General features: G+C 56.7%; 2 protein-coding genes across 4 annotated transcripts; both read right to left on the bottom strand.

Annotated features, from left to right (window-relative positions):
• Positions 1-615: 615 nt before the first annotated feature.
• On the bottom strand, positions 616-64,285 carry USP10 (ubiquitin specific peptidase 10). 3 transcript variants are annotated; one of them, XM_062177629.1, is made up of 15 exons: positions 64,171-64,285; positions 38,646-38,714; positions 30,658-30,718; positions 28,974-29,042; positions 26,174-27,217; positions 16,664-16,755; positions 16,080-16,189; positions 15,624-15,679; positions 15,349-15,452; positions 12,070-12,169; positions 11,441-11,615; positions 9,763-9,928; positions 7,617-7,761; positions 5,410-5,475; positions 616-1,626 (listed from the first exon to the last, which is right to left on the bottom strand). In XM_062177629.1, exons 1-15 carry the CDS (start codon positions 64,189-64,191, stop codon positions 1,439-1,441), a joined length of 2,466 nt encoding a protein of 821 aa, XP_062033613.1. In that variant the 5' UTR covers positions 64,192-64,285; the 3' UTR covers positions 616-1,438. The 3 variants fall into 3 exon arrangements, with proteins under 3 accessions (XP_062033613.1, XP_062033614.1, XP_062033615.1); XM_062177630.1 differs by lacking the exon at positions 28,974-29,042; XM_062177631.1 differs by lacking the exon at positions 64,171-64,285 and having other exon boundaries at positions 28,974-29,109; positions 38,646-38,663.
• Positions 64,286-81,723: 17,438 nt separating this feature from the next.
• Positions 81,724-94,088, bottom strand: KLHL36 (kelch like family member 36). Its single transcript, XM_062177002.1, has 5 exons — positions 94,013-94,088; positions 91,514-91,592; positions 86,484-87,557; positions 84,310-84,467; positions 81,724-82,403 (listed from the first exon to the last, which is right to left on the bottom strand). The coding sequence occupies exons 2-5, from the start codon at positions 91,571-91,573 to the stop codon at positions 81,848-81,850; spliced, it is 1,848 nt and encodes a 615-aa protein (XP_062032986.1). The 5' UTR covers positions 91,574-91,592; positions 94,013-94,088; the 3' UTR covers positions 81,724-81,847.
• Positions 94,089-113,867: the final 19,779 nt, after the last annotated feature.

Raw genomic sequence — 113,867 nt, 5'->3', positions numbered from 1 at the left:
TGGCTGCAGGGTCACGGTAGGTTCGTTTCACCTCGGGCTGGGTGGCTTCCCCCAGAGCCAGTATGCTGTCCTGACTCCGCATGCTCCACAGCACTGTACACGATGTTTGTGAGCCAAGCAGAACAGGGCCACAGCAGGCCAAGGAGGCTGAGGGGTTACCTCAGCACCCAGACTGTAAAGCAGTCACCTTGGAGCCTCAGAGTGGCAACACCAGATGCTAAGGGGAGGAGCGTGGGAAGGTGGCCCAACCACACTCAGACCAGTTCTTCGTCAATTCCAGCACACGACTGGGAAGGCCACCTCACTGCCACTTGAGGGGACTACACCGCCCTAGTGGCAGTGATTGAAAGGATGCCCAGTCCTCATCTGAACTGACCAACTTGGTGAAAAACGCTGGGAGACGTGAGGTGGGAAGACAAGAAATGGGAGAGACTGCCCCTAGCTGATAACTGAAGACTCGGCGCCTCAGCTGGCCCCACTCAGCACAGCTAACAACTCTGGACACACTGCACAGCACAAACACACCAAGGCCATCGGTACTCTCCCTCTGCAGGCCAAGTCCAGCCCCTTGGGCCCCACCACAGGGAAAGACACCTGCAGTCACAGAAACACAGCGACTTTAAACCACCGTTGTGATTTTTTATTGATGGGCGACAACTTCATACTGGCAGATATCACTGAACTGTGTACAGGTAGGGACGCGGCATTATGGAGACAGCAGAACGAACAGAGCAGACCCAAGGAGATATCCACCTTCGTTACTTTGCCCACTGTTCATCATGTGTACACAGAAGAATGCAATTGGAAATCTGTTAATGGCAATAAAGTTACAGTCACCCATCTACGAAGACCAACACCGGACCCCACACGTGCGGGCTGCAGTGTTACGGGAGCAGGTTCTTGTCGCCCAGCTGTTAAATGTACTTTTCCCGTCAGGAACCAGCAACTGCTTTTTTCTGTTTATTCATCTTTTGAAATAAGAACTATTTCTTCTCTGATAGCTGGCTCATTTTTATCATTTATCAAAAACTAAAGGGTGAGGAAGGAAAGTGATGGATTAAAAAATTTATTTTTTTAAGGAAAGATAAAATTCATTTGCACAAATTTACAAGTGTTGCTGCTGGTGCACGGACTGGAGAGCACAGCAAGTTCCCCTTTCTCATCGCAGGAACCAGCACTACTTCCAAGTACAGATCTTTGTGTGTGTTGTCTTAAACCAAGCAACAGTCTGTTTCGACCAAATGATTTTGATTTGGAAGTTAGAAGTCGACATAAACTATGTTGCGCAAAACCCCGAGGCGTCTCCTCTTTTTCCCAGCCCATTTCTGCAAAAGGGAGCGAGGTTTTTTCTTTTAAAGAGCCACTAAAGAGAGGCAGGCAGTTGGTGAGAACTGGTGTTCTACAAAGCGGGCGTTGGGCACACACAGCAAACGCAGGGTTACAGCAGGTCCACGCGGCGGTAGTATAGGAGGTAGGCCGTGCGCTCGGCAGCTGGCTTCACCACCTGGTACTGGTTAATCACCCTGACCGACTGGTCATCGATGCGCAGCCAGCCATTCAGCCCAATCTGGAAGACATCGGTGGTGTAATGACCGCCCGTCGCGCTGTTGCCATGATGGTAGACCACTGGAAGAGAGCACACAGACTGCTCAACGGCACCTATGGGACCCCTAGATCCACTTGCCGTCGCAGCTTCCCACATGTGACTGTTTACACTGTAACCAAGTCAACAGCTCCCAGTCAAGAGGGGTGTGGAGCTCTCAGGTAAGGGTAAGAGATCTCCGTTCAGAACACACTCCAAACGTCCACGCAAGCTCTGGGGACCACACAGCTGAGCACCTGGTGCCAGCCCCACTTCCAGGCTGTCCCCTTGGAGACTGTGGGAGTCTGGAATGAAGACTCGGAGCTGATATAAACAGCATTTGTATCAGAAAAAAAGATGGGAAGACTTAAAGATCCACTAGAAGAAGGAAGACGGAAAAGTCAATTTTGTTATGTCATGACTTTCTCACAGCAGAGGAAGACTGGTGCTGGGGTCTAGTGCATATCGTGGCCCCACATCCACAGCAGGGGACATCCCCTCCACACACACACACACACACACACACACGTGCCCACACACCAGCAGGGGCCCTGCAGAAATGCTGTTAGGAATTACTTTTTCCTTTTAAAAAATTACCCATTTTTCTATAACAATGTTTTAATGAAAAAAAAAAATACTTGCTATTTTACTTTAGTAAAAAAATTCTGTAATTCAGCCAAAAAGATCCAGTGAAGGCCTCAAGCACACACAACTGCTGCAGGAGGTGCCGGGGTGAAAGCAGCTGTGAAGCACACACCCAATATGACACAGGGCAGTGGGCAGAATTCTGGGGAAGGCAGTGTGGCCCAGCAGCTTGTCCCACCAGCACTAGCACATCACTGAGCTGAGCCTTCACAGGGACCACAGGAGCACAAGCCCCCAGGGCCACTCTGGCCAGGGCCTCCCATGGCGGATGACAGCACTTCCACAGCAGGGCAGCTCCAGTCTGGCCAGGCCCATGCACGCGAATGTCACAAGGGACCTGAGAGACCTGACCAGTCAGTCTGGGGACAGCAGACTGTGAGGATGACAGTGGGATGGGGTCAGCTCCAGGTCACAGCAGAGTGACCCAGGGGGCCGCCACAGAGCACAGGGACATGCTCAACATCAGCACCCCTCTCAGGTCCCAGATCCACTGCTTTTGTCCTGCAGCTCCACCTTGAGGACTTGCCTTGGATACAAGAGGGGTTTCAAAGTGACTAAGTAGAATCTGAAACACCCGAGGGTTTCAATCATTTGTAGTTCTTGTGTGACAGCTACAATCCACACCCTCACGAGAGAAATGCACTCTACACACACTAACTGCTGAAATAGCAGGCCAGGTGACTATGCAGGAACAGGGCCTGCAGCTGTAAAGGCCACCCGGCAGGAGCACAGCTCAGGTTTTCTCAGAAGCTTCAGGTTTTCAAAACACATTAATAGTACTCAATCTCCTTGGTTCCAGAAACAGAGTCATTTTTAAAAGTACTTCTTAGGAACGATGTTGGGTGTAGTAGGTTAAGATGACCCAGGTGCCTGGGCCCCTGCCACCCATGTGGGAGACCCAGATGGAATTTCAAGCTCCTGGCTTTGGTCCAGTCCAGTCCTGGTCATTGTGGCTATTTGGGGAATGAACTGGCAGATGAAACTAACAGATGGGAGATCTCTCTCTAACTCTTTCAAATAAATACATCTTTAAAAAAGAAAGTATTCCTTTATTGGCATTTAAAAAAATATTTATTTATTTGAAAGGCAGAATTACAAAGGCAGAGAGACAGAGAGAGAGGGAGAGGTCTTCCATCTGCTGGTTCATTCCCCAGATGGCCACAATGGCTGGAGCTGGGCTGATCTAGAGCCAGGAGCTTCTTCCGGGTCTCCCATGTGAGTGCAGGGCCCAAGGACTTGGGTCATCTTCTACTGCTTTCCCAGGCCATAACAGAGAGCTGGATCAGAAGTGGAGCAACTAGGACTTGAACCGGCACCCGTATGGGATGCTGGCACTGCAAGTGACAGCTTTACCTCCCCTCTGGCATTTTACAGAGTTCTAACCAAGCAATGACCTTACTTCTGAGGTTAGAAAGGAAGTGAGGACTCAGGAGGCTGGCAGACAGGGTGTGCGCTCACACTGGGCCCTTGCCCACAAGACAAGAACTCCCAAGGCCACCACTGACTACAAACCTTCCACGCAGGCCCCAGGGGGGGCTGAGGCAGGGAGAGGGCAAAGAAGTGCCCAGCTTCTGCTAGGACTCCATGCCAGACTGCCGGAAGCCAGGCTGGACTCTGGCTGGTGGCCAAGCCTGAGCATCAGCCAAGGCCTCAAGGGAAGAAAAGACGGGACCAGCTGCATGGGCATAAGACAGTCACAAAGTAACCACTGGGAAGGAAAGAGAGAAGACGTGCCTTCCAGTGTGGCCCAGGGCCCTCAGCCGCAGGCCAGGGGCCCGATTTCCTCACATGCTAACAGGGCCTGGGGCACACAGGAGCCGGAAGCCATCCCCTGGCCCTCCAGGTCTGAGTGGTGACTCCTAGAGTTTTGTTTTGTTTTGTTTTTTTATAAAATGAGGATGGCACCACTCACCTCTCAGGATAGCTCTAAGGAATAAGGAACTGGTATACAAAAGGTCTCTAGTACACAAGTTCAATAAATGCCACAAAAATAGCCAGAAAAGCAAACACTGCTGCAAATGGCAACAACAGAAAAGTCTCAGGCAGGCATTTGGGGCTGTGGTAAACACTGCGCCCCACCCTGCAGGGCCTGGGGTCAACACCCGCCTCTGGCTCCCGACTCCAGCTTCCTGCTAAGGCATAGGGGCAGCAGTGACAGCTCAAGAAACGGCCCTGCCGGTGCCGTGGGAGACCTAGATCCCCAGCTCCTGCGGTCAGCCTCAGCCTGGCCACAGCTGTCAAGTGGATTTAGAGAATGAACCAGGAAGAGAGCCCTCTCACGCTCCGCTCTCTCTGCCTATCAAATAAATAAAAATAAAATTTTAAAACAGGACTCGAGGGCATTCAAAAGTAATATAAAAGAGATGGGTCGGTTCAAGTCCCGGCTGCTCCCACTTCCGATCCAGCTCTCTGCCATGGCCTGGGAAAGCAGTGGAAGATGGCCCAAGTCCTTGGGCCCCTGCACCTGCGTGCGAGACCTGGAAGAAGCTCCTGGCTTCAGACTGGTTCAGCTCCGGCCATTGTGGCCATCTGGGAAGTGAACCAGTGGATGGGAGACCCCTCTCTGACTCTCCTTCTCACTGTGTGTAACTCTTTCAAATAAATTAATTAAAAAAAGAGAAAGATAGACAGTAGGGAAGACAGAAGAAGGGCAGAAAGCATGGACGACGACGTGGTACTGCAGAAGCCAGGAGGTGGGCAGGCTGGGGCCCAGCTCTCGGGGCAGGGGGCACATGCGCCCTCCTGAGGGTTGCCCGTGTCTCATGGGAGGGTGTCTGGCAGCCAGGGGCCTGTGAGGTCCAGGCCACCTTCTAAGCACCATTGCTGGCACCAGTGGATGAGAGCAGGGAACAGCAGCTTGGGCTGCACTCACCTCACCGGGCCGGGTGCAAACACCACAGCAGCGGCCACAGCAGAGACCCTGTCCTCAGGTGACCAGCAAGACCGCCTCTGGTTAGAGAACACTCACTTGGAGAGGGTGCGGACGCTGGCTCAGCTCAGGGCCTCAGGGACACTGGTCCAATCCTAAGCACTGAATTTCAGAAGAGAGAAACGCTCTCAAATGACTCAGTGCCTTACAAAGCCTTCAAGGCTGATTAATCCATGAGGTGGCATCACAGCTCCAGTGGCTGGGGACACCTTATCACTGCTGTAATAAGGAAGTGGTCACACATGTCACTTACCTGCAAACAGCCTATAGGTTCTGTGGCATTTGAAATTCTTATTTTTAACCCCTGGAGAAAGCAGTTCTGAAAAACAAAATATTAACAGCTCCAATCCATAGAAGCACTTACAGAATGGCTCGGGACAGCCCAAACACATGGCTAACACGCACCCAATTAAGTAAACCGCCCAGCAGACCAGGAACAAAACAGAACTCCACCCCCTGGTGGCATAAACACTGATCCACAAGGCCAAGCGCCGAGCAATGCGTAACACGCCCAGCGAACAAGCCAGCGGTTCGGGGAGGAAGTGAGCAGTGCACAGTCCCCGCACGGCTTCCTCAGAGAATCCCTGAGCACAGAGGTGCCAAACATGGACAAACACAGCAACCAAACCAACCTGTCTCAGAAAACCCAAGGGGCTTTGCACTATGTCCCCATGTCCCTTCTCCGATGCGGTTTCTCAGAATGCAGCTGATACAAAAATACCTTCCCGAGCCCCCAGCGGGCAGGGGCGAGGCGCAGGGGCGGGCTGCGGCCAGGAGGCCTTCTCTGGCAAGGCTGACCCCAGGTTTCCCAAGAGACGGAACAGGCGGGAAGGATGATCCAGCACAAGCTGACGCCCCCGGCCTCCTTCCTTCTCCTCAAATGGGATCAGAAGGCCTGCTGCCGAGGGCGAGGCCCCAGCTGCAGATCCAAGAGGAGGCTGCATGGGAAAACTGGCCCAGCAGCAGCGCCTGCTGGCGAGTCGGGGCTCCGTGAGCGGGCCTGAAAGACACTGCCCGAATCTGAAACTGACGGCAGCACGAGGGGCTTCTGGAAGTTCACAGAAAACGTGTATCAACAAATCAGGTACGGTCTCCTGAACTTTCTCCAACTTTTATGTATTTACTTGAGAGGCAGAGAGAGCTCAATGCCCCAACAGCCAGGACTGGGCTGGGATAAAGCCAGGAACCAGAAACACCCAGGCCTCCCACGTGGCTGGCAGGAACCCCATCACATGAGCCACCACAGCTGCCTGCTTTGAGTTCTGGGTTAGCAGGACAGTGGAGGCCGGAGCCGGAGCTGGGAATCAAACCCAGGCACTCCCACGTAGGATGCGGGAGCCAACAGGCCAAGCACACGCCCCTTCCCAAGTGCCTCTGGGCAGGGTCCCTAGGGTACAAGGAAGCTGACCACACACAGAAGCTGGCAGCAACTCAGTCACCTGCACTGGGAAGTCCGGGGAACAGGTGTGGGTGCTGTGCTGGGGGAGGGAGGCCTCCACACTTCGGCTTGCTCCTCCCAGATGCAGAGGGACAGTGGTGCCCCCCGTCTGTTGCCCAGGTCCCCTGCTAGTCTGGGAGTCACATTCCCAGGCAAGCTCCAGGCATGCCCCACACACGTCCCACAGCTCTCAGGCTTTCCAGCTTTCCCTCCGGCTGTGCTGTATCAAGAGAACTTGCAAATGTGCCGGACCTGCTGAGGCCTGACTGCCTGCGGACACGTGTGACGCTGCAGCCAGAGGTCAGAAGGAACTGCCAGTCTACGGAAAGCGTCCAAATTCACCAGTGTCCATTTAACCAGGCCTGTCACGTAGGTGTCAGTACCTACTATGAGGGAAATTATCACATTCTATTAACTCATAAAATGTTTACAACAGGGCAGGTGCCGGGACGTGGTGGTCAGGCTGTCCCGTGGAACCGGGAGCCGGCTTCGGCAAGTTCCGGCTGCTCTGCCATGGACCCTGCTTCCTGCTGAGTCAGCTGGGTAGGCAGCAGATGAGGCCAAGGGAGAGAGCGGGATGGAGTTTCTGGCTCCTGGCTTTAGGGTAGCTTAGCCCGAGCAGGTGCAGGCATCTGGGCCATGCACCGATGGCTCTCTCTCTCTCTCCATCCCGCTGCCTTCACAAGCCAATCTTTGCTGAAAAATTGCACACACAGTTTTGAAAAACCTTTCAAAAATGTTTATAGAAAAATGCTCCTTTGATGTACAAAGCCTGTTTTTATCTACAGAGATTACAGGGTTGTTTGAATTTTGTCTATCTTTGGCCTATCTTTTCATTTTTGCCTACCTTTTATCTAGCTTTTAATGAGAATTTTAATGTAAAGTTCTATTAAAACAAGAAAAGACTTTTTACAAAAGGATTAGCGAGTTTCCTAACGCTGATCTGCGTAGCACCAGTGCCGAGCTGAGCTTACTGACCCACAGGGGCGCAGCCCGCATACGACTCGCTCCCGAGCCATTACCTTTACTGATCTCCAAGTCCACAGGATAATCAATATTTTTGATCAGCTTCTGACATCCACCCGTCTTCTCGTACACAAATCGTTTCAGGTGCAGCACGAGAACAGGAGGGAGCTTCTCCAGAGTCACTCTCCGACTTATCTCCACCTAAGGCACAAAGCACACCAGGACACACGGGCTGGACTTTTGGGAGCAGCAGACGCCCCCTCCAAGTCCCACGGCGGGTGCCTCCCACCCTTCCCTGCACCTAGAAGCTCCCAAGCTTCTGCCACGGCTCTCCCTAGAAAGCGCCACCTCCCAAACGCAGCAGGGAGTTCACGGCAGGACTTCACTCTGGGGCCTGAATGACAATCCAGCAATACCTCGATTACTGATGTGTTCACCTGTTCTGCAGTAACTAACTCTCACAGGGCTCACATCTGGGGGACAAATACTTTAAAGTGACAGTAAGAAAGCAGCACATGGAACACAGAAACAGCATCGGGGACTCTAGAGGGGTCTGGCTGCAAGTGTCTTACAGGGCATCAAGCCTCTGGGAGACAGCACAATGACCCGCACTGGCTGCACTCACCACCCAGATCCTCCAGCCACCTCTCAGCTGGCTAAGGGAAGGGCAGCCGGACGCCAGGCCCTCACTCTGACCGAGAGGATGGATCACATCACCTCCGGGACGCTTTGTGGGCTTCGGGATCTAAAGCTTCACCACTTCCTGCCACTCCTGAAACGCCTCATCCCGCATCCCTAAGTATGCATTCTGGGTTCCAAACAAATTGAGGCACACTTTCTTATCGCCCAGCACAATCAGACATGCTCTTGCATAGCAGATACTCTGTATGGCCGCATTTTGTCACAAGCCCTCCTTCACATGTTCCCACAGAAAAAAGTGTTTGACCTAAAAATCCAGTAAAATTAAACCCAGGATTTAGAAGATAAATTTCAGAAAAATCTCATGCTATTTGCTTTTTCTATGTACACCCATCCAAGCTGTCCACAGTCTCGCCTCACCCCTTGCCTTCCAAGGCTCGTGGTCTCGTGGTGCACACACACCACCACGTCCCAGCGCTACAGGCACTTGCAGCGGCCTCTGGCACACGGGCTGTCCGGGAGAACTGCCCTGGCCTCGCACACTCCCTGTGGCCGCCTCAGGCCCGCCCGCTCCACCCCTGCAGTCACGATGTGACTGGCAAGGCCAGCGGAGGAGATGCACACGCACCACAGGAGGGCGGGGGTGCCAGCGGCCAGGGACAGAGAGCCCTCTCTAGGGAGTCACAGCTGCCGCAGCAGGGAGCCCACGGCCAGACACGGCCACCCCAACACAAACCCTGCCCTGCCCCTCCCATGAGGTCCCAGTGCCAGACTCTTCTCAGTGTCCTCACTTAAGCCAGTAGCCACGTTTCTGTCTTTGGCTCCTACCACATTTATTTTTCAAACAAAATCACCCACGAGAAGCAAGTCAGGAGACACAGTGGAGACTGGGCTAACTCCTGCAGATCCCCGAGAGCCGGGCCTCATGGGCCACAGTGGAATCCTCTGTGGCCAGCTCTGCCCTCGCACACCAGGGGCACAGCCACAGTCTTTCTGAGCCGGGCCACCGCGTCTCCCGGGGCCAGCACACACTGCCCACAAGAGGGGCGTCCAGAAGCTGCATGCCTGCCCCTTCCCCAGCACACACCTGAGAGCTCCCTGCCGGAGCCACACAGGGCGGAGCCTGGCTGTGCTGACAAGGACACACGGCTGTCCTCCTCCCCGCCACCACTGAGGACAGAGCCTCGAGACATCCTCTTTCTCACAGGAAATCGGAGAACACAGGTGTCGGCACAATTTTCTATTTTTCAATGCCCTTAAAGATCTAGCATCAAATACAAAACACGTGTTTAGAACTCCTTTTATCCTAACCCATCTATCAACACTGTACTCCAGATCATGGACTGAAATAAGCGTCCCAGCCTCCGGGACGGGCAGTACTGAGTCCTGAGACGGTCAGACCGCAGCTCAGGGCCAGTGTGCGAGGAGGGGCCGGGAGCACTGCTGGGCTCATTCTGGAACCGTGGAAACGCTCAGTCCAGAGCTCAGCAGAGCTCAATGCCACCGCCGATTCCCAAGCCACAGTGTTCGGCACACGGGGTGCAAGGTCCACGGTGAGTGTACCTCTTGTTTGGTTTTTGTGGTGTACCCTTGGACAGACTCCCTGGCCACCAGGCTCTCCAGGGCGTCCTGGACTGTGCGTATCTTGTCGGACTGGATGTCCAGCTGCAGTGTGAAGAAGGGCTGCAGAGTGGCCGATTCTTTCGAACTCTGCTGGTAAACCACAGACCTGAGAATGGAAAGCAAAACAGAAAACTCAGGAGACCACTGCCTGCCACTTTCCCTTAAGATGAACCAGAAGAGGAATAAACATGGGAGATCAGATTATTCAGTTTTACTCTCAGAAGACCAGAGAACAGAAAAGCAACAAATCATGAATTTAAAAATAATTCTGCTACACTCCCCTGCCTACACATTTCTAGTAACTAAAGCTACCATGGATAACCTTCCCAGCTCAAGTGCTCCGTGCGTTCCCCGCCTGCACACTGTGTCCCCTGCACAGGTAACACACGTGAGCCCCTCCACAGCCTCCAGGCGGCTCCTTTCAAGTCTCAGCTATTCCAGCACACAGAGGAAACCCCAGCGTGAGCTGTCTATTTTTAATGGCATTTTCCCCCTATAAAAAGTGATTTACAGACAGTGGGGAGTAGGATGCGTATGATAAAAACAAGTTAGCATTCCCGGAGCAAAGGCTTACAGCCTTCCAAGAAGGGTGCTGGTCCAGCCTTGTTTTCTCGGCTGGTTTTCCATCTCATTTTATCCAAGTTTTCCCAAGTGACAACAGTGTATCCATGTCTCTGTGGGAGCTCGATAAGGGCTCATCAGTCTGCACTGAGGGACCAGAAGGTGTGGCCAGGTGCCTGGGCTCTGCCCAACAGAGGCTGCAAAGACCATGCGGCCAGCTCCTGTACCCAGGGTCAACAGAGCAAATCTTTGCCTCTGGAATGCAAAGATCTGAGTGTGGCAGGTCCAGGAGTTTCAGAAAGGCACAGTGGGGAACCAGCAGTGAGAGCCAGCGAAGACACTGACAAGTGGGCTCCGGTCTCCAAGCTCCTGTGTTTTCTCAAAACACAACGAAACAGAAAAACCAGAAAGCCGAATCTTGGAAGAAAGGCTTTCAACTGGTCTGAATAAAGAACTGTGGCTGACAACCAAAGAGCTAGGGACCTATAAGGTTTCCTTCCCTCTGCTTTACCACATCTTAAGAGATTCATTTATTTATTTGAAGGGCAGAGTGACACAGGAGAGGAAGAGAAAAAGAGAGAGGTCTTCCATCCACTGGTTTACTCCACAAATGGCCGCAACAGCCAGAGCTGGGCCAATCTGAAGCCAGGAGCTTGTTCTGGGCCTCCCACGTGGGTGCAGGGACCCAAGCACGCGGGCCCCCTTCCACTGCTTTCCCAGGCGCATACTAGAACACTGGGAACAGGAACCAGCACTCATACTGGATGGCGGCACTGCATGCTTTGGCTTTACTGGCTGTACCACAGCAATGGCCCCCACTTTACCATTTTTCAAAAAGAAAGACTAACAACCATGACCACAAAGACAACACAGAGGCTGAGGCTAGTGGCCATGACAGAGCCCTCCAGGCAAGCGAGTGGACGCTGACACCTTCCGCCTGGCCTCTGAAACAGCGCAGGAGTGGAGCACAGGAGCAGAGAACCGCCCAGGGCTCAGGCCTCTTCATCCTCTGCCAAAACAGCAACGCCCAGACCTGCTGTCCCCGAAAAGCACAAACCTTATGTGTCCACCGAAAATGCAGGTGATGGGCGTCTGAACAAAGTCAGCCTGCCGGGTGACCGAGGTCTTGTTCCTGGGGCCCACCTGCTCCCACTCCTCCTCACTGCCTTCGCCTTCTTCCTCCTGCTCCTGGGTCACGGGGCGGCTTCTGGGCCCATTGGGAATGGCCAGCTCTGAAAGGAGAGTCTGCTTAGGCAACTGGTTGCAGCAAAAACCACATAAAACAAGCAAGCCGGGAGCCTGCGTGGCTTCAGAAGGAAGCCAGGCGTGCTGCCCAGGCAGAGCCACCACCAGCAGCGGCAGCGACCGAGCCCGCACCACAAGACCTCGGAGAAACGCAAGGCAGGTCTGGAACCCAGGCCACACCGTGTGGCCACCTCTGGTTTTCCCACGATGCATGCCTCAGCACATGGGACTCAATTCCCAATCAGCCAAGGAGAACGTCCACACGCCGTGTGCGTGTGACAGGCGATGTACAGATAACCAGAGCCCCACCAGTGAGTAAGCCCGTGAATTCTGACTGTTGGGGGGAGGGGCCTCACACACAACATGGGACACGCGTGTAAACACCACTTCTCGGGAAAGGGCCCTGGCTCCGAGCGCGGGAGCCAGCAGGGCAGGACTCACTCTCGCCGTGCGCCGCCAGGAGCTTCTTGAGGCCCAGCATCTCCTCGTGCAGCCCGTTCAGGATGAAGCCCAGGTACTCCTCCGCGTCCTCCTGCCGGCCCTGGGGGCACAGACGAGCACCTCGGTGTCAGCCGCACGTCCACGGCCTGCGGGACACGGCTCCCCCTCCTGCAAACCACGCCTCCGCCGAGATTTTTTAGGCCTACACGTAAAGTACTTCTGAAAACTGGCCCGAGTTTTCCTCTGCTCGCTGAGAGCCTGGGGACACGAGGCGCACTGAACTGTGGGGCAAGCGACGCCACCTTCAGCTTCTTGTTTTTTGCTTTTCCATAGTTTCAAAATTTTCCACAATATTTATACCTTACAGCAAAAATGGTACTTAAATGATAAAAAAAATTAAAAGGCTGGAGAGGGGCAGGTTAGGCTGCCGCAGGGACACTGGCGCCCCTGTCACAGTGGGAGTCTGAGCCCCGTTACTGTGCTGCCAACTCAGCCTGCCCGGCTAGCTGAGGAAGGCAACAGGTGACGGCTCCAGTGCTTGGGCCACGCCAGCCACCTGGGGGACTGTTGCAGCCATTCGGGGAGTGAGCCAGAGGATGGCAGATCAATCTCTTTCAAATAATTAGATCTTTTAAAATAAACAGTTTCTTTTTTGCTTAAATGAAATCGAAGACCAGGAACTAGATGCCTGGTGCCACCTCCCATACACCCCCGAGATGGGTGTTCACGAGGAGCTATGACATCAGCGGCCCGTACTTCCTCTCCTGTCTCTGACAGGCTCCTACAAGAGAAAGGACTCAAGACGTATGTGAGAAACATCCAGCTGCTAGGGCCAGCATTGTGGTGCAGCAGCTTAAGCCAGCATCCCACAGAGTGCTGGTTCGAGTCCCAGCGGCTCCATTTCCAATCCAGCTCCTTGCTAATGGTGCAAGTATCTGTGACCCACGTGGGAGACATGGAGTTCTAGGCTCTTGTTTTTGGTCTGGCCCAGCTCCGGCCATTGCGGCCAGGTGAGGAGTGAACCAGCACACGAAAAGTTTCTGTGTCCTCCTCCTCTTGTCACTCTGCCTTCAAATGAGTAAACAAAGATTCAGGGGCCGGCGTTGTGGTGCAGCAGGTAACGCGCTGCCTGCAGGGCCAGCGTCCCATATGGGCGCTGGTTCCAGTCCTGACTGCTCCACTTCTCATCCAGCTCCCTGCAATGGCCTAAGAAAGCAGAAGATGCCCGAGTGCTGGGGCCCCTGCACCTGTGTCAGAGACCAGGAAGAAGCTCCTGGCTCCTGGCTTCAGATTGGCCCAGCTACATCGATTGCAGCCATCTGGGGAGTGAACCACTGGATGAAGACCTCTCTCTCTCTCTCTCTCTCTCTCTGCCTCTGCCTCTGCCTCTGTCTCTCTGCCTTTCAAATAAAGAAATCCTTAAAAAAAAAAAAAAAAAAAGGCTGAGCTGTTCTGTACATAGGCACAGAGCAACAGGCTCCCACAGATGAGTCGCGCCAGCTCCCCATTCCCACTGTTTTGTCTGATTCTGCAGTTTATCAGGAGTTCGCGATTTGCTTCTCCCAAGCAGACCACACACTCCCGGGGTCTGCACGTTCTCTGCTGCCGGACTCCGGGGAGCTGCACAGCGTTTATCTGTACTCTCCGATAGGGAACACGGGCACAGCCCCCACGGGCCGAGCTCCGACCGGCCCGGGGCTGCCCTCTCTGGAAAGGCCTCTGCCTGAGAACCTGGAGTTCAGAGAGTCCCTGCCATTCCGAGAACGGTGAAGAGACTGTGCCCACCCTGCGTGTGCAGTCTGCTCATGCTTCCTCCGCGAGCGTGGAGCTCTGCTTCAAGCAGGGAGGGGGCACTTGTGGGACTCCACTCCCGAGAAAACCCAGGGCGCCAAGTCTCCGACTGGCTTGCCTGGCACACAACACGCGGAGCTGCCACTGAGGCCCGGCGGGTGAAGCCGTCGCTTTGTGAGGCATCCCATATGGGTGCCACTTGTGTCCCAGCTGCCCGACTTCCAATCCAGCTCCCTGCTAATGGCCTGGGAAAAGCAGCCTAAGATGGCCCAAGTCCTTGGGCCCCTGCACCAACACGGACACCCAGAAGAAGCTCCTGGCTTCAGCCCAGCTCAGCCCTGGCTGGTGCAGCTACATCGACAGTGAACCAGCAGATGGAAGGTCCCTATCTCTCCCTACTGTCTCAGTAACCCATTCAAACAAATAGTAAATCTTCAAAAAGAAAAACAAGACAACACACTGGGCATCACAGGCGGACCTGTGGGGCTGCACTGGCAGAGGGTCCAGAGTGCCCTCCAGCCCTCACTCCGCGTCTTCTCGCTTCCGGGTCTGCTTCACGCTCTACTGCGGCACTACAGTGTGCCCACCGCACGCCGGCTGCAGTCCCCGAGACCTCCCAGTGCCTCAGCAAACTCTACCGGAGCAGAGTGCTGAGGGCGCCGCCTCAGAAAACCCCACCCCGAGCTGGGCAGGCCTCCTCTGGCTTTTAAAGCACCTGGGTGTCGTCCATCTCGTGCTTCTCTCATCTGTCCACTTAGACGACACAGCCGACTCCCCCACCAGCCCTCTCTCCGGGGCCAGATGACAGACTGGACTCCATTTCTGCATCCTAAGCAACACTGCACATTTCCCAGGGCCAAAGCTGCACGACGGGCACTGGAAAAGCCTGCAATTCTACGCTGCCCCTGGGACACGCCTCCAGAGCTGGGGAGGCCAGGGAGCCTCACTGAGTGGAAGGCGCGTCCTCAATGCCCCTTCAGCTGCAGGTACTCGGGCGTCAGGTAAGCACCTCCACAAGGGAAGAAGGAAACGCTCCCAGGCCTGCTTGCTCCCAAACACAATGGTAAGGAATTTGGGTAAAGGACACCGGCGCGCCCCAGAGGTCTAGGCTTGAGGAAGACGGAGCTCTCGTGACCATCCCCATCCTCCCGGGGCCCACACTCCACTCCACGTGAAAGGCGGGATAGCACAATGGTCAGGGGCCTTCCCAAGAGCCAGGCTCCCTGTGACAAGCAGACAACGCCGTCTGACACTTGCAGTGAGGATGCAGTCCCTCCATACAGCGCCCGCCCCGGCACTTGGCACACAGTAGAAGCTCCATCAGCCGGCCCCGGGTTTTGAGCACCATCATCACACTCTACAGTCTTGCAAGCAGCTGACTCAAACCCAGATCTACTCTGGCACTCCCAGGAAGTGTGCCCTCTAGCGGCGGAGGGCAGGCACTGAACCAGCAACAGTGAGCGGACAATGGCAGCGAACAGCTCAAACCTTTTCCGACAGGCTGGACTTGATGACGGTGAGGAGTCGATAGATGTACGTGGGTTCAAAGGCAGCTCCAGGGCGGATGTCCCTCACGATTTTATCCCCAAGAGCTAGAAAGCAAACCAGACGCAGACTGTCTTAACTATGACGAAAGCCAAACCATCAAACCCTGCTCCCCTCCCACAGCTGTCTGAGCCGCGGCTGGGCTGACCCAGCCTGCTCTTGGCAGCACCCTCCCAGCATGCAATGGCACCGTGCGCCCTCACCTCAGCCTCACTCACCTTGTCGGGGTTTTGGAGGCACCGGCATGTTAGTAAACTCGTTCATCAGCCGAACACTAAACACGGGGGGAGAATGTTAAGCAGTGCATTTTCTACAAAGACACTCCTACTGGGGAGCCTTGATGGCTCAGCAGAGTGTCTACTGGTACGACTACAGCAGGCTCAGGCTACCAATGCTGGAACAGCGAGTGAACTATAAACGCTCTCTATGTGATGTGTGGCACATTTTAAGCTGGTACACACTGAAATGTCTTCTCCTCAACCTAAGCAACACAGGTAAACAACGCTCCAATTCTATTCCCCATGAACTTCCACACAAAATCATGAATGGCACATTAAAAAAAAAAAATGACAGGACTCCTTTGTAGGAAACCACGAACTTCCCTAAACTATTTCAACAGTAGTTATCAAAGAGGAAGCACCCCAGCCCGGGCCCGTCTTTAAGCCCCTACTTACAAGCTGTCTATCATGGGTGTGGATGTGCAAGGCCTCTGCGTCTTCGAGTACAGAGGAAGGAACTTCATCAGGTGATACATGGGCGGGCACGCAACCAGGGCCTGCAGTGTCTGCGCACGGGCGTAAGGAAGCGTGAAGGAGACGGAACCGACACAGCAAGCGGCCTCAAGGCCCACAACAGAGCACAGAAAACTCGAACACGACTCGGACGTGCACACCGGAGGGAGTGAGCCCAGTGTTCACTCGGATAACTACCCTGTGTCGTCCGAGGAAGGATGGACCACGCAGTCAGGCTGATTAATCAAGTCAAGAACTTGATTCCACCAAGATCATCAGACCAGCACACGGCTTCCAGCTGGAAGGGGTCACTGCTCTACGACTCGGCATCGTTGCCGTGAGAATACAGCCTGCCTGGTGCCGTCGTGTACAGGTAACAAAACCCCCTTTTCAGTGGGTGGAAAGCTGGGCTCAGGAGTAACCCTGTTTACAATCAAGGGAAGCGGACCAAGTAACAGCAAGCACAATGCACCCGGAGAAGAGCCGCGTCAGTGGCCGGCCTTGGGCACGGCGTCCAGGAAGGATACAGCATTAATGTAGCACCAGTTTCCTTTATTGATCAGCCCGCGAGGCTGCAGCGACACTGGCTTATGGATCAGCGTTACATTCTCCAGTAACTCTGCAACAGAGCAAAGAGGCATGTTTGAGACGTTAGTGAGAGTGAGTGAACAACACCGACGTTCGCAGGTCCCTCGCTGGAGTGCTGAAACCCTTCAGGAAAGCACAGAGAAAACGCGTGTTCTTCACTCCCTGTCAAGTGTGATATTCATGACTGAAATTCCTTTTCAAATGAACATTTCCCCAAACACAGGAGCAAACCGAGCAGCGCCATCAGTACCAGGGAGCAGGTGGGATGCCTCACGGACACCAAGGCCCCGCAGGTGCGAGACAGGGGCTCAGGGCAGACCCCGCACGGCTTCGCCTCTTCATCCCCAGCACCGACGCTTTGCCAGAGCCACCGAGAGGTGCCTGCTGGTGGCCCAGAGGCACAGGCGTTCCTTTGGGGACAGCTGACTGCTATGAAGGACACCACCTGTCCACTCTAGAACCCACGCAGCAAGTACCATCTGCAAACAAGCTCCACCCCCTGGGATCCAGGCTGCAGCACCTCTCTGCGTCAGGGCAGACAAACCCCGGCGTTCCTAAGTCTGTTACGAATCCCAGGACACACGCAGCGTGTTCTCTCCCATCCGCAGCGGTTAGCCGGCAGACTCAATCCTTAGCGTAACGCGGGAGTGCTACCACTACCCTCCTCCCACCAATACGGAAAGGAGGCTGAGTAATGGCAAGTGGCCCCTGACCACACAGGAGCCAGGGCAGCCAAGGCCCGAACTCCAGTGCGTGGCCACAGCACCCTGCCTCTTTTACTTGTGAACGGTACGCAGACAGAAAGCCTAAATGAGGACACCTCTGGGGTTGGCATCCATCTAGGACCCGACGCAACCAAAAGCCTTCTCTTCTAGAACACAGCTGTGCTACCAGGTCCCAGACTCAAGTGCAAGTCGAACGAACAAAGTACTTTGGAAAATCCAGATGTGTGCAAACACACACACACACGCTCCTTCCTGTCGCAGGGAGGGGCTGGGCACAGCTCTCCTCCCACAGGAAGCCCTGCAGGCTGCAGAGAGCCCACGCAGTGGCTATGGACAGCTCGCAGCTTTTCTCTCTCTCTCTCACACACACACACAGCGAGGCAGACCAGGGCCTGCAGTGAGTGACAGATCAGGCACACACCTGAGTCTCGAGACCTCGTGTGACAACACCCAGCAGAGACAGCGCCTGTCTCAGAGACCATCTGCGGTGCTCGTCACCATGGGAACAGACCTGTCAAAGCGGCACCACCGTCTTCGCCATCCCACAGGTGAGGAGACGGAGGGGACCCGGCCCAGCGACCTGCGACGCCCAGAGGCAGGGCCCTTGCCTCCCACTGTCTAATGTGCTTCCATTAAAATCTCTGCGACTTGAAGGTTTCAGTGCTTCCTATTCCCACAGAGCTAAGAACGCCCACCTCCAGGGATTCTGACTAACCTGTCTGCGCCGTGCTCTCACAAGCGCCCACCACTCCAGGTGCTGCACAGTAGGGTGACCAACACTGTTCAACAGGTCACGCAGCGTCGCCACAGCAGACGGAAACACCAATGCGACAGCTACAGTGAAGTGTGGGAGTAACTGCAACACCCAAGTCAGCTGCCTGCCTGACACAGGGGCCTTGGTCTGGGGCCAGGCTGCCCTCCCTGGACCCCTGCTGCAGGTGAGCGTGCAGGCCAGTGCCTGGAGGGACCGAGCTTTGCCAGCTACGCACAACACAGAGCAGGCCAAGCTGAAGGGTCGGGGACCAACGCTTAGCCTGGTCCTAGGAGGGCACACCAGCAGGCTGCAGGGGCTGAGGCGCTAACAGAGACCAGGAGAGGCTCACTGGCTGGGGCACAGCAGATGGACAGGGCACTTGTTCAGGAAGCAATGAGACAGCTTCACAGACTGGTGAGAGACACAGGATGACACCACCAAAGAGGACATCACACTCACAGACCAGCACGCGACGTATTTACACCGCACAAACCCCTCAGTGCAGGGCTGGAAGCGGACGCCCTGACAAACAGGAGAGGGGCCGTGGACAGCAGTGAGCAGACACCAGCAAGTGTGACATCAGCCAAATGGCATGGAACCTGCAGGGCGGGGCATGCGGTTTCTAGGTGGGAGAAGAAGGAAACAGCATTTTCTTCGTGGTGTGGGAGGCAGAACCTGCTAGGACAGGATGGGCGGGGGTGTCTGAGGCGGTCACTCCTAGTCAGCAGATGCTGCTGGGGAACGTGGAGGAGCCAACTGAAGCCAGGCATCACAGAACACCTGGAACTTTCTTCCACGCCAACCATCCTGAGACTCGAGACAACAGAACCAAACACATCGAGGAGCTGGCACGTGGAGCAGCTGAGCTACTGCTGGAGACACCTGCCTTCTCATTTGTTTATTTTCAAAAAGATTTATTTATTCAAAAGTCAGAGTTTCAGAGAGAGAGCGGGAGAGAGAGGGAGAGAGATCTTCCAGCCACCGGCTCACTCCTCGGAAGACTGCAACGGTCAGGGCCGGGCCAGGAAAACCAGGAGCTTCTTCTGGATCTCCCATGTGGGTAGTAGGGGCCCAAGCACCTGGGCCACGTCCTGTTGCTTTTTCCAGGCCATTAGCAGGCAACTGGACGGAAAGCGGAGCAGTCGGATCCTGAACCAGCACCTGTACGGGATGCCAGCACTGCAGGTGGCAGCTTTACCCACTACGTTGCAACGCCAGGCCCCTGCCACGCCATCTTAGAGTGCCTTCTGAGTTCTGACTCTCCCACTTCCAATCCAGCTTCCTGCTGATGCACACCCTGGGAGGCAGTAGGTGACAGCTCAGGTCCTTGGGTCCCTGTCACCCACGTGGAGAGACATGGATCGCGTTTTGGGCTCTTGGCTTCAGCCTGGCCCAGTTCTGGGGAGAAAAATAGCAAATAGAAGATCTCTCTCTCGGATAAAATTATTTAAAAAAAAAAAAAAAGCCCATATGATGGTTAATAGCACTGTCAGAGGCTGGCGCTGTGGCATAGTGGGTAAAGTCGCCACCTGCAGTGCCGGTTCAAGATCTAGCCGTTCTACTTCCGATCCAGCTCTCTGCTATGGCCTGGAAAAGTAGTGGAAAATGGCCCAAGTCCTTGGGCCCCTGCACCGGTGTGGGAGACCTGGAAGAAGCTCCTGGATCCTGGCTTCAGATCAGCCCAGCTCTGGCTGTTGCAGCCAACTGGGGAACCAGAAGATGGAAGACATCTCTTTCTCTCTGCCTTTCAAATAAATAAATATTTTAAAAAACAACAAAAGAAAGAAATGCTGTGTCATCAAAAATTCTTTAAAAAGAGCACCTGGAATTCACAGTGTTAAGTTTTAAAAACTCATCTGGAATCAGGAATGAGACAGTGAAGACTGGCTGGGAAAGCACCCCTGGAACACAGCCCCTTTCACGTCCTCAGCTGAGCAGCACACACAGAACATCCCATGTCAGCCCCTGGGAGCCAACTCAGAACCACCAGATCGGACGGAACCCCCAGCCTGCACACCAGCCCCTGCCTCAGATCAACGCCAGCTCCAGGTAGAGGTGAGGCAGCCACAAAGAGCAATTCTGTTGCTTCTCTCCACGGTGTTAAGGTCAAGGCTTTGAGTGTCACCTAGTGGTCTGTCCAAGTGACAACATCCCACACAGTCACAGCTCCATCAGAGCGTGAGAGCCTGGAGCTACACAGAGCAGCACCTCCGAGGGAACGCGTCAGCCAGGCTCGTGCCAGGTCTTCAGGAGTCTCGGAAAGAGCTTTATGGCACAACCTTTTTTTCTTTTAAGATTTATTTATTTGAAAGTCAGAGTTACACAGAGAGAGAGAAAAGAGGCAGAGAGAGAGGTCTTCCATCTGCTGGCTCACTCCCCAATTGGCTGCAACAGCCAGAGCTCTGCAGATCTGAAGCCAGGAGCCAGAAGCTTCATCCGGGTCTCCCACATGCATGCAGGGACCCAAGGACTTGAGCCATCTTCCACTGGTTTCCCAGGCCATAGCAGAGAGCTGGATCTGAAGTGGAACAGCCGGGACTCGAACGGACACCTATATGGGATGCTGAAACTGCAGGCGGTGGCTTTACCTGCTATGCCACAGCGCCGGCCACTGGTACAACATTCTTAAGCACAGAATAAATATTTACATACTCAGAAAACACAGAGAAAACAGACTGAACGGTCCAAATTTCACTTGACAATTAACTGTTATTCTAGAGAATTTTTCTCTAAAAACAAGTCTTCCATAAACCAAAATACAGTTCCTCTGTATCATCAGCATCTTCTCACGGTCCCAAGCAGGCCTGGCCAACTCCAACAGCCCCTCCCGAGCTCTCCCACAGCGCACCTGCAGGAGCAACCTCTCCCGTGGCCTTGTATTAGTGGCCTGTTTCCTGGACAGGAAGCTCCACCGGGGAGCCCACATGCTCTCTGGGCAACAGCACGCCTCCCACCCCTCACCCTTCTTGGTCCCCCAGCTGTTTCTGCTACCCTGTGGGCTACACGGCGGTCTCCCGGCCTGGAATCCCCCCATATCCCTCTGCTGCTTTCTGTTCCTGGGCCTTGGCCCACCCTCCCAGCAACTGCCCCAGACAGTGCACGGCACTCAGGGAGCGCTCATTACATGGTCACAAAAGACGGCAGAGACATCTGGAGACGGAAGCGCTACTTATGGAAATGACTCCACTCCAGCTCGCTAGGAAAGGCCCAAGGGACTCCAAGGCTGTTTTATCTGGTGGCTGGGAGAGCCCGTGAGCGCCGGCAAGGAGCCCAGGCCTGGCGAGCGGCCTGGCTCTCTGCTGCAGCCGCTGCGGCCCTGGAGCAGAGCCCAGGCTCCTCCCTGCGAGAGCGCGAGCTGCACTGGAGCACGGCCAGAGCGAGGGCCGCGGGCACCGCCGGCACAGCAGCACGCCGGCCCTCTCCCTGCACACACGCCATCACCTTCGTCATGAGATGGAGCTGGCAGAAGGGGCAAGAAAACGCAATCACCTGAGGCAAGAGTTGGAGAAAACCAATGACTTCCAGAGTCCCCAGGAGAGACAGGAGCCTAAATTCTCTAAAAATGGAAGTTACGAGCGCTCTGTATAAATTAATGAAATCCCACTAGAAACATATTCTTAAAAATGAAATGTTATTGCCTAGGCTTTTCTCTCAAATTCCCAATATTCAAACAACGTGTAGTCTAGTTTTGTAACATGTTGTATGCAGGGAGCTGTTCCCACCTAAATAACTTCGGTAACCATAAAATAAACTGGACACCAACAGGTACAAAGTGCGTCAATGAGCCAGCAGCAACCTGGCACGGGCCCAGAGACGACCAAAACTCCTGGTCTAGGACCAGCAGGCAGGGTGACGGATGGTTAACTCACCGCAGCACCTGCACGGAGCCTGTGTGAAGGGGGCTTCAATTCCACTTTCGCCAGTGCCACTCTTGGTCGTATTTAAAGTCCCCCTGTCAACACCACCACCGTCTGACGCACAACCAACACCGCAATGGGGAGGCCGCCAGAACCCAGGGGAGGAAGGGCGGTCCTGCTGTGCGGTGGGACTGACTGAACCCGACTCCCAGAGGACAGAGGGGACGGCAGGGCTATTCTCAAGTAGAACGAACCCACATCTGCTGCTGGTTACCCCTCATACCTTCTTTCAGGAACAACATTTGGGAGCTAACCGGAGTAACAAACCACACCTAATATCGGCATCCCACATCGGCACCGGTTCAAGTCCCAGCTGCTCCACTTCCGATCCAGCTCCCTGCTATGGCCTGGGAAAACAGTGGAAAATGGCCCAAGTCCAGGTACCCAGAGGAAGCCCCTGGCTTCGGATCAACACAGCTCCAGCCACTGCGGCCATCTGGGGAGTGAACCAGTGGATGGAAGACCTGTCTCTCTCTGCCTCTCTGTAACTGTGACTTTCAAATAATAAAATAAATAAATCTATTCTTAAAAGAATAGGTTTGGTGTCTGAATTGTTCTATCTCCCTCTTTCCTCAAAGGTAATACACACAATGGTAAACACTCAGGAGAAGCAGGCAGATCCCAATGGCTGTCAAGTTCCACTACAGCCACAAAAGACCTTCAACAGAACTGGAATTTCACCCAGTTAAATGCTGCTTAAAATCACGTGCCTTGGGGCCCGTGCTGTGGCACAGTGGGTAAAGGCGCTGCCTGCAGAGCCAGCATCCCATATGGGCATTGGTTCAAGCCCCAGCTGCTCCACTTCCAATCCAGCTCTCTACTGTGGCCTGGTAAAGCAGTAGAAGATGGCCTAAGTCCTTGGGCCCCTGCACCCACATGGAGGACACGGAAGAAGCTCTTGGTTCCTGTCTTCGGATCTGCACAGCTCTGGCCATTGCAGCCATTTGGGGAGTGAACCAGCGGACCTCCCTCTCTCTCTCTCTCTCTCTCTCTCTCTGCCTCTGCCTCTTTGTAACTCTGCCTTTAAAATAAATCTTTTTTTAAAAAGGTATTATCAAGTTGTCAGCAATTTCATTCTGTGTTTCCAGGGCTCAATAAAAAGCCTCAGAATGAAATATTGTGAAAAGAACCACACTTTTTTTTTTTTTTAAAAAAACAGGTAGAGTTAGAGAGAGAGAGAAAGAGAGAGAAAGACAGAGACAGAGAGACAGAGAGAAAGGTCTTCCTTTTTCCGTTGGTTCACCCCCTAAGTGGCCACTATGGCTTGTGTGTTGCAGGCCGGTGCACTGCGCCGATCCAAAGCCAGGAGCCAGGCGCTTCCTCCTGGTCTCCCATGCGGGTGCAGGGGCCCAAGGACCTGGACCATCCTCCACTGCCCTCCCGTGCCACAGCAGAGAGCTGGACTGGAAGAGGAGCAACCGGGACAGAATTCGGCGTCCTGACAGGGACCAGAACCCGGGGTGCCGGCGCCGCAGGCAGAGGATTAGCCTAGTGAGCCGCAGCGCCGGCCTAGTACACCTTTCTAACAGGCCTACTCAAAACTGGACTGAGAGAATGAAGCAGCTGGGATCCATTCAGCCACAGACACTGGGCACAGGCAGCCGCGCTCCTGTCACCCTACTTTCATTGTGTTTCACAAAGCAAACCCACAATGAGATTTCAACATGTGCAGAGCGTGATAAGCTGTATCACATCACATTTAAGGTCACATGACAGAGCAAAATGTTTTTAAAACATTGAAAATGAAGTTCTTTCTTACCTTAAGTACACACAGAAAATGTCCCAGGGATGGGAAGTTTTTATTTGTGAAGTAATATTTAGCAAGTAAAGCATAATTATAATGCTCCTATGACTTAAACACATATTTTAAAAAGCACACATTTCTCATTTTAGGTTAAAAATAAATGTCCAGGGGGCTGGCGCCGTGGCTCAATAGGCTAATCCTCCGCCTAGCGGCGCCGGCACCCTGGGTTCTAGTCTTGGTCGGGGCACCAGATTCTGTCCCGGTTGTCCCTCTTCCAGGCCAGCTCTCTGCTATGGCCCGGGAGTGCAGTGGAGGATGGCCCAAGTGCTTGGGCCCTGCACCCCATGGGAGACCAGGAGAAGCATCTGGCTCCTGCCTTCGGATCAGCGCGGTGCGCCGGCTGCGGCGGCCATTGGAGGGTGAACCAACGGCAAAGGAAGACCTTTCTCTCTGTCTCTCTCACTATCCACTCTGCCTGTCAAAAATTTTAAAAAATAAATAAATAAAATAAAAATAAAAATAAAATTTAAAAAAAAAAAAAAAAACGTCCAGGGGCCGGCGCTGTGGCGCAGCCTGAAGCGCCAGCATCCCATATGGGTGCCGGTTTGAGATCCGGCTGCTCCACTTCCGATCCAGCTCTCTGCTATGGCCTGGGAAAGCAGAAGATGGCCCAAGTGTTTGGGTCCCTGTACCCACGTGGCTCCTGGCTTCGGATCAGTGCAGCTCTGGCCGTTGTGGCCATGTGGGGAATGAACCAGCGGATAGAAAACCTCCCTCTCTCTCCGCCTCTCCTCTCTCTGTTTAACTCTTTCAAATAAATAAATAAATCTTAAAAAAAAAAAAAAGTCCAACGTCTTCACTGATACACAGGCCGACGCGGTCCTCCCCTGGCTGTGAACAATACACCCTTGCAATGAGCACCTTGTATAAGTTCTGATACAGAAACCACACAGCTCTTTAACAGGCTTATGAAGCCCAAAACAGTGCTGCCTGGCCTACTGACTACTTTCTCCTGTTAGAACTCCTGAGCACGAAGATTGTTCAAAACACTGCATTTTGTATAGGGATAAAGCACTTTTTTGAGAAAGTCGCCAGCTGTCATCGCACTGTGATGTCAGGTGCACCATCTCTGGGGGATTCCACCTTCCACAAAAGGGCACGCTCTCTGCAGCTCCCTGCTCATCCTGACGCACACGGACATTCCAGGAGAAAACCCTGGGGAAGCCTAACTGGGAGTTCACTGCTGGCGAACCAGGCAGGAGTCATGGAGTCATGGAGAAAATTCCTGGGAGACAAACCCGGGAGAGCCGCTGCCTCCTGGGTGCGCGTGACTGCACGGAGCTCTGGACGCGACTCGGCTGCTCTTCGTAGCCAACCGCCCAGTGCACGGCCCGCGTCTCCTATCTTCTGGGACGCGCCCCATCAGGAACACTCCTCGCACTTCCGACTCCTCCTTTACCTTAAAAGCAACCTGTGAATTACGCGACTGTCTTTTCTGGGAACTGCTCCGACTTTAGAGCCTTAGCACTTGAAAATAAAATGCTCAGTCCCGCCTGCTCCACTTCCACTTCCGATCCCGCTCTCTGCTGTGGCCTGGGAAAGCAGAAGATGGCCCAAGTGCTTGGGCCCCTGCACCAGCGTGGGAGACCAGGAAGAAGCTCCTGGCTCCGGATCAGTGCAGCTCTGGCCATTGTGGCCATGTGGGGAGAGATCCAGTGGATGGAAGACCTCTCTTTCTCTCTCTTTCTCTGTCTCTCAAATAAATAAATAAATCTTTAAAAAATAAATTTTTTAAAAAAGTTCATGGAAAATGGAATTAAAGACATGCTTATTTAAAAAATAAAAATTAAATGCTAACTTTGGGCTAAATTCATAATTTCTCTTTACCTGTCAAGAGCTAACTTTGGTGTGATACAACTCTGAATACAATCCATTTACTCAATACAAATACAAAACAAAATAAACATTGGAAAAAGGAAAAACCCTATGTTATTCACAAAATAACTTATCTTAATATAAAAAAGAAATAGGACAGAGATTGTCTTGTCAACAGTACTGAGAGCTGAGCAGAAGCCAAGTGCCTCACACGCGCACAGCGTGGAGCACAACTTCCAGGTAAGAAAACCACGAAGAGGGCTGACTGTGGGCACAGATTTTCCCCTCAACACAAAGGTCAGGTACCCGTGCCACCCCGCTGTTCCAATTCACTGTCAGCTGACGGCTAAGACCCTGACACCCCAGCCATGAAGTCCTCCGTCCGGCGGCCGAGAGGGCTGCCCCTGCGCTCCGAGCGTCTGCTCTGCCCATACCTGCGATCTTCATGGCTGCGGGGTCCTCGGACGCCGGAACCACCCCTTCTTTGACTTCCACCTGCTTTTCAGACACCAGGGGGGATGTGGCGGGAGGGGAATACTTGGTTTCCACATAGGCCACGGGCGAGGAGGGCGAGGGCTTAGAGTCGTGAAAGAGGCTGGCCCAGGACTTGGCGGGCTGGCTGACAGCAGTGGCGCCTGCCGCAGACACGGCGCAGTCGGCAGGGGGGGAGGCGCTCTCGGGCTTGGCTGTGTCCGAGTCTGTGTCCCCCACAGTGTGCACCTCCACCCCGTTGGCAGCTGGGACCTCCCCCGAGGATTCAAGTATTTGTCCATTAGCAACTCCAAGGTTTTCAGTAGTATCGGTACCAACGTGGGGCTGAACCACCGCTGTCCTTAACAGGCCATCTCGGCCAGTCTCCACTGGGAGACAAGACTGCCCCACCTCAGTCCCCGGGGCCCCCTCAGGCTGCCCTGCAGTCCTGGCCTCGCCGTCCAGCGCCCCCGGGAAAGGGCCGTCCGGCACAGTGTCATTGACAGAGTCTGTGGAGTCCCGCGGGCTGTGACAAGTCCTGGACGGGACGCACGGGAGCATGTCGTCCAGGAACTCCGCGTCCTCCGTGCCCACGCTGTTCGGGAGTGTGGAGTTGGCATGGCCATTGAGCAGGGCTCCCGTGGAAATACTGTCATCGCCACCATCTTTCAAGTAACTGTAATACCCAGGGGGCCGCTTTTTCTTCTTTTTCCGCTCCCTCTGTCCAAGACCGCCCGGGACGCCATCGTTCTCTGAGGCGTCTGCCTCCACATGAGAACCGTGACCCAAGGCCGGGGCAGGGCCTGGGTACTGGCAGTCGACAGTGCCGTAGCTGGCTTCTTTGTCTGTGCCATCAAGGGTCTTGCTGGAAGCCGGACAACCAAGAATGAACTCGGGAGCCTGAGGATTCAGTGTGCTGGAAATACTGCAGCCGGGGGCTCTCGGCAGAGCGGCACTGGGCTCGATGACCTCATTGACTCCAAACTCAATTCTCTGGTAGTCTTGTCCTGCCAACGAGAGGATTCAGAAACGTCCCGTTAGTGAACAACACAACCCACAGAAGCACTCCTAACTACTCATCTCCTTGTTGAAAATGAAAACCATTATCCTTCTCCTAATCAACAGGGCTATTTCTTTACTGAAAATAATATCTACAAAGTTTTACTTACGCAAGCAACAGAAAAAACAGAAGCCTGAACATATCTTAGCTCTCTGGGTAGCTCAAGAAGACTTTCGGAAGGTAAAGTCAAAATGAATCCACAATAGAAAGCCAACAGCAGGGACCAGGGCTGTGGTGTTATCGGGTGAAGCCACCTAAGGGCACCCATATGGGCACCAGTTTGTGTCCCGGCTGCTCCACTTCCGATCCAGCTCTCTGCTGTGGCCTGGGAAGGCAGTAGAAGATGGCTCAAGTCCTTGGGCCCCTGCACCATGTGGGAGACCTGGAAGAAGCTCCTGGCTTCAGAGTGGCCCATTTCTAGGCACTATGGCCATTTTGGGAGTGAACCAGTGCATGGAAGACCTCTCTCTCTCTGCCTCTCAAATAAATAATATAAAAAATAAATAAAAAGCAAACAGTGCTGTGCCTGTTTGAAAAACACCCTCAACATGAAATGACTTCACCACAGCTTTCTCCACGCCTCTGACGAGGGAACGTGCGTTCTGGAGAAGTTAAAGAGAAACAATCGTGAAGGCGAGTGCTGGGACTTAACACACTGCCACGCAGGCCTCTCCAGGAGCCAGGAGTCACGCAGAGACCCGCGCTGCAGGATCTGCCAGGGGCTCCCAACGGGGCCTCTAAGACGGCCTCAACTGACAGCCGCAAACAGCGCCGGCGTGGACGTGCCATCATGTCCACTCATGGATCCCTACTGGATCAGCTCCAGGGCTGTGGAAATACTTCCCAAAGCACTACGAGATAAAGGCAGGCCTGGGAGTTTTTGGTGACTCTGGAAGCCCTCTGAGACTTCCTCCCATGAGCCACACACTACACACTCCAGTCACGCCCTGACTCCCGTCAGGGAAACCAGGGCGGGCGCTGCCATCAGCGGTGTCAGCAGGGTCAGGTGCCGCAGGGGTCTCACACCTGATGCAAAAGCTCACGATTCCCTCCCGTCTAAGGCGAGGGGCCAAGGTGCCATCAAGGACACATCTCAAGAAAAGAATCAGAGTACTCAGAGCACTCAGGACTCAGAACAGTACAGATCCAGAGCCGTCGTGGGGCAGAGGCAGCTCAGCTTCCCGGTGGAGTCTTCGCTGGTTCCGACATCGAGGCTCCTGAGGCGTTAGGGGTGCGGATCCTGCTCCAGACAACACAAAGTTCCTGGAAAAGATCCCTGGTGATGGTCCCCCAAGAGCAAGTTTGCATCGAAAGCCACCAACAGAACGGTCTGGTTCCTCTGGCCACTGAGCCTTTAGTTTTTGATTGCTTGGAACACAATCACCAGAGAGACGAGCTTACTGTTGCACCCGGGCCGGCTGTCCCTTTCACATCCAGCGTGTTCCGAGGCTGCAGTGCCACACGGCCTCAAACAGCCTGCCAGGAGTCACCCAGGAGGTGGCCTCTCTGGGAACTGTGGCACCCACTGTGGAAACACAGGGAAGACGACGCACGGGAGCCTTGTGAAGCTTACGCAGGACCGTCTGCAGCACAGTGCCTTCCACACCTCAATTCACAATCTCACCAGATCACAAAACATTCTAGAACTTGATGTGATATGAACCGAGCCGCTTCGCTGTGCCCAACTGTGCCCAAACATTTACCCAACAGAGCGTTCGACAGGCTGGGGAGGCGCAGCCACAGCTCATCCATCAGATGGGGGAGGGGAAGGCCTGCGAACAGCGTCACATCCAATCAGTACACGGGGTAGATGAACCGCACACACTGGTCCTGCGGCAGCTGGTTTACCGGGGGAAGGAGAACCAGCTCAGACAAAACAAGGACATCCTATCGCAGCGGTTCTCAAAGCCCGCTCCCTGCAGGAAACGCAGCACAGTGGCCTGGTGCAGGCAGGGTGGAGGGGTGGAGGGGTGGGAGGGGGCGCAGGGTGATTAGCAGGGCAAGGCCCCTGCCAGGGCGTTTACTGCAGAGACAAGAGAGTGCTGTGAAGCTTTATGGAATGAACACTCTGGACACAGCAGAGCACGCATTTCAATCAGAAGCCAGAGAACGGTCAGTGGAACTTCGTGTTAACTGATCTGCAGCGTGGGGCGGGTGAGGCACAGGGCATTCTGGGCACTAGGAACTGTCTCAGGAGAGGAGGATAAGTGCATGCTGGGAAGCGGCCTCCTGCAGGGCTTCGAGGCATCTGGAAACGCATCCAGCAAGTGGACCGAGGGCTCCGACATCCCAGACCCTGCTGCACCACAGACAGACGGACGGACAGAAACAAGTACGTCCAGCCGTCAGTAGCTCAGCACAGGCACTAGAGAACAAAGGGGCTTCTGAGACAAGGGGCCTGGCGCTGACACGCAGGCAGGCGGCAAAGTTGCCCGCTGACTTCTCTGCCGAACACAAGACGGACTTGGAGGGAAGAGTGCCCAGAACAGAGGGAGAGGGCTCAGCTAGTCTCTGAAGAGGGTGGTGACACCCGGGGGCGGAGGCTGCGACTCAGCAGCAGGAGGAGGCACCAGGACACCCAGCAAGCCTGCTCCCCTGAGAGCACACGGGGCAGCCCAGACGCCGAGCACGCAGCAGGGCGCAGGCTCCGGGCTGGGGTCCACGTTACTGCGTGGCCTGAGCTATTGCTCACTGTTTATTTCTCATGATATACTACTGGTTACTCACAAAGCTGCTAATAATGTGACTGAGAGAAGGAGCATGGTTCATCTTTGCAAGGCTCACAGTTAAACCTCACAATAATGTAAATCCCTCCACAGGTCTGACCACCCTAACCCAACAGGGAATCCAAATCCCTGGTTCCCAAAGCAAACACTCAGAGGCCAGCAAGGGCCGTGGGAGTAATCCAGACTGAAAAATGTCCCAGAGAGGCTCGACTGTGCGATGGCAGCTGCACGGGTCACAGGGCTCTGGGCCCCTTTAACCACTCTGACACAGACCACCAGAGCAGCCGCCCAGGACAGGTTACCTGAACGCCCGACACTGAGCAGGACAGGCTGGCACGAATGATGCTGCAGGGCCAACAGTTCCCAGCTGGCCTCAGACCCTTGCCTGGAGGCCAGCTTTAGCCCCAGGAGCGAGACAAGAAATACCCAGAGCACAGCTTCGGCGTGAGGCTACCAGGAGTATCACGGCTGCAGCACTGAGAGCCGCTCCAGAAAAGAGGAACCCTCCCCTCCACGACACGGCGCACCTCTGGCACCGACTTTAACACAGCAGACACAGCGACTCAGCAACTCAAGCTTCGAGCTACGAGGAAATGGGCCAGCCCATCCCGCTCACATGGCCAGGACTCGGGGCAGGGGAGCCTGGGGAGGAGCGGCTTACCATCGGGTGGTTCCTCCGCGGCCCGGCCGTCACACAGCACTGCTCCACCGTAGGGAGGAAGCTGCACGAGGAATCAGAGAGCGCATTTTAACGTTAACATCCAATGCATGCTTTTGACACGGTGACATTTCTTTACAATTCCTTATCCTGGCCGCTTCCTCCTAAGACATTTCTTATATCAGAGTAACACGAATGGAAAATGAGGAAAGTACAAATCACCTTCATTTAACCGAAAGGAAGAAATACTACCGGAATGGCGCAGGTGTTTATCCAGAACAGACTAAAAAGTGAAGTCCTGAGAAACACAAATGCCCTCCAACAGACAGGTCGACCAGCTCCTCGGAGGACAGACAGACACTTCCTGTGGGTCCACACCTGCTCCAGCACAGCTGGCCGGGCAGGGCCAGGTGTATGACCAGGGAGCAGAGAGGCCCGTGAGGAATCACGACTCCCTTCAGCCCAGCCACACACTGACAGATGGACGCCACGTTCCTGGCTTGGAAGAGACAGAACGCATGAACATCATCGCTGATTTTTCTTCTTCCTAGCTGCTCCACGGTGTGTACTCAAGAGCTGGAAATACCAGGGCAGGTGTCCACACACAAGTGAAGACGCTGCGTGGGACACCCACATCCCATTCTGGAGTACCTGGGTTAAGGCCTGGTCTGGCGCAGATTCCAGCTTTCCGCTACTACACACCCAGGGAGGTGATGGTTCAAGTACTTGGGTCCCTGCCACCCACATGGAAGACCCAGACTGAGATCCCAGCCCTCAGCTCTGGCCAGGCCCAGTGTTGGCTGTCCTAGGCGTTTCAGGAGTGAACCAACAGGTGGCAGATCTCACTCTATGTTTATCAGTAAAAAAAAATACAAATGACGTATTACTCTAAAAAGAACTAGATGGACTGGTTTGGGATGCTCAGTGCAGCCCACAGGCACAGAGGCAGCTGCAGTGGTCAAGCACTCCTGGGAGGTTCTCGAACCCCCACCATCTGCAGACAGCCGGTCAGTGAAGTGGCCTCCTCTGCGGATCTCTATAACGGCCTCTGTGCAACCAAGTCCACGACCACAAAGACAAATAACCCAGGAACTTCTCTCCCCAGAGAATGAATGACAAATAGGAAACACAGGTGCCCACCACTGTCAGGATTGGAGGGCTGCACATGTTCCAGTCACCCTGGGACTCAGGGTCCCAAGCAACCTAAGAAGCACTGCACTGACGGGGGCCACCCACGCCTCATCTGTAGCCAGCCATCAGGTGCACGGCAGACACAGGAGCAGGAGGGCGCGTCTGTGGAGGGCAGTGCACCCCCAGTGCCAGACGGCTGTAGACATCGCGAGAAGGGGGTGGTGCAGAGGTTAAGATCCCACTAAAGGGGCCAACACTGTGGCACACCAGGTTAATGCCCTGGCCTGAAGCGCCGGCATCCCATATGGGAGCCAGTTTGATCCAGCTTTCTGCTATGGCCTGGGAGAGAACAGAAGATGGGTCAAGTCCTACATCATGCCCTACACCCGCATGGAGACCTGGAAGAAGTTCCTGGCTCCTGGCTTTGGATTGGTGCAGCTCTGGCTGTTGCAGCCAATTGGGGAGTGAACCATGGATGGAAAACCTCTCTCTCTCTCTCTCTGCCTCTCCTCTCTCTGTGTAACTCTTTCAAATAAATAAATGAATCTTAAAAAAAAAAAAAAAAGGATGCCACTAGAAACCCAAGTCCTGCATCAGAGTGCCTGGGTCCCAGTCCAGGCTGTGCCCCTTCCAGTCTCCTGCAAACGCACACCCTGGGAAGCAGCAGGTCCCCGCCACTCACACGGAATTCAGACTGAGTTCCAGGACCCTGCCTTCAGCAGCACAGCGGGCATTTGGGGAGTGAATCAGCGGACAGAAGTGCTCTCCCTGTCTGTCTTTCTGCCTCTCAAATAAAAATACATTTAAAAAGTTAACATATTTGGAATAGGGGCTGAGCTAAACTTCTACCTGTGGAGCTGGCATCCCACATGGGCAACGGTCCATGTCCCAGCTACTCCTCTTCTGATCCAGTTCTCTGCTATGGCCTTGGAAGCAGCGGAAGATGGCCCAAGTGCTTGGGCCCCTGCACCCGCATGGGAGGCCCAGAGGATGCTGCTGGTTCTGGCTCCAGGTTGGCTCAGCTCCAGCTGTTGCAGCCATCTGGGGAGTGACCCAGCAGATGGAAGATCTTTCTCTCTGTCTCTCCCTCTCTCTGTCTGTAACTCTACCTCTCAAATAAATAAATACATACATCTTTTTTGGAATTTTAAAAAAAAAAACTTTGTTTGTTTTACAAATGACACTAGCATGTCCCCTCCCAGTGGCAGAAACTATTATTTGGGGAGCAAAAAAGTAGAATCATTGCACCATCAAGAAATTTTTTTTTTAAGATTTATTTATTTACTTGAAAGCCAGAGTGGTGGTGGGGGGGGTACTAAAGAATGGGGGGGGGGAGCAGGCAGCATGCTACCTTCTATCCACTGGTTCATTTTCCAAATGCCCACAGGAGCTGGGGCTGGCCCGGGCTGAAACCAGGAGCCTGGTCTGCCATGTTAAGTGGCAGGGACTCAAATACCCAAGTCATCACCTGCTGCCTTCCCTGGCGCCTTAGCTGTAAGCTGGATCGCAAGAGGAACATCCAGGACTCAGGCAGGCATGGACAGGGGGGCTGCACCCCATGTCCACCCCTGGGGACATGATTACTCTCTGGGGGGTGGACACTTCGACAGTGGTCAGTGCCCTAGGTTGGAACACCCCCATGCCTATCAGAGTCCCAGTTCTGCGCCACAGTCCGCTTTCAAGCTTTTAGGGAATGACCAGCAGATGGGAGCTCTCTCTCTCTCTCTGTTCAAATTTTAAAAAAAAAGGAGGGGGAGAATTAGTTTCTAGGTCCAAACAGCTTCACAACCACACCCATCAGCACGACGCCATCTACTCGCAGAGGGAGCAGAACACTGCCACTGGTGGGGCTGTGGTAGCCACCCTGTCACCCAGCTCAACAGTCCCCGGAACTACCAAGCATCAAGAGCAAGACACGGATGAACAGAACGTGAACTTTCATGAAGAACAAACAGAGGCAGGAGGACAAACGTGGACAGGACGGGCCAGACAACAAAATTTTAGAAATGAAAACAAAAGCATAAAATTCACCCCCAAACACAAACTAAGCCAACATCAAACACTGCAAGTTAGTTAAGTGAGACACACACAGCGCCCAGTCTGGCCTGGTGCAGGCCACACCCCTGCCCCTGGACCCAGCGGCCATGCTACAAAGCCCCTTATGGGGGCAGGCGCTTGGCACAGCAGGGAGGTGTCACCCCTGGGACACCCAAATCCCACACAGGATGTGATATGAGCCACAGCCCGGCACTTCACTTCAGCTTCTTGCTAATATGCATGTGGGAAGCAGCAGAAGGTGGCCCAAGTACTTAGGGCCCTGCCACCCACAGGGGAGTCCCTGCCTCCTGGCTTCAGCCTGGTGCAGTCCTGGCTGCTGCAGACGTTTGGAGAATAAAACCAGCCAAGGGATTATCGATCCTGGGGCTGGCACTGTGGCGCAGTGGGTTAAAGCCCCAGCCTGCAGTGCCTGCATCCTATATGGGTGCCAGTTTGAGTCCCAGCTACTCTACTTCCAATCCAGCTCTCTGCTATGGCCTGGGAAAGCAGTGGAAGATGGCCAACGTCCTGGGACCCCTGCACCTGTGTGGGGGACCAAGAAGAAGCTCCTGGCTCCTGGCTTCGGTTTAGCTCAGCTCTGGCCATTGTGGTCATTTGGGGAATGAACCAGCATATGGAAGACACTTCTCTCTCTGTGTAACTCTTTCAAATAAAATAAATCTTAAAAAAATAAAGGAATACTGATCCCTCTCTGTCTCTCCGCTTTTCAAATAAAGTTCCCTCATGGTGCTGCCACCATGTCTCCTAGTCTTGATCCAAAAGACCCACTTTTGAAATCACATTAAGACCCCAAATTGAGAATAACTGCCTTAACTGAAAACCAGTACCCCAGGCACACCCACAGACTATGCTGTGTTACCACAAACCTGCTTGCTCCATGCTGAGGCAGAGCTGCTGAGACTGTGCTGTTCCGGAAGGAGCACCTGTTCCCTATTTCTGAACAGCAACGACATGTCTGTGATGGCTTCATACGTGCTCACTAAACAAGCTTACTGCCTTTCTTCCACTGTAGAAATTTATTTTGAACCCACACTTGTTTATTCACTATAGCACAGTTCTAGAAAATACATCAATTACTTTAAAAAAAAAAAAAACCAACATTGGTATGTACGGTCACGCACAAAGTAACCTGATTCTGATCAAGCTCCTGGCCACCTCCTCTTGCCTGTGACATTCCAACTACACCGCTGAGAGGAGGGAGCCTCTGCAGAGAGGATGTGTGGACTCCAGCACCACACACTGCCCAGCAAAGGGAGCAACGCTCTATCGAGGTTCTAACAGCCCATCAAGCACCAAGAGCACAGCGAGACTGGTCCACGCTGCAGCCACACCACAGGGGGTGTGCACAGACGGCGGCCATGATCTTACCTGCGATCAGGAGGCCAAAGGGGGAATCGGTGGTGACCGCAGGAGCCCAGCACTCCTCACGCTCACGGTCCCTTCACACTGAGCACTTGCTGGGGACGGGAAACACCCACTGTCCTGTGATTAGCCAGCTACCACGCAGGCTCCTGAACTGTAACTGTGATACAGAACCACAGCTCTGGTTCCTCATGCTGGTCCTGGGATGAGGGCATCCACACTGGTCGCCCCTTCCGCATCCCCAAACAGGAAAAGCAGAACACATGCTTTACTACCACAGGGAAGGGAAGAATTTCTTAAAGATATTTTTTAAAACTAAAATTCACAAGCCATGAGGGGAAAAAAAACCAATATACTTGATATTGAAGTTAAAAATTAACTCCTGTTACACAAAAAGTACATCAATGTGAAGCAGAAAGGCCCTTAGGCTAGGAAGACAGGACCGTAACATGCAAAACCAACGATCACAAATCCCACAAACCCGTCAAAAAGAAAAAAGACAGGGCCAGCACTGTGGTGCAGCAGGTAAAGCTGCCGTGTGCACATCCCATGTGAGCACCAGTTCGAGTCCAGGCCGCTCTACTTTCGATCCAGATCCCTGCTGGGCCCTAGCACACACGTGGGAGACCTGGAGGAAGTTCCCCAGGCTTCAGATCAGCAGCCACCTGGGGAGTGGACCAGTGGAAGTAAGACCTCTCTCTCTCTCTGCCTCTGCCTCTCTATAACTCTGCCTTTCAAATAAATGAATAAATTTTTAAAAAAGAAAAGAAAAACAAAAAAGACAAGCCACATGATTTTAAAATACGGCTGTGGAGAGGAGGGAGGCCATCGAGACGCGCTCACCTGGGTGTAACTTGGGACATGGGAGGCAGGCACTGAGCCCCACTCCCACAGCACACTGTCGACAGGTGTATGGATGCCAATTTGCAACATCAGCAGGGATTTTTAAAAATCCAAGCCAGAAACCTCTCCTGCAGTGCTGCTGTAGAGCAGACTACCCAGAGCCTCAGGAGAGCCACGGTGCTCACCTTCCACAGAGCCTGCACACAGATACTGCGGAAGCCCACACAGGAGCGCCGCACAGGAGACACACACCCCAGCGCCGCACAGGGAGACACGCACTCCAGCGACACACACGGGAGACACACACCCCAGCGCCGCACATGGGAGACACACACTCCAGCGCCGCACAGGGAGACACACACCCCAGCGCCGCACACGGGAGACACACACCCCAGCGCCGCACAGGGAGACACGCACTCCAGCGCCGCACAGGGAGACACACACCCCAGCGCCGCACAGGGAGACACACACTCCAGCGCCGCACAGGGAGACACACACCCCAGCGCCGCACAGGGAGACACACACTCCAGCGCCGCACATGGGAGACACACACCCCAGCGCCGCACAGGGAGACACACACTCCAGCGCCGCACAGGGAGACACACACTCCAGCGCCGCACAGGGAGACACACACCCCAGCGCCACACACGGGAGACACACACCCCAGCGCCGGACACGGGAGACACACACTCCAGCGCCGCACATGGGAGACACACACCCCAGCGCCGCACAGGGAGACACACACTCCAGCGCCGCACAGGGAGACACACACCCCAGCGCCGCACAGGGAGACACACACTCCAGCGCCGCACAGGGAGACACACACCCCAGCGCCGCACAGAGAGACACACACTCCAGCGCCGCACATGGGAGACACACACCCCAGCGCCGCACATGGGAGACACACACCCCAGCGCCGCACAGGGAGACACACACTCCAGCGCCGCACATGGGAGACACACACCCCAGCGCCGCACAGAGAGACACACACTCCAGCGCCGCACATGGGAGACACACACCCCAGCGCCGCACAGGGAGACACACACTCCAGCGCCGCACAGAGAGACACACACTCCAGCGCCGCACATGGGAGACACACACCCCAGCGCCGCACAGGGAGACACACACCCCAGCGCCGCACAGAGAGACACACACTCCAGCGCCGCACATGGGAGACACACACCCCAGCGCCGCACATGGGAGACACGCACCCCAGCGCCGCACAGAGAGACACACACTCCAGCGCCGCACATGGGAGACACACACCCCAGCGCCGCACAGAGAGACACACACTCCAGCGCCGCACATGGGAGACACACACCCCAGCGCCGCACAGGGAGACACACACTCCAGCGCCGCACAGGGAGACACACACCCCAGCGCCGCACAGAGAGACACACACCCCAGCGCCGCACAGGGAGACACACACTCCAGCGCCGCACACAGGAGACACACACCCCAGCGCCGCACACGGGAGACACACACTCCAGCGCCGCACACGGGAGACACACACCCCAGCGCCGCACAGGGAGACACGCACCCCAGCGCCGCACAGGGAGACACGCACCCCAGCGCCGCACACGGGAGACACACACTCCAGCGCCGCACACGGGAGACACACACTCCAGCGCCGCACAGGGAGACATGCACTCCAGCGACACACACGGGAGACACGCACCCCAGCGCTGCACACGGGAGACACGCACCCCAGCGCCGCACAGGGAGACACGCACCCCAGCGCCGCACAGGGAGACACGCACCCCAGCGCCGCACAGGGAGACACGCACTCCAGCGCCGCACAGGGAGACACACACCCCAGCGCCTAACAGTGCCCCAAAGGCAAGTGAATGCGCATTCAATCAGTGGCATGGAGCAATTAAATCACAGGACAAATGCAGTGGCATAAACAAATGTGAAGCATGTTAGCTTAAATTAAACAACAGGAGACAGCACTGTGGTGCAGCGGGTTAACGCCCTGGCCTGAAGCGCCAGCATCCCATATGGGCACCAGTTCTAGTCCTGGCTGCTCCACTTCCGATCCAGCTCTCTGCTGTGGCCTGGGAAAGCAGTAGAAGATGGCCCAAGTCCTTGGGCCCCTGCACCCGTGTAGGAAATCCGGAGGAAGCTCCTGGCTTCCAATCGGCGCAGTTCCGGCCATTGCGACCAATTGGGGAGTAAACCATTGGATGAAGGACCTCTCTGTGTAACTTGGATTCTAAAGTAAAAAATTAAAAATAAAGCTTAAAAAAAATTAAACCACCAAAGCATAAAATCAGCACAGCGATCACAGGACAGGGTTTACTGTGCAGTGGTACACACAGGTAGCAAAGAGGGGAGCAGCAGCCAGGAGCCACACCTCAAGGCCGGCAGAGTCAGAGTCTCTGGGAAGGAGACACCCGTGGCAGCGTTCTCTTTCTCAAAGACGTCAGGGCAAACAGTGAAATGTCACATCAGTCGCGTCTGGCCAATGGGCCTAGGAAGCTCCTATTAGCGCGTCTATTTTTCAATACAGGAGAATCGTGCACTTCAAAGTAAAAGAACACGTACCCACCACTTCACACCTGCATACTTCACTCACCGTAACAGCTTTATCTTACCTCAACAGAAGAGCGAGGAGTCACAAAGAACTGATTGAATTCATCGGGACTAAAGTCTCCAAAAATATACTGAAAAACAAAAAAGGGCATTGCTGGTCAGATAAAACGACCGAGTCACACATACCCAGGAAAACACGCCGCGTCTCCTGACACGACCTATGATGCATTTGGTGCAGAATACCCCACACCCTCTCAACTCAGCAAACGGAGGGCAAGTCCACGTCCAGAGAGAGCGTCTTCCCACATAACAGGGAAGACACCACTGAAGCTCTTCCACACGCTGCCAGCCTGAGGAAGCACGTTCTGAGGCAGGCGGCTTCTGCACGCACACGCCACCCCGCCTGACTCTCTTCCTGCAGAGGGCACAGGTCACGATGGGAAGACAGGAACAGCGGCGACCTGACTAGCAGCCTTTGAGTCTGTAATTTCTAATTTTAAAAATGTGCTTGAACATGATGCACAGATCCACGTGACTGCACAGACACAGCCCTCACGAAACCCTCAGATTTCACAGAACTCTGACTTTCCGGTTACACCACACGGATGTGAGCTTGGCAAGCGCCGCACAGCTCCTACCCCCAGAGCTTCAAGAGAATCCGCATGATTAGATTCCCACAGTGGAGGCGCTGGCTCATTCATTCATATTCAGAATCTGCTGAATGGCACGCAGGGCAGCGTGGAACTGGGAGCTGAGAGTACAGCGTGGCGCCTCCGCTCCTGCACAGCTCAGAGCCTGCCGCCTGGCAAAGGAACCGGCAAGCACGTGACCCAGAAACCGCGAGTGACCACGCAGGGATAATACTCATTTTTACTGAAAACACGATCCCGCAGCAAGAGTCCCATCCAGGGGAACCATTTCTACAAGGCTCAAGGTAGCATTCACCCAAACTGTGAACAAACAGCAAAACCAAAACCATCTTCACATGGTGTCTACACACCTGCTCAAGTCCACAAAGACACCGTACGCTGGGAGCCAGCGCCGTGGCATAATGGGCTAATCTGCCATCTGTGACACCAGCATCCCCTGCTGGAGCCCCAGCTCAAGTCCCAGCTACTCTGCTTCCTGCTAATGTGCCTGGAAGGCTGCAGACGGTGGCTCAGGTGCCTGCGGCCATGCTACCCACGTGGGAGACCAGCATGGCGTCCCCGCTTCTGGTTACCGCCTGGCTCAGACCTAACTGCTGCAGCCATTTGAGGAGCAAACCAGCACATGGACGTTCCCTCAGGCTCTCTCGCTCACTCTCTCTCAAATCAGCAAATGAATTTTTAAAAGTTTATTTATTAATCTGAAAGGCAGAGTTACAGCCAGAGACAGGGAGAGACAGAGGTCTTCCATCCACTGGGTCACTCCCCAGATGGCCAACCCAAAGCCAGGAGCCAGGAGCTTCTCTGGGGTCTCCCACCTGAGGCAGGGCCCAAGCACATGGGCATCCTCCACTGCTCTCCCACGCGCACTAGCAAGGAGCTGAATCAGAAGTGCAGCAGCCAGTACACAAACCGGCGCCCACATGGGACGCCGGCACCACAAGTGGAGGCTTAACCTACTACACCACAGAGCTGGGGGCCCTGCAAACAAATCTTTTACGAAAGAAATTCTGCCTTCACGGTAACAGTGAAAACAAGCAGTCTCCAACAGTTTACAAGGACCTTCCCACACGCTCTCACTGTAAGCTCAGACCTACCTTCCTGTCATCTCCAGGAGGGGGAAGTTCACTGCTCTCAGCCTGGCCACAGCCCAGCCACCAGACGGCTGTGAGGAGCTCTCCAGGAACAAGGGCAGGAGACCAAGCTGGACTCTCCAGGAGGGCTCAACGGGACAGTCAGCAGAGAGCAACGGGCAATCCTCTCGAGGTTCCAAGAGAAAATGGTTTGTTCCTACAATTGGGGGGCCATTTACCATTTCTAGAAAATGAATCCAGGAGGGGCCTGCAGCAGAGCAGGTCACCAGCTGCCTGCGACGTCGGCATCTAACGTGAGTGTCGGCCCACAGACCAGCTGCGCCACTTCCGATTCAGCTCACTGCTCGTGCAGCCTGGGAAGGCCAGACCACGTGCAGACTCAGAAGGAGATCCAGGCTCCCGGATTTGGTGTGGCCCAGTCCTGCTCTCTGTGGTCTTCTGGGGAGTGAACCCGAGAATGAACGCGCCCCCTCACGCTCGCTCTCTCCACACACACACACACACACACACATAAATTTCTTCCAAGGATTTAGTTACTTATGTACAAGGCAGCATCACAGAGGGAGACAGTTTGACCTTGCACTCGCTGCTTCACTCCCCAGACCACTGCCAGCAGGGACTGGGCCAGGCTGACCCCAGGAGCTGGGACTCATCCAGACTGTCCAAGCTCTGGGCCACATTCTGCTGCTTTCCCAGGCCATCAGCACGGAGCTGGGCTGGAACTGGAGCAGCCAAAACACAAACCGGCACACCAGCTGTGGGATGTTGGTGTCACAGGCCAGGCTTAACCTGCTACACCACAACACGGGCCTTGTAACTCTTCCTTTCAAATAAATTAAATGCAAAAAAACAGGGGGAGGCGACAGCAGTGGCACACTGATCTCATCTGAGCTCTGGCCACGCCTTCTCTGAGGCCAGGAGCTGGGGTTTCTACTCCTGGGGCAGAAGCCCCACACAGACTCCTCCCAGGGGCTCTGTGAACTGCACAGGAAGGATTCAGCAAAGGCCAAGCCACTGAGATCTCGAAAACACATTCCCTCCAACTGCAGTAAGTATTTTACAAATGGTAACTGTTTCTTTCTAGGCAAAGTAACCAGTACCTAGAGTAACCATTCCAACACTCCCACGGAATGATACAATAAAACATCACATACAAGGCTGTAAGGTGCCACTTCAGCCAGTATTGGCACAACCACATGCATCATTCCAAGACGGAGCCAGGAAGCAGTCCTGCCAAGAGGCATTTATCAGCACTGCTCCAAGTGGCAAACAGAAGTGGCACTTCTAAGTTAAAGTACAGCTTACATAAATCTGCTAGGTGGTGGGGGGGTGGTATTTTTAAATACGCTAACAACCTGCAAAAGCAAAGCAAAGGCCGAATATTTATTCCACAGCAAATTCCAGCGAGTGGACATACACTCACTGCCCTGCCATTCAGCCACAAGGACTCACTGGGAATGCTAAATACTGGGGTGGGGGAATGGATCTTGCTTTTAGGTAAAATAAAGAAAAATAATTCTGTGACTAACTTCATAAGTTAGTGGAGAAGGAAATGCGACAGGCCACATGCATTAGCTCTGCCTTTAAGAACAGAGGGAGGTAAAATACAGGACAAAGCTGTAGGAACAGGGAAGCCTACGCCGTCTGCTGTGAGGCTCAGAGCAGGCACCAGGAGGCACCCGCAGTCACTCTGCTCCCCTGCAAGCTCTCTCCAGCACTGGAGTTCCTGGCTCAACAGCAACCCCCACCAGAGTCAGAGGACTACCAGGAGAGTAACAGAAGACACTGCCTCCCCGCAGGCCACACCTCAGCAGCTGGGGAGCACCGGAGCTGGCGTAACCCATTGTATCCAACTCAACTCCCACCTCAGGCATGCACAACCACCCCATCTGCTCCAGAAAAACCATGGGGAGAAAACACATTCGCTTAGGAAAGACGGCAAGCCCACAGCGTGGCTGGACGGAGCCCTGTACGACGCCTCCCTGAGGCACAGGCAGCCAGACAGGCCATTTCAGGAGGAGACTGGGGTAACCTCGGCGCTGGAGGGCCTAGGATTACCTCCCCGGGGAAGGGGTTGGCCAAAGCTGGAAATGCCAGTGTTCACGCTAAAGGAGCAGCAAAGATGTGACCGTCAGAAAGTGCCTAAATTCCTTGACCAAAGCCCAAGGAAGGCCAGAAGGAGGACAGCTGGGTCTCCTCATGCAGGGTCTGAGGGCAGCTCAGAGCTGAGTGCCGGCAGCAGCAGCTCCCTTCGCAGGAGCCCAGATGTAGCACTAGGGGGCGCTCAAACCCAGCACGCTGAGCTGTGCACTAGCCAAAGCAGCAACTCTCTGGAAACCCAAATAGGATGTAGGTTGCCCCAAAGGGATGCTGCCACCTGCTGTGCCGGCATTCCCATATGGGTGCTGGCTGCTCCACTTCCACTTCCGATCCAGTTCCCTGATGATACACCTGGAAAAGCAGTGGAGGGTGGCTCAGGACTTGGGACCCCGCCATCCATGTGGGAGACCCAGATGAAGCTCCCACCTCCTGGCTTTGGCCTGCCCCAGCCCTGGCTGGGAGTGAATCAGCAGATGGAAGATCTCTCTTACCCGGTCTCTGTGTAACTCTGCCTTTCAAATAAATAAATAAATTTTAAAAGAAACACAGGTTTGAAAATGTCATCAAGCTAGCGACATGCTGTACAACAAGGATGACCCCAAAAACATCCAATCAAAAGCAGCCAGACTCTCAATGTGTGATTCTGGTCACGTGAAATGTTCAAATCGGGCAACCCCAGGGAGACAGAAAGCAGAGTGTGGATGCCGGGGGCTGGGGGCAGAGAAAGCAACGGACAGCAGCTTTGCAGGGTGGGGAGCCTTAGCCCGCAGGCTGCAGAAGGCAACGGCAGGTGAGACTCAAAACTCAGTGCATCTACAGCAGGCTAATTTTCAAATTAATTATTTTGTATGGCCCACAAACCATCTTATATATTATATCCAAATGGCCCTTGGCAGAAAAAAGGTTCCCAGCCCTGCTTGAGTGGGTGGTGAAACATTCTAAACTTGACTATGGAAATGGGCGCCAACCCTGAGCGCATTCAAAGCCACTGAGAGGCAGACACTGGAGTGAGGAGCAGGGCATGCGAACTGCATCCCAGTCACACTGAGTAAGACACCAGGTCATCCAAAGAACAGCGCTCCTTACTGAGCTCTCCTGAGCTCTGCGGGGTGGAAGGGAGAAGCCCACTCGCATCTACCACTGGATGCAGCCAGTGGCTTCACCCCCAGGAAGTGGCGTGGGCTTCTGGGACACGTGGAGACAACACTGTTCGGCCAACACACAACAGGCATTTTGTTGATTTAACAATACTCATTGTGCACTAGATTATGAAAGTCAAGTCTAAGTAGACAAGCAGAGGGTTCAGGATATCAGAGCACGCACAGCTTTGTTCCAGGTCGAGCAAACGGCACGCTGCAGTGAGCGATACAAATGACAAATGAAGAAAGAGGGAGAAAGGAGAGCGAGGCGGAGAAGTGCCTCCACCAGCTGGGCTCCACCAGGGTGTGGTTTTCCTTTCCTGGAACAGTGGGTCCCGACGACAAGGGAACAAAGCAGACTGCAAGGAAGCCAGCTGCAGACGGCGCCCTCCCGCAGCGGAGACGCATGGAACAGAGTGCCGGCTTTGTGGCACTGCCAGTTAAACCCCACCGGGGACACCCGCAGCCCACACTGCAGCGTCTGGGTGAGTCCCGGCTCCTCCACTCTGTGTTCCTTTTTTTTCTTTTTAAGATTTATTTATTTATTTATTTATTTGAAAGTCAGAGTTACAGAGAGAGAAGAGGAGAGGCAGAGATAGAGAGGTCTTCCATCCACTGGTTCATTCCTCAGATGACCGCAACAGCTGGAGCTGCACTGATCCAAAGCCAGGAGACAGGAGCTTCCTCCATGTCTCCCTCACAGGTGCATGGGCCCAAGGACTTGGGCCATCTTCCACTGCTTTCCCAGGTCATAGCAGAGAGCTGGATCAGAAATGGAGCAGCTGGGACTCGAACTAGTGCCCATATGGAATGCTGGCACTGCAGGCGGTGGCTTTTCCCACTACGCCACAGCGCCAGCCCCAGTTCCTCCACTTTGGATCCAGCTTGTTGCTACTGTACCTGGGAGGCAACATATGATGCCCCAAGTACTAGGGTCCCTGCAACCTAACGTGGGAGACCTGGATGGAGTTTCTGGTTTCAGACAGTGTTGTGAGCATTGGGAAGTGAACCAACAGATGAAGATCTGTGTGTTTATGTGTGTGTGTGCATGTGTGCCATTCTGCCTCTCAAATAAATCTGAAAAGTACCACAAATGGTGTCTACATTCATGTGTTTGCATATTTTGTTCTACTGAAGTCCTCCCAAAATGTAGCCCTCTCACCTTTCAAAGTATAGTTTTTAAAAGACCACCTGTATATTCTTTAAGAGATTCTAGGATTTGTTTTTACACACTCTGCCCAACATTCCTGTCCTGTGTATCAGGACTAAATAACCTAATAGCGATTGGGTTTTAACTTGCTTTGCTCAATCAAAACCAGTACCAAACAGCAAGACAATATCCATAGCTCCCACCATTCATGATGTGCTGTTAAAACTGCTATCGCATGGAACAGAGCTGACAGACCAGGGAGTGAGTTCAGTGAATGCTACGTGGGGCAGCCCCAGAAGTTCAAGATCCGCCCCCCCCCCCCACATCCATTACAAACCACCATGGCGTCAATCCTGAGAGGAAAAAATATGCGCGAAAGAAGCAGAAAACCAACAAAAAAGAAAGAATTTCAGAAACTATGCTGCCTTTGCTAGCAGTGTGGTGGGCAAGGGGGAGACGAGCCCGTGCACTGCGGGCCACCACAGGTGTGTGCGCTTGTTTGAACTCATCCTGCCAGGTGCGTTCCAGGCTCCAAAGTCAGTCCACATCCATCAAACTCCGAAAAGTTCATTCTAAAAACTCGTAGAGGAACCACGTGAAGTGAACCTGTGTTTCACCCGCAGTGGTGAGCTACCGCAGTACCTGTGCGCAGTAAGTGCTGCACGGAAGAGGATGAACCCCGCCGCCACCAGGGACACCCACTTCAGGGGCAAGGACGGCCTCCACGCCGCACAGCCGAGTCCACTTCCAGAGGCTGAGGCTGACCAAGTCCACCCTGAAAACTCCAGCTGGCTTGTTTTACTTTTATTTACTCTAACTCTCACTTTAAACAGGCAGACAGACCGAGACAGGGAGCAAAGCGAGGAGGCTGAGCTCCATGGGTCCCACGCAAGTGACCGGAACTCAAGCACTTGGGCCACCCCAGAGTGCACGTCGCCATGAGGCTGGAACAGGAAACCACGGCGGGATTCGAGCAGACACACTGGGTCTAATCAACCCCGGCACCAAACACCTGCCTCACACCTGGTTAAATTATCACCAGAGATGTGCTCATTGTAAAATAGTTTTTTGAATAATAACATTTTTTAAAATATGACATTCAAACATCACCAAGACAACTGAATTGTTTTACAGGAAACTAAGGAAACACCTACTTTACCCTCAAGGAAAGTAACACAATTACCACTCGATCCACCTCCCACGCTGAAGGAAACCCATCTTGTCATTTTTAAGATTGTTCATTGGCACGGCTGTTAAGATGCAACCTGGCACACCCTCATCCCTCACCAGAGGCCTGGGCTCAAGCCCCAGCCCTCTCCTGATTTCAGCTTCCTACTAATGCACCCTGGGAGGCAGTGGTGATGCTGCAAGTACTTGGGATCTCCCACCCGTGCTGGAGACCCAGGTGGAGTTCCTGTTTCCTGGCTTCAGCCTGGACCATGGTTGCAGGCATCTGGGGAATAACTCAGGTGAAGAGATACCTCCCTCCCTCCCTCTCTCTTCTCCATGTTGGCCTTTCTACTAAATATACATTTTTCTGGCTGCTGTCCCAAGTTTATTGAAAAACATGAAATCACAGCAGAAAGATTCAAACGGCTCCACAAAGCACTCTGGGATCCACCCCACGCAGGCTGAGTGACCGGCAGCTGCGCGGATGCCAGTGTCCAAAAGTGCCCCCAGCTCCACTGTGTCCGGATCCACTGACTCAGCCTCAGCTGAGCTCTCAGGGACACCACTCTCTTCCCCTCCTGCGGCTCGAGGGTGATGCCTCTCTGGCTCCACTTCAGCAGGTGTGTGGCATAGCCGGCTACCTGGCTTTAGAGCTTCTTGCATGGAATGATGGTGATGTCACACACACGTTCGCTGGTGTGGCAATCACTGCCCAGGCACATACCAACACGGCTGTGTTCCCGTCAAAATCATGAAGAAAGTGGCCCAGGTCACCACCAAGAAATAGTTTTTCAAAGATTTATTTATTTATTTGAAAGGCAAGGTTACAGAGAAAGAAGGAGTGAGCTCTTCCATCCTCTGGGTCACTCTCTACAATGGCCAAGACAGGATCAGGCCAAACCAGGAGCCCAGAACCCCATCCGGGTCTCTCACGAGGTACCGGGGGCCCACGCACCCAGGCCATCTTCCACAGCTGGGCTTGAACACTCACCCACATGGGAGGCCAGCAGCACCAGAAGCAGCTAACTAACCTACTGCGCCACAATGCCAGCCCCTAAAACAACATTTTTTAAGTCCGTTTTTAATCCTCACCTCCACCCATCCCTATGGGAAGAAAGCATTCATTTGCCTCATCCTTCCTGGCTCCCTCTATCTTTCCTTAAACTGTGCTTTTGGACATTTTCACTAAAAACTGCCCATCTGGTCTCAGACAGACTTTTCTGTAGGACAGGATACCAGGTTCCTACGGACAAAAAACACTTGCCTCTTGAGGCACAACAAAACCGAGATGACTGACCGCGTCCCATGTCAGTGAGGGTGCAGAAGCAGAACTCTCACACGCTGCTGGCACGGGAGTAACGTGGGACAGCCACTCTCAACACTCTTGGCGGTTTCTTACAAAACAGCGTAACCCATGACCCAACACCTCCATCCACAAGAAACAGAAACCCGGGCCCACACAACAACTTGTACATGAACGTGGGCAGCAGCTTCGTCTCTAACAGTCAATCACTAGGGACCATCAAGAGTCCCGGCTGCTCCACTTCCCATCCAGCTCCCTGCTAGTGCACCTGGGAAGCCATCAGTAGACGGCCCAAGTACGTGGCCCCTGCGCCCACATGGGAGACCAGGATGGAGTTTAATTCTCCTGGCTTTGGCCTGGCCCAGCCTCAGCTGTTGCAGCCAGATGGGGAGTGAACCAACGGATGGAGGATCCCTCTTTCTGTGTCTCTCCCTCTACCTCTGCCTTTCCTATAAATAACTGAATCTTTAAAAAAAGGGAGGGGGTCAACAAACTGCATTAGATGCCAGTTGCATAAAGGGAGTGCTACTCGGCAGCGAAGAGTAAGGAGCCCGCCCACAGCGCGGAGCTTCCACAGTGACGCCAGGTACGAGGGGCTGCCAGAGCAGCACGTGCTGCCTACGTCCACCCCGTCAGTCACAGCAAAGCAAGGTAGCTCCTGCCGGGACAGGAGCAGGGACCCATGGCAAAGCCTAACAGGGGCCTTGTAGGCCATGGAAACGTCCCCTTCTCGGGGCGGAGAGCCTGTGCTGCATGCTCACACCTCAGAACAGGGATCTTGTTGGAGACCGGGCGAACAGGCAGCTGTCTGCGCCATAAAAACCAGCTCATGAAGACCGAGGACGAGTTTCCCCCTTCACTCTTGCTGTGCATCTGCAAACATCCACACACGGGTGTCTGGAAAAAAGATTCCCCCAGGGGCCAGCGCTGTGGCACAGCGGGAAAAGCCGCCGCCTCCAGTGCTGGCATCCCAGTTCTAGTCCCGGCTGCTCCTCTTCCGATCCAGCTCTCTGCTGTGGCCTGGGAAAGCAGTAGAAGATGGCCCAAGTCCTTGGGCCCCTGCACCCACGTGGGAGACACGGAAAAAGCTCCTGGCTTCGGATCGGCGCAGCTCCGGCCATTGCAGCCAACTGGAGAGTGAACCAGTGGATGGAAGACCTCTCTCTCTGTCTGTGTGTGTGTGTAACTGTGACTTTCAAATAAATCTTAAAAAAAAAAAAAAAAACAAAAACAAAACAAAAAAAAAAACTTCCCCTTCTCTGGTCCAAAGACTCCTACTGTGCACAGCAACACCCGCACTGCTGCCTGGTTCACAGTGTCCAGCCTCCTTTAGGCCTCTGTCCTGTCTCTCAGTCACCTCCAGCTTGTTCTGTCCGGTTTGGCCACTACGGCCACTAACACCCTCTGACCACAACTCAAGCTGCACACCTCCACACACACACACACACACAGTCATCAACACCGAAGCAAAGCTGCCATCTGGCTAGGCAGGCACTCCAGGCGCAGGAACAGTGCCCAGTGTGCTGCAGGATTTTTCACTTAATGGAATATGCTGGAACCAAAACCAACAAAAGCTGGGCTGCTCAAGGTGCCTGCCAGGAAAGAAAGGCACCCCTGAACCAGCGCTGCCTTTGAGAGGACCCCGTGGAAAACAAAGTCTGACAAGGGACTTGCTTCCACGGAGCTGCCCTCTGTCTGCCAAGAGTCTCTTTAAACATCCCGAAAAATCGAGGGCTTCTAATGAGACACAGCTACGTGAGCAGCTACCCAATTTAACAAGGACATACAGAATATTCCCCTCATTGAACAGCTCTGGCTGTCGGTGCAAAACACAGTCCCCTAGCAGGCCTGGCTGCAGAGCGACAGGCCGCTGGAAATCAGGGAGCACGAGCAGTGGTGCCGACAGCTGCAGGTGCTGACCAAGGCCACCACGGAGCGACAGCCAGACACGGCTTTCTCCACTCACTGCCACCTGATGATCCGGAGAACACCCTCCAAGGACTCCAGTCATGCAAGCGCAGTGTATACCAAAGCTGTAAGTTCACTGTTGTAACTGACAAATCTCTCATTAGAAACATGTAACTTAAGACTTCAAAAAAAAAGCTCTTCTGGTAAACAGGTAGAGCCTGAGGTCTGAGAACCCTGGAAGAGATTTTCCACCTCATCAGTGAGAAGAACTGCCTGAGAAGCCAGCCAACCGCCGAGGTGCCCAGCGGGCCGTGCAACAGGACCTGACTCCAGGACTGGGGCCTCAGCAAGGCTCGCAACCTGCGCCACCTTGCAGCAGCCCAGGGACCAGCTGTGTGGGGAGGACAGGTCTCCCCAGCACCTCAGAGGCTCCCTGAGTCTCACCTGCAGTCAGGGTCAGTGCCACTGTTCAAGAGCACGCAAAGCACCCAAGGAAGAGCTCTTTCCACTCCAGGCAAACAACAGAGGGGGAGAAACCTGTGCAGAAATCAGAGCTGCTGAATTCCACAAGAAAGGAGGAGGGGCCGGCGCTGTGGCACAGCGGGTAAAGCTGCCACCTGCAGTGCCGCCATCCCACATGGTCGCTGGTTCTAGTCTATCTGTTCCACTTCCAATCCAGCTCTCTGCTATGGCCTGGGAAAGCAGTGGAAGATGGCCCAAGTCCTTGGGCCCCTGCACCCACGTCGGAGACCCGGAAGAAACTCCTGGCTCCTGGCTCCTGGCTTCAGATCAGCCCAGCTCTGGCTGTTGCAGCCAACTGGGGAGTGAACCAGCGGAAGACCCCTCCCCATCCCCTCCTCCTGGCTCCCTCTCCCTCCCCTCTCCCTCTCCTCTCTCTATGTAACGCTTTCAAATAAATAAATAAATCCTTTAAAAAAATAATTATGAAATAATTCGAGATGCACTTTATATGCTGATGGACAATATCCACAATGGATGTCTTCAAAATGAAAATCCTGGGGGCCAGCACTGTGGGGTAAGGGGTTATCCTGGCCGCTCCATTTCTGACCCAGCTCCCTGTTAATGCACTTGGGAACACAGTAGGAAGACGGACCAAGTACTTGGGCCCCTGCATCCATGTAGGAGACTCAGATGGAGTTCTAGACTCCTGGCTTCAGGGTGCCCTAGCCCCAGCCATTGCAGCCATTTGGGGAATGAACCAGAGGATGGAAGATCTCTCTGCCTCTTCCTCTCTGAAACTCTTTCAAACAAAATAAACAAACCTTTAAAAAAAAAAAAAAAAAAAAAAAAAAAAAAGACTGACCATCCCCATCTACTCTGTTCTTGGGAAAAAAAAAAAAAAAAAAAACTGCAAGGCAACTACACAGAAATAACAAACTCCAAAGCAACCTTTCAGAAATGTCTTTTGCACAGAAGTCTTGTAAATGAACCACTTTCTCATTCTTTAACTGTACTGAAATCTCACTTTCACCTTCAACATTCCACCTCCTCAAAACAAGGGTCAGACCCAGTACAAAGCCTTTCCCCCTCCAGCTATCCCGTATCTCCACCGGGTAAGCACCTAGACCCCCTCACCAACACCCTTCCAATAGCCTCCCCTCGGGACTCCAAGACCAGCCCAGCCCTCCCTCTTCCCAGCAGGCAGCTCGGAGATATTCCACAGGGACACGAGCTGTTCTCACAGCTTCAACCTGGGCTGCCCAAACCAGGCCTCTTCCACTCCTCTGTTCCAGTGCAACCTTAAATTCAAAAGACACCTCAGGGACCAGCCTCCACATCCGTGTCAGTGAGGCACCCCAGGGACCAGCCTCCACATCCGTGTCAGTGAGGCACCCCAGGGACCAGCCTCCACATCCGTGTCAGTGAGGCACCCCAGGGCCAGCCTCCACATCCGTGTCAGTGAGGCACCCCAGGGACCAGCCTCCACATCCGTGTCAGTGAGGCACCCCAGGGACCAGCCTCCACATCCGTGTCAGTGAGGCACCCCAGGGACCAGCCTCCACATCCGTGTCAGTGAGGCGCCCCAGGGACCAGCCTCCACATCCGTGTCAGTGAGGCACCCCAGGGACCAGCCTCCACATCCGTGTCAGTGAGGCACCCCAGGGACCAGCCTCCACATCCGTGTCAGTGAGGCACCCCAGGGACCAGCCTCCACATCCGTGTCAGTGAGGCACCCCAGGGACCAGCCTCCACATCCGTGTCAGTGAGGCACCCCAGGGACCAGCCTCCACATCCGTGTCAGTGAGGCACCCCAGGGACCAGCCTCCACATCCGTGTCAGTGAGGCACCCCAGGGACCAGCCTCCACATCCGTGTCAGTGAGGCACCCCAGGGACCAGCCTCCACATCCGTGTCAGTGAGGCACCCCAGGGACCAGCCTCCACATCCGTGTCAATGAGGCACCTCACTGTTCTGATCTCTTAGGCGAGAAACACCTCAAATTATACACTCTGAGACCATCAGAAATTCCAAATTTCTAGGATAAGCTCAACGGAATATCCAAATGTTCAGAAAATATTTAGCAACAACAAAAGCATCTAAAGGAACTAAAACAAGGACCACAGTTAATCCATACCGAAGGTATGTACAATGGAGACACGGCGGGAGTTCAATGAAATAAAAGTGAGTGTGCACTCAGCAGGATCTCCCTGGTTCTGCATCAACCACCCATCACTGCTGAGTGCACAGTGCACAGGCCACCTCTGCCTCCCACCTGTGACCTCGCGTCCCGGGCCTGCCTGCACCTTCTCACCGTTCCTGTCTGCCTTCCCAAAGGCAGCTCCCTCTACCCCACTGCACCCACCAAGCCCTCCTGGCCCTCCCTGGCTCAGCACAGACGTCACAGGAAGTGCTCCCAGCCACCTCTGAGAAAGCACTGCTCGGGCTCCCAGGCCTTTTCATTTACCCGTATCATCTCCTGCCTTTCTGTTCTAGATCCAGCCTACAAAAGCACAGTACCTAGCATCTAACCTATCTGCTGGATGAGTGACGATGATGAAAACACTTGAGGTTCAGAGACACCTGCCCAATCTGGAGCCCCAGACCAGACTGGGGCTGAGCTCAAGGCACAGACAGGGGGATTTAAGCAACAGTAACATTTAAGGAAGACTGAAAGATACAGACATGAACAGCCAGAATCCCCGAGGAGGAACTGAAATCTAGAAAAAGAGATGGGGTGGTATTGGCTGGGGTCTGTAAGAAGCGGGCAGCCATCACTCCCCTACCCCTACTGGACAGTGGTCAACACAGCCATGCAAGTCCAGAGGGAGTCCAGGGCATGCCAGCCTCCCGGCCACAGTGCTCGGTTCAGGGTGACCCGGGGCCCCAGGCTCAGGCTCCACCTAGAACGCTGGGCAGACATTCACTCTCAAGGCCAGGGCTGGCACGGAGGCTGCCCTCCAACACCAGGCTTGCACCAGGGCTGCACGGACAACAGGAGTGAAGAGGTGAACGTGTGAAGTCTGAATCACACCCACAGTCTCTGGAATTTCTAACTGCATGGGCAGTCACTGTGCAAGCCAGGGAGAAGGCTGGGCGTTCTCGATATTTAGAAGCATCTTAACCAATACAGGAACGGGGTAAACAAAAAGATAAAACAATATTCAGTAGCAGCAGCTGGAGGACTCAGAGGCAGACAACTCCAGGAGTTACTCACTGTGTCTAGCCACCTAGAATGCACAAGCCCACTCCTACACAAGGCTGGCTGCTTACCCACCTCAGGCTTGAATTACTACACCAATCCCCAGGTGCACCAGCTATCTCAGGACTCAATTACACAGCTCGTAATGTGCTGCCTGCTTCTGTGCCTGCCTCACCTAGGACCTACACAAGGTAAGGACACTGCTACTGCCGTCCTGAATATCTGCAGGAGCTAGAACTACCTGCCATCACCAAACCCACCCACCGGCAAATGGTTTATAAACAGACCTTTCCCAATTTGCCCAAGTGCTTCATATGTAAAACTTACTTTTGAAATTTGTTTTTTTTTCTTTTGACAGGCAGAGTGGATAGTGAGAGAGAGAGACAGAGAGAGGTCTTCCTTTTTGCCGTTGGTTCACCCTCCAATGGCGCGCTGCGGCCAGCGCATCTCACTGATCCGAAGCCAGGAGCCAGGTGCTTCTCCTGGTCTCCCATGCGGGTGCAGGGCCCAAGCACTTGGGCCATCCTCCACTGCACTCCCGGGCCACAGCAGAGAGCTGGCCTGGAAGAGGGGCAACTGGGATAGAATCCGGCGCCCCAACCGGGACTAGAACCCCGTTTGCCGGCGCTGCAAGGTGGAGGATTAGCCTGTTAAGCCACATCGCTGGCCTGAAATTAGTTTTTAAATACAAAAACAAAAGACCATGCTTTAAATAGCTACTGACAATTGTCCTACTATCACTTAGCAAAACACCCTTCCCCTTCACCCCAAAACTCTTCAGCATACAATGATGTGGTGATTCACAACCAGAGATAACTACAAAACTGATTTAAAAAATGCCAAACAACTCAACGTTTTGGACAGCTCTCACATCTGCTAGTTTACTCCACAAATGACAGCAACAGCTGGAACTGGGCCAGGATGAAGCCAGGAGCCAGGAACTCAATCCAGGTCTCTCATGTGTGTGGCAGGGACCCAACCACGTGAGCCATCACCACTGATTCCCAGGATGCACATCAGCAGGAGGCTGGAGTACAGCAGGGACGCCAACGTGGGATGTAGGTACCCCAAGCAACATTTTAACCACTAGGCCTAATCGCTGCTTTTAGTATGCATAAAATATAATCTGTGAATACTCTACAGCATTTAACAACACTGGAAAAACATTTTACTCAACAAGTTCAGTGCAATCCCAGGTTATTAAAAAGGGCCCAATGTTGCAGGCTGGCAGCCCCCTGCCCTGTACTGCGCCAGCTACCCAGAGGCTTCCGCCCTGCAGCCCTGCAATGACCCCTTACGCTGCACGTGGTCGCCGCAGTGGTGCCTGTGCAAAGCTTTCCAAGTCTCCCAGGACCTCCCAGGCTAAAAGGCTCTGGCAGGACTGTGCCGATGTCCCCGCCCCTCGCCACTGCCTGGTCCCCTCCAGGATGAGCGCTGGGGCCCCCACAGCTCAGTGCCTGCAAACTGAGTCCCTCACAAATTCTGAATGACGGCCCCCAGGACTCTCCAGGACAAGGTCCCACACTTGGGGCAGGAATGCTGATCAGTCAAGCCTTTCTCATGCTTGACTGGGGCATAGCTTCTACTAATTCATTCACCAAACATTCACCACGCACTTAGCACGTTCCAGGCCCTGGCAAACAGCAGCAAAAACCCTTCCCCTCAGTGAACTTCCTCTGGGGAAGCAAACAAGGAGCAGAGCAGCAGCACTGGGCTGTGAGTCGGAGGGCACGGCGCAGTGCAGCAAGCTGGGGGGGGGGGGGGGGGCTGGAGCAGAGGCTCCCAGAAGCGACTTGTTCTCCCTCCAGTTTGCCACATGGCCTGCCTGGGACGCAGCCAAGCTCAGCGGCTAACCAGGGGGTGAGCGATGACTTTGATGACAAAGGTGGAAGAAATAAAAACGTGCAATGACTGAGGCGGACGCTAAAGCTCACGGTGCACAGGCACCCCTCCCACCAGGAAGACAGCGCTCTGGGGAGCTCGGAGCTGGAAGACACCGCTGTGCAGGTCAGCAGACGGCTGCCGGGTTCACGGCCCAGGCAGAGAGCGGCTTCCGCACACGGAGCCTTCACAACACGCACGCCCGGCCCACTCCCGCAACGGCATTTGCATCAGCTACTGCTGTCTGAACTCAGGCCTACATTTGTTGAGAAACTGTCCAGATAATAAAACAGAACAACTGAGATACCGTATTTTAGGGACACCAGTCCCCTAAGATAATTTAAAAACAAAACCAAACTAGACCAGAAAGGCAGGTGCTCGCCCTCATGGCTAAGACACACACACACCCTGTCAGAGTACCTGGTCTGCCTGACTTTCAAATAAATCATTCATTAAAATGAAACAGAACACTACAAAAGAGAAATAAGAAAAACACTGTAAAACCTTAAAGAAGGCTTAAAAATCACTTGAGCGGGTTTTTTTATTTTTTTGGCAGCGATAGCTCCTATCTGCTGATTCATTCCCCAAACGTCTACAACAGCAGAGGCTGGGGGCTGGAGCCAGAAGCCCAGTTCAGTTCTCGCACGTGGGTGGCAGGGACCTGCCACTTCTCATGGTGTGCATTCGCCAGAGGCTGAAGTTGTGAGCCACAGACGGGTACGGAACCCAGGTACTCCAACGTGAGACACAGCTGTCTGAGCCACTACGCCAAACGCCTGCCCTCATGCAATCTGTTTTCTTTCTTTTACTGTTTATTTGAAAGGTAGAGTGATAGAGATTCAGATCTTCCATCCCCTCGGTTCACCCCCACCCCCACTGAAATGGCTGCGCCAGCCAGGGCCAGGCCAGGCCAAAGTTAGGACTCGGCCACTTCATCTTGGTCTCCCACCTGGTGGCTGGAGCGCTGCTACTGAGTGCTCACGCCGCTGCTGGGTCTGAGGCACAGCTGCGGAGACTGAACTGGCACTCCAATTTGCCATGCAGGCACCTTAAGCAACAGCTTGACCCACATCTGTCCCCTCTCCCCGTGCATCCTCATCACAGAAGCTCCGACCTATCCCGAAATGCCCAGGAAGCAGCCAGCTCTTCCTCCTCTTTATTGTTGGTCAGTTTTCATCTGGTCTATTGGGTTTTTTGTTTTTTTTTTTTATTCGAAAGACAGAGTTACTAGAGAGATCTTGCACCAGCTGGTTCGCTACCCAGATGGCTGCAATGGCTGCAGCTGAGGTAACCTGAAGCCAGGAGCTTCTTCCCGATCACCCACATGGGTGCAGGGGCCCAAGGACTCAGGCCATCCTCCACTGCTTTCCCAGGCACATTACCAGGCAGCTGGATCAGAAGTGCAGCAGCCGGGACTCCAATTGGCTGCCCATATGGGATGCTGGCGCTGCTCACTGGGGCTTTAGCCCGCTGTGCCACAGTGCGGGCCCCAGCCATCTCCTCTTAGCTCGTTACCACACAATCACTTGTACAGAGGGCAAAGCTGTCCCTCAATGTTTTGCAAGTTGTTATCTTCCTCTCTATTTAGAAACTCCCCCAAAAAACAGATGGAGGCCTCAAGACACGACTGACAATCAGGAGTCTGCTATTATTTTCTTTAACTGGTCCTTCTGTCAATTAACTCATCCCTTGGACAAGCCCTGAGCCTGCTGTGCTACGCAGTGGTGCCACTGGAAGACTCAAGGAGACCATCCTGAGCGCCCCCCCCCCCCCCAGGGCTCAGCTGCGTGGGTTCATCTTGGCCCCCACACAATCCTGCTGTGCAGGGCCCTCTTCCTGCCCTACTATGCACGGAGGGCCAGCTGCCAACCGGAGGAACGAAAGCTCATCTAAGAACCAGCATCCAAAGGGAACCCAAGTCTGACTCGCACACACCACATGCAGGCTTGCTTTCCTCTCCACAGAAACCAGTGAGGACTCTGCTCTGCGGCCCTGCAGACAGAGCATGGCCAGGAAACCTTGACTCCCTGCCCACCTGGGGCAGCTGCCTGTTTGCCACATGCAATGGGAGAAGCCAGGTCTTTCCAAACACAACCCTGCCCCTGTGTCCAAGCGAGTCCCTGCTGGGAACCAGCCCCCATTACCATGTGCGAAGTTCAGGTTAACTCTCTAAGCTTCCAGCCAAGGAAGGCTTTTTAAGTGGGTTTGTGTTTTTAAGGGCATTTATCACTAACTAAACTACAGTCCCAGATCAAGAAGAAAGTTCACGCTCCAGTACTTACTTGAAATGACGCTGCTGTGGCACAAGTCAAGAGTTAGGCAAGAAGTGAGAAGGAGCCAGGAGTAAATACTCTAGCCCCAATGTGTGAAAAGTGCAGACAACAATCGCCTTAGCTGACAAACCTGTAACCTGCAACAACAGAGAGAGCAAGAACTGCCGAGGACAGCGTCGATACACGTGCGAGTCTTCACTCTGACCACCGGGCTGCAGGAGCCGTCAGCCAGCTCCAGCGACCCAGGATGGCTGGCAGGCCTGCATTCCAAGAGCGGTGGGGTCTGCTGCTCCCACGCTGACCACAAGGTTCTCTCTCAACACGTGAGCACAGCACTCACGAAGTAAGGGACATCCCTACAGGTTTAGAGAACTCACTTGTTCTTAGATTTGAAAAAATGTGTGGGGGCCACACTGTGGTGTAGGCTGAGCCTCTGCCTGTGGCACTGGCATCCCATATGGGCGCTGGTTCGAGACCCCGGTTGCTCCGCTTCTGATCCAGCTCTCTGCTATGGCCTGGGAAAGCAGTAGAAGATGGTCCAAGTCCTTGGGCCCCTGCACCCGTGTGGGAGACTGGGAAGAAGCTCCTGGCTCCTGGCTTTGGATCGGCGCAGTTCTGGCTGTTACGGCCATTTTTAGGGAGTGAACCAGAGGATGCCACGACCTCTCTCTGTGTCTCTCCCTCTCTCTCTCTGTCAAGAAAACAAATAAAATCTTAAAAAAAAAAGACAAAGTCGTTTTGGGGTAGGCATTTGGGGTAACAGTTAATGTGCTGCTGGGGTTGCCTGCACCACTGACTGGAGTGTGCTGGTTTGAGTCCCAGCTCCAATACCAATCCTAGCTTCCTGCTACTGTGCGCCCTGAGAGGCCACAGACGATGGCCATCCACCATGGGAGAGATCTAGATTGAGGTCCAGGCTCCTGGCTCTGGCCTGACCCAGCCTCTGTCACTGTAGGCTTTTAGGGAGTGAACCAATGGCTGGGAGATTCCTCTCTCTCTCTGCCTCTCAAATAAACAAATAACTTTTAAAATGTGTAAATGTGTTTTGCAACCTATATCCCCCAACTAAGTCTCCTGCACAAGCAAGTGTGGCATCATTGACACCAGTCACTGAGTCAGCTACGGAACAAACTTTGCACAAAGCCGGAGCCTCTTTCCGAGACAAACTGCAGGCTCCTCACGGGCTGTGCCGCCTCACCGCGGCCCCACAACTCCACTCGGCAGCAAAGCTGGGTGCTGTCAGCCTCAGAGAGGTGCACACCTGCATTTCTGGTCTTGTCCACACCTGAGCTAGACCAGAGAGGTCCGAGCCCTCTACAACCTAATATTCCTGTGTCTGGTGAAACGAGCAAGCTACACACTACCCCACACAGAGCCCCTGGGGCTGGGGCCTGGGGGAGACCCCTGGGGAAGTGCTTTCCAACACCTGGCGGCTGTGCACAGGGGTCCTTGCTTGGGATGCCCGCGTGGCACTCAAGGCTCAGGGCAATGCTGACATTAGAATAGAGTCCAAATTACGAAACACACAGTGACTCCACAGTTCTAAAACTTGACCGAAAGCAATAAAGGAAACATGAAAACATTAACAGCCGTCATCACAGAGTCCTGGGATTTTACGTGGGATGCACTTTTCTCAGTATTTTCTAGGTGTACTATCAGGGGACAAATGTCTGTAAGGGTACAATGTCCCTAAACCACCTTCCCTAACTAGGCAGCTATCACCGAGGACATGCAGGGCTAGTCTGCCTGACATGGCCCCAAAAGAAATGTCCACCTCCTCCCTCCACTTTACAGGGGTTGCAGACCCCCAGATGTAGAGAATAACCCAAAGAACCAAACAGCAGCAAGCATCCCCTGAGACCCGAGCACACTCACTGCACCAGCAGCACTAGGACAGACCCTGAGCTTCCCCTGACCCACAGCCGCTGGCTACAGCGTTCTGTGCCCCTCCTGTCTGACCACTTCACCCTACACATCCATTCCACCACAAACCTCTGGGTGGCCCCAGCAAGACACAGGCTGTGAGACTGCTGCTCCACGGATTCCTCCCCACACGCCTGCTCAGCCTGAGAACCCCAGCACAAAGGACCTTCCCAGAAAAGGCCTCCCAGCTCCCCGACACTGAGCCACACTCTCTTCCCTGCTCAGCCCATCTTCCAGGCAACCCGCTCCTGGATCGGGCCACACCGCCCGCACTGCCTGGCCTCGTCAGAGGCCCGGAACCCTCCTCTACGGCATGCAGCAGCACCGTCAGCGTTCTCCACATTGGGCAGGAGTGAGTCAAGGCTGCACTCTGGGGGTTCCAGGCCTGAGCCCCCACAGTCAGGACAGATGCTGCAAGCGCCAGCAAAGGCCGCAAGGCAGGAGCTGCCCGGCTGCCCCTTGCCACAGGCTCCCTGCCTCCTCCTAACTGCTCCAAACCCCTCCCAGTGCACACTTCCCACCATGCCATGCTGTGCATCTTAGCCAATGTGTTACTCTGTTCACTTTCTGCAGGCCACACCTAGAGCCTGTGTCCCCTTCCCTGGGGACACACTTCTCTGGACCGACACAGGCACGTCCCCGTATGGGAGACAACGCCTCTGCTCACGGCTCAGTTCTCGGCGCCTGGTACACCACAGCCACCATTTGCCTATCTGCTGAATGATGAGCACACCTGCCCCTCCAGGCTGCTCCCCACACCAACCCGAGATCCACCTACCAATCAGCCTGTGGGCGCCCACTGCCCTGGGAAGTCCAGAGCACAGGAACCCTCCTTACCGCTCTAATCCTCTCCTTTGTATGTGCTTCTGCATTAAAGTATGTATCTCCTACACATTAGCTCCAAACAGAACAAAATGCTCCCCTCAGAAGACCCAACTGTGTGGTTATCAGAGTCCAGAATGGCTGACAGCAGGGGGAGACCAAGTTGGGAAAGGGGGGAGGTCTTCCTCTTTGCCTGCACATTAACAGTGCGAAGAGAACACAACTTTGAGAAGATGGGAAAAACTTCCCGTTGGCTATCAGTTCCCTACGGTATACTCGGCAGGGCCCCACCATTCTACACTGGGAACGGGCCCACCAGTCTGACCACAGTGGTTACTCTACCTCTGCCCCTCCAGTTCCATGCTCAGAGAGACCAGAAGGCCTAACTTTAGGTCTCCAACAAACCGTCTGGTCTCGACAGCCATCTACGGGAGATGATTACTTAAAATACCCAGAGGACAGGGATGCTGTGGGTGCAGTAGGTTAAGTCACCACGTGCGACAGCCCCAGTCCTGGCTGCTCTGGTTCAGAGCCAGCTTCCAGCTAACGTACTGGGAAAGCAGCAGCAGACGGCCCGACAGTCCCAGGGAGGCCCAGATGGAGCTCCAGGTTCCTCGCTTTGGTCTGGTCCAGCCCTGGCTGTCGCAGGCATTTGAGGAGTGAATCGGCAGATGGAAGATCTTGCTCTCTCTCTCCACCGTTCAAGTATATAAAAATTAACAGGAGAAAAGCAAACAAGAACATTACAAAACCTGTAGCCACAGAATACCAAATAAAGTCCTAAGTTAGCTGGTACCGACTAAGTTTGAATGAATGTGATAAACTGAACTGAACTGCTTACATCCACAACGCACACGACCACATGAACAATGCAGACTCTACCTCCTGGGCTGGAAAGCCAATGGGGATTTCCTATACAGAATCATCTATTAAGTGCCCCTGGTGGGGCCAGCACCATGGCTCAGCGGGTTAGCGCCCTGGCCTGAAGCGCCGGCCTCCCACATGGGCGCCAGTTCGAGACCCGGCTGCTCCACTTCAGATCCAGCTCCCTGCTGTGGGAAAGCAGTGGAGGATGGCCCAAGTGCTGGGGCCCCTGCACCCACATGGGAGACCAGAAGAAGCTCCTGGCTCCTGGCTTCAGATCGGCGCAGCTCCGGCCGTTGCAGCCATCTGAGAAGTGAACCATTGGATGGAAGACCTCTCTCTCTCTCTCCCTCTCCTCTCCCTGTTTAACTGTGACTTCCAAATAAATATATAAAAATCTTTTTAAAAAATGCTCCTGGCAGTTCTACTTTGCAAGGTCCATGGCTTCAAAATGCAATTCACACAGAACTCAGCTTCACTACACGTCTTCTGCAACCTGCGTACGTGTGACAGGCCCTCACAACAATGGGCCTGCTGTCCCCGCCACTCGCACGTCTCGGGAAGGGGGGAGTGGGCGGGGGGGACCCTACTGTTACCCTCCCACCCCAGCCAACTGGTCCACAGGAACAAGCCTGCAACACAAGCCCTCAGATTTGTGCAGTTCAATGCTTATCCTTCTCTATATGTAGCTTCTGACAGCAGGGCACGTGGGACACACCTAATACTCATTGACACACACGTATTTTCTCATGGTGGTGGCAATGAGAGCCGAAGTCTGGAGCTATCTTAGTATATCTTTTTAGCTTAAGTTTTAAGACTACTTTGCGGCTAGCGCCGCGGCTCACTAGGCTAATCCTCCGCCTGCGGCGCTGGCACCCCAGGTTCTTGTCCCGGTTAGGGTGCCAGATTCTGCCCCGGTTGCTCCTCTTCCAGTCCAGCTCTCTGCTGTGGCCTGGGAAAGTAGTGGAGGATGGCCCAAGTGCTTGGGCCCTGCACCCGCATGGGAGACCAGGAAGAAGCACTTGACTCCCGGCTATGGATCAGCGCAGTTCCAGTCGTTGTGGCCATTTGGGGAGTGAACCAATGAAAGGAAGACCTTTCTCTCTCTCTCTCTCTCATTGTCTATAACTCTACCTGTCAAATAAATAAATACAAATCTTAAAAAAAAAAAAAAGCTCTTTTTGTTGTTGTTGTTAATGTTTATTTATTTGAAAGTCAGAGTTACACAGAGAGAGGAGAGGCAGAGAGAGATGGGTCTTCCATCCGCCGGGTCACTCTCCAATTGGCCACAATGGCCAGAGCTGCGTCAATCCAAAGCCAGGAGCCAGGAGCTGCTTTTGGGTTTCCCACACGGCCATCTTCTACTGCTTTCCCAGGCCATAGCAGAGAGCTGGACCAGAAGTAGAGCAGCCAGGACTTGAACTGGCACCCATACGGATGCTGGCACTGGAGGCAGCAGCTTTACCCACTATGCCACAGCGCTGCCCCCCCCCCCAGCTCTTAACCCAGCCAGTACCGACAGAAACAGTCCCGGAAAGACCTTTGAGTGACCACACCAATCACCAGGAAAAGTGCAGCCCAAGCACATGCAAGTCTTTGGAAACGACACCTACACTGCTGAAGTGGCACTAAAGTGACAAATGACAGTAATCCAATGGCCCCAGGCCAGCAAACTCCACTGCAGACAGATTTATCTGTTTTGTGCCACAGTGATTCTTGCGTGTGTGGCAGTGAATGGAAACGGAGCAGTCTCACTGCAAATTCAGGAGCAAGCACTTCCCAACCCTTCCCTCTCCAGCACGCCATCAGGAACGGCGCCCTCGGCAACCAGGCTTAACGTGGACGCAGACCTAGCAACAGAGTCACCTACAGGTCTGAAATCTGTATTAAAAATACACAAAAAATAAAAAAGCCAAAACAAAATAACCCCAATGTCACTAACTCAAGTGGAGATGAGCCCACCTTTCCCCACCCTGAATGTGCTCTGAGCGCGGCACCAAGTACCCGCGGCCCTGGGTCTGGGCTGAGTGGCGGCAGCCAGCCTCAGGGCCATGTCCCTTCCCCTGACAGCGCTGGAACACGGGCCCCAGCGTCTGCTCTGGAGAGGAACTCAGAGGGCAGGGGTCCACGCCTCTCTCAGGGCCAATTCAGAACACTCTGGCCCAGCCGCACGGAGGACATGGATGGGGGCCGCTGGCTCCATGGACACACCACGCCCACTCAGGTGACAGAGAACACACACCTGTGGCATCACATCTAGTCTCCGGTGCGCCCTCTACGTAGTCAGTACCGGCTCACCACACGCCTTCCTTCCAGGAATGTCACCACACCCGGCGGGTCCCCACAGCCCCCAGGGGATGAAGACTGGGGGGGCTGCTCATTCCGTCTGCACGGCTCCGAGGCGGGGAGGCGTCAGCCAGTCAGTGCAGGTCCCTGGGGACCACATCACTCACAGAGCAGATACACTTACTCTTAACACTGTCCTCCAAGCGAGCAGCACTCAGAATGTTTCCAACTCTTCCACTGCTCCTCTTCAGCACAGGGGATGGGCTCAACCAACACTTCCCAGGGTGGCGGAAACAGGCTGCAGTCCACACAGAGGTGTAGAACGGTAGCCTCAACAAGTCGGTTGTAAAGAAGGCTAACTGGGGCTGCTATTGCGATCGTTAACCCGTACCGGGCGGGTCAACCTGCCGGGCTCGGGGCTCGGGGCTCGTGGCTGAATGAATGACGGGTCCCCCAGCGCCCAGACTCTCGGGCCAGCGTGACTGAGAGCGGGCCGGTCCAACACCCAAGCCCTGCTCAGGACTCCACTGCTTCCTTCCACCGCTCTGCTTTTACACAGGAAAAGAAGAGGCACACGTCCCGGGCCACGATCGCGCCCGGAGGCACGCGTGGCCCCCGCGCACGAGCCCGGGCACTGAGCATAGGAAGTGCGGGAGCCTCCGCGCACCAGGCCTCCCAGGGGAAAAGCCCGCGCCGCACGGGCCGCCCAGCGCCCCAAGTCCGGGGAAGTTCCGACGGCACACCGGAGCGGGCGCCCCAGGACCGGAGCCCCCGCTCCGTCCGTGCAGTGCGTGTGTATGTATATATTCAAGGAAAGGCCCGCGGCCCGCCAACAAGGCGGCGCGCCAAGGCGGGAGCTGCCCGCCGCCGCCCCGCACCGACTTTGTGTCGCTCTCCCACCCCACTCGGAGGCGCCGGCGTGGGGCCCGGGGCGCAGCCGGCGTCCAGCCCGGGGTCCACGGCCGCCGCGCCCCCGCCCCCAGGACCTCCATCCCGTGCGCGGCAGGGGACCCCCGCGCCCGCGCCCGGCGGCCCCCGCACGCCCGCGCCGCGGACCTCAGTGGCCCCGGCCCCCGGCCCACCCGCGCCGGCGGGCCCCGCGGGGTCCACGGCGCCGGGGGCGGCCCGGGCCGCGCGGACGGCGCCGCCGGAGACCCCGGGGCCGCGCCGCGCCCCGCTCGCCCCGGCAGGCCGCGGGGCCGGGGACTGGGCACCGCGGACCGGGCGGCGGCGGCGGCGGCCCCGGGGCCTAGGCCCGGGCGGCGGGTCCCGCGCCCTCCCCCACCCCACACGCTCGCTCCCGGCCGCCCGCGCGCGCTCCCCCAGGCTCGGGCCCCTTCCGGCCGGGGGCGCGGGCCGCCGGCTACCTGCGGGCTGCGGAGGGCCATGGCGGCCCGTTTGAATGGGACTCGGCGCGGCCCGGCGGCTCACGCTGCTTCCCCCGCCGCCGCCATCTTCTCGCCCGCACATACACACTCGCATCGGCCGCCGCGCCTGCGCACTGGCGGCGCGCCGCGGGGCGCGGGCGGCCGGGGCGCTGCTGCGCGTGCGCGGCCGGCAGGTGGGCGTGCGCGGGCGCCTCGGGCCGGGCCAGGCGGCGGCGGGAGCCGGGCCGGGGGACTCTGGGCCCCGCCGGTGTCGGGCGGGTGCGGGCCTGGCGGGCAGAGGGCGTGCAGGTGCAGCCCCCGGGGCCCTCGCTGCTGCGGGAGGGTCTCCCTCGGCCTGAGCAGACCCCCGAGGAGGGCGTCTCCAGGTTTGCGGAGTCGCCTCCCGGTGCGTTCGTTCGCTGCTTCCCTCGGGGTTCTGCCGGGCCCTGGCTCCGCGCCACGCCTTACGCGGGCATTGCAACCCCACAGCCAGAACCACCGCAGCCAGGCGCGCGGGTGAAGCGCCTGCCGTGGGGCCTGGCCACCATCCTAGTCCAGGGAGCCCCAGAGCCCACGGGGAGCCCGGGGCGAGCAGCCCCCGGTGATGCAGCCGGCGCAGTCCCGGTGGCCCGGCCGTGTGCGGAGGAAGCGCTACAAAGACCCCGCCGACAGATACATTGGGTCTCGGTGGAATCCCCAGTGTTGCAAGCTGGTGTTACTGTTTGTTTTCAGGATTGGTCGTCAGTTACAGAGAGAGGGAGAGAAATCTTCCATCCGCTGGTTCGCTCCCCAGATGACCCAAGCGTCCAAGACGGGGCCAGGCCGGAGCCAGGAGCCAGGAGCTGGATCCGGGTCTCCGACATAGGTGCAGGGGCCCAAGTGCGTGGGCCGTCTTCTGCTGCTTTCCCAGGCGCATTGGCAGGAAGCTGGACTGGAAGTGGAGCAGCTGGGACTTGAACCAGAGTCCCTGTGGGATACCTGCTGCTGGCCCCTGCGGCTTGTGATTTGACAGATCAGAATTCGGGTTACATATAGATGATGAGTGAATTACTGCTGACTTTCATCACGTGATGATGATGTTGAGCTTGTGAAGAGAATGCCCTCAGGCCAGCATTGTGGCAAAGCTGGCAAAGCCACCATCTGCAAGACCAGCATCTCTATGGGTGCCGGCTCCTGTCTCGGCTGCTCTACTTCAGGTCCAGGTCCCCACTAATGGCCTGGGAAGAGTGGCAGAGGATGGCCCAAGTGCTTGGGCCCCTGCTACCCAAGTGGGAGACCTGGAAGAAGCTCCTGGCTCCTGGCTTCAGCCTGGCCCAGCCCTAGCTGTTGTGGTCATCTGGGAGTGAACCAGATGGAAGATTCTCTCTGTCCCTGCCTCTCTCTCTGTAACTCTGACTTTCAAACAGATAAATAAATCTGAAATAAATAAATAAAGAACACCCTCATTGTTAGGAGACTCGTTCTAAATTTAGTTGTGAATATCATAATGCTTGCAAATCTTTAATAGTTCAGCAAAATAAAATAGAATCCATATAAACACAAACATATATAAAGAAAGCAAATATGGCAAAATGTTAACAGTTACTGGAGGTAAGAGTTGTTATTTTTCAACTTCCTCTGTTTGAAAATGTTTTTAACAAAATGCGGGGGAAATAGGATCTATCATTATGTCTGTGCTATGATTACAAGTGCATATGGATAGACACTGGAAGGGACAGGAAATCCACTGGCAATTTATAGTAGTCGATGTTTTTATAGTAATGTTGCTTCAGCAATAAAGATTTTTTTACTATAATAATGAGGCAGGCAGTTAGCCTAGGTTTTGATGTCCACGTCCCACATCAGGGGACCTGAGTTCAAGTCCCATCTCCAGCTCCTGACTCCGGCTTCCTGCTAATGCAGACCTCGGGAGGCAGCGGCGATGGCTCAAGTGTTGGGTTCCTGCCACCATGTGGAAGTCCTGGGTTCAGTTCCCCACTCCTGGCTGCAGCCGAAGCCCAGCCCTTCCTGCTGTGGGCTCTTGGGATGTGAACCAGCATAGTCAGTCTCTCTCTCACACACATAATTTTTTAAAAAGATAAGTTTAAAAATTAAATAAGACCACTCTTAATTTTATTTTTTTTAAACATTTATTTCTTTATTTGGAAGGCAGAGATGTTAAAGAGAGAGGGGGAGAGGCAGAGGAAGATCTTCATCTGCTGGCTCACTCTCCAGGTGGGCACAACCGGGGCTGGGCGGGGCCAAAGCCCAGATCCAGGAGCTTCATCCGGGCCACCCACGTGGGTGCAGGGGCCAAGCACTTGGACCATCCTCCACTGCTTCCCCAGGCCATGAGCAGGGAGCTGGGTCAGAAGTGGAGTGCCCAGGACTCTGCCACAGAGCTGGCCCCACCACTCATCATTTTCGAGTAATTCACGAAGCGGTTAACACAGGACAGTAAAAGGAGGAAATGCGTGTTGAGGAGGATCCAGCCAAGCTCTGTGGGCCTCAGGACCCAGCAGGCCCAGGTTCTAGGCCAGGCTGCTAGGGGCAGTGGGAGAGCCTGGAGCTCACAGCCAGTTTCCCATACTCACTACCTTTCCTGTGAGATGTGGGGGGCAGAATGATGGCCCACCCTACCCACCCCAGAGACATGGACGTACCAGTCCTGGGGACACAGAACTTCGTTTCCGACACGGCAAAGGGGATTTGGCAGGTGTGACTGAGTTATCACCTTGCAGTGGGAAGTGATTGGGGGTCATCCAGGTGCGTGAGGATCCTTTACAGGGAAAGAGGAAAGAGCCAAGGGAGGCAGAAGACGGGCCACTGGAAAAGTGAAGTAAAGAAAGAGATTCGGAGATGCTGAGCTGGCTGCTCAAGACAGAAAAAGGACTGGAGCCAAGGAATGCAGGTGCCTCGGAAGCTGTACAAAGCAGGAAAACAGGTTCTCTCCCAGAGCCCAGGGAGCAAGGCCCTGCCACACCTAGATTTCAGCCCAGTGAGTCTTCCGACCTGAACAGCTTTCAAAGAAATGATTGGTGCTGGTTCTGGGTGGTTTGTTGCAGCAGCAGCAGTGAGAAACCCTAAGGTGTACAGGGCGTGGACAAGCACCTTGCTAGGAGAAAAGGAAACCATGAGCCAGCCAGGGTGCAGAGGTGGAAGCCTTACCAGCCACTCTGCAGTGTAAGGGGTTTTTCATTATTATCCAAGAACTGCGTGAGCCTTGCCCAAGGAGGTGACCTTTGAACTAGGTCCTCAGGAGTGTTTGTCACAGGGACTATGTTCCCCAGATAAACCCAGAGGATACTGACAAACAGGAGTTAATCCTGGACAGAAGATTTCAGTTTAGTCTCTCCTACTCGGAAAAATTGTCTTCTAAACTCTGATCATACAGAGGAGCACCCGGAGTTGTGCCACCTCGGGCAGGTACCCAAGCTCTCTGGATGTCAGTTTCCTCCTCTGTAAAATGGGAGAACAGCACCCAAGGAGGCAGGCGATGAGTGAATGATCATGGCGTGGCATGTCAGCTGCTTAGCAAGAAATCCAGCCGCCAGAGCTTCCCAGAGGGTGGAAATCAGCCCTGTTACCCCTGGGTGCTGAGGAAGGACGGTGGTCTGGGCACAAGAAGGGCCTGGGGCATTTCACAGCGGGTATTGCCCAGGACGCCAAACTCAAGCTTTCAGATGCAAATTGGAATTCGAGAAAACTCAGCTCCACCGGGTGCACAGTCGGGTTCCCAGTGCCTGCAGACTTTTCTCCTGAGACTGGGGGAGACAGACGGGAACAAATGAAATGTTTTTTAAAAATAATGGATAATGGAATGTTCAGAATTTGAAAGATCTGCATGAATCAGTGTTTTCCAAATGACTGGTGCAGAATGTAAAAAACATCATGCACAAGTGAAGGATCGACTCAAATGCAAGATAGGTCCGTGGATCAACTAACAGAAGACACGCAAGCTCCCTGGCACGATTTCACGATCCACTGTGTAATTTCCCTTTAAGAAATTTGCCTGCTTTTGGCTTAACAACAACAACAAAAATATCCACAATTATCTAAAAGGCTACTCCTTCTAGGAATGTACTTTTTAGGAAAATACTCCTTCCTGCCTTGCTCACAGCTCGATCTGTGCCAGGATGGGTTTCCTTCATGGGTTTCAACCAGAGCAGTGTCACACGTTGGGCTGGACACAGCAGCTGATGGGCACCCAGCTGTTTTCTCACGGCTTCATGCAGGAAAGAGACCTAGAAACACAAAACCGTACTGGTCTTCTTTCAAAATGTTTGGTTTTAGAAAACAGTTATATTTCATACAAAAGTTATTGACAGGAGCCGGCACTGTGGTGTAGCAGGTGAAGCTGCGCCTGCAGTGCCAGTGTCCCATATGGGCACCAGTTCGAGTCCCGGCTGCTCCTCTTCTGATCCAGCTCTCTGCTATGGCCTCGGAAAGCAGTGGATGATGGCCCAAGTCCTTGGGCCCCTGCACCTGTGTGGGAGACCCGGAAGAAGCTCCTGGTTTCAGATTTGGTGTAGCTCCAGCCATTGCAGCCATCTGGGGAGTGAACCAGTGGATGGAAGACCTCTCTCTCTCTCTCTCTCTCTCTGCCTCTCTGTAACTCTGTCTTTCAAATAAATAACTCTTTTTTTTGAAAGTTACAGACATTGATAGGTGATGAGTTTATTTATTACATGACTTATAAGTATTCAGTTTTCATTTGCAACATGGTAAGCACAGTCAACTCACAAAGGCAAAGCTTTTCTGCAGTCAGCAGTAGTTTTAGTTTTTGTTTGTTTGTTTGTTTGTTTTTTTGACAGGCAGAGTGGACAGTGAGAGAGAGAGAGAGACAGAGAGAAAGGTCTTCCTTTTTGCCGTTGGTTCACCCCCAATGGCCACTGATCCGAAGCCAGGAGCCAGGTGCTTCTGGTCTCCCATGCGGGTGCAGGGCCCAAGCACTTGGGCCATCCTCCACTGCCTTCCCGGGTCACAGCAGAAAGCTGGACTGAAAGAGTGGCAACCGGGATAGAATCCGGCGCCCCAACCAGGACTAGAACCCGGTGTGCCGGCGCCGCAAGGCGGAGGATTAGCCTAGCCGGCAGAGTCAGCAGTAGTTTTAAGAATGGAGAGAGAGGAGAGCTCCAGCTGCCGGGCCCCAGCAGGCTGCCTCCAGCCTCCCACAGCCCTCTGCTGGCCTGGGACTTTCCTGCCCACAGGAGGCTCCGCCCTGCACTCACCTGGGCCCCTTCTCTGCTCTCTCCCGCCTCCGCCTCGGCTCCTGGCTCCTGCGTGGGCTTCTCTGAGCTTCCTCACTGTAGGATCTGTTTTCTGTGGCTCTGTCTGTCCCCTCCGCTGAACCTAAGCGCCAAGAAGTCAGCCGCCTGCTCTTGTTCCCGGGTTTTTCCGGGACCTGGAGCCGTTCTGGTTGTTGGGGAAGCTGGACAGAAAGTGCGCGGTGAACGGATGGATGAATAACGGACGAGCAATGAGCTTTCGTTCTCAACACCCAGGAAGGCATGCACTGCAGGTTTCCCCACTGCGGGGCTGGGGAGGCTGAACGCAGAGCGGCGTACCGAGATGAACAGACGTGCCAGAGGCAGAGCCCAGACCCGGTGCCACGGCAGCGCAGGTGAGGCGCACTGGGATGCTGGAGGGACAAGCACGGCGGGGTTGTGCCTTGCAGGACCGCTGGCAGCCTGGCTGGGGCAGTTCCCCGCTTGTCTGAAGCAAGGGCCGTTGAAATCTGTGTTTATGAGGTTCACTTTAAAATATCTGAGGACACACAGAAGGGACACAGCAGTGAAATCTTGACTCTTCGCATCCTGGCCCTTGGACCTCGGAGAGGTTGGAGCCGGGAGCCGGGGGCAAGGAGCAGGTGCTGGTGCAGGGTGGACCCCGGCGAGCACACGGGGAGACGGAAGCAGCTCCAGGAAGAGCAGAGGGTCTCGTGGCCCAAGGTTCTGGAAGCTTCTGATGAGGGCCTCAAGCTGCTGGCAGCACCTCAGGGGAGGACACCCAGGACCGAGTCAGCAAGGGGGCTCCCTCCTCCCACCACCTGACCTGACCTCACCCACCATACTCCCCACAGCCCCACCTGCAGGCCCCGAGGTCCTGCATTCCCAGCAAGGCAGGGGGAGTTCCTTGCAGGGCCCATCCTTGCCTGGTGTCCCCCACCCCCGCACTGTGCCTCTGCCGTCACCTGCCTCTGTCCCTGTCCTGCTCTGGCTCTGCGGCACTTAAACCAGGAAGACGCTCCTCCAGCCGGGGCCAAGTCTCATCTCACGCTGTCCACTTCAGGCCCTGCAAACTGCCCTGTGACCTGTGCTCCTCTTTCAGCACTGAGGGACCCCAGCTCAGCAGGCAGCCCCAGGAGGGGGCACCTGTCCCCGCCACTCTGTGGTCCAGCACCGTCCCCACCCCCCCACCAGCGCCTGTCAAAGGGACCAGCTCACCACTCTATTTGCACTCTTGCTGGCTTGCCTGCTCGCTCTCCTATTTTTGGTGCAAGCCTCTCCCTAAGTCGGCTCTCTGACGGTGTCCTGACCTCCATCTCTGTCCCTCCCCTGACAGTGCCCGGCGTTCAGGCCTCCCCACCTTGACCGTGGCCAGAGCAAAGCTGCTAAAGGGAGGGTCCCAGCCCCAGCCTTCCCGGGTCCCCAGCGTGCACACAGCCCCTGGAGAAATCACTGCCTCTCTGTAACTCTGCCTTTCAAATAAATAAATAAAACATTTAAAAAAAAATCACATCAGGAGCAGACATTCATCCTCAGAGCACAGAGGCCCGTGAAGATGCCCGGATCCCATATCAGAACCTGGGCTCCATATCTGGTCCACCTCCTGACTCCAGCTGCCCGCCAGTCCACAGCCAGGCAGGCAGCAGTGGGGGCTCGAGCAGTCGCCTCTGTGTGGGAGACCTGGGTTGAGTTTCCAGCACCTGGCTTCAGCCTACACAGTCCCAGTCATGGCCATCTAGCGAGTGAATCAGAGGCTGGGAGCTTCCTCTCTGTTTCTTTAAAAAAAAAAAAAAAAAAAATCTCCTGACTTCTGGTAAGTGCTCCTAGGCTTGCATTCCAGCCCTGGCCCCCAGCAGGCATGTCGGTTTCCAGGAGCTCCCAGCGTGGCGCTGCAGGAGTTACCGTACAGGACGCCGGCTTGGTGACGAGGTCATCAGGAGTGGCGGGGAACATTCTGGAACTTCCAGACAGGCACACGCTTGGCAACTAACCAGCTTGTCATGTGCTTCTTTTAATGGAAGTTTGGGGAAAAGTGTAATTACTATTTGATAGGTAATTACTACTCTGTGCTTGCTCTAGGGTTGCCTGAAACCGATTTGCATATAACATAACGCGTGGTTAGCACTGCTGATGCACTGGTTATAAAATCATTTTGATTCAGCGTTGTGGGTCGATTCTGGGGCTGCCATCTCCCAGGAGAGGAAGGAAAAGGGGTACCCTCCGTGTGCCACAAGCTTCCCCTACTAGAGCCGAAACCTCCAACAAACTGGATGAAGAACCAGGGACAGAGGACAGGGATGATCTGCCTGCTACAAGGGTCCAGTGTGAGTGGGACGCCCCCAGGCAGGACCCTCACGCCCCACATCCATCGGGGCCCTGGGTCACAGGCTGAGCTGCAGCCCTCCCTGTTCCCAGTCTTCCAGGCCTGGGCTTCTGCCCATGAATCTCTCTGCGTATTACGAACTGAACGTTCACACGGGGGTCTGGGCCTTCCGGTCTCATGGCAACGGATCCGCTCGGAGACCCGACCTAGTTGGCGGCTAGGAGGTGGGGCCACTGGGGGCTTCTCCTTGGAAGCTGGCTCTCACCTGAGGCTGGGGGCCGGCATGGTGGCCCAGCAGGGTAAGCCAAGCTCAGCCTCGCCTCTCTCTCTGCTCCCCGGCTCAATGCGGGATTCTTCCTCTGCTCGCTCCACTGTGAGACCAGACGAAGGGGGCTGAGCTGTAACCTCCACGCTGTGAACCGAAAGAAACCTTTCCTGCCAGGAAGCTCCTCTGGGGATTTTAGTGAAAGTAGCGAAAGCTGATGGTCGCAATATTGTATATAACTGTGTCCTATCCCCTAGCTGGGGAGGGGAGATGTTCCAAGACCCCTCCCCCCCCGTACATGCCTGAAGCCATGGATAGAGCTGAACCCCACAGGGCCTACGCTTTCTTCCCTATACTCACACAGCTCTGGTAAAGTTTAATTGATAAATCGGGCACAGTGAGCTGAAAAACTAACAACAATACACTGTAATAAAAGTTACTTAAAACTTATCAATTGATCCATTAAATGGAGAGTCCCAGAAGTATTCTGGAAAGAAACAATGCTGGCGACGAGCCAGTTAGCCCGTGTGGACGGCAGGTGCACGGGGCAGCGCAAGCCTCTTGGAGGGAGTTGCCCTCACGGCCATGCTCGCACTGCCCGAGTCTGTTCTGGGGACGTAGTATGGGTCAGGGTGCTCCAGGCAAGCAGAATCTTCAGATGTGTATGTGCACAGAGACATTTGCTGTAAGTGACTTGTCCGCAGGGCTGCACATCTGCCGCCAGCGGTCGGCAGACCCGGCAAGAGCCAGTGCTGCAGCTCTATCCCGCCTGGGGGCCGTCTGCTGAGGTGGGCATCGGACACAGTGTAAGGAGCCACCTGGGGCAGGGCAAGCCGCTCTTACAACACCAGCATCCCGTATTGGAGTCCCAGCTGCTCCACTTCCCACCCCGCTCCCTGCTCTTGTGCCTGGGCAGGCAGTGGGAGGTGGCTCGAATGCTTGGGCCCCTGCCGCCTGCATGGACAGACCGACAGACCGGCTGCTGCTGCCCTGAACCTGGGGGTGGTACTTTAGTCTGTTTCTGTCCCTATGCCTTTCAAACACATGAATGAGTTGCCAAATCGTAACAAGCAAAAAGAAACCTTGCAGGTGTGCAGTGTGCACACTCTGCCACTACTAACAGAGGCGAGCAGGAGGCGGGCGGCAGCCAGGGCCAAGCCGGCTTGGGGAAACCCGGCTGAAGCTGGGTTAAGCAGCGTCTTTCGCCGGCGTCGGCCTCCAGAGCTCCCCAGACAGTGGCCGCTCCTGAAGCCCTTTAGGCAGCTGCTTGCAGACCTGGGCTCTGCAGGCCACACCCTGAGGACATGGATCCCCACCCATGTCAGCCCCCGGCGGGGTGGGGAGGCATTGGCAGCTAAAGATACCAACCCTCCCGCCCAGGAGACAGAACCAAAGGCAAGACCTCCACCAGGTATCTTGCATTCCCGCCTGGTGCTCTCTGAAATCCAGGAGAGCTTATAGGAGTGATGTATTTTTAGCACCTGTGGAAGTTGGAAAGTGCTGGTCCGGGGCCCCCGGAGGGATGAATCACCATCGTGGCCCGCCTGGTAAACCGATCCCAGCCACAGAGAGCACGAGGCCACTGGGGCCACCGGCCGGCGGATGCTGGAAGCCAATTCCAGGGGCTGGACCGAGCCCAGCGCTTCCTGTGGCTGTCAACAGGAAGCACGCAGAGGCAGCGTGCTGGGGCCTGCGGCAGGTGTGTGCCCAGGGCCTCGCCAGCTGGAAACTCTGGCTCCCCCAGGCCACGCGGTACTCGGCCTAGAGGTCTGCGGTCTGGCTTTTGGCAAGAGCCAACCGGGCACAGCTCCGGGCAGCTGGGCAAGGACTCCCAGCCCAGTGAGGGCCTGTGGTTGGCGGAAGGAGGTAGATAGCCTCGGGAGAGCAGCGGTTCCCAGATTGGAGCATGCCCTGGAGCCCTGGGGAGGGGCTGTAGAAACGCGGCTTGCCGGGCCCACCCCAAGAGTGGCTGATTCAGCTGGCTGGTGGGCCCCGAGAGTCTGTGTTCCTGGGAACCTTCTGGGGCCGCTGGCCCAGGAGCACCCTGCTCCAGTGCGCCCTCTGGAGGATGCCCTGAGGTTGGCACTCACACAAGCTTGCCATGAAGTTGCCTCCAGTGGCCCCATCAAGCTGTGGCTTTCAGGAGGCCACCCGATCTTGACCTTCCTCCTAATCGGTTGTGGGGGGGAGCCCTATGGTGAGGGACCTCCCCGCTGAGCCCCAGCTGAACTCCCCTCCCCAGAGTTCAGATATGGCTGAGTCGTTGCTCTCACCCCCCAAGCCTAGGTGCTAGTTTGTTTCACAGCACTGGAGCCTTAGAGAAACTCATCAGGGATGACTGGTCCAGGTGATGTCATCTGCGCTCCTCCCCTCCCCCATCTTCTCCAGTGCTTTCTGTTCCACTAACCCTACCCTGCCCCTGCCCAAACTGAGCTGCTCAGGGCTGGGACTCCTGGGCCACAGCACCTGCCACGGAGGGCCCAGCTGGGTGGGTGTTGGAGCCTGTGGACCCCCGGTTCCCACCTGACCCACCCATTCACTGCTCCTCTCCTCCCCAGGGGAGCACAAGCTCCCAGGAGCAGGTGTCACACTGCTGTGCTCAGCATGGCATCCCCCATGTCTGGAACAGGCCTTGCCTGGCGCACAGCTGGGGCCTGGCAGCTCCATCGCACATGAGTGGGCACAGAGGTCTGGAGCCATCCAGCTCCGTGGAGGAGGTGAGTTTTGAGTTGGTTCCAGTCTGAGGATGTGGGACCATGGGCGTGGCCTCAGCCAACATGCAGTGATGACACTGAGGGGTGGGGACCACTCCACCATCCTCTGCCCCTGCCCTGTGTCCCTGCTTCTTTGTGGCCTCTGATTAGGGCTCTTTGCCCCCTGACACGTCTGCCTCCGGTGGACCCTGGGGGTACACAAGGCTGAACCCCATCAGTGACTTTAAGCAGTGGCCACTGTAGAGTACAGCAAATGTGATCTGAGCTGCAGAGCTGGGTTAAAATCTCGCCTCCCCGCTGCGCCAGGTGTCTCCGATTGTCCCCACAGAGGCCCCTGACTTCAGCCACAGTGGGAGTGGGCGGTCAGTGCAGGCTCAGGTTGGCCGCATGCTGGCGGTGTCTCCCTTTGTCACACACTGCTCGTTTTTCTGCCCCACGGACCCCAGACCGTGCACAGCACAACCCCCTGAACACACCTTCTGCTGTGGTTTTTTTTTTTTTTTTTTTTTTTTTTTTTTTTTTTTTTTTGACAGGCAGAGTGGATAGTGAGAGAGAGAGACAGAGAGAAAGGTCTTCCTTTTTGCCGTTGGTTCACCCTCCAATGGCCGCTGAGGCCGGCGCATCTCACTGATCCGAAGCCAGGAGCCAGGTGCTTCTCCTGGTCTCCCATGCGGGTGCAGGGCCCAAGCACTTGGGCCATCCTCCACTGCACTCCCGGGCCATAGCAGAGAGCTGGCCTGGAAGAGGGGTAACCGGGACAGAATCCGGTGCCCCAACCGGGACTAGAACCTGGTGTGCCGGCGCCGCAAGGCGGAGGATTAGCCTGTTGAGCCACGGCGCCGGCCACTGCTGTGGTCTTGAGCCAATCCACAGACACCCCTGCCAGCAAGAGGTGTCTCCTGTGCCCTGAACCTGGAGGAGCCGCTGTGATGGCCGCAGGAACACGACGCAGCGAAGCAACAGTCCCCAGCTTCCCACGTGGCTTCTGCTGATTACACTGGGGACCTACGGGCTGGGAGTTTCTGGTCGCCCAAGAGAGGTCTGGGTAAGCTGCAGGGGAGAGACCAGGGTGGGGGGAGAAGAGGCAAGGAGGGGGAGAGGAGCAGGACACGCTGGAGGGCCCAGCTGCTCCTGCCGTCCCTCCCCAGCCCCCAGGAGCCACCACGTGCCCCAAGCAGCAGGTGAAAGTACAGTGGCCTCAGGTGAGCGCTGCTCAGCCGATCTTGGGCTCCTAAATGAGCACTGCGTGAGGGGTGAGGGTGTCCTGTTCCTCCTCCCTGCTCTCACCTCCGCCACCCTGCCACCCTGCCACCAGCCTCCGAGGGCTCATCTCGTCTACGAGATCCGAAACCATAGGCAGGTCACGAAACGTGGCTTTCCCTCCAGGCTGGGAAGCGGGCAGGGTCACGTCCACTCCACCACTCTTTGAAGCAGAACTCAGAGCCCAGGTGAGGGCCTGGCGTCCACCACGGTCCTGGAAGGGAACACCACTGTGGCTCGGGGCAGAGTGCCATGCAGCGTCCAGGAGCGATGATCCCCAGCCAGGGATCCCCCTCCACCTTCCCAGGGCCGAGTGGCCGAGGGACACGGGGGAAGGGGCCCGCCCACAATGGGGCTTGGCTGCTGGTGGCCGTGCCAAGCCCACCCCCCGCCCTGGGCAGCAGCCGTCCTCTCCCTGGTCTTGCCAGCGTTCTAGGCGTCTTCCTGATGCGTCACTTGTCGGAGGCCACGTTCCCCCAGCTTCTGTTTTCTTTTCTAATCAAATTACCCCAATTGACACAATTACAGGCAAACAGTTTCATTTCAGGTCACAGGGACTTAGTGTGGCAATCAAGGGACTGAATGGAATTCCTGGATAAACACAGTAATTAGAGATACAATGGAAGCAGACTGGATATGTCCCAGCCTCCAGTCGCACGGAGAGGAAGTGTGGTTAATTTCTAAATTATATTTAGGCTCAACATGCAAGGGGTTCTTTTTTGTATGGGCAGAGAAAACACAAATAAAGAGCATTACAATAACCACACAAGATTAGAGATGGGATTATAAAATAAGCCAGACCCTAGCAGGCAAATTATTTTAATGTGTTTCAAGAATTGAATGCTCTTGAAAACAAACAAGGAAAAAAAAAAAAAAAGCAACGTGCAGAAAATTAAAAAGAGGTAAGACACAGAAAAACTTTGAAAGCCATAAAATTACCAGCACAAAACGATGAATTAAAACACAATTACAGAGTGCAGTAACGAGTTCGTGGCCAGAACACACTGACGTTACCCATCATCGGACATCTTAGCCGAGTTTGACAAGGACCGGTGGTTGTTGGTTAACCTAGGCCAATCCAAAGGACACAAGTCCTTCTTCCAGCACAAACCAACCTGTGCTGAGGGCTCCACGCACCTTGGGAAAAGCTGATTCTTTTCCTCAAAGGAAACTACAAGGAGGGTTCCCAGCCCCGCGCAGGGAAATGTGTCCATTCCTTCAGCTCCTAATTAAGGCAACCTAAGGACGAGTTCAAGAGACCCCAGTGCACCCTCAGAAGCCACAAGTTCTATGCATTTGACAAAACCCAGGGAGAAAACACCGCAGTCTCTGGCTGAGGGCAGCCGCTGAGTCTTTAAACCGTGGGGCTGGGTGGGAGTAGACCAGGGCCCTAGCCACACCTGTGCTCCAGAAGAGACGGCCCGAGGAGGTCTGGGGCATCTCCCGGTCTGCAGAAGCTTGGGAGGGAGCGGAGTCCTCGCCAGGTAGTGCCCTCTGGGGTCAGGTGGGGGCCCAGGACACTCACACTCACAAGCCGTGTGTGACAGGAGAGACCCTAGCGCTGACCACAGGACATCTGTATTCGGCACAAGCCCAGGGCCTGGAGGTGGAGGAGGTAGAAGCCCTAGCAGGCATTCTACAAAATGGTATGTAGCAAACTGTATCAAAAAAGTATCAAAAACAGTTTTTAAAAAACTAAAACTTCAGGGCTTGGCAGGGGCCCAGGTCTGGGTCTGCAGGTACCTGTGGGGGCCACCCTATCCTGTAGGGTTTATCCCCAAGGCCAGGAGGCCACTTCCCTCGCCCCTCTCCCAGAGATCCCAGCTGCGGCTGCCCCTGCGGGTTTGGGGCCAGCAGGCTGAGGGTGCAGGCGGAAGCCCTGAGGTGCTCCTTGGGCAGGTGCGAGCCGAGCCCCACCCCATGGAGCATCAAGGTCTGGAGAAGGCGGGCGGGCAATCTCCAAGGTGTGGCAGGGATTCCTCCACTCCCTACACCACTGAGAACCACCCAGAGCTCACTCCCGGCTCTGCGGGCCTCAGGGTGATGGGCTTAGCCCTTTGGTTGTCACCCCACGCGGAAGAGCCTTAGAGTGAGCCTGGTGTCTCTGCAGGTCACCAGGAGGTCACCGTATCAGTAAGGCATGGGGAGGGGCATCTGGAATAAACGTACCTGACTGTGCTCCAAGCCTGGGAAGCCTGCCTGGGTCTGCCCGAAACGACAGGGGTTGAAGATGCACCGGAGCGCCGAGGACAAGGCAGCCTGCGTCCACGAATGCCCAGGGTCCTCGCATTTCGCGTTTCCTCCCCTCCCTCCCTGCTGTCTTTTAACACGTCGGGAGCTCCCAGGGTTCCAGTGTTGGCCAGGACCGAATCCAAAACCTACGCCTCACACGAACTGATGGCTGGAATCCTCTAGAAATGAGGAAAATCGAAAGCCTGCCAGGCTTATTTCATTTTTTTTAAAATTTTATTTACTTGACAGGTAGAGTTATAGACAGTGAGAGAGAGAGAGAAAAAGGTCTTCCTTCTGTTGGTTCACCCCCCAAAAGGCCGCTACGGCTGGAGCTACGCTGATCCGAAGCCGGGAGCCAGGTGCTTCTTCCTGGTCTCCCATGCGGGTGCAGGGCCCAAACACTTGGGCCATCCTCCACTGCCTTCCCGGGCCACAGCAGAGAGCTGGACTGGAAGAGGAGCTGCCGGGACTAGAAGCCGGCACCCATATGGGATGCTGGCGCCGCAAGTGGAGAATTAACCAAGTGAGCCACGATGCTGGCCCCCAGGTTTATTTCAAAAGATAGAAAATATACAGGTATTCTCAAAGGTTGAACGGAGCACCTTGGAGCATCTCAGTAGGTTGACAACGGCGGGAAACGTGGCTGCCCCCAGCCCAAGGCCCTCAGCCTCCGGCTCTGTGGATGTGCACCTGCTTGTCCGGCGCCCGGCTCTGCCCGTCTGGGTTAAAGACTGTTTCCTCCCGTTTGCAGCTGGATGGCAGAGGGAGTGAATTTCCGACATAAAGCGGTAACGGCGTGGGCGTGGGGCATTAAGATGCCAGTTAAGACGCCCTGCCCCATACCCAAGTGCCTGGGTTCGAGGCCCTGCCTCACTCCTGACTCCAGCTTCCTGCTAATGCGGACCCTGGGAGGCGGCAGGCGATGGCCCGAGCAACCGAGTCCCTGCCACCCCGGGACCTGGATTCAGTTCCTGGCTCCTGGCTTCGGCCTGGCCCAGCTGCAGCTGTTGTGGGCACCTGGGGAGTGAACCAGCAGGTAGGAATGTGCTCTCTATCTCTCCTTCTCAATAAAACAAACAAACAAACAAACAAACAAGAACAGGGCCTGGCGCTGTGGTGCAGTAGGTTAATCAACTGCTGTGGCATTGGCATCCCATATGGTCACCAGTCCGTGTCTCAGCTGCTCCTCTTCAGATCCAGCTCTCTGCTATGGCCTAGGCAAGCAGTGAAAGATGGCCCAGTGCTTGGGCCCCTGCACCCGTGTGTGAGGCCTGGAAGAAGCTCCTGGCTCCTGGCTTCGGATCGGCGCAGCTCCAGCCATTGAGGCCATTTGGGGAGTGAACCAGTGGAAGGAAGACCTTTCTCTGTCTCTCCCTTCCACTGTCTATAACTTCAACTCTCAAACAAATAAATAAAATTTTAAAAAAACCCACAAGAACAAAACCCCAAAGAAACAAAAACATGGGCGACACACACGTGGCCCAGGTACCAGCCCCCTTGGCTCTCCCGGCCTCTCCCTCACCCCAGCAAGCTCAAAACCTGTCCTTTGCGGCGTGGCCAGCACCAGCCATGCGAAATGGGTGTACAAGAGGGGACTCCTCAATCCTCGCCCTACAGGGATGCGTCCGCCTCAGCACTGCGGGCGTCTAAGCCACGTGAACTACAAACTGCAGCGGGAGAGGCACCGCGCGGTAATAGGTCAGGGTGTGCACACCCCGCAGACACTACCAGAGGCGAGCCCCTCCCTCCTGTGCGGGACAAGCCCCTGCAGCAAACAGAGGAGCTGCTGAGGCTAAAGCCAGCGGCTGTCCTCCCGCCCAGGTCAACAGCGCCCCGCGCCCCGCGAGCTGCCCCTAGATTCTGGTTGAACGACTGCCCGTTTGCTCCTGGCTCGGGCAGTGCTCAGGAGAACAGGCCTCCCAGACAACACCGCGCCTTCCACAGGGTCTCTGAGTTACAAACGTCGCCATGAACAGGAAGGAGTGAGCTGTCCCGAAGCCCGCAGGCATGCTGCAGAACGCATTTCCTGGGGGCTGGAACCAGGTACGAGAGAATAAAATGAGCTTGGGGCTCGAAGGAGTTTGTTAACGCTGGGTTGATGCAAGGTTCCATGTGTGCAGGACTCATCAGGGCCTCTGGCGTGCCCACGTGTGGGCTTGCTTGTTTGGACGCCTCTAGAAGCCACTGGGGACTCCCCGGGCAGGTGACCGGCTACAAAGGCACACCCGCTCCCCCAGCCGCCAACAGAGACAGGAAGCTTAGGCACCGGAGCTTTCAACTCGCATTTTGCTTCCATTTCCCCCTGGGCTGCGACAGAAACAGACCCATCCACGTCACAGCAAACCCAGAAGGGAGATAAAGTGCAGGGGCAAGACCCAGGAGCTGGGAATCCAAGCGGAGAGAGGTCTTCCCTAGGTGACGTCCGCGTGGACGCTAAACCTGCACACGCACCCTGCTCTGCAATCTGTTTGCCCAGGTGCCCTCCCTGGTTCCTGAGTAAATCCGACCCCGCGCCTGCCTGACGCAGCCACGGGGAGCCCTCTGACTGGCACCTGGGCCAGCCACTGCCTGCAGGAGTTGGGCGGGGCCAGGCAGGTTCAAGGGTCTCCAGGTGGAGAAGCCTGGCCATTCTGCATCCCATCCTGTCGCTGGCTGCAGGAACGCGGGGGGCAGACGAGGACCCGTCGAAGAAGCTTCCCAGTGGCCGCACACCGCTCGGCAGTGGCAGGTAGCTGGGGCGCGGCCCACAGACCCCAGCCCGTCTGTGTGCGGGGCGGGGCTTGCCGTGGCTTCTCTGGACTAGAACCACAGCAAATGCTTCGATGCCAGGGTGCTCCCTTTCCTGAGAGGCAAAGGCAGGTAGGTCTGGGCGCTCGGAGCATCCACGAGACAGCGGGTTCATCGGGAACCGGAGGGGACAGAGCAGGCATTAGATTCATGCTTTCCAAGAACTCCGCGCCACTTTCTCTCTTGGTTACCTGGAACCTTTTAGAGCTCAGGAACCTCACTGGCCAGAACAGGGGAGCGTATAGCAGTCTGAGTCATGTGACAGGGGGTTTCTGTGGCAACAGCTCCTTGGCAACAGGTCCAGGGAGCTGGAGGCCCAGGGCGGCTCCCTGGCCCACCCCTGCCGTGGGGTCCCTGCATCCCCATTGATGAGACAAACACCTATGACTTTGCCAGCGATTCTCAAATACGGCTGACGCTCAGAATTCCAGGCACGGCCACAGGGGCCTCTGGGCAGCCCCTTCCCCTCCAAGCACCCCCACCCCCGCAGCTTCAGGCCTGAGCATTCTGGGGCCGGGCCCAGGGATCTGTAGTTCCTGTACCTCAGCCAGCATCGGGAGGGCTCGGGCCAGGGCATCAGAAGTAGTCACTGACCACCCCCCCCTGCCGCCGAGTTCACTACAAGAACTCTGGCACACACAGGGATGGTGACGGGTCACCCAGGGTGCAGGGCCCGTGCAGACGGGAGCGGGTATTTCCTGCCTGGGCCCAGGGTTAAGCATCTAAGTAGTCAAGCAAGATAAGACGTAAAGTTATATAGAATATTTAATCGGTTACTATGATATCATAGAAATATCCAGAATCATAAAAGTAAAAAAAGCTGCTGCCTAGTACATAATGTCTTCGGGATCCTAGGGAGTTGCCGCCGGTCTACACCCGCTCTGCGCGCTCACTGGCCGCGCTCCTGGAGCCGCTTCCCCTTGCCCTTCTTCTTCTTGTCCTCCAGCCGGGGCTTCAGGGCGCACACGCAGGCCGACACGCCGGCGATGGCCTTGGGCAGGTCGGTGCCTCTGCTCCACTTGTCGGCCTCGCGGTCGTACACCTGCACCGTCTTGGAGAAGGCGGTGTTCTCCCAGCTGTAGCCACCCAGGATGTAGATGCGGCCCTGCCACACGGCCACGCCTGACTCGCTGTTGGCGTGCAGCAGCGGGGCCACGCGCGTCCACTGGTTGCATTGCGGGCTGTAGGCCTCCACGCCCAGCACGTCGAAGCGCTCCATGGACTCGATGTTGTCGTCGCTGCCCCCGATGGAGTAGATGGTGTCGCCCAGGCAGCACATGCTGTGCCAGCCGCGCGCCGTGGTCATGGGCCGCCGCTCCTCCCACACGTCCGTGCGGTGGTCATAGCACAGCAGGTTCTTGCGGTAGGGGCCGATCTGGTAGTCATGGCCACCGGAGATGTACACGAAGTCTTTGTAGATGGTGCCGGCGTGGCCGTACGTGAACCTGCGGCAGAGACACGGACAGGGAGGGAGCTCAGTGCCGTGCCAGGCTCGTCCTCCGGGAGGCTGGGCCTGTCTTCACCTGTGCAGACTGGGGACAGTGGGCCCCCAGCAAGGTCATGAGGATCTAAGGTAACGCAGGGAGCAGGCAGCCCGTGCACACTTGATAGCCGTGGCAGGGTGGGTCACCAGGGGCCCTACGGTCAGCCGCCCACGCCCAGCCCAGCTCTGCCCCTCTCTGCATCTCTGCTCTCCCAGCTGGGACGTGGGGGCAGCAACAGAGCTGTGCCCCTTCTTGGAGCTGAAAGCAATGACGACGACGTGCAATCCCGGCACACGTGTACCTGACCGAGCCTCCCACCACAGGGGAATGCGTCACGCTGCTCCAGCTGTGATGCATGCTGGGAGACACAAAGCTAGACAGCACGGACCAGCAGCTGCCAGGGCGGGGCAGCAGGGACGTGCAGGTGCGCCCGGGGTTTGCGGTTAGGGCAGTGGGACTACACGGGAGGGTACACGTCGTCATGACGTCACCAGAATGGCAACACCATGGGAACCCTGCGAACCTTAACGTACAGCGGGGCGCACTCTGGGTACTGACACTGCACCCACACGGGCTCAGTAACCACTCAGCCAATGCCCGCACCCTCGGCACCTTCCCTTCCGTTTTCTGCGAAGCTCAAACTGCTCTAAAAGCTCAAGTCCACTGAACAGGGGAAAAAAGAAAAACAAAGGTTTACAAAAAAAAGCCGCAGAAGGGCAGCATGGGAACTCAGGAGCGCGGTGAGTCGGCTGGGGCGGGCGTGGGGAGGAGCGGCTATGGGGTGACATTCACGGAAACACAGTCCCATATGGGGTGACACGGAAGCACAGTCCCGGGGCGCACAGGTTTCCATGCAGGGTCCTGGCTCCGGCCCGGGCCCTAAAGGCCCAGTGTTGCAAACAAGTCAGATCCCGCGAGGAGACACAGATAACCCAGGTGACCATGGGCTGTGCTTATTCCAGCTCTGTGGACCCAGCACCCACTGCGGGCTGCAGGCACACAAAGCAAGCGCCCAGCCAGAGAGTGCAATGGCCACGATGCCCTCACCCACATCAGGCTTCCCTTTTCCATGTCGACAGTGCGGGAGGGCAGCCTAGGGCTGGCCGGTGAGGGGCCCAGTGACCTGCCTCTTCAATGCCATCCTAGTCTACGTGACCCAGTGGGCAGGGCGCCTCCCTCCGCCTCTCTCCAGGAGCCATCACCAGGCCGCCAGGAGCTCGGCGCCTGTGAAATCATCTCAGCCGCGGTGTCTAGGCACCGCCCCCTTGGCTTCGTGGAACCCTGGGTCACACAGAGCCGGAGGAGCCGGGAGCCACGCCCGAAGGAGACCTTAACGCTGGGCGCTCCTCCAGCTCCTGGGGACCCCTGTGGCTGTCGCATTGCAAGGCTGCCACGGAGAGGGACAGCGACAGACGCACTCGGCGTGCGCACACCTGGAGGCAGGAGGACCGGGCGGAGCGCGGAGGGCTCTGGGCCTCGTGGGCGGCCTCTCGGCCAGCCTGATGGCAGCAAGGGGCACAATTGCCACCGTCATCCCCGCCCCCACGGGGACCAAAGACCAAGAGAGCGGGCTGAAGGCAGCTGCTCCTGCCGGACACCTGGGATGCACACCCCCACCTCCGAACTCATCCTGCCAGGTTCAGAGAGAACCTCCAGCACCCCCTCGCCAAGACTCAGGGACCAAAGCGGGCCATGCTGGCCACAGACCTGACCCTGCTCTCGACGGTCCAACAGCCCGGGCCCGCCTCCACCGCTACCAGGCTCCTCAGCGCTGTTTACAATGCTCCCCCGGAACTGGAGGCCAAAATACCCAGAGAGCAAGTGGACTGGACGGACCCCACAGACTGACAGTGCCACCCCCAATCACCTGGGCAAGCCGGCCACGTAGGACCAGGAGTCGGTCCTGGGACTGTACATCTCCACCGAAGAGAGCGCGCCGTTCTCATTCCGGCCACCCACGGCCACCAGCTTGTCTGCGATGGAGGCCAGGTAGAAATCCACGCGGCGCTGGTTCATGGAGGCCACCTGTGGAGGTGAGACACCTGTACCTTCCCTTCCCCACACCCAGGACAGCACTGACACCCAGCACTGGGCCCGGCGTGGTGGCACAGCCTTAGGTTAAGACAATGGCCATGATGCTGGCATCCCATATGGGCGCTGGTTCCCATCCAGCTCCCTGCTAACGCACCTGGGAAAGCAGGGAAATACGGCCAGGTTCTTGGGCCTCGTTTCCACGCGGGAGACCCAGATAGAACCCGGGGTTCCTGGCTTCAGCCTGGCCCAGCCCCAGCCATTGTGGCCATTTGGGGAGCGCACCAAAGGATGGCAGGTTCCCCCCACCCTCCCGTCTCTCGCTCTCCCATCTCTTGCTCTCCCTTCTTCTACCATTGAAATAAATAAAGTCTTTTTAAAAATACAATAAAAATATAAAATTCTCCAATCCTTGTAACTCGAGGAGGTAGAGGTTTAAAGAAAACATCCAGCACTACTTTCTCCGTCCATGTCCCACAGGATGTTGGGCCCGGGGGGCGAGGCAGCGGGCAGGCGGATTGGGGAAAAGGGGCTAAGCTTGAAAAAAAGGGGTGGTGCTTCCGAAGGGGCCACTCAGCAGCCCGAGGTTCCCTCAGGACCCTGAGTCCCTGAGCTGGCGACAGGGACGCACGGGTCCCCAGACCCGCCTGGTGACCCGCCTGGCCACGCTGCGACCTCACGCACTAGAATCCTACAGCACGCAGTGCGGAAGGGCTGATTAGGGGTTTCCAGAAATAAAACCCCCCTTTCCTCTCCTCCCCTTCACCAAGCAAGAACGCCGAACGTGGACTGCTGCCCAGGTGAACGGAGCAGGAAGTGGGACTGGACAGGCGACCGCAGCGCAGACGCCCAGCCTGTGTCTTAAACAATCCCAGCAGACTGGGGCCGGCCCTGGGGCGTAGCGGATAAAGCCACCGCCTGCAGCGCCGGCACGCCACATGGGCGCAGGTTCGAGTCCCGGCTGCTCCACTTCGGATCCAGCTCTCTGCTATGGCCTGGGAAAGCAGCAGAAGATGGCCCAAGTGCTTGGACCCTTCCACCCACGTGGGAGACCCCGACAAAGCTCCTGGCTTCGACCTGGCCTATAGCTGGCCACTGCGTCCAGCTGAGGAGTGAACCAGTGGATAGACGATCTCTTTCTCGGGCTCTCCTCTTCGTAACTCTTTCAAAATAAATATGTAAATGTATATTTAAAAAAACAGTCCCAGCAGAGCACACAAGTGGGCACAGCCACAGGAGGCCCCGGACCAGGGCTGCTGCCCAGCCTGAGGACACGCTCTGGGGCTGCACCCTCTGCCTGGGGCAAGTCTCACCCTTGGAGGAAGGCTCTCCGTTTGTGGGAGCTCAGACAACACCAAGCCACAGCGTGGAGGAGGGAGTACAAAGACTTGCATGTGGGCGGGGGTCTGCAGAGGTGGTCCTGGAGGGAGGGGGCGGCTGCCCTTCGCCAGGTGCTTGCCAATGAACAGGCGTCCACCCCGGGCCTCCACGTGTACTTCCATGAGGGGAATCTGAGATGTGTGAACTTCCCTGCTACGGCACAGCCAGGCCGGGATGCCGGCTCACAGCCAGGCCCAGCAGGACACCTGCCGTGGGGCCGGGGGAAGCCTCTGTGTCCCCCTCAAACCAGCTCCTGAGACTTGGGGACACTGAGCCACGGGCCTGTCCCACGCAGCAGCCACGAGCCTCGAGCGGCCATGTGTGTCAAATGGAAATTAGTGAAAACTCCGTTCTCCACCTGCCTTGCGGGGCTGGTGGCGGCGACAGGGTCAGACAGCAGAGAGCTCCATTGGGGGGGGTGGTGAGGACCAGCTCTGGTCCAGAGAGCGGCGGCTCAGGCCCCGCTCTCGCTGGCACAGGCAGGCGTGGGGGAGGGACAGCGCTCCTCACTCTACCGTCCCACCTCGGGCAGAAGCAGCAGGGTTGCCAAGGCCCGAGAGGAGGAAGGGCAAGCCGAGGCCAGGGCGGGGAAACCACAAGAGTAAAGAAAGAATCCGGCTTTAATCTCACCTTGATCCACTGTTTACAGCGGGGGTCATACCTATAAAGGAGGTTGGAGGCCGCGTCCCCTCCGTTGTCCCGGGAGAAGCTGCCACCCGCGATGAAGATGAAGCCCCCCAGCACGGCGACACAGTGGTGGCTCCGCCGGGCCGGCAGGGGCGTCTCCTTGACCCACTGCTCGCTCTTGGCGTCCAGGTAGCAGGTGTCGTCACTGAGCTCCAGACACCGCTCGGACACCTCGCCGCCCACGAACAGCAGGCGCTCCTCGTTGGTGCGCAGTGCCGTGCGCGCCGTCTGCATGACGGGCTGGGCGGCCAGGCTGTTGTGGTACCGCACGGCCTCCTCGATGAAGCCCTCGCAGTTGGTCTCCCTGGGCAGCAGCGAGCACACGGCCGGCTTGACGCGGTGCAGCAGGTCGTTCTTGGGGATGAGCGGGAAGTGGATGTGCTCCAACACCTGGTAGGCGTGCGCCTCGCGCTCCGGCTGCTGCGTCAGCCACTGCAGGGCCGCCTGCAGCAGGTCGTGCTCGCACTCGCGCTGCACCTGGCTGCTGCTCAGGTACAGGCACAGCTTCTGCAGGGAGATGTTCTGCAGGAAGTCGGGCGTGAAGGAGAGCGTGCCGAAGTGGCTCAGGATGAAGCCGTCGATGAAGGCGTCCAGGCGCTTGAGGCTGTAGATGGAGGCCAGCTCCTGCAGGTACAGGTAGTTGTCCTCGCTCACCTCCTGCGCCAGGTACTCGCAGCAGAAGTCCACCACCGTCCAGATCTGCAGCAGGTGCGCCGTCTCCAGGACGTAGTCGATGTTGCCGCCGTCCAGCGCCAGCTCCCCGCCGTACAGGAAGTCCACCACGGCTTTGAGCCCGATGTACGAGGCGCCGATCAGCTCCACCTCCTTCTGGAAGGCCTCCCGCATGCCGATGGTGAACATGGAGTTGAAGTAGTCGCTGCACACGGCCAGCAGGTTGCGGTGGGCGGGCACGCGCTGCTCGTCTGCCACCAGGACCACGTCACAGAAGAGGCCGCGGAGCCGCTGCTCGTTCAGCCGCTGCAGCACCGTGGTCGAGTGCTCCGCCCAGCGGTACACCTGCAACACAGGGAGCAGGTCACGGAGCGAAGCCGGCAGGGGCCTGCCACCCGCGGGGGCTCGTGACCAGCAGGTCAAGGAAGGCAGGAAGCGGAGACAACAGGGAATAAAAGACCCCAAGGAAAGGCATTTCCGGGTGCACGCGTGTCGCTCCTACGGCCACGTGCTACATGACCATGACCCCGTAAGCCATGCACAGTGTACAGGACCGGGGTCCCGGAGGACTGCGTGGCTGTGCCAAGTTGCAGTCATTTCCATGGACAGTGACATCGGCCAGTGATGCCTCTCTCGGCACTGGCCTGTCATGGCACGGGGATGCCCGCCCGTTTCTCCCTCTCCCTCCTATTTCTCAAATACGGCTTCCACAACAGCATTCCTGAAAAGCCAGCGTCGTCTTTCCTGTCCTGACCAACAGGCTGGAACCGCTCTGGGCACGGCAGCGGAATCCAGCCGCGGTCGTGGTGGGAATCCCAGCTCTGCCGCCCACCAGCCGGCCGGCCGTGGGTGAGCCCTGGGCGCTCCGTGCTCCGCCCCTCCCTGCTCACAGCAGAGGACAACGGCACGTACCCGGGGTTCGGGTGCTGATGGGCAGACCTGGCGAGCAGCCGGCCCGACAGTAGCCAGAGAAAGGTCCCCTGCTGTGGAGGACGACGCCCACCCTCGCCTTCCCTTGTCTCAGAAAGTACTGGGCACCCCCGTGTCTACGGCTCGGCCGAGGAGGTGGTGGAGCCCGAGCCCCACTTGCCCATCCTAAGGCGCTCTGGGGACCCTGCTTTGGGAAACATGGCTTCCCCGGTTACCAGCAGGGTCCAAAACGTTCACGGGAAATGGAATGAAAAGGCAAGTCTATTTGGGTGCAAAACATCTTGGAACACGCACACATATGTGCACACCCCATGCAAAGTGCAGGAACAGGGTCTCCCCAGGGACTCAGCCACGCCGTGCTCCGCGGGCAACTCGGCTAGGACCCCCATTTTCCACAGGAGGAAAACTGAGGCCCGAGAAGACTAAGGAGCACAGCAGAGCCCAGCAGGGCCTGAGTGGTCAGGCTGCGAGGTAGCCCTGCTCTGACCGCAGGGAACACGAGAATCAACGCCAGCTACCACGGTGAGTCAATCCAAGTTGGCCGACACCCACGGAGCGCGGGCCCTGCCGTGTGCGCTGGAGTCTGCGGAGCTGTGTCAGGGCCTGGACGAGGGCCGCACAGCCCTGGAGGGTTGCTAGCGTCACCGTGCAAACGCCGTGTGCGCCTTTACTCACAAACAAACCTCAGCCTTCCAAACAAAGCACTCAAAAACGTCCAGTGAGCGGCTGCTCCGTGCGGGGCCCCAGCCGGCTGGGCACTGAGCCTGCCGGGGGAAGATGGGAGCCGAGGGCGTCTCAGGCGTCCGCCTCCCGGAACACGAGCTCCTCCCCGACACGGTCCCTGCGACAGTGTGGCCCGTGCCCTCCTGGGCTGGTCACTCAGATCCCTTACTCCCCGTGGTCCTTCCATGCCCCGCAGAGGCCAGCACCAGACGTCAGCCAGCTGCCACATGGAGGCTCCCAGGTCAGAGAGCAAGGCTCCACGGCTCTCTCTCATGGCAGGGCAGTTCTGCAGGCCTCTCAGGGAGAGCCAGGCTGGCCTTGTCTTGTCTTGGCTTCTACTTAGGCGGGGATGGTCTGTGGATGCTGGCCCCGGAGAGTGGGTGTGGACTGAAGGCAGGAAACGGAGAGGTCCTACAGCGCAGGTGAGTGAGAAGCCAGCGGGGGGCGCCAGGTGGGCCCTTGGGTGCCCCCACACAGCCCCAGGTTTTGCCATAGTCCCAGGCTTCAGGGCAGGGACAAGGAAACCCGAACAGCTGCCAGGCCAGGGCGAAAAGCAGCTGTGTTTTGCCATCAGGCTCCACACTGCCGGCCCACTGGATGCGCCACCTGTCCCGACCACAGCCTGCGTGTGGTGTCTCGGCACAGCTGCACGGACGGCTAGTGTCACCCGGCCCAGAGGAATGACAGGGCGCTGGCTAAGCAGGAACCCAGAACCCCAACCCCAGTCTGGGACGGCACCAAGCCCATTCACGGCGTCAGTCACCATCTCAGGGCCATCACTGAAGGCGAGGCCCGCGGCTGACGTCAGAGAGGTCACAGAACTGAGCATCGGCGTGGACGCACACATTCCAGGTACCACGTGCACCTGGAGGCCGCACACCAAGCCGAGCAGAGCGACCGCCAGCACCACGCTGCAGCATCCCAGAGGCTTCCTGCCCAACACACACGAGTCCCCACCCTAATAAACAGGAGCCAGTTCAGCTGCAGGCGAAGCCGCGGTGGGAGAGGCTGTCAGGCAGGGTCTTGTTTTGCCATTCGGGTGCTGACCTGTGGGTGTCTCACGTCTAAGACACAGGAAGGACATGGTTCTGACATGGGTGTGCTGTAAGTCAAGCATCAGAAATGTAACCAACCGAGGAGCAGAGAGCCCACTCCCGAGACCCAGCCAGGATCCAGATCCCGGCGCCAAGGGTCACGGGTTCCCCGAGCTTAGAGGGCAACGGTGCGGCCCAGCTCCGGAAGCAGCAGCTGGAGCTTTCTGGGCTCTCTGTGAGAGCCAGCCTGGCACGGCGCGAGCCTGCTCGGGAAGAAGCCGAGCGGGGGTGGGAGATGGAGTCTCAGAGGGCCACCTCCCTGGCACACCACAGGGGCTCCCCGTTCTGTCTCCACAGAGCGCCTCTCCATCCTGCTTGTCGACCTCTCGATCCAAAGCAGGCTCCCCCTCTTTGGCCATCATCACCCCCAGACACCATCCACTAATTTTTCCTAGCAGCCCCTCCCCCGTCCCAAATGTGAGCACAGATACTCGGCTGCCTGCTTGAGTGCCCGCGGGAAACGCACATTAGGACCAAACTCTCAGAAACTTCTCTTTCCGACCCATTATTCCATGAAACCCGCACTACGCGGACATGTGTTTTATTCATAGAAAGTGTGAATTCTCGGCCGGCGCCGTGGCTTAACAGGCTAATCCTCCACCTGCGGCGCCGGCACACCGGGTTCTAGTCCCGGTCAGGGCGCCGGATTCTATCCCGGTTGCCCCTCTTCCAGGCCAGCTCTCTGCTATGGCCCGGGAAGGCAGTGGAGGATGGCCCAAGTGCTTGCGCCCTGCACCCGCATGGGAGACCAGGAGAAGCACCTGGCTCCTGGCTTCGGATCAGCGCGATGCGCCGGCCGCAGCGGCCATTGGAGGGTGAACCAACGGCAAAAGGAAGACCTTCCTCTCTGTCTCTCTCTCTCTATCCACTCTGCCTGTCAAAAAAAAAAAAAAAAAAGAAAGTGTGAATTCTCTCCACGTGCCCAAGAACCAAGGTTCACTGCCGAGGGGCAATCCTGCCCCTTCTCCCCGGGCAGCAGCCCTTCTGCTCCCAGCGAGACCACAGCTACCCGCGCCCACCATCTGCGGCGGTGGGACAGGGCCTGGGGAGTGGGGTGAAAGACAGCTGCCTGGTCCCCGCAGGGGTCAGGTGTGCGGGTCTGGGTACTTCTAATGAGACGCCCCCCTCCCACTCTCAGGGTGACCGCAGGGCCAGCGTGGCACGAGCTGGCAGCCTGGCCCAGGAGGACCCCACCCTTGCTGGCTCCTAGGGTCCCAGAGGGTCACGACCAGGCCCTCAGCATCCAGGTAAGCAGCGCCTGGCCCTCGCCCTGGGGCCACCGTGCCCCCGGGTGGGGATGGAAGCCCCTTGGTTCTCATCCTGACCCACCCCTCTCCTACAGGTGAGTCAAGCTGTGACGCACAGGAAGCTCTGGAATGTCACCTTGCAGATAACAGCGTCTGGCCCTGGGGTCCCGATGGCCCTGCATGCCAGCCCACTCTGCGCTCTTCTGGCCCCCGCCCGCTTCTACCTCACCCCCAGCCACGGTCAGCCGGCAGAAAACCCGGCACCCTCGTCGGGCAAACGACACGGGGGTAATCGCGCACCACTGACCTTGGAAGACTCGCTGATCTTGTACGGCCGAGACACGCGCGCCTGCCTGCTTCCCTCCATCGCACACGAGAGCGCGGCCCTGCAACGAGAACAGGATCTTGAGCAGGCAACAGCAGCTCCGGGTCCCCGGGGCACGGCTGGCAGACGAGGACAGTGAGGGGGGACAGGTGCACCTTGGGGAGAGGCAGAGAGGAGGTGCGGCCAAGACCTCGGTGACACTGGGAGTGGCAGACCATCAGGTTGTCAGAACCGTTTAGGATGTGTAACCCCTGTTCCGTTCACCTAAAACTCGACAGCATCGCTTCTACAAACACCTACCTGTGGATGCCTGGCCGAACCGAGGCCTGTGGACCAGCTCAAGGTTACGGTCACGACAGCCATCGCTATACCTCCCAGACGTCCCAGACAATGGCTCTGACATCACGCCACCTCCTTAAGGTGGACGGATCTCGGCCATGAAGCTGGTCAACGGCCGAGAACCAGGCGTGGGGCTGTCCGGCCTTAACACCAAGGCCCTCCCCTGTGATGGACAGCTGAGGGTGGCCCAGCCTCTGAGAGCCACACTTGGGAACATACCATGGGGTTACGCGTGTGGTGTGATGACTAACATGCGTGCAGGACACCCTAGACACTGCCCTCGCTCATCTAATCCCTACCTCAGCCCCAGAGCCAGCAGCACGATACATCGTCAGCCTTCCTTCTGGGGGGAGAGAGCTGCAACCTCCCCCCCCCACAGCCTGACTGTGGCTGGGAGGGCAGGGAATCAGCATTCATGTAGTGCCGACTGCATACCAGACTTCCATCAGCCTTGAGATAACTGGGTCCACACAGCAGGCAGCAGCAGGGTGGTTGCAATCCCAATCCAGGCTGGCGTCCATGTTCCTAACCCCTAGGCTACACTGCTTAGACAGACAGAAGTTTGCACACCGGGAACCTCAGGCCCGCCTGGAGCTTGAGCAAGTATATGAAGCTCTCTGAATCCCACCCCTGGCTCAACTTTCTGTCAGAGTTTAAATGCCAACAAGTCCTTACAGCAGAGCCAGGCTCTGCAGGAACCATGGGAAACCGGGGATGGGGGCCACCTCGGTGAGGACCCCGCAGACAAGGGCACAAACCTGGACGGAGGGTTTGCTGAGTTCACGAAAAGAGGCAACTTGTTATTTCCTAAGCAGATAGCCTTCGCTCATAAAGAACAGAGTGACAACAGACAGCCCTGTTCCCAGATAATCCGGGACACAGGGAGGGGGCTCCAGCGTCCCCGGGGAGGACCGAATCCGGGCACACTCCATCCTGTCCAACCCCCTGGGGGTGAGGGGGGAGCAAGGGACAAGGAGACTTCTCAGGACAAACTCGCCACTTTGTGATCTTAACAAGTTGTACCCACCCCCAGGCTTCCCAACTGCCCCCAGGCTGCTGAGAGAGAGCAGGAGAGCAAGAGAGAGAGAGAAACACCAGCATTTGTGTAGTGCCCACTGCATACCAGACCTCCCTAACTTACCTTCACCCTCTGAGACCGGTGCCACCATGGCTTCCACAGTGAGACACCCACGCTCTGGGTGCTGAAGGGCTGCCCCAAGGTCACACAGGCCAAAGTGGCAGGTGCCCCGCCCCCCCGCTGTACCCCCCACCAACCTGGCCACCTGGCCAAGGCTGTTTTGCCCTCAAACGCTAGAAGCTCGTTCTAGGCCAAGACAACCAGAGAGAGTGCCCCAGGGCTGCACGGGCCCCTTTGATCCCCAGGGGTTTGGGGGGACGTCCACCCAGGTGTTGGATGCCCGCTGCCTCCTGTGCTTTGGAGAGGCAGGTGAGGATGGGGTCAAGGCCATCCCCACACCCAGCGATCACTGGCCCCGGTGCATAAGGTCTTGAAGTAACCTCGGGACAGAGCCCACGTCCGGGACGAGGGTCCCGGGGATCTCTGCTCCCGGCTCCCTCCGGGTCTCTATCCTGATCCCGGGCGTCAGCGCGGAGGAACCCGAAGCGGCTGAAACCCGCAAGGCTGCCGGGCAGCACTCACCCGTCCCGGGTCTCGCTGGCACGGTCTCTGGGGACACCTATGTCGCCGCTCGGACCCCGAACTCCCTGGCGGAACCACCCGCACAACCGCCGCCCGGCAGGCTCGAGCCGGCTGCGAGGAGGCGGAGGGAGGCGGAGCTGGGTGGCGCCCGGGGCTGGAGCCCGCGGCGGGACACGGATCCTTTACCTACGCCCTCGCGGGGGGCAGCCCCAGAGGCCGCACCTGTCTCACCTGCGGGGGCGGCCTCTCCGGTTCCCCGCGCGCGGCCGACGGAGCGCGGGCAAGGGTGCGCGCCCAGCCCGCCTACCCCGCGCGCCCAGTCGCACCCACCCAAGCACAAAGGGACGCTGGTGGTGGTGGAGGGGAGCGCGGCTCTCGGGCGCTGGGGAGTCCCCGACCCCTGCCCACCCCCGGCCCGGCACCCCAGGGCGGCGCGCGCGGAGGCTCCGGGCGGGGAGGGGTGGGCGCGCGCGGAGGCCCACCTGGAAGGACGCACTACGGACGCGGTGCGGGCAGCCCCGGCGGTGAGGCTGGGCTGGCGGCGCCGCGCGGCCCGGGCGCCGGAGCCCCTGGGCCGGCCGGGTGCGCAGCCATGGCTCCGCCAGGAAGTGCGAGGCCGAGGGCGGAGGCGGCGCGCGCGGCCAATGGCGGCGGCCGGGAGGAGGTGGGCTCAGGCGGCGCGAGGCGGGGCCTGCGCCCGGGGCGGACGGCGCGCGCGCGGGCGGGCTGGGCGCGCACCCTCGGCCGCCGCCTGGGACCCCCGACGCACCCTCCGGAGGCGGCCGCAACCTCGCATCCGGACGGGCCCCGGGTGTCCCCGCGTCTCCGGCGTGGCGACGCGCCGTGGAGGGGACAGGCGAGGAGCCGGCTGTCGCGGGAGGGACCTGAGCGCGGGCCGGGGGCGTCCTGATGGCCACGTCGCCTCGTCCCCCGCCCGCGCGGCAGTGGGGCCTTCGCTGACCGCCCTGCGCGGAGCCACGGCCCGCGCGCTGCACGCCAGCCCCGCGCCACGCGCGAGCGCGGACCCCTGCCCGATGTTTGCGCCTCAGTTTGGTTTCCTGTCCGGCTGCCCCGTGAGAAGGCTGCACGGCACGGTTCACTTTGGGTTTTGTTCCCGGCTGGGCCCCCAAGGTGCCCAGGCTTTTGTGGAGCTACAGCCTGGACGCAGCTCACAGAGGTGATTCCAAGTCCAAGAAGTCGCACGCAAACAGACACGCACCGTGCGCGCCCGTGCCTGCGTGGGATGTGGGGTGCGCAGGACAGGCGGGAGGCAGAGCGTGGCCGGGGAGTGCGGAGAGAGGGGGTGCCTCCCGGGGCGAGGGAGTGGAGGGTACTTTGTGGTCTCCTAACTCCATGAATCAGCCAAGGACTTTTTTTTTTTTTTTTTTTTTAATGTTTATTTTCATCTCGTTCAGAGCCAGAGCGACACAGAGGGAGATCTTCCATCTGCTGTTTCACTCTCTAAATGCCAGCAACATCCCCTTCCCTCCCCCTCCTTCTCTGTCCCGGGAATACCTGGGTCCCAACTTCCTGCTGGTGCACTGGGAGGCAGTGGTGATGTTGGGCGTGCAGCCCATGTGGGAGACCTGGATTGGGGTCCTAGCTCCAGGCCTCAGCCCAGCCCAGCCCAACCCAGCCCCAGCTAGAGCAGGTGTTTTGGGAGTGAATCAGTTGGTGGGAGCTCATTCTGTCTCTCAAATAAATCTCATTTTTTTAAAAAGGGAGGGTATCTTATGTTATTTGCATATGCCTCTGTAGTGCTGGTTTAGAAACAAACAAACAAAACAAGGGGCCAGCGCTGTGGCGTAACTGGTAAAGCCGCTGCCTGCAGTGCCTGCGTCCCATATGGGAGCCGGTTTGCGACCTGGCTGTTGCACTGCCCATCCAGCTCTGCTATGGCCTGGAAAAGCAGTAGGAGATGGCCCACGTGCTTGGGCCCTGCACCCGCATAGGAGACCCAGAAGAGGCTCCTGGCTTCAGATCAACCTGTTGCCGGCCATTGCAGGTATTTGGGGAGTGAACCAGCAGATGGAAGATCTCTCTCTCTCTCTCTCCCTTTGTCTGTAACTCTGACTCTCAAATAAATAGATTTTTTTTAAGCCGTTGGGGCAGGTGTGTAGTGCAGCGTTAAGCTGCCGCTTGGCATGCCTGCATCTCGTATCGATGCCTGGGTCTGAGCCCTGGCTCTGCTCCCTATGCCGTCTTCCTGTGATGCAACACCCTAGGGGCAGCAGCGACGGCTCGAGTAGGTGGGACCCTGCCACGCACACGGGCAACTGGGACTGAGTTCCTGGCTCCCACTTTTAACCCCTTTGGCTATTGTAAACATTGAGGGGTGAACCAGCAGATGGGATCTCTCCATGATTCTACATAAATAAATTTTGTTAAAAATTCCCCCTCATCTGGGGTCTGTGCTGTGGCACAGCGGGTTAACGCCCAGGCCTGAAGCGCGGGCATCCCATGAGTGCCAGTTCAAGATCCAGCTCTCTGCTATGGCCTGGGAAAACAGTAGAAGGTGGCCCAGGTCCTTGGCCCCTGCACCCACGTGGGAGACCTGGAAAAAGCTCCTGGCTCCTGGCTTTGGATCAGCGCAGCTCCGGCCATTGCGGCCAATTGGAGAGTGAACCATCGGATGGAAGACCTCTCTCTCTCTTTCTCTCTCTGTCTCTCTCTCTCTCTGCCTCTCCTTCTGTCTCTTTCAAATAAATAAATAAATCTTTTAAAAAAAAAAAACTCTCCCTCATCAATTGTTAAAAAAATAAAAGTGTTTTGCACCAAGATAAGCTGATCTTTTGATTTAATTTCCCACTGTTCGGAGCCCCCATGGATATGACTCGATCTGTCAAGCAGTTCCACTATGGGGTTTTCAGAGGCCCTAACTCCACATCGCCATCAGCTGTCCATGTGCTAGCCTCTTTACGAATGAGAAGATAGGAAAGGGGTCTGGGACAGCTCAGAGATCTGCACACGACCTTGACCTGAAAGGTGAGATTCGGCCACCCTGGCGCCATCCCCTTCCCCCCAACAACATGGAGCAAACCACACACCCCATACCTTTCTCTTTAAGCTGCATTTCCTTCCAATCACGAAAGTAACAGGTGCCTCATTTAACCAGGAACACACACAAGAGTTGCAAACAGAAGCACTCATTTGTAAACTCCCTAAAAAAATGCAGAGCCCTGCTGTCTGTGGACACGTCCCCCTCGCAGAATTCCTATACAACAGTGCCGGGACTAGTGCCAGGGGTTACAATGAGCTCACCGTTGTCCCATGCACCCGCACCAGTGAGCTCACCTGGTCTCCTGGGCCCTTTGGCGGAGGTATTGTCCCTTTCCCTGTTGGCAGAGACCTGAGTCATCAAATCTTGCCCACGGTCACAGAGGTTGTAGGGAGCAGAGCTGGGCTTGAACTCGGGCGTTGCCCCGCCCTCTGCCGCTGGGGGCCCGTGTGCTACAGAAAGTGACCCCCGTTCAGCACAGAGCTAAAGGAGCCGAGAAGCATAGGTAAGAAAAGTCATCCTCCAGAGGAGAACACACCCTCCCATGGATAATCAGCGTTCACAGACAAACCCACCCGACTCCATGCCAATGAGGCCACATGGCACAAGCTCTCCTGTGAGCTTCCCCTCTTTGCAAACATCCTGAGCTTTCCGCCCACCGGTAAGTTCTGCCCTGTGATAGAATTTGAGCCGCTGCGCACGATCCCACAGTGTGGGCTGTGCCCTGGACTGCATGGCGGGTACCCAGCTAGTGTCTTAAGATCCATGACACCGAGGTGCCTGTACCCCCGTGCGCCTGGCTGATGGTGAAGTGCGGGTGCTGGGTCACAAGGAATGCACGTGTGTTAGGCTCTAAACCACTCCCTTCTCCCGAAGGCTGTCCCCGGCGATGGCCACACACCGCCATTTCTGAAATTCCGGCAGCATCCGAGGTGGGAGCAGCTCCATCGTCTGCAGGGCCCAGTGTGGAATGAGAATGTGAGGCCCTTGCTCACCTAGCAGGGAGAAAGCCGCTTCCGCTGCCCTGCAGTCGCTGTGTGTACCCCCCCACCCCCCCACCCCACCCCCCCGTCACGGCGCTCTCAGGGGCAGGTGCACGCCCCCTGATTTGCTGGGCGCTGTGCACAGCGCACAGACCGAGCCCGGGCCGGCCTGCACCTGTGCCAGGCCCCCACCAGGCGGCAGTGATCATCGTGCAGGGCTGAGGGCGCCTAGGGAGGCAGGGAGGTGACGGGAGAGGGATGAGTCGGAGCCAAGTTCTAAGCCCCTGGCAATGCGCCCTGGCCCACAAAGTCAAAGACAAAACTTTTGAGAATTTCAAGACAACAACCGCAGGGTATTGGGCCCTGAGTGTGAACTTTCTGGCGTGGCCTCGGCTTCACACACAGACTGGCTGGTTTCCCCGCTGGGACAGCGGGAGCTGTCACACAGGAGGAGCTCGCCACGCTTCTTCCCTTCCAGCCTTGATGCCTCACTCAGGAACAAATGCAGGGCAGGCGTTGTGCGCAGCGGATTGGGCCGCCACGTGACATAGCCACACCCCAGAGCAGACTGACGGTTTGAGCCCTGCGAATGCTCCCGCGAGGCCCAAGTGCTTGGGCGTCCACCACTGATGTGGGAGGCTTGGATGGATGGAGTTCCTGGCTCCTGGCTTCAGCCTGGCCCAGGCCAGGAGAAATGTCCACCCTTTGGTTCACACCCGAAACGGCCGCAACAGCCAGAGCTGAGCTGCAGCCATCAACCTGCGACTCCTTCTAGGTCTCCCAGGTGGGTGGCTCTGACCCGAGACCCTGGGCCATCACCTGCTGCCTCCCCAGGTACACTAGCAGGGAGCTGGGTCAGAGCAGGGCAGCAGGGACTCAAATAGGCCCTCCGAGACGGGAAGGGCAGCACCCACTGTCCCACAATGCTGGCCCCATGAGTCCTTTCTTTTGTTCAAGAACAGAATGTCAGAGTAGAGGACCCAGCCTAAGGAAGCGCCTCAGCTACACATCCAGACGGCAAAGCAAAGGTCGGTCAGGCCCCATCACGCGCGTGACTCCACAGGCCAGTGCTCACGGCTCTGCTGGCTCACCTGGCCAGTACAGTGGCCCAAAGGGCCTGTGCTGTTATCATCCCCATTTCCCAGGTGGGGCAGCTGAGGCCCCGAGCAGTGAGATGGCTCGGCCCAGTGAGATGGCTCGGCCAGCATCACACAAGTGAAACACCGTGGGGATGGGGCCGAGGAGCCAGGCTGGTTAGGGCAGCGTGCCGTCAGCCAGCGGGCAGGTCGCAGTGGGTCCTGAAGGCAGGTGCTCGGAGGGGTGTCACCAAGCTGGCTCCCCGGGAAAGCTGGGTCTGGAGGGGCGGGGCCGGAGGGCCTCCTTGCCCCAGGTCCCAGGTCCCAGCTCCAGGAGGAGAGGCAGGGAGGAGCAGGCGGAGTTGCCTCTCGAGGTTTGTCCTTGCCCAGTTTCCCTGCCACAGCCTGGCACAAAGGAGCAGGCCTCAGGGACCACATCGCCTGCGGAGTCCTTGGCCCCCGAATTCTGTAAGTTTGTAACCACCTGGAGGTCTGGAGGCAGTGAGGCCGCCCCAGGGACCAGAGCAGCCCAGGGGCAGAGCAGCAGCAGGTGCCTGGGCCCATCCCTCAGTGGGCAGGAAGGGCACGCCCCCTCAGGAGCCTCCTCCCCTCTCCCCCTCCCCCTCCCCTTCCTCCCCTTTCCCGTCCCCCTCCTCTCTGCCTGCATCTGAGCCCTGGCCTGGCTTCCCCCAGCTCTGTGAACCCCAACACCTGTTAGCTTTGCTGTGCTCCACATGGGGTCACGCTTGTTCCCCTCTGGGGTGTGGTGCAAGGTCAGGGGAGGAACGCACGCTGGCCGCATGGACCAGGCCCCGGCCATGAGCTCTTGTGCTGGCAGGAACGCGGGTTCTCTGGGCGGAGCCTCTGGCTGCCGGTTCGTAGAACCGTGGGGAACACGGCGCTCAGAGCTTAGCATCAGGCATTCCCTGGAGATCACGTCTAGGCTTGGGGGGAGGGGGGAGGCAGAGACCAGGCCCCCAGGGAGAGGTATGGGGAAGAAGGGGAGGGAAACAGGTGTCAGCCTCCCTGTCTCACAGCGGGGCTCACTGGCTGCTCCCCTGCCCCCCAGGTGGAACTGACATGCGAAAAGCCGCCATGGGCCTCTGTGTCTGTGGCACATCTTGGCCGTGTGCTTCCCACGTCACGGGATTCAACCAGAGCCTCAACCTCTGCAGAACCGCGGCCGCCAGCCACATGCAGCTGTCTCAACCTCGACTTTAATTCCAGTTAAAATACAGTTGCTCGGTCACACGAGCCACCTTTCCAGTCCGAGTAGCCACAGGCGGCTCGGGGTTGCTGTGTTGGACAGCGCAGCTCAGAAAACATCACAGTCACAGAAAGTGCCAGCGGATACTGGAGTCCCAGCCCTGGGCCAGCACTTGGTGGCTGTGCCCTTGACCAAGATGTCACTCTGAGCCTCAGGGTCACCACCTGCGAAACAGGTTTAATGGACTCACCAGGAAACACCTAGGTGAGCACCTGCTGTGTGCCAGGCACTCAGGTGCAGAGGATGCAGCATTAAACAACACAGATTTAAATATTCATGGCCCTCATGGGGCTGAGCTTATAGAGGAGGGACAATAACAGCATTTGTCTGAGGGTTATCTTGATTACATGAGACAGAGCGGGAAACACATTTAACATGCCTGACATAGTCTGAGTGCAGGATAAATGTTAGCCACTATCATTCCTTGTAATCTGCCCAGCACCCTTTTCCATGGCTCTGCTGCTGGGGACAGCAACAAGTAGCATGCATGCCTCCACTTCTCATCTCATACCCATGGCAGACATTGCTAATTGATTGCAGCACATCTTCCCTCTGGGATTCTGAGAGCAGGCCAACAGGCAGCACTAACCGATGCAGCTTCCCAGAACTCACAGTCACGCTCTGCAACCAACGTCTCTTGCATTTCCCGACAAACCGCCTGCCCTGCACAGCCCCACAGGCTGGACCCCTGCAGGTTCAAGTTCAGGCTCCTGCCTTTCCCTAGGGGAAACAGCCAAGTGCAAAGTCAGTACCTGCGAGCTCAGCGGCTGCTCCTGCTCTGAGCCGGTGTCGGAAGCGGGCTTCGTGCTTGGCTGCCTCAGCTGTGGAGCCTGCTTGTGTTCCAGCCGGGAGTTCTGGAGCCCTTAGCCCTGTTCGTCTTCTTCAAGAGAGAAGGGTTGCTTCCAGGCTGGGCAGACAGTCCTGGCCAAGGAGGGCTCTGGGAGCCCCGGGCCCTTGCTTTTAAAGCGGGAGAGCCAGACACGTGCTCACACAATTGCAACATAGTGAGCTAAGGGCAGGCAGAGCTGGCCCTCCGCTGTGGGAACCAAGGGAGGGAGGAACGCAGGGTTCCAGGGAGTCTGCTTCGCAGAGGGAGTGCCCTTCTGACCGCAGCCTCGGCCACCTGCAGCCAGGTCCTCCTCTCCCCTGCCCAAACTGACCCAGAGAGCCCTGCCTCCACAAACGGCTGCCGCAGCCGGGCTGCACCAGGCCAGGAGCCAGGAACTCTCTTCGGGTGTGCCACGTGGGTGGCGGGGACCCAGACACTTGGGCCCCCCTGCTGTGTTCCCAGGTGCATTAGCAGAGCACCGGACCTGCGGCAGAGCCGCCGGTGCTCCCGTATGGGTTACTGGTGTCGTCCCCTGCACCACAGCACCGAGCTCATGCACCTGCGTCTCAGAAACGTGACCCCCGGAGCCGCAGGTGCGAGTGTGTGCAGGAGCAGCGCTGTGGCCGCCCACGGTTGCGTTGTCCCCTCTGTAATTCCTGCCAAGACGTCTTCTCTTGGTCCAGGTTTCCCCAAAGCAGGTGCTGGGGTTAGGATTCAGGCTCAATGGTTCATTTGGAAAGCTCGGGAAACCAGGGAGGGGAGTCAGACAGGGAGCGGAAGAAGCCAAGGCCCAAGTCAGGGTGCCTGGGGCTTCGTGCCGGAGACAGCTCCTGGCTGGGGGTGGGACCCACTCCTCGGTGCCGTCCCACCCAGGAGGGGACACAGGGATCCCATCCAGTGTTGCCTCTTCATTAGCCTGTACTTCCAGCTTCAGTCTGCGAATTTGGGGAAAAGCCCTCAGGCCCAGAGGCACAGATCCTGGAGCAGAGGGGTGGGTGAGTCCCCAGGGATTCGGATCGAGCAGGAGCAGCACCGCCCCGAGACTCTGCTGACACCACTGTCGCTGGTGAAGCCGCCCATCTCACAACTCTGAGCTCTGCGCAGAATACAGGCACAGCCCAGCGCTCACCAAGCCCAGAAGCTTCTTCCTCAAAGACAGAGCCAATCGGCTTCCTTCCCTGAGATTTTATACAGTTGCTGGGAGAAGGAAGGTTTTTCCTCTGTCGCCAACAGCTGGGAATGATGTCAGCTCACAGTGCTGTGCGTGGAAGTAGCTCATGGGCTCCAGAAGGGGACGTGACCCCCTGCAGTCGCAGGGAGAGGCAGAGCGACAACCACAGCATTCCCAGGTTCCACTGTGCCTCTCCTTTCTGCGGGGTGGTGACACGCACAGCGGGTTCCCCATCTCTGCCCACCCCGTGCTTGCCCTGAGCTGGTGGCACTGACTCCTGACTACTGCAGGTTCTAGCGACGGTTCAGTCGCTCACACTCGGGAGCGGCCGTGCCTCGGGGATGAAGAGGGACCTGCTGGCCAAGGGCCTTGGCTTCCGGGTCTGCGTGCTCCAGGACAGGCCATTCTGTGTTGTAGCTTCCGGAAGCCTGCGTGCAACTGGCGAGCTTCATGCCTTTCTTTTCCAAGTTACGTAATGCGTGCGATCCCAGGAAACAGGAATGTAGCACGGGGGCGTGGGGCAGACGAGGAGAGCCGGCCTGGGAATGTCACGCCATCCTGCATTCCCGGGACTGTGTGGCCAGCTCCGAGGGACTTCCCAGGGAAGCACAAAAACGTGCCTCGGACACAGCCACACTTTGGTCTCTGGCTCCTACATCAAGGCCTGGGCGGAACAGCCGGCCACGCTGCAAGGGGCAGAGGGGATCGGGGGGTGAGAAGGGGGCAGGAGTGAGAGGTGAAGAGAGAGGCTGTGAAGGGGCCGTGGAGAGCCCCTGCCCCGTGACCCTGGCCGCTCCCTGATGGCTTGGCGGGCTGGCACCAGTGCTGCCTGGCGGGTGGGTCCTCTCCCTGTGCCGTCACATCCTCATGGGTCAGTCTCAGAGAAATACTAACATTAAAGAAACAGGATTCTCGTCCTCACACCGTGGAAAGTAGGGTGGGCTGGTGGCTCCTCCACCGTCCTCCGGCTCCACTCTGTCCTCTGCCCGCGTCCTAGAGCACTCACCTGGATGGACAGCACTGCCTGCCTCCTTCCCCCATGACTTCCTGTTGGGTTTGGCCAACAGGAGGCGTCAGAGGGGCTGAGTGTGGGGGGGAAAGGGGCCAGTGCGTTTCCTGCCCCTCTCACTGCTCCAGGCCCAGGCCTCCTGTGCAGCGTCCTGCCGGGTCCCCTACTCCCAGCAGACCTTCCTGGCCCCTACTCCCAGCAGACCTTCCTGGCCCCTACTCCCAGCAGACCTTCCTGTCCCCTACTCCAGCAGACCTTCCTGTCCCCTACTCCCAGCAGACCTTCCCGGAACTCGGGAGTGATTCTGATACTTTCTGTAAGATTGTCGCAGTAGTGGAATCAGCCTGAGCTCTACTCCCAGGACAGCGAAGGCGGCGGCCGGGGGTGGCCAACTGGCCAGCAGAGCCAGGCTGGGCGGGTGTGAAATCCCTGAGACAAGACGTCAAGGTCAGGGGTGCTTGCCAAGTGGGCAGACCAGGACTCTGGCTAAAGGTGGGCCAAGGACTCCGACATCGGGGTGGGCGGGTGAGGCACTGATCGGGTATCGGGGTGGGGAAGTTCTCCCTAAACAGGCTTCACAGAATTGTCTGCCAAAGACTCGGGGGGCCAAGGTCAGACAGAGTCCAGGGGGCCGGCCTGCCGTTCAGCCCAGGAGGGCATCCGCGTCCGGGCCCCGGCACAGCTCCGTCTCCCCTGCCTCTGCTCGCCCCTGGTTGCCTCCGTGCCCCGTTGGTTCTTCTCACTCGTACTGGAATTCTCTCTGGAACCCACCTGCCTGCCGGCCCCCTGCCTCCGGGCACCAGGACACTCTGACTTCCAGTCCCCTCATCTGTCCTTTCCAGCTGCGGCCACCCCAGTCTGTCCACTCGCAGAACCCGACCCCGTCTGCCACAGGGGAAGAGCCCACAGCTGTCCACGCAGGCCAGGCACTTTCACTTGCTGTGTGCGGGACCGTGGTCAAATGGCAGAGCCTCCGTCCCCCCAGCAATGAAATGGGCACAATAACACTGGCCCTGACGGACAGCCTGCAGTTTGTGTTGTGTCCAGTGTTAGGGGGTCACCTCGGGGATGTTTGTCGGATGACAGCCTGAAAGACTGGGTGAGCTAGTATAGGAAAGACACCTAATACGTAACCACGCCTTCAGCTTAGCCACTTCGGTTTCTCAGGTGCCCTCTTGGGGCCGCCGCTATGGTGTAGTAGGTAAAGTTGCTGGCTGGGCGGACATCCCATATGGGTACCAGTTCAAGTCCCGGCTGCTCCACTTTCCATCCAGCTCCCTGCTAACGGCCTGGGAAGGCAGTGGAAGATGGCCCAAGTGCTTAGGTCCCTCCCACGTGGGAGACCAGCAGGAAGCTCCTGGCTTCTGTCTGGCCCAGCCTGTGCCATTGCGGCCATCTGGGGAGTGAGCCAGCAGATGGAAGATTTTTTATTTTAAGATTTATTTATTTTTATTTGAAAGTCAGAGTTACACCGAGAGAGAGAGAGAGAGAGAGAGAGAGAGAGAGAGATCTTCCATCTGATGGTTCACTCCCCAATTGGCCGCAACAGCCGGAGCTATGCCGATCCGAAGCCAGGAGCCAGGAGCCAGGAGCCAGGAGCTTCTTCTGGGTCTCCCACGCGGGTGCAGGGGGCCAAGGACTTGGGCCATCTTCTACTGCTTTCCCAGGCCATAGCAGAGAGCTGGATTGGAAGTGGAGCAGCCGGGTCTCGAACTGGCGCCCATGTGGGATGCTGGCGCTTCAGGCCAGAGTGTTAGCCCCCTGCGCCACAGCGCCGACCCCAGATGGAAGATCTCTCTCTCTCTCACTCGCCATTTCTCTCTCTCTGTGACTCTGCCTTTCAAATAATAAAATAAATTTTTTTTTAATAAAAATAACTTCCACGTAAGTGACTTGCCGTGTTAGCAGGCTCGTCCTCTTTATGGGTGACACTCTGCAGGGTGCAGAGCCCTGGTCCTGGGGATGTGTGCCCTGGTCCCCCGGTTCGTGCTGCCTGTGTGCCTGGAGGCCGCTGTGCAGGCTCCAGGGCAGCCACGGCCGTTACCGTCCTCACTGCTGTACAGACCGTAACGATGTAGGGGAGCGCGAGGGTAAGGAAAGGAGGCGCTGTGTCCACCGAGGCTTCGGAACACTGGAAGGCAGGAGCGCTGGGGAACACCGGCCCTCACTCCTGGTGGGGCAGGGAAGACCCGTGGGGGCAGAGCAGAAGGCTGGGAGGCTTGGCGTGCACAGACAGGACACGTGTGCGGTCTTCAGAAGTCCACGGCAGGGCTGGCACAGTGGCGCAGTGGGTTAAGTGACGTTGGCGTCACAACTCATTCAGTCCCAGCGGCTCAACTTCCGATCCAGCTCTCTGCCAGTGCACCTGGGAAAGCAGCAGAGGGCGCTCAAGTGTTGGGCCCCTGCACCCACGTGGGAGACCTGGACGGCACTCCTGGCTTCTGGCTTTGGCTCGGCCCAGCCCTGGCTGTTGCTGACATTTGGGGAGTGACCCAGTGGATGGGTGATCTCTCTCTCTCCACGTCTCTCCCTCTGTCTGTCATTGAGCTTCTCAAATAGATAGAATACATATAGCTTTTAAAGTTCAAGGAACATGGATTTCTAAATTTTTACACTGAAATAAATTCATCTTTTAGAATGATTTATTTATTTGAGAGGCAGAGAAACACAGATAGGAGAGAGAGATATAGGAGAGAGAGAGAGAGTGCTCCCACCCACTGGTCTACTCCCCAGGTGCCTGCAATGGCTGGCGTCAGAGCTGGAAGACAGGAACTCCACTCCGGTCTCCCATGTGGGTGGCAGGGACCCAGTCACTGGAGCCATTACCGCTGTCCCCCAGGGTGTGCACCAGCTGGAAGCTGACGTGGTGGGCAGGTGTCCCAGCGGGCGTCTTACCGCTAGGCCGAAAGCCCGCCCCCAGCGTGTCTTCTCATTCCATTTTCCAAACCTTTGTGCGGTTCCCTTGTATGAGGCCCAGTTCAGGGATCAAAGAAGGAAGCTGCCCCCCGGGGGTTGGGGCGAGCCGAACTCTCAGAGGAGTTCCAGGTGACTCCGTGTGGGCTGCCGCCTGGTGCTCACGGTTGCTGATGGACCAGGGTCCCTGGCAGCACGGGTGAGGCTTCCGAGGTTGCTGGCAGTGGCTGTGTCCTGTTCTTTCCTGTTCTTGCCATTTCTCTTTTTCTGTGTTATTTCCCCTTCGTTTTTCTCCATCGATTACCTGTCCAATGTGGAACTGCAGATTTAAGGTTTGTTGTGGGGCCGGCGCTGTGTGTAGTGGGTAAAACCGTTGCCTGCCATGCTGGCATCCCATGTGGGTGCCTGTTTGAGTTCTGGCTGTTTCACTTCCGATCCAGCTCTCTGCTATGGCCTGGGAAAGCAGTAGAAGATGGCGCAGGTCCTTGGGCTCCTGAAGCCATGTGGGAGGCCCCTGAGGAAGCTCCTGGTTCCTGGCTTCAGATCAGCTCAGCTCCGGCCGTTGCGGCCATCTGGGGAGTGAACCAATGGATGGAGGCCCCCCTCTCTCGCTGCCTCTCCTTTTCTGTGTAAATTTGCCTTTCAAATAAATAAATAAATCTTTAAAAAATAAAGTTTTTTGCATTGATTGCATCGAGTGGAGTAGTTTCTGTGGTTAACTGCCCGGTGTTTCTCCCAGCACCGCCTGCTGCTGTCCGGATGCTGGAAGCAGGGGGAGGCGCAGGTTAGCAAACACGGCAGGTGTTTGTGACTTTCAGTTTGCCTTTGGCCTGCGTCAATTTCTTCTCTGCACAACCCCCCAGCATAGCCCTCCCCTTTCTCCCCATGGGCTCAACATCCAGAACCAACCCCCGGAAGAACCAGGATTTTCGCTGTTGCTGATGTTTGCTTAGTCAGCAGACGTAAAACAAGCTCCTGCCTGTGAGGAAGTTGCAGCCTGCCGGGGACCTGCACCCGAGCGACAGGTGCAGAGGTTCAGCTGAGGACCCCGTCCCCTGTCACGGACGCCTCTGACAGCAAGGGGGCAGCCAGCTGAGAACGTGACAGTGGCCCGGTGGGGAGGGACGCTCAGGGGGACCTCGCCACCTCCCAGGGGGCCCCTCCCACCCACGTTGGGAAGAGCCTCTGTGTACGGAGCCCAGCACCGTTTCTGCAGCCGCTATTCTGCTCAGTGGAGGCTCCTGGGAGAAGACGTGTCTCCCTCGGGATGGGGGAGCCGCCCCTCGTCCGAGTCCCTCTCCTGAAGGCAGGGACAGCATCGGGGCTGCTCCTCCTGCCCCAGGTCTGCTGTGTGTCGCCGGGGCCCCTGGAGGCCTGTCGGGATGCCGTGCACATCACAGAACACACGCAGCCTCCCCGGTGCTGGGGGCGAATCCTGCTCAGAAGCTGTCTGGTCTGGTCTGCCCCAGGCTTTTGCCCTGCCTGCTCTGCTCTGAGTCTCTGGCAGGCTGGGGGAGCTGTGCGGGCGGTAGGGGGAGCCCCCCGCCCCTGCAGGCTGCGTTTCCCAGGCTCCCTGGTCACTGGCTTGGGTTGGTCTGGCCAGAGACTGGAGGGGGCTTTTCACCCCTCTCTGGAGCAACCCTAGCGGCCACACTTCCTCTGCACCCCAGTTTCCCTGGGGGATCCCAGCCCTGGGCTCTGGTGTCCTCTCCTCCCCCTGCCCACAGCCCAGGGCTGGTTGCTAATTGCTGGGCTGTGGCCAGGCTTGGGGCCCCTCCCAGTCTGCCCAGTGTCTTGGCGCTGCCATCCTTGGTGTGGTTAATACCCTGCAGCAGTTTCTCCATACTAGAGACTTGAAAACATGTAATAAACATAGACACGCACTGGCGTACACGAGGTCTTCAAAACATCCATGGAAATCAGTTACACAGACAGAGTAGGAGAGGCAGAGAGAGAGAGAGTGAGAGAGCGAGCTCTTCCATCCGCTGGTTCATTGTGCATTGCATTTGCCCTGAACTTTTGAGATAGTCCCTAGTGTGTACCTGCGTGTGTGTGCTTATGTGTTGTGTGTGTCTCTGTGCACGTCTCCACGTGTGTGCCTGTGTGCGTGTGAGTCTGTGCATCTGTATATGTGTGTCTGTACACGTGTGTGCATTCCCACATGTGTGCATGTGTCTGTCTCTATATGTGTGTGTTCTTTTGTGCATATATGTATATGTCTCGGTGCATGTGAGCGTATGTGCACACCCGTGTATCTACATGTCTCTGTGTGTGTCTTTCTCTGTGTCCACGCGTGCAACGTGTGTCTATGTGCACATGTGTGTATGTGTGTCAATGTGTGCGCACATGTGTCTGTGTGTCTGTCTGTGTGTGCACCTGTGCCAGCACGTGTGTGTGTGTGTGTGTGTGAGAGATTATTTCTGTTTTCCAGTGTGGAGTCCAGCCCCCACGCTGTTCCTAGTGCGCACACACCTATCAGGGGCGTTATGTTCCTGCACACGGGTGCTCCACGCAGCGCCTTCAGCAGCCCCTCTGTGGGAGGGGCTCCACTGCATGGAAGAGGAAACTGACAGGGTCCGAGTGAGTGCTGCCGGGCCTTTAACCACTAGGCCACACTGTCCCGGCAGCGCCTGGTCCCTCTGCCCTTCTCCTTGGCAGTTAGACCCCCGGCTGCAGGGCCCCGGGAAAGACCACCTTGCAAAGCTTCCTGATGCCTCTTTGCCGAGATCCGACAATCGCTGAGATCTGGCACGGACCGTCAATACCGTGTTCTGGCCGGTGCCGCGGCTCAACAGGCTAATTCTCCACCTTGCGGCACTGGCACACCGGGTTCTAGTCCCGGTCGGGGTGCCGGATTCTGTCCCGGTTGCCCCTCTTCCAGGCCAGCTCTCTGCTATGGCCCGGGAAGGCAGTGGAGGATGGCCCAAGTCCTTGGGCCCTGCACCCACATGGGAGACCGGGAGAAGCACCTGGCTCCTGGCTTCGGATCAGCGCGATGCGCCGTCCGCAGCGGCCATTGGAGGGTGAACCAACGGCAAAAAGGAAGACCTTTCTGTCTCTCTCTCTCACTATCCACTCTGCCTGTCAAAAAAAAAAAAAAAAAAAAAAAACGTGTTCTATAAATACCCGCTCTGCCCAGGGCGCCCGCTGTGCAGTGACAACCACGCTGCTGCGAAGGCAGCTGCAGGATGGCAACTTCTTCCGGGTCTCTGACTACAGCGGAGGTGGGAATTTCAGGGTTTTCACTTGTAGCCCTGAGAACATGAAAGGCTGGCCACTGACCGTGCGCGTCTCCGCAGGGAGCGAAGCTGACCCCACAACAGTGATGCTCCTCACGGGCAGCGCCAGTTTGCCTGCTTTGTCCATTTTTCCCAATTCTTTGCTGTAGGTGCTAAGACCCCTGAGGTCAACCATTGCCTCAACTGCACAGCTCAACCCTGGGGGCGGAGCCTCTGGCTGACCGAGAGCTTGTAGACGCTGAGCCCTGGGCCTGGTACCAGGCGCCTTGGAGGAAGACCCACTAGGCTCACTCCCACAGAATACAGTTGCTACCTGACTGTGAGATACAATGTAATTACCACCGGCCACACCAGCCACCTCCGGAGGGCGTTCTCCGTTTCCTGGTCAACAGCAGGTTTAAGGATCCCTTGTGCCTGTCCCGCTGCCCCGCCCACTTGCTGGCCCACCCCTTCCCCTCTACCTGATGTCCCCAGCTGGGGTCCTCTCTTTTCCAATGTTGGGAGCCCCCATTGCCAGAAGCGCCTCCTGTCTGAGTTCCTCTTCTGTTGCTGTGACAGAGCCCGAGACCGGTGACAAGTTCATCTTGGCTCGTGGTTCTGAGGCTGGGGCAATCAAGAGGTAGGGCCCCTTCCCAGCTTCTGGTGAGCACCTCGTGTCGCAGGCGGGAGAGCAGAGGCTGTGGGGCCGGCCTGTGGCGTAGCGGGTAAAACTGCTGCCCGCGGCGCCGGCATTCCATATGGGCGCCAGTTCCAGTCCCGGCTGCTCCACTTCCAATCCAGCTCTCTGCTGTGGCCTGGGAAAGCAGTGGAAGATGGCCCAAGTGCTTGGGCCCCTGCACGTTTGTGGAAGACCCGGAAGAAGCTCCTGGCTCCTGGCTTCAGGTCGGCCCAGCTCTGGCCGTTGCGGCCATTTGGGGAGTGAATCAGCAGATGGAAGATATCTCTCTCTCTCTCTCTCTGCCTTTCAAATACACACACACACACACACACATATATATACATACATATATAAATATATATAAAAGCAAAGCGAGTGTGTGCCGGAAGAGCCAGCCTGCTCGCTCTGTGATAACTAATCCAGTCCCCTGGGACTCAGCCAGTCCCGAGAGAAAGGCGGGAGTCCCTCCTAGCACACAGCCACGCCTTAGAGCCCCCTGCCGGCACTGTGATTTCAGCCTGAGTTTCGGGGGGCTCCCCACGTCCTGACCACAGCGCCTCCCTCGTCTCTCCTCCCTCCCTCTCTGGAAGTCCTCCTCCGCTCCCTGTGCAGCATTTTTGTCCCTCCGTGCTGGGCTCCTGGGTTCCCTGTGTCTGAACTCTGTTCAGGTAAGCGCCCTTCCTTGGCCACATCATGGGAGAGGGACCAGTTGTAGGATGTGCTCAGTCACCTCTTTGCCCACATCCTGGTCACCACCCACACCTCCCACCCAGCGTCTGCCCCACACCCCTCACCTGCGGGTCCTAGACGTCACACCGGTGCTCCAGAGCCGCGGACCCCAAACCACACACGTCTGCTACACACCCTCGATCTGTCTTCCACCCACGTGTTCAGGCCCCACCCTGCCTTGCTTCTTTTCATTTTTAGCCCCAAAACATATTTTGAATGTCCGATTCAGCTGGGACTCGGACCAGTGCCCCTATGGGACGCCAGCGCTACAGGCCGGGGCTTTAACCTGCTGCACTACAGCACCTGCCCCACAACTATTTTTTTTTAAGATTTAAGATTTATTTACTTTAAAGTCAAAGTTACACACAGAGAGAAGGAAAGGCAGAAAGAGAGAGGTCTTGCATCCGCTGGTTCACTCCCCAGATGACCGCAACAGCTGGAGCTGTGCCGATCTGAAGCCAGGAGCCAGGAGCTTCTTCTGGGTCTCCCATGTGGGTGCAGGGGCCCAACGACTTGGGCCATCTTTTGCTGCTTTCCCAGGCCATAGCAGAGAGCTGGATCAGAAGTGGAGCAGCCGGGACTCGAATTGGTCCCCATATGGGATGCCGGCACTACAGGCTAGGGCATTAACCCTCTGCACCGGCCCCACAATGATCTTTAAAGCCAACCATTTTGTGCAGATTTCAGTCCTGGCTGTTCCACTTCCACTTAAGCTCCCTGCTAATGCACCTGGGAGGGCAGTGGAGGATGGTCCAAGTGCTCTGGGCACCTGCTACCAATGTGGGAGACCCAGAAGAAGCTCCTGACTTCCTGTTTGAGGCCATCTGGGGAGTGAACCTACAAATGGAAGACTTCTGTCTCTCTGTAACTGCCTTTCGAATAAACGAATAAATCTTGAAAAACAAAAAAACCCAACCCTATTACACTTTAAGCCCAGTAGGGGGCGCCCGCAACAATGCAGAGAAAGAGAACAATTGAAGGATGGGCGGTAGGGTGTCCCAGCCGTGGCACACTCAGAGTTCATCCTGGCACACTGCACCCTGAGACACCGATCATGCCCAGGGTCACACGTGGGGGGACCACTTGGGTTTCTGGTAACTTAACACGCTGGACGGATCTGGCGTTCACAGGCTCAAAAGCAAAATAACTCCAACGCAAGTCGGCGGCGACCGCTCCCCTGCAGCCCCCTTGCCCCGGCTCTCTGGCCTGCTCCCAGGAAGGCTTCTCCTCTGCTCTCCCGGGGCTCCCAAGCGCACACAGGCCAGGCTCCACAGTCACGCTCATCCCTTCCGCCCCGAGGGCGGCGTGGTTCCGTGCACCTTGCTCTGTACCCAGCACCGTTTACCATGGATCTCGTCCACTGCCCAGTCAGAACCCAAGGGCGCCTCACAGTCACCGAAAGCAGAATTTAAAAGATATGTTTCTTTGGTGTAAACAACAACAACAACAACTGAAATCCACGCATACAAGGGGTCTTCAAAGCACTCTTGGAAAATGTGTATCACGGAAAAGCTATCCATGGGTTTAAAGTTTTTTTCTTTTTTTGCATCCAAACTCATCATTTAGTTCTGTTTTCCCATGAACCCCAGGCTGTGCTCTTACACAGACAAGGTCTCCTTCTTTTTCCTTTCACAGCCTCCTCGTCCTCCCTGGCACACCTGCGTCACCGTCCACTCGCCCGGTCCCCAGTGGACAGGCATGAGGCTCATTCCTGGCCTGCTCTCTTAGAAACAAAGCTCTCACACAGGGCAAGGCTCCCGCAGCCCCAGGCACATCCCAGGCACGCGGGCAGGCCACCCCCACTGGCGTCTCTGAGCACGGGACCAGAGACTGTGGCGTGCAGCCAGGGCTGTGTGGCAGGTGCGCAGGTGGGCACACAGCTCTGGGACTCTGCTCGACACGGCCACGTGGCCTCCATCCAGGGTTGTGTCGACTCCCTCTCCTGCCAGCAAGACAGGGGAGGGCCTGGGTCTTCACAGCGTCAGTGGCGAAGCAGATTTGTTGCCAAGCTGCCGAGTTTCTCCCAAGGTGTTTCAGTCTCGCTCTAACTCCGTTCCCCTTCCTAGGGGCCGAGGCCGAGGCTCTCCCCTGTGTTTAAGGGTTGCAGGATGTGTCCAGTCACCTCTGGCCCAGTTTTGTTTTTTGCAGGTCAGCAGGACGGAGATCTGTGCTCCTGGGCTTTCCCCCGCTTTGTCTCGCAGGTGCACGGGGCGGAACCTGCTCCCTGGAAGCAGCCTTTGCATGTTGGACGGATCAGTCCGCGCGGTGGCTCCTGGTTTCCAGTTATGGTCGGAGAGACCTTTCCCACTCCAGGCTTCCGGAGGAAGCGACCCGCGTTCTGCTCCGGCCAATTCCTGTTTCCATCTTTGAACGCACCCGGATCATCTGTGAGGAGGGGCCTATCCTTTGTCCCCTCCCAACAGCCCATTGTCCTGTGTTGAGGAGCGAGGAAGGAACCACTCGGGCTGCACCGAACAGGAGTCGCTTTGTCTGCTTTAGGGCACATCTGTTCCACTGGTCTGAGCCGAGCCCCCGCCCGCCCAGCCACCCAGCCCCGGGTCTTCATTCACTTGTTTCTGGTTTTCTTTTTGCTGACTGAGAATTCTAACAATAATTGGAAACTGTCGCTGACTGTCGGGTGTGGATTTAGGATTTAACTCGTTATTCACCGACAACGATGCTCACGTTGCCGTGTCAGTTACACCGGACCCTAAGCCGGCCTCGCGGGCCGGAGAGGGGCGACCTCAGGGCTGCCCTGGCCCGCGGCCCGCAGTGAGAGGGAGAGGCGGCGCTCTCCAGGGGCTGGCCTTCGCACCTGGTCTGACTCAGCGACCTGGGGGAGGGACAGCATGAGTCAGCTCCTGCGCCCCTAGCAGCCCGCAGCAGCTGCCAGGGCAGCTAAGCACGAACACAGTGGTCCCACCATCACCGGAGCCCGGGTGTTCCCTGCTCCCTCGCTTTCCAAGCCTTCCCCACCCAGAGTCCCAAAGCCCAGGACTGGACTGGGGGCGGTGGCCAGCGGTCATGCAGGAGGTCAGCCATTGGGAGGGGCCTGCAGCCTAGCAGGGGGAGGGTGGGGAGAGGAAAGGGGGAAGGGAGGTGGAGGAGGGAGCGGTGGCAGGGGAGGGGGTGGGGTGAGGAGAAGGGGGAGGAAAGGGAAGGGGAGGCGAGGGGTAAGGGAGGGGAACGCAGTGGGGGGGGAGGCAAGGGGAGAGGGAGAGGGAGGAGGGAACCTGAGCAGAAGGGGGGGCTCAGCCAGCAGAGGGAGGGAGCAGAGAGGAGAGGGCACAAAGTAGAGGGGGAGGGGGCACGGGAGGGGACGCAGGGGGTTAGGGAAGTGGGAGGAGCAGTGAGCCTGTGGGAGGAAGCCTGGGGGGGGAGGGGAAGGAGAAAGAGGGTGTGGGGGGAAAGGAATTGAGGAAATGAGACGTGGAGGCCTTGGGGACGAGGGGCAGGAGCGGCGAC

Source organism: Lepus europaeus, chromosome 19 (genome assembly GCF_033115175.1).
Source record: "Lepus europaeus isolate LE1 chromosome 19, mLepTim1.pri, whole genome shotgun sequence".
NCBI lineage: Eukaryota > Metazoa > Chordata > Mammalia > Lagomorpha > Leporidae > Lepus > Lepus europaeus.
Note: the sequence above shows the minus strand (reverse complement) of the source record. Positions and strands in the feature narration are given on the sequence as shown.

Excerpts from the sequence above, each read along its gene's own strand:
- USP10 (XM_062177629.1), bottom strand. The coding sequence starts at position 64,191 with ATGGCCCTCCGCAGCCCGCAG. Across the intron at positions 38,715-64,170 it reads TGGCCCTCCGCAGCCCGCAG|TATATTTTTGGAGACTTTAG; the intron begins GTAGCCGGCGGC and ends TTTGTTTTTCAG. Across the intron at positions 12,170-15,348 it reads AGTCCAGCCTGTCGGAAAAG|GGCCGGCAGGAGGACGCGGA; the intron begins GTTTGAGCTGTT and ends CTGTGCCCCCAG.
- KLHL36 (XM_062177002.1), bottom strand. The coding sequence starts at position 91,573 with ATGGAGGGAAGCAGGCAGGCGCGCGTGTCTCGGCCGTACAAGATCAGC. Across the intron at positions 84,468-86,483 it reads GCTGTAAACAGTGGATCAAG|GTGGCCTCCATGAACCAGCG; the intron begins GTGAGATTAAAG and ends TCACCTCCACAG. Across the intron at positions 82,404-84,309 it reads TACGTGGCCGGCTTGCCCAG|GTTCACGTACGGCCACGCCG; the intron begins GTGATTGGGGGT and ends TCTCTGCCGCAG.